A 137,399-nucleotide genomic window follows, 5' to 3' on the forward strand; every position below is an offset into this window, starting at 1 on the left:
TATATCTTATTATTTTGCTCTATATACTCTCTTGAACTTTATAATAGTTTTCCAAATATTCCTCCATATGAACTGCAACTAAAGATAAATTACCTCTCCCTCTCCATTTTTGACATAACTGATTGTCTTCTTTTGCCTAACTTTTTTCATCTATACCTCTAAGCACATGTTTAATTGTAGTAAAGATAATGGCCTTCGTGTCTTAATTTGAATTTAGTGTCAGGATTATGCTGGCCTCATAAAATGAGTTAGGGAGATTCCCTCTTTTTCTATTGATTGGAATAGTTTCAGAAGGAATGGTACCAGTTCCTGCTTGTACCTCTGATAGAATTCGGCTGTGAATCCATCTGGTCCTGGACTCTTTTTGGTTGGTAAACTATTGATTATTGCCACAATTTCAGCTCCTGTTATTGGTCTATTCAGAGATTCAACTTCTTCCTGGTTTAGTCTTGGGAGAGTGTATGTGTCAAGGAATTTATCCATTTCTTCTAGATTTTCTAGTTTATTTGCGTAGAGGTGTTTGTAGTATTCTCTGATGGTAGTTTGTATTTCTGTGGGATTGGTGGTGATATCCCCTTTATCATTTTTTATTGTGTCTATTTGATTCTTCTCTCTTTTTTTCTTTATTAGTCTTGCTAGCGGTCTATCAATTTTGTTGATCCTTTCAAAAAACCAGCTCCTGGATTCATTAATTTTTTGAAGGGTTTTTTGTGTCTCTATTTCCTTCAGTTCTGCTCTGATTTTAGTTATTTCTTGCCTTCTGCTAGCTTTTGAATGTGTTTGCTCTTGCTTTTCTAGTTCTTTTAATTGTGATGTTAGGGTGTCAATTTTGGATCTTTCCTGCTTTCTCTTGTGGGCATTTAGTGCTATAAATTTCCCTCTACACACTGCTTTGAATGCGTCCCAGGGATTCTGGTATGTTGTGTCTTCGTTCTCCAACTTGGTTCCATTCTCCCCATCACTTTCAGGTACACCAATCAGATGTAGATTTGGTCTTTTCACATAGTCCCATATTTCTTGGAGGCTTTGCTCATTTCTTTTTATTCTTTTTTCTCTAAACTTCCCTTCTCGCTTCATTTCATTCATTTCATCTTCCATTGCTGATACCCTTTCTTCCAGTTGATCGCATCGGCTCCTGAGGCTTCTGCATTCTTCACGTAGTTCTCGAGCCTTGGTTTTCAGCTCCATCAGCTCCTTTAAGCACTTCTCTGTATTGGTTATTCTAGTTATACATTCTTCTAAATTTTTTTCAAAGTTTTCAACTTCTTTACCTTTGGTTTGAATGTCCTCCCGTAGCTCAGAGTAATTTGATCATCTGAAGCCTTCTTCTCTCAGCTCGTCAAAGTCATTCTCCATCCAGCTTTGTTCCGTTGCTGGTGAGGAACTGCGTTCCTTTGGAGGAGGAGAGGCGCTCTGCGTTTTAGAGTTTCCAGTTTTTCTGTTCTGTTTTTTCCCCATCTTTGTGGTTTTATCTACTTTTGGTCTTTGATGATGATAATGTACAGATGGGTTTTTGGTGTGGATGTCCTTTCTGTTTGTTTTCCTTCTAACAGACAGGACCCTCAGCTGCAGGTCTGTTGGAATACCCTGCCGTGTGAGGTGTCAGTGTGCCCCTGCTGGGGGGTGTCTCCCAGTTAGGCTGCTCGGGGGTCAGGGGTCAGGGACCCACTTGAGGAGGCAGTCTGCACGTTCTCAGATCTCCAGCTGCGTGCTGGGAGAACCACTGCTCTCTTCAAAGCTGTCAGACAGGGACATTTAAGTCTGCAGAGGTTACTGCTGTCTTTTTGTTTGTCTGTGCCCTGCCCCCAGAGGTGGAGCCTACAGAGGCAGGCAGGCCTCCTTGAGCTGTGGTGGGCTCCACCCAGTTCGAGCTTCCAGGCTGCTTTGTTTACCTAAGCAAGCCTGGGCAATGGCGGGCGCCCCTCCCCCAGCCTCGCTGCCGCCTTGCAGTTTGATCTCAGACTGCTGTGCTAGCAATCAGCGAGACTCCGTGGGCGTAGGACCCTCCGAGCCAGGTGCAGGATATAATCTCGTGGTGCACCGTTTTTTAAGCCGGTCGGAAAAGCGCAATATTCGGGTGGGAGTGACCCGATTTTCCAGGTGCGTCCGTCACCCCTTTCTTTGACTTGGAAAGGGAACTCCCTGACCCCTTGCGCTTCCCGAGTGAGGCAATGCCTCGCCCTGCTTCAGCTCGCGCATGGTGTGCGCACCCACTGACCTGCGCCCACTGTCTGGCGCTCCCTAGTGAGATGAACCCGGTACCTCAGATGGACATGCAGAAATCACCCGTCTTCTGTGTCGCTCACACTGGGAGCTGTAGACCGGAGCTGTTCCTATTCAGCCATCTTGGCTCCTCCCCTCTCATTGATTTTTTGAAAGGGTTTTTGTGTGTCTATCTCCTTCAGTTCTGCTCTGATTTTAGTTATTTCTTGCCTTCTGCTAGCTTTTGAATGTGTTTGCTCTTGTTTTTCTAGTTCTTTTAATTGTGATGTTAGGGTGTCAATTTTAGATCTTTCCTGCTTTCTCTTGTGGGCATTTAGTGCTATAAATTTCTCTCTACACACTGCATTAAATGTGTCCCAGAGATTCTGGTATGTTGTGTCTTTGTTCTCGTTGGTTACAAAGAACATCTTTATTTCTGCTTCATTTCTTTATGTACCCAGTAGTCATTCAGGAGCAGGTTGTTCAGTTTCCATGTAGTTGTGCAGTTTTTAGTGCATTTCTTAATCCTGTGTTCTAGTTTGATTGCACTGTGGTCTGAGAGACAGTTTGTTATAATTTCTGTTCTTTTACATTTGCTGAGGAGTGCTTTACTTACAACTATGTGGTCAGTGTTGGAATAAGTGTTGTGTGGTGCTAAGAAGAATGTATATTCTGTTGATTTGGGGTGGAGAATTCTGTAGATGAGTATTAGGTCCACTTGGTGCAGAGCTGAGTTCAATTCCTGGATATCCTTGTTAACTTTCTGTCTTGTTGATCAGTCTAATGTTGACAGTGGGGTGTTAAAGTCTCCCATTATTATTGTGTGGGAGTCTAAGTCTCTTTGTAGGTCTCTAAGGACTTGCTTTATGAATCTGGGTGCTGCTGTATTGTGTGCATACATATTTAGGATAGTTAGCTCTTCTTGTTGAGTTGATCCCTTTACTATTATGTAATGGCCTTCTTTGTCTCTTTTGATCTTTGTTGGTTTAAAGTCTGTTTTATCAGAGACTAGGATTGCAACCCCTGCCTTTTTTTGTTTTCCATTTGCTTGGTAGATCTTCCTTCATCCCTTTATTTTGAGCCTATACGTGTCTCTGCACGTGAGATGGGTCTACTGAATACAGCACAGTGATGGGTCTTGACTCTTTATCCAATTTACCAGTCTGTGTCTTAGCCCATTTACATTTAAGGTTAATATTATGATGTGTGAATTTGACCGTGTCATTTTGATGTTAGCTAGTTACTTTGCTCATTAGTTGATGCAGTTTCTTCCTGGCATTGATGGTCTTTACAATTTGGCATGTTTTTGCAGTGGCTGGTACCGATTGTTCCTTTCCATGTTTAGTGCTTCCTTCAGGAGCTCTTTTAGGGCAGACCTGGTGGTGACAAAGTCTCTCAGCATCTGTTTGTCTGTAAAGGATTTTATTTCTCCTTCACTTATGAAGCTTAGTTTGGCTGGATATGAAATTCTGGGTTGAAAATTCTTTTCTTTAAGAATGCTGAATATTTGCCCCCACTCTCTTCTGGCTTGTAGAGTTTCTGCTGAGAGATCCACTGTTAGTCTGATGGGCTTCCCTTTGTGGGTAACCCGACCTTTCTCTCTGGCTGCCCTTAACATTTTTTCCTTCATTCCAACTTTGGTGAACCTGAAAATTATGTGTCTTGGAGTTTCTCTTCTCGAGGAGTATCTTTGTGGCATTCTCTGTATTTCCTGAATTTGAATGTTGGCTTGCCTCGCTACGTTGGGGAAGTTCTCCTGGATAATATCCTGCAGAGTGTTTTCCAACTTGGTTCCATTTTCCCCATCACTTTCAGGTACACCAATCAGACGTAGATTTGGTCTTTTCACATAGTTCCATATTTCTTGGAGGCTTTGTTCATTTCTTTTTACTCTTTTTTCTCTAAACTTCTCTTCTCACTTCATTTCATTCATTTGATCTTCAATCACTGATACCCTTTCTTCCACTTGATCGAATCGGCTACTGAAGCTTATGCATGCATCACCTAGCTCTCATGCCATGATTTTCAGCTCCATCAGGTCATTTAAGGACTTCTCTACACTGGTTATCCTAGTTAGCCATTCGTCTAATCTTTTTTCAAGGTTTTTAGCTTCTTTGTGATGGGTTTGAACATCCTCCTTTAGCTCAGAGAATTTTGTTATTACTGATTGTCTGAAGCCTTCTTCTCTCAACTCATCAAAGTCATTCTCCAACCAGCTTTGTTCTGTTGCTGGCGAGGAACTGTGTTCCTTTGGAGGAGAAGAGGCGCTCTGATTTTTAGAATTCTCACCTTTTCTGCTCTGGTTTCTCCCTATCTTTGTGGTTTTATCTACCTTTGGTCTTTGATGATGGTGACATACAGATGGGGTTTTGGTGTGGATGTCCTTTCTGTTTGTTAATTTTTCTTCTAACAGTCAGGACCCTCGGCTCCAGTCTGCAGCTCCCAGTGTGAGCAATGCAGAAAATGGGTGATTCCTGCATTTCCAACTGAGGTACTGGGTTGATCTCACTGGTGCTTGTCAGACAGTGGGTGCAGCCCACGGAGCAGGGCAGGGCATCACCTCACCCAGAAAGTGCAAGGGGTTGGGGAATTCCCTTTGCTAACAAAGGGAAGCTGAGACAGACGGTACCTGGAAAATTGGGACACTCCCACCCTAATACTGCTCTTTTCCAACAGCCTTAGCAAATGGCACACCAGCAGATTATATCCCGCGCCTGGCTTGTAGGGTCCCCTGCCCACAGATCCTTGCTCACCGCTAGCACAGCAGTCTGACATCGAAGTGCAAGGCAGCAGTGAGGCTGGGAGAGGGGTGTCTGCCATTGCTGAGGCTTGAGTAGGTGAACAAAGCTGCCAGGAAGCTCGAGCTGGGTGGAGCCCACAGCAGCTCAAGGAGGCCTGCCTGCCTCTGTAGACTCCACCTCTGGGGGCAGGGCATAGCTGAACAAAAGACAGCAGAAACTTCTGCAGACTTAAACATCCCTGTCTGACAGCTTTGAAGAGAATAGTGGTTCTCCAAGCATGGAGTTAGAGATCTGAGAACGGACAGACTGCCTTCTCAAGTGGGTCCCTGACCCCCAAGTAGCCTAACTGGGAGACACCTCTAAGTAGGGGCCGACTGAGACAGCCAGGTACCCCTCTGAGACAAAGCTTCCAGAGGAAGGATCAGGCAGCAACATCTGCCATTCTGCAGTATTTGTTGTTCTGCAGCCTCCGCTTGTGATATCCAGGCAAACAGGATCTGGAGTGGACCTCCAGCAAACTCCAATTTCAATTTTCTTAAATGTATTGAGGCTTATTTTATGGCCTATCACATGGTTTAACTTGAAGAAAATTCCATGCACTATTGAATAAAATGTGCATTCTGCAGTTGTTGGATGAAATGTTCTATCTATCTATCTATCTATCTATCTATCTATCTATCTATCTATCTGTTAAGTCCATTTGTTCCAAGGTGTAGTTTAAATCCATTGCTTCCTTGGTGACTATCTGTCTTGATGACCTATCTAGTGCTGTCAGTGGAGTATTGAAGTCCCCCACTATGATTGTGTTGCTCTCTATCTCATTGCTTAGGTCTATTAATAATTGTTTTATAAATTTAGGAGCTCCAGTGTTAAGTGCATATATGTTTAAAATTGTGATATTTTCCTGCTGGTCAAGGCCTTTTGCCATTATATAATGATCCTCTTTGTCCCTTTTAACTTCTCCTACTTTAAAGTTTGTTTTGTCTGATATAAGAATAGCTACCCCCGCTTGCTTTTGGTGTCCATTTGCATGAAATGTCTTTTTCTACCACTTTACTTGAAGTTTATATGAGTCCTTATGTGTTAGGTGAGTCTCCTGAAGGCAGGAGATGGTTGGTGAGTTCTTATCCATTCTGAGGTTCTGTATCTTTTAATTGGAGCATTTAGGCCATGTACAGTCAATGTTAGTTTTGAAATGTGAGGTACCATTGCATTCATCATGCTCTTTGTTGCCTGTGTACTTTGGTTATTTTTGTTTTTTTGTTTTTGCTTTTAAACTTGTATTTTTGTTTTATAGGTTCTGTGTGACTTATGCTTTAAAGATGTTCTGTTTGATGTGATTCCAGGATTTGTTTCAAGATTTACAGCTCCTTTTAGCAGTTCTTATAGTGGCTTGGTAATGGCAAATTCTCAGCATTTGTTTGTCTGAAAATGGCTGAATTTTTCCTTCATATATGATGCTTAGTTTTGCTGGCTACAAAATTCTTGGCTGGTACTTGTTTTGTTTGAGGAAGCTGAAGATAGGGCCCCATCCATTCTAGCTTGTAGGGTTTCTGCTGAAAAATCTGCTGTTAACCTGATAGGTTTTACTTTATAGGTTACCTGGTTTTTCTGTCTCACAGCTCTTAAGATTCTTTCCTTCATCTTAACTTTGGATAACCTGATGACAATGTGTGTAGGTGAAAATCTTTTTGCACTGAATTTCCTGGGTGTTCTTTATGCTTCTTGTATTTGCATGTCTAGGTCTCTAGCAAGGCCAGGGAAGTCTTCTTCAATTATTCCCCCAAACATGTTTTCCAAGCTTTTAGAATTGTCTTCCTCCTCAGGAACACTGATTATTCTTAAGTTTGGTTGTTTAACATAATCCCAGACTTCTTGGAGACTTTGTTCATATTTTCTTACTCTTTTTTTCTTTGTCTTTGTTGGATTGGGTTACTTCAAATACCTTGTCTTTGAGCTCTGAATTTCTTTCTTCTACTTGTTCAGTTCTATTGCTGAGACTCTCCAGAGGATTTCACATTTCTTAAACTCTGCCAAAAGTTTCCTGAATTTTTTATTGTTTTTTCTTTCAGCTGTCTATTTCCTTGAATATTTCTCCTTCAATTCTTGTATCATATTTTTGGATTTCCTTGCATTGGGCTTCACCTTTCTCTGGTGCCTCCTTGATTAGTTTAATAATTAACCTCCTGAATTCTTTTTCAGGTAAATCAGGAATTTCTTATTGGTTTGGACCCATTGCTGGTGAGCTAGTGTGATTTTTTGGGGGTGTTGAAGAGCCTTGTTTTGTCATATTACCAGGGCTTGTTTTCTGGTTCCTTCTCATTTGTGTAGGCTATGTCAGAGGGAAGGTCTAGGGCCGAAGGTTGCTGTTCAGATTTTTTTGTCCTACAGGGTGTTCTCATGATGTAGTACTCTCCCCCTTTTCCTGTGGATGTGATTTCATGTGAGTCCAACTGCAGTGATTGTTGTCTCTCTTCTGGGTCTAGCCAGCCAGTGAGTCTACCCAGCTCCGGGCTGGTACTGGGGGTTGTCTGCAGAGTCCTGTGATGTGAACCATCTATGAGTCTCTCAGCTGTGGATACCAGTGCCCGTTCCATTGGAGGTGGCAGAAGGTGCATTGGACTCTGTGAGGGTCCTAGCTTTGGTGGTTTAATGATCATTTTTGTGCTGCTTGGCCTCTTGCCAGGAGATGGCACTTTCCAGAAAGCATCAACTGTAGTAGTGTGAAGAGATACCCATAGTGGATGGGACCCCAGAACTCCCAAGATTAAATGTCCTTTGTCTTCTGCTACCAGAGTGGATAGGGAAGGCCCATCAGGTGGGGGTAGTATAGGTGTGTGCGAGCTCAGCATCTCCTTGGGCGGGTCTTGCTGCAGCTGCTGTTGGAGATGGGAGTGAGACTCCCAGGTCACTGGAGTTGTGTACCTAGCGAGAGGTGACAACGTGCTAGCAGCCCTCACTTGCTCTCGGCACCTCCTCGGCCTTGGCGTCTGCTCTGGCCAAGCTCGAGGAGCCCTTTGGCCCACCACTGTGCTGTGGGGGCCCCCTCTCTGGGGCTGGCTGAGGCCAGAGCTGGCTCCCTCTGCTCACGCAGAGGTGTGGAGGGAGAGGAGCAGGCTGGAGCGAGGGCTGCGTGTGGTGCTTGTGGGCCGGCACAGGTTCCCAGTGGGCGTGGACTCCATGGGCACAGCTGGTCAGAGCCTGCTGGGCTTGATCAGGGAACGAGCTCCCTCTGGGCTGCCAGAGTGCCCGGGCTAGGTGCTGGAAAGTCCCACAGTGAGTGCCATTGAGAGGTGAAGCTGGCTGGGCTTCTGGGTCAGGTGGGGACCTGGAGAACTTTTCTGTCTAGCTAAAGGTTTGTAAATGCACCAATCAGCACTGTGTATCTAGCTAAAGGTTTGTAAATGCACCAATCAGCACTCTGTGTCTAGCTAAAGGTTTGTAAACGCACCAATCAGCACTCTGTGTCTAGCTAATTTGGTAGGGGACTTGGAGAACTTTTGTGTCTAGCTAAAGGATTGTAAATGCACCAATCAGCGCTCTGCATCTAGCTAAAGGTTTGTAAATGCACCAATCAGTACTCTGTCAAAATGGACCAATCAGCAGGATGTGGTGTGTGTGTGTGTGTGTGTGTGTGTGTGTGTGTGTATGAATATAAACTCTGGATGAATGTTTACTGAAATATTCAGTGATAATTTATACATGGTAGAATTAGAAATAATTTCCAAATTATTTTGCCATCTTTGTGCATTTCTTATTTTAGAATAATAAATGTGATACATAGTCAGAAAAAGAAAAAAAAAAAAAAAAGAAATAAAAGCAGGCCATCCGAGCCAGCTGGGGTCCCCTTCCACGCTGTGGAAGCTTTGTTCTTTCACTCTTCACAATAAATCTTGCTGCTGCTCAATCTTTAGGTCTGCGCCGTCTTTAAGAGCTGTAACACTCACTGCAAAGGTCTGTAGCTTCACTCCTGAAGCCAGTGAGACCATGAGCCCACCAGAAGGAACTAACAACTCCAAACGCGCTGCCTTGAACAACAGTAACACTCACTGCGAAGGTCTGCAGTTTCATTCCTGAAGTCAGTGAGACCACGAACCCACCAGAAGGAAGAAACTGCAGACACGTCCGAACATTAGAAGGAACAAACTCTGGACACACCATCTTTAAGAACTGTAACACTCACCGTGAGGGTCCGCGGCTTCATTCTTGAAGTCAGCGAGACCAAGAACCCACCAATTCCGGACACACTAGAAGTACGGCTGCCTCTGCTGAGTCATGTAGGTTGTCAGGTAAGTAGGGGAAAGCCAGCAGTCACAGGCCTCACCTAGTTCACATGCTAACTGAAGGGCCAGTCTCACTCCCACCGTGTCCCCCTCAACAACCTGGAGTCTGTTTCCAGGTGGAGGGTGAGCCCCGCTTGAAAACTTGCCTGAGGCTTTCCACCTCCCGGCTGCCAAAGAAAAGGGCTTTAGTTTTTCCCCCTGCCTGTGAGGTCTGCATGCTGGATTCACACCCTCCTTGAAGTACTGGCCAGGAGGCTTCATGCCCCATTCAAATTGTTACAAAGTTTAGCTAGAGAATTCCTTCCGCCTGTGGTATTTTACCCCCTACTTCTCTGGCCAACCTCCCAGTGGATCCCTGTGGTGCCAGGCAGGTATGGGCTGCTTGGGGGACCCAGCGAGCTCCCAGGGTCTTTCTGCTACTTCCCCTACCCCTGTATTTCGCTTGGCTCAGCTCTCTAACTTGACTCAGCTCCAGGTAAAGTCAGAAACAGCTTCTCCAGTGGGGTGTGTGTTTGGAAGAGAAGGGTCTCCCTTTCCAATTTCTGCAGTTGGGACACCCACAGTATCTGTGGTGTCTCCTTGGTCCTGCAGAAACAGTCTGCTTCCGGCAGAGGATCTGTGGGTCCTCTCAGGATTACCGGTTTGCTCTTGCAGTCGATCTGGAGCTAAAATTCAATGTGCAAGCCTCTGTCTCCTGCTCTGTCTGGAACTGCAATCTAGTCCTGCCTCCTATCTGCCATGATGCCTCAGTCATCACAAATGATATTTTAATAACATTACGACTAAGCATGCATACCCTGTAGTCAGATAGTATACATTTAAGTACTGGTTGTGACATTAAGTCTCTGAGTGTTACTGGGCAAGTTACATAAGCTTTCTATGCCTTGGCATTTTCATCTGAAAATGGGAACAAAATAGTATTACCTACCTCAAAAGGTGGTTGTAAGAATTAAATTAATCTACATAAAATACTTAGAATAGCACATGGCACATTGTAAGAGTACCATAAATGTGAAATTACAAAAAAACTGAAAATGCAATCAGATAAAAATTTATATTGAAGTAATGTGTATAAAATTAATCACAGGAAGAGAGAATCATTCACAAGAATGTAAAATTTGAGAAGCCATTTGAGAATGTATTGTATGGTAGGCTGTTTGCCATATGGCCCTCAAAATTCTCCCACTATGACCCTAGGCTTGGCCAGGTAACTTGTTTGATCTAATAGAACTCTACAGAAGTAAAATATGACTTCAAGGCATAATCCTTAAGAAACCTTGCAGGTATTATCCTCACTTTTTTGGGACAGTGACAGGGTGCAGCTAGATGGAGTTTCTTTACATGAGAGTCTAAGAACATTGTTTCAAGAGAGTGACGGCAAGAGTAGATATCCAAAACTTAAGTGAAGCCAACTTAGACAATCTGTCTGAGTGGAGTGTGTTAGGGTTCTCCAGAGAAAGAGAACCAACAGGATGTGTGTGAGAGTGTGTATATATGTATGTGTGTAGAGAGACAGATATGTACATTTATTTTAAGGAAATGCTTCATACAATCGTGGAAGCTTGGTAAGTCCAAAATATGCAAGGTAGGCCAGCAGGCTTGAGACTCAAGGAAGAGTTGCAATTTGAGTCCAAAAGCAGTCTGCTGGCAGAATTCCTTCTTACTTAGGTCTGATGTCAATTGTTGTCTATTAAGGCCTTCAACTAACTGGATGAGGCCCACCCGCATTGTGAAGAATAATCCAGTAAAATATTATCTCATTCCCAAAACACATAGACAGAAATATTTAGAATGATGTTTGACCAAATATCTGGGGACTATCATCCAGCCAAGTCGATACAAAAATTAACCATCACATAGAACCACCAGGATGACTTTTGCTGCATGAGGTATATACAGGGAAATCAGTAGAACTGTCCAACTGAGCCCAGCACAAACTTCTCACCCAAAAAATTGGTAGCAAATAAAATGATTGTTGGTTGAAGCTACTAAATTTGAAGTGACTTTTTTCACAGCAATAAACAACTGATACACATAGGAAAAATAACTCAGAAATTAAAATGAAAAGAAAACATTTGACATTAATTTTTCAAAATGCTTTTTAAACATTGATAAAAATTATCATCATACATGGTATGAAATATGGTTGTTTTACAAAGAAGTTTATTGGTTAACCTTGAAGTTGATGATACTTCATTCAGTATTTCTCATTAATTATAAGTGGTGAAAATTGTTGTCATTGAATTGGGTAAAATGAGTCATTTCCAAGAAAAGCTTCACCAATTTAAAATATTTTCTTGTTATAGAGTTAGTCCCATGAAGCCTGTTAGTCTTCATGGGAGGGTGAGTAGAATAACAGTAATCTTTTACACCTAGAAATATATTGGAATCATAGGGAGTCTTCAGGCCTACTGTGTCCAGTGTTCATTATAAATTTTTCTTATTTTGAGTCTCTCTTTTGTCAAGTTGGGAATCATGCTGTTCAATATTTTCAGTTACTGGCTTTGCTCATTCTGTCCTATATAGAAATTTAACCACCTGTAGCAAGTAAAAATCTTGGACAAGCAAAAAAACTTTTATATTACAGTTAATATATTTGATATAAATTTTACAGTACAGAGAACCAAATAGAAAAGAAGCTTTTTTTTAAAAAAAAATTAGTTATCAATTATTTGGCTTAAAAGGAATGTGTGTGTGTGTGTGTGTGTGTGTGTGTATTTGTGACTGGGATTATAAAAAGATAATAGAGTATGATCAAATAGATTTGAGTGAAAACTACGGGAATTAAAAATATTAATTAACACCCATGCTGTGTTCCAAGTGTGAAGGCAAAAGATATATTACTGCAAGTGTAAAGACTCAGAAAAGTTTCTATTTGAGGGCTCATGTTGAAATATTTGCATGAAGACTCATTTTATTTAGCTGAGAAGTTAATTATATTAGCTATTCAAAATGGAGAAATCATTGTGTGAAACACACACATTACTTCTCTTTTATCAAGATTGAACTTGCACTCCATGAATTGATGAATATTTGTAGTCAGATGTATGCAATCCAAGCTGACTTGAACTTGCTTGGGGCCTCCACTGTTCTTCTTTATTTCCTCTTCAATGTTATCATACAAAGTGTGTCTCTGCCGGACTATGCCATACTTATCAGCTGTATGAAATTTATTTCCACATTTCCATAAGTTTGCTTATCAGCAAAAACAACAAGTGGTGATGTTCTATCTCAGTACTTAGTTATTACTAAATATGACATATTTGGGACGCTATGCCAAAAAACATACTAAGTTATTTTTTGCTACTTCAAAATATTTGCACAAAGAAACAGCAGTAATTTTATTCCCCAAGGATGGTGCATAATGAAGGTGTGCAACTCTAAAAAAGTTATTTCATTATCTAAATGACTATCTTCTTTATTTATGGCAAAGATCAATCAAACCACCCACTTTCATCATCATGAATCAGGAAAATATATATATAAATAAATAAAAATAAAGACATTTTAATTTTTAAAACTTTTTTCATAATAATAAATATAATAATTGTTTCATAAGTTTGAGGGATATTAATTGCTCATACTTATTCATAACAATCTCAAGATTACTAATTATTGTCAATCTTATTTTAGATATATCCTGGCATACTTGGTTAGTTGGGGTAGGGGCAGAGACCATGATAGTAAATGCAAAATTCAGGGCAAATAGTTGCTAGGGAACCAACAGAAGGTTACACCTTTGACAAAAGGTTAATCTGCTTCACAGTGTAGTGGGTGGAAAATGTTAAGTGTAAACAACTTTACATAATCTTTTTTCCATTTAAGATCATATTACTCATTATATTATGCTTATCCACCTAGGTTTTATTTACATTCCGCTTCTTCCTAATGTCAAATGAGTGCTGTTCCTCCAGGAAACTTCAGGTAAGAAACTAGAAAACTTCATGATAATCAATATAAAATGTATATTTTAATTTATTTTCCATTCTCTTCTTAAAGAAATATCAATCTTTAAAACGCTGGTTTACCTTTTGGTTTGTTTCATTGCTTACCCATGAAAGCATTATTAGTTCTATTTTATAATTTGATGGATTTTTCTCCCAGATTTTATACTTCAAAATAATTTTACAGATATCGAGGGAACTGTGTGGACAGAGCAGTAAGTTGAGAGTTTTGTCTAAGTGTGAACTCAAAGTCCTCTTTAGGGGTTCTTCTCATGCCTTTTGTTCCTACCAGTGGAGAGTTGTTTGTTCCTTCATTAGATGACACATAAAGTGACAAATAAGAAACTTTATACTAACATATGGTGAAGACAAGAATAATGTACACAAGTGACCACTGTGGTCCTTAAGACAACACATGAATAAGAGGATGTAAGATGTCATCCTTAGTGGGTATTTTATTTTCTTAATATTGTTTAATGGATTTTTAAATATTTATTTTAAAATCTATTTACTTTAAATATAAGTCAAATGTTTTATGCTATAAATCAAATAAGTTTTATGCAAAATCAATTTTATTTATTAAAAAAAGAAAATAATGGCCAGGCGCGGTGGCTCACCCCTGTAATCCCAGCACTTTGGGAGGCCGAGGAGGGTGGATCACCTCTGGTCAGAAGTTCAAGACCAGGTGAAACCCCGTCTCTACTAAATATACAAAAATTAGCCAGGTGTGGTGGTGGTCGCCTATAATCCCAGCTACTCGGGAGGCTGAGGCAGGAGAATAGCTTGAACCCGGGAGGTGGAGGTTGCAGTGACCTGAGATTGTGCCCTTGCACTCCAGCTTGGACAACAAGAGCAAAACTTGGTCTCAAAAAAAAAAAAAAAAAAAAGGACATAAAGTTTTTCTAAAGAAAATGCTGTTGTAAAAGCAATAACCAATTGTGTTAATGTGAATGCCATGCTAACTCCTTTTGTATGCAGTTGTTAACCAGTAGAAGGCATCTGAGTTATCAGTGGCGAATCCTTACAGGTCTGCAGCAACTTCAATTCTTGCCTCCTCAGAAGAAAGAATTTGACTGAGGGGCATGAGGCAGATGAGACTGACGGGAGTTTCAGAGCAGGAGCGGAAGTTTATTTTAAAGGCTTTAGAACAGGAAAGAAAGGAAAACTTACTTGGAAGAGACTCAAGTGGGCACCTGAAGTGCCCCGTTTAACCTCGATCCTAGGACTTTATAGGATCGCCTCTTTTCCATGATTCTTCCCTTAGGGTGGGCTGCCCACATGTGCAGTGCCCTTCTTACCCTTGGGAAATGAGCATGCACAGTCTGTTTAGGAAGTTGTATATATGCTCATCTTGTCTCTTAATGCACGTGCCCAGGCAGTCGCTCCTCTCTGGCATCTGCATTCAATTAACGCTTTAATGTTAACAGCTGTGGATCATAAACGGCTTGTCTCTCCCTGGCACTACTGGCTGCAAAATTCTCGTTTTTAGAGAGGCAGTGTGATAATCATGGAACTGTCACCTGACATTCCTAATGCCTATCTAATTACCTTTAACAATTAAGCAAAGTATATATTTTATTATCATTCTCTAAGATGAAAATATTTGAGTATGCTAGCTTCTTCTGAAATACGTTAGTTTTTTTCTCTGAATTCATGAGCTTTCACAAATATAGTAATCATATTACACATAGTTTATTTTTATTTTTAATTTTATGTGTACATAGTATATATAGGTATATATTTATGACATATTTGTGATGTTTTGATACAGGCATACAATGTGTTTCTTTCAAAATTTTTCTGGCAAGGGCAGATTAGCTTTTCAGTGATTTTAAGATCAGAGTAATTACAAACACAAATTCAGACCCACATTTTAGGCAAAATCTTTTTATTTAACAACCTCTTTAAGCCTTTTGTTGTGAATATAACTTCATTTAGTTTTCTATTAAATTCGAAAATACAAATCAATCTATAATTTAACCTCACTAGTGTGAGAAATTTTTAAATACTGATCATATTTCTGAGGTATTTATGCTGTATCAGCACATGACATGTATCACATGAATTTATGCATCTATTATGTACTCCACAAAAATTAAAATAGAAAACATTTAAAAACACTAAAGTTCATTAGTGGCATAAAAGCAATTGCCTTTTTGCGCACTGCTTGTCATGCACATCCAGGTAGCCTATACTTCAACATGAATATCAAATATCATACCTTTCATGAAGACTTTCCTATCCTCCACCCTACCCTTAATCCCCCCAAAAAGCTGGAAGTAATCTTTACAGATCTCTGAAAACACTTTACCTATGTCATTTCATCTGAAGGCCCTTGTTAATTTCTCTAGGGAAGAGAAAGAGAAGGGATTACATGAAAAAGATAGTATATTTTTAAACATCACTTTTACTCCAGGTAATATACTTGTTGCTTAATAAATACAATTGTATCTATTTAAATATATAGTTTTCTTATATGTGGTATGTATTATTACATAATAATTTATGGTATTTTTTGTATATTCATTTTTAATTTAACAGATATGTTGTTTATTTTATTTTATTACTTTATATTCTCAAACTCAAGTTGTTTTTAATTTTCATTTTATATATGAGAAAATTGAGTCTAATAAACATTAAGCAGCATAATGTGAAGCTAGGATTCTTTGGCCTAATTTATTCTAAAATCTAAATTATGTTTTTAATATCTTGCTGACTATAATGTACTACACTGATTTTTGTCACAGATATGTATGTATTTTTCTTATCTTCCACTGATAGACTATAAAATTAATATGAGAAAGATCTCCTGGATTCCTCTTCTACCTAGTAGGTACTGCTGTGTGTGAATAGTAGGTACCCAATAAACACATAGTGAAGCAGCCCAGGGTCACTGGGGCAGTCTCCCTATCTGAGGTATTACTCAAGAGTTCTTTGTCTTAGGACCAAGAAAATTAATGAGCGTGGACATCAAAGGTGAGGTTGAAGTGAAAGTTTAATAAGTGAAAGGGGAAAGTTTTCCACAGCAGAGAGGGGGCCCGAGAGGATTGCCATTTCTCAGTTGAATACAAAGGCTTTTATAAACAAGCCAGTGGGGTGGGGTGTTTCATTTTCATATGGCACACAAAAAAAGATTTTTATTTGCAAAGGTGTGAATTTCTCACAACTCCACCCACTCCCTCTCATGCACATGCAGGCCCTTAACCTGAGTTACTCCTTATTACCCTGTTTCCTTACTGCGCATGTGTCAGGAGATGGACTTTTCCATTACAGACATGTCTGGTTCTGTGTAACTAATCTTATCTGTGCACCTCCAGGCATGTTGTAGGCAAGCCCCGCTGTGTAAGTTCTTTTATCTGATTATGTCCAAAAAAGGAAAGAAACACGCTCACTGAAGCCCACAGCGTGTATATGTATATGTATATGTCTTTTGCTGGTTACAAAAGACAAGGGTGTTTTAGGGTCGACCTTGCCTCTTTATCTGTGTTTGAAGGTTGTGCAGCTTCAGGCTGCCCTTTTGTTAAAAAGAATTTTACCAACGGACCTTGTTCTAACTATCTGCCTAACTGGTTTCTTGCTTTCTCCTCTCTCAATAGCACCTGAATAAAATACTATATTTTAGTTGTCTAAAACTGGACCTGATTCCCTGCTAATAAATAAAATGAAGAAAATAACATCAGTGAATTATGACATCCTAGTGAATCATTACAATTATTTTAAAGTTTCTTGCCAAGTCACTATGAACCAGACTGACACCAGAAAGGCAAAAATTTTGTGCACACCATAACATCTTCTGCAGAGAACCTTCAATGGAAATACATTCAAGGAATTTTATGATTACTCTGTTAAACTTTGAACAGTACTTTATAAAAGTAATTGTTTTAATGAAACAGTAGATGTTTCCATACAGATTATCTTTGGCGATGGGAGAGCTTAGAAGAGACATTTTTATGATATGACTAAAAATATAGAATTTATAATTTCAGAAGATTTATTAACACGAAAAGGATCACTCTGCTTATTCACAGACACATGCATACAAACATATGTTCACAGAGATCGCTTTACTTGAATTACTTGATCCGATATTATCCAATGTGTGTTACACAATTTTGTATTGTGTTAGCATGCTTTTGGCAGGCTGCTATTCATATGGATTCCTTAGTTGGTAAGGGGACGTGATACATTTTGATGTGGCAATCTATCCCAGTGGTTAATACAATAGGCTGTGGGAGTCAGAGATCCTTAAGACTACTACCAGCAGTTCCTATCTTTTATTTATTCTTATTTTTATAGATTTAGGGGTTCAAGTGCAGTTGTCCTGTTTGGGTACATTGTGTAGTGGTGAAATCTGAGGTTTTAGTATACCCATCACTCAAGTAGTGTACACTGTATTTCCATTGTACCCAATAAGTAATATTTTCTTATTTTGCTGTAGGAACGTGGCAAATTATTCAATCTCTTTGGGCAGTGGTTTCTTTTTCTTTGATGTGGGAGTAATTATAAAAGATCCATAATTGGACCTTTTTTAAAATAAGGAAGAAATGAAATTAACGTGTTAAAGAGTTTGCGTAATGTCTGACATAACAAGGACTTAATAAACGCTAGCAGTGGTTGAAGGCTGAGTCTAGATGTCAAGCAGCTGTTTTTCATGCAGGCTAGATAGCTTTTGAACAGCACTTTTGGTAGATGTATGCTTGACTTAGTAATTCTCTTAAATAGCTCCTATTCACTACTAGCATTACCTATAATCTCTTGCACATATTTTACTTTATTCATTTATTTATAATATTTTCTTGATGATTAACATAAACTATTTTTGTAAACATATTACTAAAGTAGTAATATAATACTCTATGTGTTATACGTATTATTTATAAGTATTATTTGAATTTATAAATATTTGAATTTATAAATATTTATAGTAATATATTTATACATATTATTTGACAATCTTATATATTATAACTATTATTATAATGTTTAATTGTGATAAATGGAATTATATTCATGCATTAAAAATTTAAAAACTTACAGCATTAACATCTTTAAATTTCTGAATGAGTTTTGGTCCTATCTGAGGTTTCAATACCTAGGCCTGAATGTAGAGTTGAGATATACAGAAGCTTTATCCAATTTAATAGTAAAAATGTAACAATTATGAAACACACAAAAAAGGGTTGGAGTATCAAGTTCAAAAGGAGGATTAGACAGCAGGAATCATAACTAAAACACTAAAATTAAAACAACAGATTGAGAAGTAAGACACATTACCCATAAATCTGTAAATACCCTAAAATATGGAGCTACTATGACTAGTATCACTTTCTAGGAAGAAGGCTTTTAAGGATATTAATGGTTTGCCTCAAAACTGAGAAATACTTTTGTCTTTCCTTTTTTTCTTTAAAAGCAGAGAAAAACATTTGCTTCACATCTCATCAAATCTTCTGCATCAAGCCACATCATGTTAAATAACCTTCTGCTGTTCTCCCTTCAGATAAGTCTCATAGGAACCACTCTTGGTGGGAATGTTTTGATTTGGCCAATGGAAGGTAGTCATTGGCTAAATGTTAAGATAATTATAGATGAGCTCATTAAAAAGGAGCATAATGTGACTGTCCTAGTTGCCTCTGGTGCACTTTTCATCACACCAACCTCTAACCCATCTCTGACATTTGAAATATATAAGGTGCCCTTTGGCAAAGAAAGAATAGAAGGAGTAATTAAGGACTTCGTTTTGACATGGCTGGAAAATAGACCATCTCCTTCAACCATTTGGAGATTCTATCAGGAGATGGCCAAAGTAATCAAGGACTTCCACATGGTGTCTCAGGAGATCTGTGATGGCGTTCTTAAAAACCAACAGCTGATGGAAAAGCTAAAGAAAAGCAAGTTTGAAGTCCTGGTGTCTGATCCAGTATTTCCTTGTGGCGATATAGTAGCTTTAAAACTTGGAATTCCATTTATGTACTCCTTGAGGTTTTCTCCAGCCTCAACAGTGGAAAAGCACTGTGGGAAGGTACCATACCCTCCTTCCTATGTTCCTGCTGTTTTATCAGAACTCACCGACCAAATGTCTTTCACTGACAGAATAAGAAATTTCATCTCCTACCACCTACAGGACTACATGTTTGAAACTCTTTGGAAATCATGGGATTCATACTATAGTAAAGCTTTAGGTATGTAACAAATTTTGTTTTTATTACTTGAATTTGAACAAACAGACCTTTGTAGAGCCTCTTCTTTATTTCCCTATGTCTATTCTTTTTTAATTCCAAGTATTGATGTACTTACTATATATTACTATCACTTGATAGCAGAAAAGAAGATAAAAGACATTGTACTTCAGAAGTACAGTGTGTTGTTTTCTAATTGCATGGACTTAAATATATCAATTCAGTTCTTTTATGGATAAAATATAGTGACAAATACTTCAGTTTAAAAGTTGGGCTGGATCTCATGTAGATAATTATGCTCAAAATAGAAATTGCCTAGAAACTGCAGTGATGTGTGGAGAAAGCCGGAAAATGTTAAACTTTCCACAAGCTTATTATTAATACAGACATTAATATGCATGTTTAAGAACATACATATATGTGGATAATCTCTGATCATCACTTAATAAATATTAAGGCTCATAAAGAAACAAAATACATTAAGGCTTTATCACCTTTAATTGTAAGGTGTGAACTACAACCATTGATCAGGGTGATTTATCCATGCTAAGCTTATTTAATTTGCTTAAGTGTGATATGGTGTTTACCTGATGAATACAATATAATCAATGGTACTAGAATAAAAGCCTATATTGATCATGTTGATATGTTTATACACATATTTGTCTAAAAATAAAACAGGCCTTGCCCATTTTTTATGCTTTTGAATTTTATCATTTATTCTTCATTAATTATAGATTTCTTACTCTTTACTAAGCACTCTTTTAGATAGGAAGACTAAAATAAAGTCCATGGATTCAAGGATTTCACAAACAGATAAATCAGACATTAAAAGGAATATTTATTATGTGAATTATGTAAATATGGAAATATATACAAAATACAAAATGTAGAGGAGTTAGGTATTATGCGACAGACTGAATTATTCTGAAAAACTTCAGAGTTCAGATGATGCATAAGGATATTTTAAAATACTGAATGTGAGTTTTTCTGCAAGGTAAGAATGGGGAAGGAAAAGTGTGCTCAAAGTTGAAGACAAAACAGCACAGGTGCGATGGATATTTCTGATAATTTAGTATTTCTGAAGGTTCAAGTGTAAGGTAGGGAGACATGGAGGAAGATGCTAATGACGTCGGAACTGCAAGAATGAGTGAATTAATTCAATGAATATTTCAAAGTCTCCTGTATGTCATTCTAAAAACATTTTAATCTAATAAGCAACTGAGAACCATCTAAAGGGAAATATTATGACCTGATTTTCATTTTACATAAAACACTTGGACAGATGTGGCAGTAGAGTTGAGAGGTGTGAGACTAGACTAATGTATCACTCTAGGAAAGATGTGGTAAGAGCCTGCCCTACAGAAGTAGCTGATAAATGGAGGAAAATAATGCAGTATGAGACTACCTAGCAACACAATTGGGAGAGCAGGCGCTTACAGGCAACATCCACATAGCAGTCTGTGGCTGGGAAAAGTAATTCAGTCTCCTTGCACCTGAACTTCATTTAGCTCATCTCTGACAGGGCTACTAAAAGGACTAAATTAGTTTACATCTGAAAGGATTTTAGAATAGTGTGGCCCAATCAACCCTGATAGTGAATATGGGAGAGTAAAAATTAATATTGCATTGAATTTTGGACATGCTGTGTATGTGATACTTTTGGGAATATTTGGCGAAATCCAGTAAGCAGCTGGATATACGGGATGAGATCTCAGAGGTAATCTCATGGGTTATTAACATTGACACATTAATTTATGTGCATTCGTTACTGATAACAAAGTAATAATGCACAGACTGCAGAGACTGTAATGTTTGCTAAGCAGAGCTTGTAAGGCCTAGAGATGTTTACTAGCTAATGAATGAACATCCTAAATGCTATTAAAAATAATTTAAAGATGATGAAGTGCACTGTGTAAAACAGTGGGTTGCGTGAATGTTGGCAAAAGAAAAAGTGAGATTTCTGTATAGTGATACCTACTGACACATTAGCTTCTTTTCTACAGATCTCTGTTCTAAAATAACTGTAAAGCTGATATATATCAATCAAAATAAATATGCATAGGTTAGTATGTGAATGAGGATGTGAGATACTACAGCCATGTGAATGATTATTATCAAAAGCTGGTAAACCAATTATAATTAACACTGATAGCAAAAGTCATCATCTCCTCTGGGTATGTTAGGTAATTGGCCCCAAATTCAAAAACAGATCTTTAAATCTTGGGATGTAAAAGAAGAGCTAGCTATTCTGTCATTCAGAGAATACAAGCCTTGCTACAATGATTATAGATAAACCTTCAAGTGTCCTATAAAGATAAAAGTGAATGGGAAACATCTTATGGTTGAAACTAGATCTTAAAAGAAAGCGGAGAAAAAAAATTGAAGTTTTGTGAAGCAATGAAACTGTCAAGATGGCAAAATCTCCTTCATATCCTCAGGTATATGGTAAACTAAAAGGGACTCTGAATAAGTGCAGCATCTCCGTTCATGTAAGAGCGGAATGTACATAGACCATCTCTTGGTCACGATTTGTATTTACATTTTCAATCCTACCACTTCAGTTTTGTCAACTGCTCATCATCAACCTTGGAATTCTAATTCTCATGATTACTATGCTATTTATTTGTGAAGTTATTCACTAGTTTACTTTACCTAGGCTGGCAGTCTCAGAATCACATGTTCCATTTTATTTTGCCTGTAAGTTAATGCTGGTAATAAAAGCACACTATTCTTTCAGTCTTAAGACATGAGTCTAATCTTTCTTAACAATTTGTTCAGAGGAACATAATAAAGATTTCTAAAGATGTTCTCATCCTCTGATTTTGATATATCATGTTTCTGATCAAATTACCCTCTTCTGACTTAGAATGACTACTTAAGTTGGTCTTTATTAAAACACAATATTCTTACTGATGCCAGGAACATGAACAGTCATATTTAAAAGACCAGGTAAGAAGTAAAGTATTGACATGACAGAGTGACTTATTTTTGTGCAAGTCTTTGTGGATGTAGAATGATAAAGGAGAATGATAAATGGAACTGACTTGTAAAAATAACTCCTTTTCAATTTGTAATTTGAATTGATCTTCTATATTTACTTAAAATTCTTTAATGAAATCATTGCAACAAATTTATATCCACTCAGGCCTCGAACAGCCTCACCTGAGTAAATAAATAGAACAACTCCCTAAGTTTACTTCTCTGCAGTGGAATGCAATAAGAAGGTCAGAGTGAGTCCTTAATCTCTGCTAATTGGTAGAAACTGGGTATTTATAATGTAAAATTACTCATTTTATTTCAGATCATGGGCATTTAGCTCAAACTCATGGATATCATAATAATGATAGCAGTATATATTAATATCTTCCTATGCACTAGCCACTGTGATAAGTGATTTACGTATATTTTCTCTCAATCCTTGAACTGTTGCAGTTCATTGCAAGAAAAAAGTTGTAACACAGAAAAGAATATTGAGACTTGGAAATATCAAACATGTTAAAATTATGAGAAAATAGTATTCAAATGAAAATCTTTCTCATATCAAAGCTTTGATGTCATATTTCCTTGTTCTAGGAATTGTTTTTCCTTCTTTTTAAATTTCAGGTGCAAATCTATTAACTGTTCAGAATATTTTAGGTTAAATTTTTCTTGAACACTTTTCTTCTTTTCAATGTGTTTAGCTTTTAAAATCTGCTATTCTATTTCTTGCCTATTTTTGATTTGTCAAATGAATATAATTGGGCCATTGTATCACCAGATAACTTACTATTCATTAAGGGGTAGGTCATCATGTGATTCTGTTGTCTGGGGAGGATTGTCTAGGGATATATTTTTGGCATTAGGAGAGCTTTCTAAGTCACCTCTAACTGAAAGGAAGTAAAGGGTTCCACAGTTTCGAATGTATACCTTCAAAAAATTTTTGAATTTTTATGCATTTCAAAAAATGGAACCAGGTATTTCATTTTTACTTTTATTTAAAAAAAACCACCAAAGCTGGGGCACATTTAAGGGGAGAAAAATGTAACATTTTTATCATTAAAAATACTTATAATCCATAAGCATTACATATTGTTACCAACAGCACTTTACCCTTTAACCACTGTAAAAACAAGGTTTTTTGTGAATAATCTCTATATATTAGAGGTATATAATATGTAAAAATACATAACATTATATATGAATAATTAGGTGAATAATCTCTAAGATGAATGCCATCTATAATAACAGACTTTAGCAAGTCTAGTAAATAAGAAATCTAGATTTTCAAAAAGAATGATCATAATATCTAGATCTTTGCATGAACTGTGGGCTCGCTAAGCATGAGTAATTAATGTAAAATAAAGTGCTAGAAATGAAACACATTTAAGTGTATATCCTTCCATGATTCGTGATTTTCAGTAGTAATTTTAAAGAAGAAAAAATGCACTGGAATCTTTTCCTGTAGAATAATACATTACTACTTAGGTCTTCCTTTTTTTCTTTTTCTCTTTCTTACTAATCATTCCTTTGCTTTCTTCTCTCCTTCTTTCCTTCTTCTTTTTCTGTTTTAATTTACATTGATCTTGATTGGTTAGAATCTTTGAAAAATCTTCTAGTATCATTCCCTTTTCTGCAGTGAGCCATAAGCTGAATGACAGCCACCGGCATTACATTGGAGATGTAATTGACATTGGGACATTGGAAATTCTCAGAGATAGTGATCACTCTATCTTTTTTGCTCCCACTCATGAGAGGGTATCAGAACAAAAGGAAACGGAAGTTACAATTTGTGTGAATATAATCTTGAGTTTTATATGCATATATTTCTTAAAATAAATAATTTGTAAATTTTGGTACTCTGTGCATTGTTAATAACCTATCACTTGTGGTCTGCCTAAAGACTGAGAGTGACTGCCTTATGGGGAGACTCTCGGTGTTTGAGAAATTCTGCACCAAACCCTAGATTCCCCAGTCTGTCAGTGTAGGAGGAGGGAAAGAGTAGAGAAGGGTCAAGGTAATGAGATCGGATTAATTTGATCATTTAAAAAATAAGATTCTCTCCCTAAAATATCATAGCTAGCTATTACTTATGGAGCCCAGGTGCTGTTCTGAATCATTTACCTGCATTATGTCACACCATACCCAGAACTATAGGAAATAGGTGCCATTGTTCTCATCATTTGTTAAATGAGGAGGCTAAGTAACTTGCCTAGTTACAATTCAGAAAGTGGTGTATCATTTAATATCAGACTCCACTCTGAGGTAAAAAGCAAAGTGCTAGAATATACTGTTTCTGTTTAGCAAAACAAAGAAAAACTAAAAGTACATCTAAATTTAAGCTTTTAGAGAATTAGGTAAATACAAATCAAGAAACTCAAATAAAACTGAATCACTCATCCCCAAAACAGTATGAAAGCTGGTTTCCAGGCTTTTTTTGGCCTTGGGGAGACAATGAAAAAAGAGCCAGCAGAGTTGAATCCTAGCCATCAGGTGCAATATTCAGGGAGCACTTAGGAAGAGAAGACTTTCAGGCAAGGGCATGTCTTCAGTGGAAAAGAAAATCTTTCATACCAAAATGTTGCTATGAGGATTATCAATTCAGACTAATAGCATTGTATACATTTTACTAAACAAAATGTTGTTTTAAGGATAATCAACTCAAATTAAAAGCGTTATATACATTTTATTGTTCTGCACTAAATTAGGTAAATATTTTATTGCCCTGCAGATATTACGTAAAAGTGGAAGTTGACTAATATCATCATTTTTTCCCTTACTCTGGGTAATTTAGGGATATCTATATGTATTGAGATTTTGGAGCATATTTTGATAAGCTTTTATGTGCTATTGCAGCTACATTTGTGAGTAATCCCTAATTAATTATTATATTTTTCTTACATGTAACTCAATATTTGAACAAATCTAAGTATTTTATAGATAGACTTTTGTTCATGTTTTCTATAATGTTTTGCTTTCTTTACTTTTTATTGAAAGTTTGACAGCAACAGATTTCTTTACGAAGATTTTTAAACCCCTTTTACTGGGCTTATTTTGAAGACCATTAAGATTATTTACACTCTTCTCTGGCTGCCTTGTTTCAAAAATCTAATTAATTTTTAAGGTACTGCCCCTATATTCAAATTGAGGCTTATTCTTGAGAGGACACAAATGCAAAAATTCTAAAACCATCACTTCTCTCTCTTATCTTTCCTGTTCTCTGTCCTCCCAGTTCTTTTGTTACTCAAGGGCCTGAAATTACATAATTTAAGGGAAATTGAGTATAAATTTAAAATCTGTCACTTATTTCCTAATCTTAATTTTTGATTTTTATCCTTTTAATCACTCTATTTGTTCTTATTTCTCTTTTTAATGGTAGCCTGTAATGATTTCAAAACAGCATTGTTACATAATTGCTATTGCTCAGTTTGGGATTCACTAAGAATTGCAACACTATATCCATATCTGATCTCACTATATCCAAGTCTAGCCAGTCATTCTGTAGCTGGCCTACTGATTTCCTAATCAATCTTTAGACAAATTTATTAAACCGCTAACATTACTACGCTCTTACTCTGTACCAAGAAGACTGAAAAGTAGCTTTACAGATACTATTGTTAATCCACAAAGTAATATAACAAATTAATGTCATCAGCTCTAATTTTTCTTTGAGAAAACTGAGAATGGGAGGGTCTGAATAATTACCCGGTGTCAGAAATCTTATAAAAGGACAATATTTGAATCTGGGTCTATTGAACTCCAGTGTCTACCTAACTTCTCTGAATAACAAAGTCTGTGATTCTTTGGAGTTCCAGGCCATATCTTCTTGATCTGTGTCATATGGAAGAAACTGAAAAATTCCCTGTAACAAAGGCATAGGAGACAACAATCAGTTGGCTTTATGGAGAAGAAAGCTATTCTATATCAAATGCATAGTATTTTACCCTATAATCCATAAAATCTAAAACACCTTGAAATGTTTGAGCAAACTTCCTCTGAAAGTTGTTTATTCAATTTAGTGAAAAATATATTAAAGATGTATTTTATAAATCATAGTTATTATCACAGAATATGTAGATGGTAGGTTTATAACCCCGTGCTTCCTTTTCTTTAAAAAGAACCAGATTTTATTTCTGTTACTGAAATAATGAAGTTAGTGCATATAAGAATTTGAATTATATTATTTACCTTTTAATCTAAAGATCAATTGACCTACGACTGAGTGTAACCATCACATTAAATATTACTTTATTTAAAAATTGACCTAAATATACTTTGAAGATTTTTTTTTTCATCTTGAAGGATCTACAGTAGGATGGTTTCCATAAGGGATTTTACCATGCCTAAGAAGTTTGTCCAGATGCTGGTTTTTAATTTGACTCTGACTGAAGTTGTTCTAAGTGGGAATGTGTTAATTTGGCCTACAGATGGTAGCCATTGGTTAAATATTAAGATTATTCTAGAAGAGTTGATTCAAAGAAATCACAATGTGACTGTACTGGCTTCATCAGCAACTCTATTCATCAACTCCAATCCCGATTCTCCTGTGAATTTTGAAGTGATACCTGTTTCCTACAAGAAGAGCAATATAGATTCCTTAATTGAGCATATGATAATGCTGTGGATTGACCATAGACCAACTCCTCTCACAATATGGGCTTTCTACAAAGAACTAGGAAAACTTCTAGACACTTTCTTTCAAATTAACATACAACTCTGTGATGGTGTACTAAAGAACCCAAAGTTGATGGCAAGACTTCAGAAAGGTGGTTTTGATGTGTTGGTAGCAGACCCAGTAACAATCTGTGGTGATCTTGTTGCTCTGAAATTAGGAATTCCATTTATGTACACATTGAGGTTCTCTCCAGCATCAACAGTGGAGAGACACTGTGGGAAAATCCCAGCACCAGTCTCCTATGTACCGGCAGCCTTATCAGAGCTCACTGACCAGATGACCTTTGGTGAAAGGATTAAAAATACCATATCTTATTCTCTGCAAGACTATATATTTCAGTCCTACTGGGGAGAATGGAATTCATACTATAGCAAAATTTTAGGTAAGTCTAAAATTTTCTCTTTTTAATGACTCCACATCCCTTATTTATTCTTATTGTCATATGGCAAACGATTTCCATTCCACTGCCTATGCTGAGCTGAAGATAATGGACTTCTTATATCTCTGTACAAACAATTCCCTGATTATTCTCTTTGAATAAAACCTTAACAATGAAATGGTGGTATTAATATGTATGCTATTGTCTCTTAATGCAAACAACTTTGTGTCCATTTAGGTAATAGCTTTTCAATGTATAAATCAATTTCAAAATATAAATGAAAGTGCTCATATTAGGATACATTATAACACTACTGAAAAATACCCTGGCAAATATTTTCGAGGTGATACATGATTTACCATGCCTCCTTTGTCCTTCATTATTTTCTTTGTCTGCAGAAAGCTTTGAAAAGCATAGAATCAGGCAATAGAAAACTGGAGTTTACACTCTACCCTGGTTCTCACTGTCTCTCTATCTTTACACATCTCTGGGTAGTTGGACACCATCTCTCAAATTAATTTCTCTCTATCCTGTGGCCAGCCTCATGTTTCCTTGCATGAAACATTCCTTATGAGAATCAAACACAATAATGTTAACCATCAAGGCCAGTCCTGATTGGTTGTTTATATTACTTATTTTTCCTGGCTTTTATGAGCCTCCCTTTATATTTTTATTTCCTTCTCTCTTGATGATTTTGCCTCCAGATCTCTTAGTACTCAGGACACTAATCAATAGCAGGAATTAACAGATGATGCTACCACTGGTACTTTCTCACAGAGGTAATGTGAAAGACTTTTTTACATACCTTTTGACTTTCTTTCCTTTCTCCCTCACTCCCCTTGGTCGTTCCTTTTTTCCTTCCTTCTTTCCTTCCTGCCTGCCTGCCTTCCTTCTTGCCTTCCTTTTTTCCTTCCTTTTTTTCCTTCCTTCTTTCCTTCCTTCCTTCCTTCCTGCCTGCCTGCCTTCCTTCTTGCCTTCCTTCCTTTTTTACTTTTCTTCCTTCATTCTCTCTTGTTTACTTTGTGTAAAAAAAAGTATTTGTTGAATGCCAACCTAGTTCCTACAACTTGTCTAAGTGGTAGGAATACAACAATAAGCAAAACAGATCAAATTCTCTATCTCATGGAACTTACATTCTCATGAGAGGAGACAACCAATAAATAAAATAAATATATAAATTTAGCCTGTGATATATGTTATGTAATAAAGTAAGAAGAACAGATAGTTCTTAGAGTGAGTTTGCATATTTAAATAGAGCAGGCAGAGAAAGTATCAAATGAAAGAATGACATCAGGCCAAAGACCTGAGGGAAGTGAAAGTCAGAATCCATAAGATCCCTGGAGGAAAAGCCTTTTAGGAGTAGGTAAGAACAAGTACAAAGACCTGTGGCAAGCCATACACATAAACTAACTTGAATACTCATAAACTAACTTGATCTTACTCTTACCTTTCACAAGGGGTATTTGAATATATCTTTTTTCTTCTCTTGATATTGCAAAACTCTTGCAATAATTTTTTTTATCAAAAAGTTTTCAACTTTTTCTTAGAATTTGTCTAGAGGAAAGATGTTAAATATACCACATATAAAACATATGCAAGGTAAATAAAATTTGAGTTTATTTTTGAAGATGCTATAACTAAAATTTTACAAGTATAGTTCTGTATTTTTAAAATTCCTTTAAGGCATAATTTAACCGTAGTTTCTTTTTTTCTGGCTTTCAAATTTTATATGCCTTCAAGCCACATTTTTCTTTTAATTTGGGTATAATTCACATGAGTATGTCTCAAGACATTTGAAATGTGTTCTATAATAATTGTAACTACCCAGCTATGTATTGGATAGTGATTATTGTAGCTACTGAATGAGTTAACAATCTATACACCTTAAATAAGAGACATACAAAAAGTAACAAGGTGAAGGGTCCTGAAAAATGCATGTGGCTTCAGGTTCCACTGGCTAACTGGGATCTCAGGCAAGTAACTGAAACTTTTGAGTCACAGTGCTTTCTCTTCTTTAAAATAGGATTAAAAATTTCACTATATTCGTTAGGAGGATCATATGATATCATATGTGGCTATTCCATGTCAACTATAAAGAATTATACTTATATTAAATGTTATTTACACCAAACTACTTAGGAAATCTGCAATGATAAAACCCTTGTTATATTACCATAGGGCTCTGTAAATGGAAAGTAGCCAAAAAAATCTACAAAAAATAAATGGTTTCTGGTATGTACTAAACCTTCCTTCTCAAAGGAAGCCATAACAAATTAGATAAGTGTGAAAAAGGCTTTGTAAAACAGCAAGTTCTCAACTTCTCACCTTTACAAAATAATAATCTAGGTTCAGAAATTCTATCATTTAAGAAATTAAATATCCTATTTACTTAAATCCTTTATGCTTCTCATGTTACTGAACATAATTTGAACAACAAATAACTGCCTTGAATATTTTATTTCAAATTAAGGTATACTGTGAAGAACTGGTAAAACCCCATTTTGTATTTTGTTTGCCATCACAAACAAAAGGATTAAGAACACCTGCTAACTGTAAACTGATATTGAAAGAGGGCAGATACACAATTTTACGTAATTATGTTTGACCACAGGAGAGCTAACAACATGTCAAATTTTTGTGGAGTTTCCATTACAATAGTTGTTCTTCAGTTCTGTGTAGGAAAAACAGACTTGAGAAATGATATGTTAAATTGTGACAAAGAAGAACTCCAAATATCTTGAAGGGCATCAGAATAAGTACAAGGACATATTTGATTGCACCCGTTAAAAAACTTGTTTTCTATATCAGTGAGGAACTCTTAAATCTTACAGATGAAATGAGTAAAACAATTAACATTTTAAAAATACCTTTAATAGCTAAGGGAACAGGGATATCAGGAATTATGAAAATCACTGCTACTCATATCCAGAAGTGAATCTATTAATAAATTTTGGTCAGGCCAAGTGTTCTGCATGGCACCATCAAATTTAACTGAACCTTATTTCTCTCTCTCTCTCTTTTTTTTTTTTTTTTTTTTTGAGGTGGACTCTTACTCTGTTGCCCAGGCTGGAGTGCAGTGGCGGATCTTGGCTCACTGCAACCTCTGCTTCCCAGGTTCAAGCGATTCTCCTGCCTCAGCCTCCATTGTAGTTGGGATTACAGGCTGCCAGCAGGCCAGGCTAATTTTTGTATTTTTAATAGAGACGAGGTTTCACCATGTTGGCGAGGCTGGTCTCAAGTTCCTGACCTCAAGTTATCCACCCGCCTTGGCCTCACAAATTGCTGGGATTACAGGCTTGAGCCACCTCATCCAGCCTCTGAACCTTATTTCTTCCTCAACTTCTAAGAGATCTGCTGTACAGCAAATAGATAGTTCTCACTGTAGAATTTGAGACTAGCCTTTGCTGCAGCAATAGAAAGGTTAAGCCCTTGAACACTGTAGTGAAAATGGTTAGACAGGTAAGGCCACTGGAAACTGGATGGCTCCATTTTGCATGTGTCTTTTGGGTTTCCAGTCTGTCTCTATCCATCCCAGCGCACTGTAGATCGGGAGAGCAGAAAGCCCAGTAATAAGCTATGTGACACTTGGCTGGTATAATTTAGTTTTAACTGTCAGTACCATGTTGGGCCCTCTTTCCCTGCTGATATATTTTATTTATTCATTTTTATTTTTTGACATTTAATATTTAATTTAAATCTGAACTTTAATCCTTACTCCTCTTTTTAAATTTATTTTTATTTTTATTTTTAAACTTTCTTGTGGGTACATAGTAGTATATATTTAGGGGGTAGATAGGATGTTTTGATACAGACATGCAATGTAAAATAAGCACATCCTGGAGTACGGGGTATCCATCCCCTCAAGCATTTCCTGCTGATAAATTTTAGATGGATTCTTAGAACTAATGTTACCTTATCCCAGCCCATGAAGAAAACAAATCTCTTAACAGTTAATGAGACACTCCAGCACAATATAAGATAAAAATGAGGGTAATGGGCATTTTGTCTCATTCTAGATGTCAGTGGAAAATCATTCATTGTTTACCATTAAGTGTGATGTTTGCTGTAGGCTAATTTTAGATATCTCTTATTAGATTGAGGAATCTCCCTTTTTCTTTTTAATTCAAATAAATTTTCATCATAAAAGGATGATGAATTTTATCAAATGTTTTTCTGCATCTATTCAAATTATTATATTATTCTTCTCTTTGTTCCGCCAATATGGTAAAATATATAAAGTGATTATCAGTTGTTAAATCAACTTTTTATTTTTGGAATAAACCCCAATTAACTTAAGAAAAAAATAGCCTCTTAACCTTCCCCCTCTATCCAACTTGTCTGCAACTAAACTAGATTAATCACAATAATGTATTATTTGTATTTCAACTATAGTTTCTTTTCTGGGCCCAGTGTTGTATTTATTGCTTCTCTCCGTTTCCTATCCCCACTCTAATTCTCATACCCTGCTTCCCACCCTTTCCCTGGAAAACTTGGAGTTTCTGTTAATCTTTCGTCACCTAAGCCTTCCAATTCCTTCTTATATGTAGCTTTCCTGTGATCAGTGTTGTGGGTTTTTGTTGTTGTTGTTGTTGTTGTTGTTTTGTTTTGTTTTGTTTTGTTTGATTTTTGAGATGGAGTCTCGCTCTGTCGCTCAGGCTGGAGTGCAGTGGCGCCATCTCGGCTCACTGCAAGCTCCGCCTCCCGGGTTCACGCCATTCTCCTGCCTCAGCCTCCGGAGTAGCTGGGACTACAGGCACCGGTCACCAAGCCCGGCTAATTTTTTGTATTTTTAGTAGAGACGGGGTTTCACCATGTTAGCCAGGATGGTCTCGATCTCCTGAGCTCCTGATCCGCCCGCCTCGGCCTCCCAAAGTGCTGAGATTACAGGCGTGAGCCACCGCGCACGGCCGGGTTTTTAAAATTTTGTATATTCTTTCTGCAAAACATAAATCCTAAACTTTATAGCTCATAGAAGTTTCACGAAGTAACCCCACCCTTGCAACCAGCACTCAAATTAATAAACAAAACATGAATGCAATCCATAACTCCTCCTTCATCCGCTTATCAGTCCCCACGACTCCTATTTAATGGTAAACACTTTCTTGGCTTCTGAAACCATGGATCAATTTTCCTTGACTTTAAACGTTATATAGTTGAATCACACATTATGTACTCCTTTGTATCTTGCTTATTTTGATTAATATTATGTTTTTGAAATTCGTACAAGTTGTTGCATGTAGATATGCTGTGCTCATTCTTATAGCTATATGGAGTCTATTGAATTAATGTATCACATTTTATTTATCCATTCTACTGCTGATGGAAATTTAGGCTATTTTGGTTTTGCCACCTTATGATGAACACTGCTTTGAACATTCTTGTACCTAATATTGGTGAATACATGTATGCCATACTGTTGGATATATTCGTGAGAGTGGAATTGACAGGTCATAGATATCATTAAAATTTAGTTTCCCAAAAGGTTGTGCAAACTAGTAAACCTACTAGCCATATACTAGGGTTCCAGCTCTTCTCCATTGTCACCAGCACTTGGTATTGTTCTTTTTGGTATTTATTTTCATTATAACCATTCTGTTGATCTCTATTGTTTTTATTAAGGTATAATTTTTATGTGATAAAAAGTGCATAAAGTGTACAGTATGATTTGTTTCATCAAATGTGTATGTGTGTAACTAACACATCAATCATTCTCTGGGGTTCCTTTCTAACAAGGCCACTACCTAGACCTTTTCAGATACTTAGGCTGAGTAACTCCTACCTCTTACTTCTCATTCTTCATTCTTACTCACTTTTAGTTCTCTTTGGTGGACTTTTTACTACATCCTCTTATCATTTCAACTTTAACATCATGATTAAATTGTCACCCACGTCCGGTTTGTAAGCCATCAAGAATCTAGTGCATAACGTATTCCTTGATTAAAAATAAAAGTTGTCTTAAATGTAGTTACTTTTTTTTTTTTTTTTTTTTTGACCGAGTCTTGCACTGTCGCTCAGGCTGGATTGCAATGGCGCAATCTCGGCTCACTGCAACCCCCGCCTCCTGGGTTCAAGCGATTTTCCTGCCTCTGCCTCCAGAGTAGCTGGGATTACAGGAGCCCTTCACCATGTCTGGCTAATTTTTGTATTTTTAATAGAGACAGGGTTTCATTCTGTTGGCCAGGCAGGTCTCAAACTCTTGACTTCGTGATCTGCCCGCCTCTGCCTCCCAAAGTGCTGGGATTACAGGCCTGAGTCATTGTGCCTGGCCAGTTACTTCTTTATAAAAATATATTCACTAAGGATGATTTCCATATTTACTATTGTCGTGCATAAGAAGTTTGCCACCTGCCTGTTTTTAGTTGGTCATAAATAGAAATTATCCTCCGTGAGATTATGCTCTTTTGGCCTAAATGATGAAGCCATTGGATGTTTCAAAGAAATCATAACGTGGGTGTACTGGCATCATCAGCAACTCAACTTCAATTCTGAAAGGTGCTGTATGTAAACTAAAAAAGAATTTCCCTACTTGTGGAAAAAAAATTTACCTCATCTTTAATGCAGACCCCTTATTAACCCCAAAACCTAGTCCTTTTGAGCTTTGTAACATTACATGTTATGCCTTCCCTCTTCCTTCATGGTAGCAAATCAAATTATTTTGTAATTTCTTTTATATTTATATCAAAACACCTTGAACCTTTTAAAAATTGCTGTGAATGTAATTATCTTTGAATTCATAGACAATTTTGTTATTGAAAATAAACACATAGGAATAGATCTTTCATTTTCGTGAATCTCTTTCAAAAATAAAGTTAATATACATCACATAAGTGAACAATTTTAGGAATAAAGAAAAACTAATAACTATAATGTGGTATTTATTGGATTTATACAAATTGTGGTGCTTATATTGTCATTTTAATGATATTATTTTGGAATCCATGTTTCTAGATATTTTCTGTCTTTTCTTGACAAAAGTGCCAACTAAAAGTAGTGTGAAGTGGTAGCCTTGTGTTAGAATAGAAATTGAATTCAACCAATCTTTGTTTTTAGCTCAATTGTGATTTCATTAAAGTTGGTATCCCAGCATCAGTGGAGCCTAGTAATATGTCCGTAGTCTTCAAATTCCCAAAATACCCTGATGTAGTGGCTACAGTTGTTCTCTTTTTCAGGTTGTCAGCTGGGATAATTAGTGGACACACCCAGAAATGCCCATGTACACACTCCTCTCCTTGCTTGGCAGGTTTAGATACACAAATATCTGACTATATTGAAGTTATGGCTTCTCATCTCAAATAGTATTCTTTATTCTGTTATATTTTTGTATATTCTGTTATATACCTTGGAAAGATAACTAAACTATTTCTCATTATTGGTGGTTAGGCAGTAAATCTGTTGACAGCCTACTTTCTTGTGCTATAATCTTCAGTTTAGTTTTAAAATTTATGAGGATGTAACTCTCCACTGAAGCATTTTTCTAAACATTTGGATTATTATTACTAATTTTCACAATATATTTACAAAATATTATCATTTTAATTTTATGATAAAATAAAAACAGATAAAAATTAAGTAACTCTCTCTTTGACAAACATCATTTTGAAAAAAATATGGGAAGATAGATCTATTTACCTCCAAAGCCCACTTAACTAATTTCACTAAAATAGTATAGGTATCTTTGTGATTCTAGGATTCACTCAAGCCCTAGCTCTCTGCTTTTCCAAAGAAAAGACGTTAATAGGAAGTCAAAAATAAAGCATTTGATATTGAGATAGCTATCACTGATTCTCTTTTTCAAATGAGAAAGTAGTGTTATAGTTTAAGAAAGAGAACAATAGAAAGCTTATGTCGATGATTTCATATCTAGAGAGCTGGGACATCCTATCACAGAGATCACATTCCAGTTATTAATAACATTTAAGTAGTATTGTTAACTCTGCCACTTAGTCGTGTATTCTTTAGCCCACACCACAGTGTAATTCTTACATGTATGTATATATATAATATATGTATAATTGGTATATAGTATATTTGTGTGTTGTGTGTATGTGGGTGTGCTGGAGACTTGGTAAATCAGGAATTCCTCCAGCGGTAGAATTGCATTCACGGTTTCATCTTTAGGGTCTGTATACCAGTTCGCTAACATAATAAAACATATATAATTTTTATACATCCTTGGCATGTTGGCTATAATAAATGGTTTTTATTTTGTGACCAGTTTGTTGAAAATATATGTCTCATTTTAACTTGCATTCCTCTGGGGTTTTCTTAGAGGCCTATTTTATAATTCCCTGTTTATGACCCTTTTCTACTTGGAGGAGTATTGATATTCACAGTGATTTGTAGTAGCTTAGAGTACAATGTGTAAATATCATTGAATCTGCAAAATTCAAATGAAGGTGGTTAAAAGGAGAGGGAATAGTGATGGTTGATAAAAACTATGGCTTGTGGTGCTGGGGAAATGACAAAGGTAGCTTTAACATAGTCAGGATAAGAGTGTAACCGGGAAGAGGTGGGAATGGGGAGTTACAAAGAGTAAAGACACTGCATGGCACATCTGGGAAGAAGGAAATGGCTTAAAGACCCTGTTGCATATGGCCTCACTCCAACTACGTCAAAAATTGCAGGAGAAAAAAATAAATCGTAGCCAACTGCAGATGGAGCTATTACTATTGGTATATCCTCATTAAATCAAAGAGAAAGACAAATGTCTACAAGAAAAGAAACTTAGAGCCCTGATCCATATGGCTGTATTTTAGTTATATATTTTAATGTAATCTTTTAATATAATCTTAATTACACTATAATAGTGTAATTTAAAGTCACGTTTAAATATGAGAAATAAATTCCAGTAAATTATTTTTCATGTGGTATTTTGGAATTTTAAGTATACTTGTACATTCAAGATTAAGGAAAAAATATTTTACAAAGAAATTTCTATTGCAATGATAATATACATTTTGTTTTACCAAAATATTCATAACGTCTTACTGATTATTCTTATGGATCTACTCTGAGACTCGATGATTCACTAGAAAGACTCACAGGACTCAGAAGCTGCTAGGCTCATGGTTATGGTTGATTATAACAAAATAATACAGATTACAGATTAAAATAAGGAGAGAGAAAAGACCTATGAAGGGTAGCCCAGAAAAGATCAGTTGCAAGCTTGCAGGGGTCCTCTTCCAGTAGAGTTGTACAGGATTTATTTAATATTCCTAGAAATGATATGTGGTGACCGGATGCAGTTTTATCAACTAACTCACCTGAACCTTGATGTCTTGGGTTATTGCTAAGGCTCAATCACATAGATGTCTAGAGCCTGTTTGACTAACCTCAGCTACCCAGACTCCAGACCCTCAGAGCAAAAACTGGTGATCATGGTAAATCACATTGATAACATAAACTATCTAGTCAAACTAATGTGGACCAAGACCTCAGATATACAAAAACACTCTTATTAGGCACTGTATTCCAAAAGATTGGAACTCAGTTCTTAGGAGCCAGGTATGAGCCCCTCTTGAATATAAGAACATGAACCTTTTTTGGGAATGTACAAGTTGAGAAATCCAGACCTGCAAAGTAAACACTTTGCAGTACACCTCCTGAATGAACGCTATTCATAGTCCTAGGAAGCTACTTTTATTGACTGTATTTCCTGGCTCCCTTCCTACCTGGAGGAGTATTAATATTCCCATCATTTGTAGTAGCTCAGAGTAGCATGTGTGAATATCACTGAATCTGCAAAATTCAAGTGAAGGTGGTTAAAAGGAGAGGGAATAGCAATGTTTGAAAAAAGCTATGGCTTGTGGTACTGGGGAAATGACAAAGGTAGCTTCAACATAGTTCAGGAGAAGAGTGTAACCTTGTATCACCTGGTATCACCTGGCTCCCTTTCTCTTTGGTATCAGTTTGGGTTCAACAATGAATCCCCTTTGAGACTAATAGCTGAGGGAAATTGAAAGATTATCTCTCTCAGTGTAGACTATAACTTAATAGTGGCTGTAGGTTCCTTTGAATTTCAATATAGACCATAATAGTATGTAAAAGTTGTGGCGGTCTTTTTTCTTTTATTCAGTTTTTAGGCATTTCACATGTATTTTATTTTGTAAGCTGAAACTTTACATTTAGTATTAAGTAGAAGTAGGCATTCTAGATCATTCATATATTTGCTTTTAAAGAAAATGCTTTTATTTTTTTCTCCCATTTAAGCTTATGTTAAATATATAACCATTGTATTAATTCAAAAAAGTTCTGTTTTCTAAGTTTTAAGAATTTTTTTCATCAAATTTGAAGAGTGATGGCTTCAGATAAGGCTCCAATTTCCTTCTTTTGCTTGTGGATATTTAGTGTTTCTGGCATCATTTATTGAAGAGACTACTCTTTGTTCATCATATATTCTTGATATCTTGTTGAAAGACCAGCTGACCATATATGGGTGGGTTTCTTTCTAGACTCTCCATTTTGTTCCCTTGGTCTATACGTGTGCTTTAATGCTGTTTGGATTCTTGTCACTTTGTAGTGTATTTTGAAACTAGGGAGTGTGATGTCTCCAGCTTTTCTCTTCTTGCACAAAGTTGCTTTGAATATTTGTTTTTTTTGTGGCTCCATATAAATTTTGGTTTTGTTTTTTCTATTTCTTTAAAAAAATGCCAGTGGGATTTTAATATGGATTCATTGAATCTGGATTGTTTTGGGTAACATGGACATTTTGATGCCCTGAGACAAATTAAATATTCAACCTAAGACCTAAAACCACAAAAACCCTGGAAGAAAACATAGGGAAATGCTTCTTGACATTGACCTTGGCAATAATTTCTTGGATATAACACCAAAAGCAAAAACAGACAAGTGAGATTATATCAACCTAAAATAGCTTCTGGCCAGCAAAAGAGACAATCAACAAACTTAAAAGGCAATCTGTGGAATGGAAGTAAATATTCGTAAGACATATATATGATAAAGGGTCAGTATGCAAAAATTAATAATATTTTAGTATTTTTTATCTCCATTCTCTTTTAACCTGTAATATTGTCTATGACATTTATAAATTTTCTATTTATCCCTCCTTCCATCTTGAGTTAATTTCAATGTGATATTAATATTTTATATTTTCTTGTTCATCATTAATTCCAGTTTGCTCATAATTTGATACAGGGACACTTGCCTTTGTATTCATGAGTGTTTATGAACCTTAAATATATTTGTTCTTCAGTCCTTTTCTGAACAGTTTGAATTGGCCTTAGGAGATTTTCTTTTTTCTTTCTTCTCTTTCTTTCTTTCTTTTCTGTCTTCTTTTTTTCTTTCTCTCTTTCTTTTTCTTTCTCTCTTTCTTTTTCTTTCTCTCTCTCTCTCTCTCTTTCTCTCTCTCTCTCTTTCTTTCTTTTTTCTTTCTTTCTTTTCCTTCCTTCCTTCCTGCATGCCTGCCTGCCTGCCTGCCTGCCTGCCTGTCTGCCTATGGAAGAAAAAATATTTCCTATTTGGAACTTTGTTATAATCTATGCATAAAATCATATGAATCTATTATGTAGTAATGTAGTATGTGGTATGAGTCTAGTAGTACTGTTTTAATGCTGTTAAGAGACTCATTTATAAGACAAATATTTTTCCATAAGCAGTAGATTTGATTTTTTTTATAAATCTCTGAGTAATTCCAAAACAAATTTCACATATTTATTAAGACTTATCAAATAGGTAAACATTGTGTTATTGTGGCAAAGGATTTTTACTGTTAAAAATTATTTAGAAATAGATAATAGAAAATGTTTATGTGTGTGTCAGTATGTGCAAATATATTTTCTCTCTTTGTCCATTGAAAACACATGAAACTCCAGTAACAATGAATATACCTATAATATACATCTTGAGTTTTATATGCCATTATCTAATAAAATAAAATACCATTCACTGGAGAAGTGTTTAATTTTAAGTTTGAGGCAGCGAAAACAGAAGTCGAGTCTAAACCATCTAGTAATACCAAAAAGTGAAAAGTGCTCAGAAATAATGGAGCCATTTCAAAAGAATACAGAACTACTGTGAAGAAGTTTCCAAAATCTGGGACAATTTGAGAAGCAAAATAAATAATTAGTATGAATGAATAGAACACATAAAATAAAATTCATTAATATTTTAGTTTATACTGTATAAACAGTTCAATGAACAAGCAATCTCTTAATTCCAATTAATGAATATAAAATGAATAATGAAAATTTTTTAAATGACCAGCTTTCTTTAGTAGTAACATTGTATTTTATTTTTTATCTTCTGCTTTCATTTTAGTTTCCAAGGGTATATGTGCAAATTTGTTATCTGAGTATATTGCGTGTCACTAAGCCTTGATGTATGAATAATCCCATCACCCAGTAGTGAGCATAGTACCCAATAAATATCCTCAAGTCTGTTTTGTTTTTTGGAATACTGATCTGCACACGAATTTAAGGAAAATACTGAAACAGGGCATAAAACAACTAGAAATAGTAGGTGGTCCAATAATAGTTACTTCATGTATACATACGTATATAAAAATCATACATATGTATATAGTTTTTTTTTTGCCGTGGTTAAAGGTCTCCAAACATCAAAATAGAGTCTTTAGATGTGTATGGCCTCTTTGGTGGAATAAAATTTACTCCGAAATAAAATGTTAGAATATGATCTAATAAACTTAAACGCAAGCTTCTAATGGATGAAATTACAAATATCTCTCTACCAGATCAAAGCGTCCAAATATTTAACAGAACTAAAAAAAAAATAGCCCAGTATCCAACAAGGTAAAATCAGAAAAAAAAGTTATGAAGTAGTTAACAAAGCATAAATATATGACTGACAGCAACAAATAGCATATTATTAAACAGACAAGTTCACAGTCATGACATACATGATAGAATTAGTAGACAAATACTCTAAAACAGCTATTATAAATAGCTTGTGGTTATTGAGTATCTTTAAGATAACTCTTCGATGATAGTTTGTGTTGCAATTCTAAACATCTTATTTTGTTACATTTTGTACTTGTATCTGGGTTAAAGAATGCTATTGAATTTTGTAATTTGATATTATGTTGGACAACTTGCAAGACTAATTAATTTTAATATTGGTTTATTGATTTTTTAAGTCTTCCTGCCTGGGGCTTTTGAAAAGATACATCTTTAGACTTTTTAGCAGTTGCTCTGTATTTCTGTATGTAAATTTTAAATTTACATAAGTGATATAGTGTAGACCTAAAAACAAAAATAGGGTATGGCCAAAAGAACATAAAAGTAAGCATGTAAAGAGAAAAATAAAATTTCTATAAACAAGCCCACATTAAACTACCAGAGATGAAACACACAATATCTAAAATTAAAAATACATTGGATAGTATTAATAGATTGGACACAGCATAGAAAAAAAGAATTTAAAGATATAGTAATAGAAACTATACAAAATGAAAAATAAAGAGAAATAATCACTTCTCCCTTCCCCACAAAATAAACAAAACATCCTAACATATACTATTTCAATATCCTAAAGGAAGGAGCATCAGCAGAAAAAAAGTATTAAAATAAATAATGGCCCCAAATTTTTCAAATTTGGTGAATTCCATATACAAATAGATCCAAGAAGTTCAATTAACCAAGTAAAAAGAAAAATAAAATGCCTCTATCACATCATAATCAATATATTGAACAGTAATAAAAAGAAAATCTGAAAAATGGAAGGAAAATTAAAAAATACTTCATCTAGCAAAGAAAAAAAGAATGAAAACAGACTTCTCATTGAAAGCAATGCAAGCTACAAAACAGCAGTTACACCTAAAAAGTACTAAAATAAATTAAAATTATCATAATTAATACATATATTCCCAGCAAATTTAATACCCAGCCAATTTAATTTTAAAAATAAAGGCTGATTTTTTTTTGTTGCTACAAGAACCAAGAAAATTAATCTTCTATAGACCACCACTTCTTGAAGAAATGTTGAAGGCAGAAGAAAAATGATCTCTAGTAAAAATTTCGATCTAGACGAATGGAGAGACAAAAATTGTAAATAAGTCAATGAATAAAAAAGACATAAAAAATGTTATTTAATATTACTAAAGGTTAAATGACTGCTTAAAACCAAAATGATAACTACAGATATTTATTGTATTGTGAAGTTGTAATACATAGAAGTAAACTGTATGGCAACAATAACACAAAATCTGGGAAGAGATACAGGAAGTATACTGTCGTAAAGTTGTTATGCTAAAAATGATACTAATTGCAAATTTTACACACAACCACAACAAAGGTAGAGCAAAAAAAAGAATATTTAATAAGCTAATAAAAATATCAACTAGGATCATAAAATGTGTTCAACTAATAAACATGAAGATAGGAAAGAAAAAAAGAACAAAAAAGAGATGAGGTAAATTTAAAAAAGTAGCAAAATGATAAATCCCAACTCAAACATGTAGATAATCACAGTAAATGTAAAGTTCTCACAACCCTCACCAATAGTTAGACATTGTCAAATTGGATTTTTTTTAAAAAAGCAAGACTAAACTCTGTGCTATCTTAAGGAACTCATAAAGAAAAAGGTGAAAAATAAAATGAGAATATACCTATGATACTAACAGTAAAGTAAAGGTGGAGTGGCTGCATTAATATTAGATAAATTAGATCTTCAGAGAAATGATTATTATGAGAATAAAGGTCATTTTATAAGTAAAGGTGTTAAATTCATCAAGAAGACATAATAATCACAAATATGTGTGTACCTAAGAGGATCAACGTAAAGAAAGTAAATTGATGAAAATTAAAGGAGAAATAGACAGATTCCCATTTATACTTGGAGATTATGATGGTCCTCTCTCAGTAATTGATAATACAAGCACACAGAAAATAAATGAGGAAATAACAGAGTTCATATTGTTCATGGAAAAATAATTTGTGAAAATTACATGTTTTTGTTACATTTCACAATCTATAAGATGCTTTTTTAAGGTGCTTGTCCTGGGCATTCTGGCCAGCATTAATTTTGTAAAATCTTTATCTTTCTTGTTTGTATTTTCTGAAATGCTTTTGCTCAAGTCTTTATTTTTATTTAATTTACTTTCAAATGAATCTGTTTTAAAAAGCATTAAGCTCAATTTTCTACCTTTATCTCAAAGGTTTTATTTAAATTATTTTTATAATGTATTACATATAATTTTACACTAACTTGAGATGAATCCTAATATATTTGATAGCCATCTGAAGAAATTAAATATTACTATACAATTTTTTATACCTTGGATGCTCATTTGCTCTTTAAAACTGTGACTTCAATTCTTTGCATCTGTTGTATGTCTTTGTACATTTTGTATCTATCATTAAATAACAAAATATTTTATATTTTAAAAAATATTTATATAAACTATTCTGTTAAATATTATGCTATTTTTTTACATGTATGCACAGTTTCCTGCAGTGGCAAGTGACTTGGTAATGCATTCATATTGGCTTTTGTCTTTTCCCTACCCCATTTTATCCACTGCCTTTGTGGTGTTACTTCGAGATGATTCTCACAAAAATTACTTGTATTCAAATTCTTTTCTCAGCGTCTGTTTCTTGGGGAACTCAAAACACAGTGTTACATTGTAGTAATCCTAGGCTAGATAGCTGTAGACACATTACTGGTAGAAATGGGGTAGTGGTATCACTTGACATGCAGTACAATCACAATTACTACGATTTTCATTTTTGATGAATTGTCATGAGGAACAGATGGAAGAGGATGGACTAGCTTGTGCCAAATCAACAATTGAGAAGTGTGGAAGCAATAATAATTGTAAGAATTATGTAGCTGTTAGCTGTGTTTATTGCCTTCAGTAACAGAAGGTAGAAAATTTCAATTAATTCAGACACGTATAACTCAGGACACAATATAAAGTAGAACACACCCATGACAATTTTTAAAGAGACCTTTATGACCCATAGCAAGTGGGTGGACTGTGTTGAAAATTACAGCCAAGACCTAATTGTTGGCTTAGCAGAATTATAAATGAGGCTGAATTTTTAGCAATTTTTGTCAGGAAATGTCCTACACCGAAGCCAAGACATAGGATGTGGACCGTTGGATTAATGTGTTTGAGGACCTTCAACGTCTATATTCCTGTTGACCCTATGGGTCATGTGAAGATTTCCTTCTCTTTGCTAGACAATAGCAGCATCACATTGCCTAGACATCAAGTATAGAATTGAAGTTCATAACACATGAAATCCTCAATGCATGCCCCCCTCACCTTTGAGCCTCTAGACCAAGAATTGACAGTACAATATCCAATGCATATATAATATTAAGATATAATATATTATTCATTCAGTATATTGTATCCATTATATAGATTCCCTGAGTCTATTATATAGATAACACATAAAAACAATTGTTTTCAAATCTATTTATTTAGTGAGTTTGTAATTGGTTTTCTTACACATAAAAATACAGTTCTTTTTTACTTTCTATGTAGTTAAGAATTGTTTCAGATAATTAATTAAATAATTCGTATTTTTTCCCATTTCTCAGTTGTATGAAATACACTGGCATATTAGCTATAAATATGTTTTGATCTCTAACTTTTTGTATGCCAATTTCCCATCTTTGTGGTGTTATACATTATATTATTACTTTGTTATGTATTTTGACATATGTTTAGGTAAGTATTCATAACTTTTTTCTTTCAATTTCTCTTGGCTATTTTAAGCTCATATGTTAAATTTTTTATTTAAAAAAATAAAAACCTTTTGGTTCAGGAGTACATGTGCAGGTTTGTTACACAGGTAATGTGGTACACAGGGGTTGGTTGTACTGACTATTCCATGACCCAAGTATTTAGCCTAGTATTCAATAGTTACATTTTCTCTTCCTCTTCCTCCTCCCACCATCCACCCTCAAGTAGGCCTTACTGTCTCTTGTTCCCCTGTTTGTGTCCATGAGTTCTCTTCATTTAGCTCTAACTTGTAAGTGAGAGAATGTGGTATTTGGTGTTCTGTGTCTGCATTAGTTTGCTAAGAATAATGACCCTCCCCCCAGCTCCATCTATGTTCCTGCAAAAAACATGTTCTCTTTCCTTTTTATGGCTGTGTAGTTTTCTATGATGCATATATACCACACATTCTTTATCCAATCTGTCGTTGATAGGCATTTAGGTTGACTTCATGTTTTTGCTATTGTGAATCATGCTGAAATGAACATTCACATGCATGTGTCTTTATGATAGAATGATTTATATTCCTTTCGGTATATACCCAGTAATGGTATTGCTGGGTTTAATGGTAGTTCTGTTTTTAAGGCTTTGAGGAATCACCACACTGCTTTCCACAATGGGTGAACTAATTTACCCTTCTACCAACCATATATAGCTGTTTCCTTTTCTCTGCAACCTCGCCAGCATCTGTTTTTTTTTTTACTTTTTAATAAAAGCTAATCTGACTGACATAAAATGGTATCTCACTGTGGTTTTGATTTTCATTTCTCCAATAATCAGTGGTATTTAGCTTTTAGCTTTTTAATATACTTGATGGTTGCATGTATGTCTTCTTTTGCAAACTGTCTGTTAATGTCCTTTGCCCACTTTTTAATGAGGTTGTTTCTTTCTTGTAAGTTTGTTTAAATTCCCTGTAAATACTGGATATTAGACCTTTGTCAGATGCATACTTTGCAAATATTTTCTCTCATTCTGTAGATTGTCTGTTTACTGTTGATAGTTTATTTTGCTGTGCAGAAGCTCTTAAGTTTAATTAGATACGATTTGTCAAATTTTGCTTTTGTTGTGATTGCTTTTGGCATCTTTGTCATAAAATATTTCCTTTTTCTATGTCCAGGATAGTGTTGACTAAGTTGTCTTCTAGGTTTCTATAGTTTTGGGTTTTACATTTATGTTTTTAATCCATCTTGAGTTGATATTTGTATATGGTGTAAGAAATGAGTTGATATTTGTATATGGTGTAAGAAAGGGGTCCAGTTTTGATATTCTGTATATGGCTAGCCATTTATCCCAGCACCATTTATTGAATAGGGAATCCTTTTCTTATTGCTTGGTTTTGTCGGTTTTGTCAGTTTTGTAGAAGATCTGATGGTTGTTAGGTGTGTAGCCTTATTTATGAGATCTCTATTCTGTTTCCTTTGTCTATGTTTCTGTTTTTGTACCAGTGCCATACTGTTTTGGTTACTGTAGCCCTGTAGTATAGTTTAAAGTTGGATTGTGTGATGACTCCATCTTCGTTCTTTTTGTTTAGCATTGCCTTGGATTTTGAGGCTCTTTTTTTTGGTTCCATATATATATTTTAAAATAGTTTTTTATTTCTAATTCTGTGAAGAATGGTATTAATAGTTTAATATGAATAGCCTTGAATCTCTAAATTGCTTTGAACTGTATGGCCATTTTAATGATATTGATTCTTCCTATCTATGAGCATGAAATGTTTTTTCATTTGTTTGTGTCATCTCTGATTTCTTTGAGCAGTGTTTTGTAATTTTCATTGTAGAGATCTTTCACCTCCCTGTTTAGCTGTATTCCTAGGCATTTTATTCTTTTTTAGCAATTGTGAATGGGATTGCCTTCCTGGTTTGGTTCTCTGCTTCGCTGTTGGTGTATAGGAATGGCAGTGATTTTTGTAGATAGATTTTTTTTTCCTGAAACTTTGCTGTAGTTTTTTATTAGCTCAGGCAGCTTTGGGGCTGAGACTATGGGGTTTTCTACATATAGAATCATGTTGTGTGTGAACCAGGAAAGTCTGACTTTCTCTCTTCCTATTTGGATGCCTTTTATTTCTTTCTCTTGCCTGATTGCCCTGGAAGGACTTCCAGTACTATGTTGAATAGGAGTGGTGAGAGAGGGCATACTTGTCTTTGCCAGTTTATAAGGAAAATGCTTACAGCTTTTCTCCATTCAGTATGGTGTTGGCTGGGGGTTTGTCATATATGTCTCTTATTATTTTGAGGTATGTTTCTTCAATGCTTAGTTTATTGAGTTTTTGCATAAAGGTATCAAAAGACTTTTGTGTGCCTATTGAGATAATCTTGTGGTTTTTGTGTTTCTGTTTACATGATGAACCACACGTATTGATTTGTGTATGTTGAACCAATCTTGCCTTCTGCAGATAAAGCCTATTTGATTGTCATGGATTAGCTTTTAGATATGCTGCTGCATTTGGTTTGAAAGTATTTTGTTGAGGATTTTTTGCATCAATATTCATCAAGGTTGTTGGCCTGAATTTTATTTTATTTTTTGTTGTGTTTCTGCCAGATTTTGGTAACAGGATGATTCTGAGTTCATTATTTTTTATCACGGATTTTAGAATGTGTTTAAGTTTCACGCAAATGGAATAATTCACCTGAAAAAGATTATATTTCTTTTATGTTAGGTTTATTTCTGGGTATATCATTATTTTTAGAGTCTTCTTTAACGTTATTTTAAAATTTCACTTTTGTTTGTATGGGGTATATAAGACTGCGATTTACTTTTCTATATTGGCTTTATTTATTTTATTTTATTTTATTTTATTTCATGTATTTATGTATGTATGCATTAAGACAAGATTTTGCTCTGTCACCCAGGCTGAAGTACAGTGCCACTGATGGTGGCTCACTGTAGTCTCAACCTCCCAGGCTCAAGCAATTCTCCCACCTCAGTTCCAAAGTAGCTGGACTACACGCATGCACCACCACACTTGGCTAATTTTTTATTTTTATTTTTATAGAGACATGTCTCCCTGTGTTGCTCAGGCTGATCTCAAACTCCTGGGCTCAAGCAATCCTCCTGTATTGGCTTCCCAAAGTACTGGGATTGTAGGCATGAAGCACAGCAGGTGGCCTGTATATTAAAATTGTATCTATCAATATTGATAAACTTTTTTCTGATATAAATAAATTCCTACATTAACAAATGTATATACATATATTGTATAATATATAACTTTTTTCCATATATTATTGCATAATTAAATTATAAAATTCAACATTAATTTAAAGTATGTTAAACAACATCTTTGTCTTGATCCTGAGTTTTTAAAAAGTTTCTTCTAACCTTTCAATGTTGAGTAGAAAATTTTCTGAAGTTTGGTTTCTTGCTGGTCTTATTTTGTTTGTTTTTTTGTCATTTAATAGTTGTTTCATAATTTTCATCTGTCTAAGAAAGTTCACTTCTATTTTTTAACCAATAAAGGTATTGGAGTATACTTAAGGCTTTTCTACATTTATTGATATAATCATAGAATTGATTGAACTTAGAATTACACTTTTAAAGAAATTTTAACCAAAGTTGAATCTGAAAAGCATAAAGATTTTACTGTATCGAGGGTTTCAGGAATTAATGGTCAATATACAATCTTTGTGTACTTACACATGAAAACTTATTTCAAAATATTATTAATATGGTCTATTTAAATTCTCATTCAACGGCCACATGGTTAAAATAAATTTATTTTTGGCAGCAGAAATAGACAAAGACCCTTTCAATCAACAAAGTTAGAAATGTGTTAGAATTCACCAAGACATTTTTGTGCTTTTTAAATCTCTTCTCTTGTGACAAAGCCTTTTGCCAACCTGTAGTGGAATCTCCCAATTAGATTGATTAGTATGAGTTCCTGGGGTTACTGGTTGTACTTAATTTAATGCCCCAAAAACATTTTTAAGAGAACTGTAACCAGACTTACCAAATGTAATACATTCTTCCCCCTTCAACACACACACACACACACACACACACACACACACACACACACACAAACATACACACACACACACATGCTTACTGGTCTATTTATCTGTGAAATAATATTTTCTCATAGAATTATGATGATTACGTACACGGATACTAAATATCTATATAAAAACATGTAATCTAATTTTTCTTTAATTTGAATCTATTTAGACTCCTAATTAAATGATGTCAAACAAATAAATTCTTAAGGCCTGGAAAATTTTCTCTCATTAAATCCCAAATGTGAATGATTTCCAAAAGACATATTTGAACACAATAATGTTAGGATTGTAAAGTCTTGTTTTTCATTTCTGTTGTTACTGTTACTGTGTTGGTTTTGTTTCTTCCTCAGGAAACTAAGTATTGAAGATTTTTAGATAAGAAAATTATTGCCCTGTTTTATTTTGAAACCTAGTTATATTTTATTTCAATTATCTTGAAAATTACATCAGAAAATCCTAGATAGTAAGTGTATTATAATGGAAATATTTTTAGAAATGTTAATTCCCAATAATAAATAATAATTTATATTATTTTAGTATTTTAAAGAACGTCTTAATGGACCCTGTATGTTGCTAATGAAATCTACTTAAACTTTTAATGTATTTATATCATTATTTTAACTTATAGATAGCACTAGCCCTAATTTGAAACAGTCTTTCTTCCTGAATATGAAGGAAACTAGTGCTTAGAGAATGGCTACAATATTTCCTATTAAATATGTTGTGTGTGTTCATCTTGGTTTTGTACGTCTACATATATACGTACACATAATTTGTTTTATAATATACATTTCTTACATGTTATAAACATATATATTATATCTTTGTATAAACATAAGTAGATCTAAATGAACTTTATTTTTACGCCGTCAACAAAATTATTAAACTCCTAATAATTTGGACTCATCATACTTATTCAGCACTATCAACCATCATCCATAGGAGGGCAGCAGATCCTAAAGCTTGATAAACTGCTTGAAGAAAAAGAAAGCCTCAAGTGAGATTTAACTTTAACCTAAGGCCTACATTTAGCAACTGCCAAAGGATGCACATTTTTGTTTTATAGTTTTGAAAGTGCTTTTACACATAGTTTATTGTTGAATACTAACAATAGTTCTGTGATTCTAACTTTATTTTACAGACGAAGAAATCAAGATCAGAGTAGTTGAGAATTTCCTGGCAATTGGAAACTGAAATTATATCCTATTTCCACCAGCTACATATTTCTTATTCACCTACATTTTAACTACAAAACAGTAGTGGAAAAAGCATGGGCAGAAACTTATGCAGATATTTCTTTACTCCATTGTCATTGATTATAGATGCCACATACACAGAGGCAATTTCAAGTGGGAAAATGAAACTTAGAAACCACTATTCCAAAAAAAAAAAAAAAAGAAAATGGTAGAGAAATTTAGAAAGTGTCATTAGCTTTTGATTTTTATTATAATGAGAAGCTACAGTTCCAACTAAATGGAGGATTTATAGCTTATACTTTTCCATTTCTTATCTCCCTAAATGAACTATTGCAAATCCTAGTTAGAAGATAAAATTATCAATTTTTTCTGGCTTCATTTCTCTCAAATTAATGGAATGGGTAAGCCAGTGGCTTTACAGGAAATGGTAAACTGGAAGTTGCAAACACTTCAGTTCCTTTTTGTTGGTGGGGTACATGTTATAATTGTTTAAGTTTTCATTTTTAATTATTATGTATACATAATAGTTGTATCGATTTACAGGAAATGTGACATTTTGATGCAAGCTTAAAATGTGTAATGATCAAATCAGGATAATTGGGATATCCATAACCTCAAACATTTATCTTTTCTATGTTAGGAAAATTCCAATTCCACTCTTAGTCATTTTAAAACACACAAATTATTATTAACTATAGTCATCCTATTGTGCTATCAAACACTAGATTTTTTTCATTCTAACTATATTTTTGTAGCTATTAATCATGCCCTCTTTATACCCTCCCCACCCCCCAAGACCTTTCCCAGCCTCTGGTAACCATCTCTCTACTCTATATCTTCTCTATATCTTCATTCGTTAATTATTATTTTTAGCTTCCACATGTGAGTGAAAACACGGCATATTTGTCTTTCCGCGCCTGGCTTATTTCATTTAACTTAACTGGAGGAAACTCTAGATTCATCCAAGTTATTGCAAATGACAGGATTTTCACTTGTCCGTTGATTCACCCATTGATGCACATATAGGTTGATTCCATATCTTGGCTATTGGGAACAGTACTGCAATAAACATGGGTGTACAGATATTTCTTTGATATACTGATTCCTTTATTTGGATATATACCCAGCAGTGTGATTGTCGGATCATATGGTAGTTTTATTTTTAGTTTTTTGAGAAATATCCACACTCTTCTCCATAGTGGCTGCACCAATTTTATATTCCCACCAACAGTGCACAAGGGTTCCCTTTTTCCATATCCTCACCAGCATTTGTTATTGCCTGTTTTTTTGTTTGTTTGTTTGTTTGTTTTTGCGGCGGGGTCAGGGTGGTAAAAGCCATTTGAACTGGGCTCAGATGATATCTCATTATAGTTTTTACTTGCATTTCTTTGATGAATAGTGATGTTGACCATTTCTTCACTTGCCTGTTGGTTGTTCTTTTGAGAAACGTCTATTCAGATCTTTTATCCATTTTTTTTGATTACTCATTCTTTTCTTTTTGAATTGTTTGAGCTGCTGATATATTCTACTTATCAATCCCTTGTCAGATGGGTACATGGAAAATATTTTCTCCCATTTTGTAGACTGTTTCTTCAGTTTGTTGATTGTTTTCTTTAATGTGCAGAAGCTTTTTCGGTTGAGGTTGATGTGATCCCATCTGTCCATTTTTGCTTTGGATGGCTGTGCTTCTGAGGTCTTATTAATCAAATCTGCCCAGAACATTGTCTTAGTGTTTCCTCAAAGTTTCGGGTTTTAAATCAGTGAGATTTAACTTAAAGATTAGAAAGATTAGATTTAAATTAGAGTGATTTAATTTTTCAGGGTGATTTGATTTTTGTGTATGGTGAGAGATAGAGATTGATATGGTTTGTCTCCTGTGTCCTCATCCAAATCTCATGTTGAATTGTAATTCAAAATGTTGGGGGAGGGATCTGTTGAAAGGTGATTGGATCATGAGGTCTGGTTTTCCACTTGCTCTTCTTGTGATAGTGAGTTCTCATGAGATATAGCTGTTTAAAAGTGTGTAGCAATTTCCCCTTATCTCTTTCTCTCTCCTGCCACCATGTGAAGATGTGCTTGCTTCCCCATTGCCCTTCCACCACAATTGTAAGTTGTCTGAGGCCTCCCAACCATGCCTCCTGTACAGCCTGTGGAACTGTGGGTCAATTAAACCTCTTTTCTTTATAAACTACAGTGTCAGATAGTTCTTTATAGTAATGTGAGAACAGACTACTCAGAGGTCCACTTTCATTGTTCTACATATAGATACCTAGCTTCCCAGCACCATTAAGAGTCCATTCCTTTCCCAATGTATGTATTTGGCAGCTTTGTTGAAAGGTAGTTTACTGTAGATGTACAGATTTATTTCTGTGTCCATTATTCTATTCCATTGGTCTATATGTCTGTTTTTATGATAGTGCCATGCTGTTATGGCTACTAGCTTTGAAGCATAATTTGAAGTCAAGTAATGTAGTTCCTCCAACTCTGTTCTTTTTGCTCAGAATAGCTTTGGCTATTCTGGTCTTTTGTGGTTCCATACAAAGTTTAGATATATATATATTTTTTAATTTGTGAAGAATTTTATTGGTCTTTTGATAGGGATTGCATTGAATCTGTAACTTGTTTTGGGTGCTATAGATGTTTTAATGCTTTCGATTCCTCTATTCTATGAACAGAAAACATATTTTCATTTTTTTCTGTCCTGATCAATCTTTTTCATCCATATTTTGTAGTTTTCATTGTAGATATATTTCTTGTATTTGATTCAGTTTATTCTTAGGTATTTTATTTTATTTGTAGCTGTTGCAAATGGGATTACTTCCTTTTTTAACATATGGTTCACTGTTGGCATATAGAAATGCCACTGATATTTGTATGTTGATTTTGTGTCCTGGAACTACTGAATGGGTTTATCAGCTTAAAACAGTTTTTGGTGAGGTTGTTAGGTTTTTCTAGATATAAGATCATATTTTTTGTAAATAAGAATAATTGACTTTATTTTCTTTAAAATTTGAATGCCCTTTACTTCTTTCACTCGTCTAATTGCTCTGGCTAGGACTACTACTATGATGTTAAGTAAAAGTTGTGAAAGCACATATCCTACTCTTCTTCCAGATCTTAGAAGAAAGGCTTTCAATTTGTACTCATTCAATATGATGCTACCTGTAGGTTTGCGGTTTATGGCTTTTATAATGTTGAGCTATGTTCCTTCTATACTCAGTTGTTTTGAGAGTTTTTAATCATGAAGGGATGTTAATGTTCTCAAATATTTTTCTCATCATCAAATAAAATAATCATATGGATTTTGTCCTGGTACTGTTGATAAGATGTATCACATTTATTGATTTGCATATGTTGAAACATTTTTGCATCCATGAGATGAATCACATGTAATAATGATGAATGATATTTTTAATATGTTGTTAAATTCAGATTGCTAAATTTTTGTTAAGATGTTTGTGTCTATGTTCATCACAGATATTGGCCTGTAGTTGTTGTTGTGTCTTTGGTTTTGGTATTCCAAACATAGTTGGAATACTATGTTTTGGAACATATTTCAACCATGTTTTGAATAGTTTAAGTAGAATTGACATTAGTTATTCAAATGTTTGGTAGAATTCGACAGTGAAAGTCTTCAGGTCCTGGGCTTTACTTGGATAGGAGAATTTTTATCACTGCTTTACCTCATTATTTGATAATGCCTCGTTCAGGTTTTGGATTTCTTCACACTTCAATCTTATGGGTTGTATATTTCTAGGTATCTGTTTACTTCTAGGTTTTCCAATTTATTTACATATAGTTGCTCCTAGTGGCCTGTATTTGAATTTCTGTGGCACCAGTCATAATGTCTACTTTTTTGCCTCTGATTTTATTCATTTGGACCTTTCCTTCTTTTTGTTAGTCTGGCTAAAGTTTTGTTGATTTTGTTTATCTTCAAATAAACAACTTTTTGTTTGTCTCTTGTATTCTTTTATTAGACACAATTTTATTTATTATGTTCTAATTTTATTATTTTTTCTTCCACTAACTTTTGATTTGGTTTTCTCTTGCTTTTCTAGTTTGCATTTCCTATTTTGTTTTGTTTTAAATTTCAACTTTTATTTTAGATATAGGGGTACGTGTTTAGGTTTGTTACAATGCTAATGTTTGTGGTATGCATTTTGTCACCCTGGTAGTAAACACAGTACCCGAAAGATAGTATTTTAGCCCACACCTCCCTTCTTCTCTCTCCACTCTAGAAGTCCACAGTGTCTATTGTTCCCATGTTTAAGTTTATGTGTGCTCAGTGTTTAGCTCCCATTGATAAGTGAGAACTTGGGGTATTTTATTTTTTGTTCCTGCCTTAATTTACTCAGGATAATGGATTCCAGCTGCATCCATGTTGCTGTAAAATACACGATTTTGTTCTCTTTATGGCTGCATAGTATTCCATGGTGTATATGTACCATATTTTATTTACCCAATCCACCATTCTTGGTAGATGATTTCTTGTCTTTGCTATTGTGAAAAGCACAACGATGAATGTATTAGCACATGTATCATTTTATGGAATGATTTATTTTCCTTTGGGTATATACCCAGTAATGGGATGGCTGGGTGAAATGGTAGATCTGTTTTAAGTTTTCTGAGAAACTTTCAAACTGTTACACATGTTGGCTTAACTAATTTACATTCCAACCAAAAGTTTCTAAGCTTCCCTTTTCTTCAGAACCTAGTCAGCTTCTGTTGTTTTTTAACTTTTTAATAATAGTCATTGTGACTGGTGTGAGATATCATTGTGATTTTGATTCACATTTCTCTGATGATTAGTGATAATGCACATTTTTTCGTATGCAGGTTGATTGTATGTCTTCTTTTGTGAAGTGTCTATTCATGTCTTTTGCCTGTTTTTTTAGTGGGGTTATTTGTTTTTTGCTTGTTGACCTGTTTAAATTTTTCATATAATGTGGATATTAGACCTTTATCAAATGAATAGTTTGTAAATATTTTCTCCCATTCTGTAGGTTGTCTTTGTACTCTCTGGATAGTTTTTTTTTTTTTTTTTTCTGCAGAGGTTCTCTATTTAATTATGCCGCATATGTCAATTTTTGTTTTAGTTGCAATTGCTTTTGAGGACTTAGCCAAAAGTTCTTTGCCATGGCTGATGTCAATACATAATATCCCAGGTTTTCTTCAAAGATTTTTATACTTTGAGGTCTTCCATTTAAATCTTTGATCCACATTCCATTAATGTTTTTATAGGGTAAATTGTGACAATCCGGTTTCTTTCTTCTGCATATGGCTAGCCAGTTATCCCAGCACCATTTATTGAATAGGGAGTGGTTTCCCTATTTCTTGTTTTTGTCCATATTGTGAAAAATCAAATGGTTGTGTGTGGCTTTATTAATGAGTTTTGTTTTCTGCTCCATTCGTCTATCTGTATCTTTTGAAACTGGTACCATGCTTTTTAAATTACTGTAGTCTGATAGTTTGAAGTTGGGTAGTATGGTGCTTTCGGCTTAGCTCTTTACTTTGGCTATTCTCACTTTATTTTGGTTCCATATGAATTTTAGAATAGTGTTTATCTAATTATATGATGATTTTGGTAGTTTGACATGAATGTCATTGAATGTGTAAATTACTTTGGGCAATTTGGCCATTTTAACGATACTGATTTTTCCAACTCATGAGCTATCTTCCAACTCACGATAGTATATGGAATAATTTTATATTCTATTTCAAATAATTCTAATATTTGAAATAATTATATTAATATTTCTAGTCTCTGTTACTTTTGCTGATTTTCATACATGAAGTCTTGTTTCTTGGTAAACAGGAGCTGCCTATTAACCTTGGAATTTGATCTGTGGGAAGGCTTTGAGGCTAGTGTCAGTTTCTTCCAAGATGCTTTTCTAGCTTGAATTTTAACTGGAACTTCACATGAGTGCTGACTATGTTAATTCTCAGAGAAGATATTTTTCTTCCACACAGGGACAAGTCAACAGAGGAAATTTTTCTTGCTGTACATTTCCATGTAATGGAATTTATTTGTAAGAGTGAGGGTAGATTTGGGGAGTTGAACTTATGTGAATGCGTATGTGTAATGAGGGACACTAGGGCAACCCATTAGGCTTTCCTACTTTCCCACCCTAAAACATACTGTGTATCTTCAGAATGAACCATTCAAGTTTTACTAAATTGTGTATTTCAGAATTCCTGTTTTTACTTTGTTTCGGCAGTGTGCTGATTTTTATTTTCTTGCTTACTCAAAAGTGACTTGTAAAGGGAACAATTTTATATTTCACCCAGCCTAATGAAAAATAATCCCATACTTTTAAATTTATGCAATCCCTGTTAGACCTTAGTTTTCTCAAATAAAATAATTTAGAAGTATTTCTATGCTAACACACAGATTTGGAGAAAAAAACTCTGAGCTATATCATGTAGCATTACTCTTCATGTAAAGTATTTCATAATATATTATGAACTTTGTCATAGTGTGTGCATACATTTATTAGTTTTTTTTTCTTATCATTTCTGGGTTATCTTGTAGAAAAGGACTTCCATTCTCTGAGACTATAATGTTACCTCTATTTTCTTAGAGTACTTTTATGACCCTGCTGTATTTCGTTGTTTCTGACTTTTTAAAAATTTGGCAGAAATTAATAGCATTAAGAATAGCTGGACTTGGAGGTGACCTACTGGGAGATTGAGGTAGGAGGATTGCTTGAAGCCAGGAGGTCGAGACTGCAGTGAGCTGTGTTGGTGCCACTGCACTCCAGCTTGAGTGACAGAGCAAGATTCTGTCTCAAAAAATAAAACAAAAACAAAAACCCAAAAAACAGTAGATTTCATTTTTTACTTCACTGATAACATTTATTCTACCTGTTTTAAAATTATTTGCCTATTCTGCTAAATAATGGTTTTGCTTTCTAATTTTTATATACACAGCTTTCATCTAAATCCATCAACTGAGGTAGACTTCCACTCCAACTATTATCTTTGAGAATCATAAGGAAATGTGAACTAACAAACCAAAGATTACACTGGGTATGAAAAAGATTAGCTAATTTAACTTCCTAACCAGTGGTGTGTAGCTGTAGCAGTGCTAGCAAACTAATACAAGAACTAATAATAACAAAGGTTTATTTTCTTACAGTTCTGATGGCTAGACGTCCAAAATCAGGGTTTGCCAGGTCTGTTTTTTCTTGAAGTTTTTACGGCCACCATCTTATATTCTCATATAGCTTTTTCTCTGCATATGGACATTCCTGGTGTCACTTCCTCTTCTTGGAAGGACACTAGTCATAATGGATTAGAGACCCACCCTTGAACTACTTTAAGCTTAATTATCTCTAAAGGCCTTATCTTCAAATACAGTCAGGCTTCATATACAAATTTTAGGGGAGCACAATTCAATTCATAACACTGATTTTTGAAACAGATTATTTAAAGTTTGTGTTTAAAGTTTTAAAGGGTGCATAATGTTAATCGGTTCATAAATCAACTGAAAAAAATATTTGTAATACATAACACAGGAAAAAGGCTTAAATTACCTAAAATGCCCTAACAGTTACAAGTCAAGAAGATAAATGGCCAGATAGAAAATGAAATGTTTTGTACCCTGCCCCAGAAAATGTCTGAGGGTAAATGCTAAATGATTAAGCAATTTTAGGGTGCTTCATACTAGAGACATAAGGACAATGAATTCAATGCAACTTTTTTTTTGTAATGGCAGAATTAGAACAATGCAAGATTGACTCATGAACTTTAATTTTTGCACATTTAAAAATTTTATATATCTTTTAAAATATGCATGTATTTTCCACTTTTAGAAACTATATCAACTTTGATAATACATGAGTGTAAAGTTTTGCTGCCAGTATTAGAAACATGATTCTTCCAATGGAAACCAGAAGCCTGACTGGTTTTAACATTCCCTTTAAAAACTTTATAGGTCTGCTAGTTATGTTATTTCCTCAACATTCTATTATTTAGTTTTTTGAAATGTATACAAACACATATGTAGAATTTCTACTTATGCTCAACATTAGTGTAGAGATACAATCATGTATTTCCTTTTTATTTTTCCCCAAGTTCTATGACAGTTTTCCATCAGGTGACTATAGCATGATATTCTGTCAATTGACAATTGACTGTAATTTTTTTGTGGAATGCAGTGAACATTTGCTATGTGTCTCCTGTTCCAGAAGAACAATTGTATTTACAGGATATAAACCATTTATTTTCACCCAATAAGTATAGGTATAGGTATAGGTGTGGGTATAGGTATAGAAATATGTATAGGTATAAATAATCTCATCTCAGAGACATTATACTAGTTTATACTTTCACGAGTAGGGTGTTATATTTCCCATTGTTCTGCAAACTATTCAATTCGTTTACTGACTTTTATTAACAGTTGTATTGAGATATAATTTACATGCTTTAAAATTTACAGTTTCAGTCTACAACTTAATGATTGCTACACCTGTAATCCCAGCTCTTTAGGAGGCCAAGGTATATCACTTGAGCCCAGGAGTTTGAGGCCAGCCAGGGAAACAGAGAGAGACATCATCTCTACAAAACAAACAAACAAAAAATTAAAACTGTAAAATAAAAAATAATAGAAAAGAAAAGAAAAAAGATAGCTAGGTTTGGTGTTGTGCACCTCTGGTCCCAGCTACTGAGAGGCTGAGGTAGGAGGATTTCTTGGGCTCATAAGGTCAAGGCTGCAGTGAGCTGTGTTGGCACCACTGCATTCCAGCCTGGAAGACAGAGAAAAACCCTGTGTCAAAAAAAAAAAAAAAAATCTTATATATTCTAGATGAGCCTGAGCCAGTTTTATATATTGCAGATATCCTCCTACAGTTTATGATGGTTTTCTCATTATCTTTTAATATCAGATAATGAATCGTAGATTTTAAATTTAATGGAAGTGAATATATTAATCATACTCTTTATAATTTTTCTTTATGTTCCTGAGGAAATCCTTTTCTACTATGAAATTTAAAAAAGGATTTTTATGCTGTCTTCATAGAAGCTATGGTTTTGCTTTTACTTTAAACATCTAAATTTGTTTAAAATTATTTATTTTTTACAAAAATTACTGGACATGGTGGCATGTGCCTGTGGTCCCAGCTACTCAGGAGGCTGAGGTGGGAGAATGGCTTGAACCCAGGAGGCAGAGGTTGCAGTGAGCTGAGATGGCGCCACTGCACTCCAGCCTGGGCAACAAGAGTGAAACTCTGTCTCTAAAAATAATGATAATAAAATGAATTATTTTTTGTGTGTATTTTGCAGAGTTGAGTCCATTTCTTTGCATTTTTTTCATTTTTTCCCTCCCTTCTTCCCTGACTCCCTCTCAGCCTATTTTCTTTTTTTCTTTTTCTTTTTATTATACTTTAAGTTTTAGGGTACATGTACACAACGTGCAGGTTAGTTACATACATATGCCATGTTGGTGTGCTGCATCCATTAACTCATCATTTAACATTAGGTATATTTCCTAACGCTATCCTTCCCCCCTCCCGCCACCCCACAACAGGCCCGGTGTGTGATGTTCCCCTTCCTGTGTCCATATGTTCTCATTGTTCAATTCCCTCCTATGAGTGAGAACATGCAGTGTTTGTTTTTTTGTCCTTGCGATAGTTTGCTGAGAATGATGGTTTCCAGCTTCATCCATGTCCCTACAAAGGACATGAACTCATCATTTTTTATGGCTGCATAGTATTCCATGTTGTATATGTGCCACATTTTCTTAATCCAGTCTATCATTTTTGGACATTTGGGTTGGTTCCAAGTCTTTGCTATTGTGAATAGTGCCACAATAAACATACGTGTGCATGGGTCTTTATAGCAGAATGATTTATGATCCTTTGGGTATATACCCAGTAATGGGATGGCTGGATCAAATGGTATTTCTAATTCTAGATCCCTGAGAAATTGCCACACTGACTTCCACAATGATTGAACTAGTTTACAGTCCCACCAACAGTGTAAAAGTGTTTCTATTTCTCCACATCCTCTCCAGCACCTGTTGTTTCCTGACTTTTTAATGATCGCCATTCTAACTGGTGTGAGATGGTATCTCATTGTGGTTTTGTTTTGCATTTCTCTGATGGCCAGTGATGATAAGCATTTTTCATGTGTCTTTTGGCTGCATAAATGTCTTCTTTTGAGAAGTGTCTGTTCATATCCTTCACCCACTTGTTGATGGGTTTGTTTATTTTTTTCTTGTAAATTTGTTTGAGTTCATTGTAGATTCTGGATATTAGCCCTTTGTCAGATGAGTAGATTGCAAAAACTTTCTCCCATTCTGTAGGTTGCCTGTTCACTCTGATGGTAATTTCTTTTCCTGTGTGGAAGCTCTTTAGTTTAATTAGATCCCATTTGTCAATTTTGGCTTTTATTGCCATTGCTTTTGGTGTTTTAGACCTGAAGTCCTTGCCCGTGTCTATGTCCTGAATGGTATTGCCTAGGTTTTCTTCTAGGGTTTTTATGGTTTTAGGTCTAACATGTAAGTCTTGAATTCATCTTGAATTAATTTTTGTATAAGGTATAAGGAAGGGATCCAGTTTCAGCTTTCTACATATGGCTAGCCAGTTTTCCCAGCACCATTTATTAAATAGGGAATCATTTTCCCATTTCTTGTTTTTGTCAGGTTTGTCAAGGATCAGATGGTTGTAGATATGCAGCATTATTTCTGAGGGCTCTGTTCTGTTCCATTGGTCTTTATCTCTGTTTTGGTACCAGTACCATGCTGTTTTGGTTACTGTAGCCTTGCAGTATAGTTTGAAGTCAGGTAGCGTGATGCCTCCAGCTTTGTCCTTTTGGCTTAGGATTGACTTGGTAATGCGGGCTCTTTTTTGGTTCCATATGAACTTTAAAGTAGTTTTTTCCAATTCTGTGAAGAAAGTCATTGGTAGTTTGATGGGGATGACATTGAATCTATAAATTACCTTGGGCAGTATGGCCATTTTCATAATATTGATTCTTCCTACCCATGAGCATGGAATGTTCTTCCATTTGTTTGTATCCTCTTTTATTTCATTTAGCAGTGGTTTGTAGTTCTTGAAGAGGTCCTTCACGTCCCTTGTAAGTTGGATTCCTAGGTATTTTATTCTCTTTGAAGCAATTGTGAATGGGAGCTCACTCGTGATTTGGCTCTCTGTCTGTTATTGGTGTATAAGAATGCTTGTGATTTTTGCACATTGATTTTGTATCCTGAGACTTTGCTGAAGTTGCTTATCAGCTTAAGGAGATTTTGGGCTGAGACGATGGTGTTTTCTAGATATACAATCATGTCATCTGCAAACAGGGACAATTTGACTTCCTCTTTCCTAGTTGAATACACTTTATTTCCTTCTCCTGCGTGATTGCCCTGGCCAGAACTTCCAACACTATGTTGAATAGGAGTGGTGAGAGAGGGCATCCCTGTCTTGTGCCAGTTTTCAAAGGGAATACTTCCAGTTTTTGTCCATTCAGTATGATATTGGCTGTGGGTCTGACATAGATAGCTCTTATTATTTTGAGATACGTCCCATCATACCTAATTTATTGAGAGTTTTTAGCATGAAGGGTTGTTGAATTTTTTCAAAGGCCTTTTATTCATCTATTGAGGTAATCATGTGGTTTTTGTCTTTGGTTCTGTTTATATGCTGGATTACGTTTGTTGATTTGCGTATGTTGACCCAGCCTTGCGTCCCAGGGATGAAGCCCACTTGATCATGGTGGATAAGCTTTTTGATGTGCTGCTGGATTCAGTTTGCCAGTATTTCATTGAGGATTTTTGCCTCGATGTTCATCAGGGATATTGGTCTAAAATTCTCTTTTTTTGTTGTGTCTCTGCCAGGCTTTGGTATCAGGATGATGCTGGCCTCATGAAATGATTTAAGGAGGATTCCCTCTTTTTCTATTGATTGGAATAGTTTCAGAAGGAATGGTACCAGCTCCTCCTTGTACTTCTGGTAGAATTCAGCTGTGAATCCATCTGGTCCTGGACTTTTTTTGGTTGCTAAGCTATTAATTATTGCCTCAATTTCAGAGCCTGTTATTGGTCTATTCAGAGATTCAGTGTCTTCCTGGTTTAGTCTTGGGAGGGTATACGTGTCAAGGAATTTATTCATTTCTTCTAGATTTTCTAGTTTATTTGCATAGAGGTGTTTATAGTATTCTCTGATGGTAGTTTGTATTTCTGTGGGATCGGTGGTGTATCCCCTTTATCATTTTTTATTGCATCTATTTGATTCTTCTCTCTTTTCTTCTTTATTAGTCTTGCTAGTGGTCTATCAGTTTTGTTGATCTTTTCAAAAAACCGGCTCCTGAATTCACTGATTTTTTGAAGGGTTTTTTGTGTCTCTATTTCCTTCAGTTCTGCTCTGATCTTAGTTTTTTCTTGCCTTCTGCTAGGTCTTGAATGTGTTATGCTCTTGCTTCTCTAGTTCTTTCAATTGTGATGTTAGGGTGTCAATTTTAGATCTTTTCTGCTCTGTCTTGTGGGCATTTAGTGCTATAAATTTCTCTCTACACACTGCTTTGAATGTGTCCCAGAGATTCTGGTATGTTGTGTCTTTGTTCTCGTTGGTTTCAAAGAACATCTTTATTCCTGCCTTCATTTCATTATGTACCCAGTAGTCATTCAGGAGCAGGTTGTTCAGTTTCCATGTAGTTGAGCGGTTTTGAGTGAATTTCTTAATCCTGAATTCTAATTTGATTGCTCTATGGTCTGAGAGACAGTTTGTTATAATTTCTGTTCTTTTACATTTGATGAGTAGTGCTTTACTTCCAACTATGTGGTCAATTTTGGAATAAGTGTGGTGTGGTGCTGAGAAGAATGTATATTCTGTTGATTTGGGGTGGAGAATTCTGTAGATGTGTATTAGGTCTACTTGGTGCAGAGCTGAGTTCAATTCCTGGATATCCTTGTTAACTTTCTGTCTCGTTCATCTGTCTAATGTTGACAGTGGGGTGTTAAAGTCTCTCATTATTATTGTGTGGGAGTCTAAGTCTCTTTCTAGGTCTCTAAGGACTTGCTTTATGAATCTGGGTGCTCCTGTATTGGGTGCATATATATTTAGGATAGTTAGCTCTTCTTGTTGAATTGATCCCTTTACCATTATGTAATGGCCTTCTTTGTCTCTTTTGATCTTTGTTGCTTTAAGGTCTGTTTTATCAGAGACTAGGATTGCAACCCCTGCCTTTTTTTGTTTTCCATTTGCTTGGTAGATCTTCCTCCATCCCTTTATTTTGAGCCTATGTGTGTCTCTTCATGTGAGATGGGTTTCCTGAATACAGCACACTGATGGGTCTTGGCTCTTTATTCAATTTGCCAGTCTGTGTCTTTTAATTGGAGCATTTAGCCCATTTATGTTTAAGGTTAACATTCTTATGTGTGAATTTGATCCTGTCATTATGATGTTAGCTGGTTATTTTGCTCATTAGTTGATGCAGTTTCTTCCTAGCCTCGATGGTCTTTACAATGTGGCATGTTTTTGCAGTGGCTGGTACTGGTTGTTCCTTTCCATGTTTAGTGCTTCCTTCAGGAGCTCTTTTAGGGCAGGCCTGGTGGTGACAAAATCTCTCAGCATTTGCTTGTCTCTAAAGTATTTTATTTCGCCTTCTCTTATGAAGCTTAGTTTGGCTAGATATGAAATTTTGGGTTGAAAATTCTTTAAGAATGATGAATATTGGTCCCCACTCTCTTCTGGCTTGTAGAGTTTCTGCCCAGAGATCAGCTGTTAGTCTGATGGGCTTCCCTTTGTGGGTAACCCGACCTTTCTCTCTGGCTCCCCTTAACATTTTTTCCTTCATTTCAACTTTGGTGAATCTGACAATTATGTGTCTTGGAGTTGCTCTTCTCGAGGAGTATCTTTGTGGTGTTCTCTGTATTTCCTGAGTTTGAACGTTGGCCTTCCTTGCTAGACTGGGGAGGTTCTACTGGATAATATCCTGCAGAGTGTTTTCCAACTTGGTTCCATTCTCCCCATCACTTTCAGGTACACCAATCAGACGTAGATTTGCTCTTTTCACATAGTCCCATATTTCTTGGAGTCTTTGTTTATTTCTTTTTATTCTTTTTTCTCTAAACTTCTCTTCTCGCTTCATTTCATTCATGTGATCTTCCATCACTGATACCCTTTCTTCCAGTTGATCGAATCAGCTACTGAGGCTTGTGTATTTGTCATGTAGTTCTTGCGCCTTGGTTTTCAGCTCCATCAGGTCCTTTAAGGACTTTTCTGCATTGGTTATTCTAGTTAGCCATTCGTCTAATTTTTTTTCAAGGTTTTTAACTTCTTTGCCATGGGTTCGAACTTCCTCCTGTAACTCGGAGTAGTTTGATCGTTTGAAGCCTTCTTCTCTCAGCTCGTCAAAGTCATTCTCCGTCCAGTTTTGTTCTGTTGCGGGTGAGGAGCTGCTTTCCTTTGGAGGAGGAGAGGCACTCTGATTTTTAGCGTTTCCAGTTTTTCTGCTCTGTTTTTTCCCTATCTTTGTGGTTTTATCTACCTTTGGTCTTTGATGATGGTGATGTACAGATGGGGTTTTGGGTAAGGAGTTGTCCCATCACTATTTATTGAAAACATTTTTTCCTGCATGCCTGCATCTTTGTCATTCATGAATTTCATTACATAAGTGGTTTTGTTTTTTTTCACTATCTTAACTGCTTTCCTTTATATTAGTTCTTGATATCTGATAAAATAATATTCCTTCCTCTTGTATCTCTTCATCTGGAGTTCCTTGATTATTTTTGGCTTTTTGCTTTTCCGTATGGATTTTAGAATCAAATATAAACTTCTACAACAATTGTAAAGGTTTATGAAACTTGTGATTTTGAAATTTTAATAAGATTTATTTATTTATTCATTTATTTTTATTGTTTTTAGATGGAGTATCTCTCTGTCACCCAGGCTGGATTGCAGTGGCGTGATCTCGGCTCACTGCAACCTCCTCCTCCCGGGTTCAAGCAATTCTCTGCCTCAGCCTCTAGAGTAGCTGGGATTACAGGCAGCTGCCACCACGCCCGGCTAATTTTTTTGTATTTTTAGTAGAGACGGGGTTTCACCATCTTGCCACACTGGTCTTGAACTCCTGACCCTTAATAAGATTCATAATTAATCTATAAATTGATTTTAGAGAATGGACATCTTTATGAATTTTGATCTTCTTATCTGTGAACAAGTTAGCTCTATTTACTTTTCTATTGTGGGTTTTAATACAATTTTGCAATTATAAACGTGAATAGATTATGTAACTTTTGTAAAAATTATTCCAAGTTTTTCAGTGGAAATTTAGTTTTTAAGTTAAATCTTTGTCTACTTGTGCGCAGAAATTTCAGTTGCTATGTTATAGTTTTGCATTCAGCAAAATTAAAACTTCTCTTGCTCATTCTGAAGATTTATCTGTATATTATTTTGGATTTGTTACATAACATGATATCAGATAGATAGATAGATAGATAGATAGATAGATAGATAGATAGATAGATCTTCTAAATCTTTTTTATTCTAAAAATTGTTTTTCTTGTTTAACTGCAGTATTGTTGAATTAAAGTTGTCATTAGTACATACCACTGACTTTTTCTCGTCTTGATAAGAATGCTCTTACTATTTTAACATAAAGATTACATTTGATGAAACTTTTTTGTTTGGAGTGCCTTTGTTGGTGCAAAGAAATTCTTTTCTATTTGTAGTTTACTAATATAATTTCAAGATTATGAACAACTGTTGAGTTTTTATTGCTTGAGATGATAGGATTTTCCTCTTTTTACCTTCTAATAAGATGAACTTATCTACTTTTCAGTTTTTAGCTATCATTTCATTACTATAATGAGTCCAACTTTTTCATATCTTTTGTTAAAATATTACTAGATTTAGTCAGATAATCATTTTAACTGTAACAGCATCTATTTTGAGTATGATTGACTTTTAATTTGATTTCTATTTCAGTAATATACTTTTTCTTGACTATATTAATTATTCAAGTTGCCTTAGTTTTACTCTACCCTTTAACTTCTCAAGTTGCATGGGTGTGGTACAGCCCTCCTTTGCATAAGAGTAAGAGTCTCTGAGGGCCAGACTACTATGAATGCTGCTGCTCCTCTAGACCTGGCCACCCAGCAGGGCTGTCACACCCCAGACTGGTGCTAGGGAATGTCTGCAAGGGATCCAGTGATATGACCTGTCCTCTAGTCTCCCATCAGCGGATACCAGCCCCAGCTCTGACAGGGGTGGCAGGGAAGTTACGTAGACTTTGTGAGATTCCTTGGTTATTGGCCTTAGCAATGTTGACTTTCTCAAATGCCAGCTGTGGTAGTAACGTACTGGCATGTGGACAAACTCAGGACCTCCTGGTTACCCAAAGTGATGCAGGCAATAGTGATAGCTGAGGTCATGCAGAAGTTTTTTCCTTCCTGGGGTTGTGTTATTCTGCCTGCAGATGCTGTAATGGACTGTCAGTTGGCCTCTAGCCAAGAGGTGGCACTTGCAAAAGAGCTCCAATTGTAGTGGTAGAAGTGAGTTTTGTGCTTGCCTTATGTTACCCAGGAGAAGTACTCCAGGGGGCGGGGAAGGGCATGGAGCTCCCCAAATTCTCTGTCCTTTCTGTTAAGCCACCAGGGCAGGTGCAGGAGCAAGGACACGAGGCTGGGTCAGTCAAGTCTGTGCTCTGGCTCCCCCTGTGTAGCCATGAGCAGTGGTCACAGTGAGGATCAGAGGGAAGCTCTCTGGCTGTTGGAGTAATGTTCCAGGGAGAAGTGCAGCTGCCTCTGCTGCACAGAAGAATCCACGTGGGGAGTATGTGTAGCAGCAGGAAGTAAACCTCACCTGGCTTCTACATGCTTGGCAAGGCAGTTCTCACATTTGCAGTGTTCCACTAGCATCAGGTAACTGGATTCCAGGCACACTCCTCTCAAAACTCAAAAATGCCCCAGGTCATAAGCCTTCCCCACTGATATGGTTTAGATCTGTGTCTCTGCCCAAGTCTTATGTCAAATTGTGATCCCCAATGTTGGAAGTGGGGCCTGGTTGGAGAGGATTGGATCATGGGGGTAGAGTATTCATGAAAGGTTTAGCACCATCCTCCCTTGGTACTGTTTTTGTGATAGTGAGTGAGTTATCACGAGATCTGGTTTTTTTTTGTTGTTTTTTTTTTAAGTGTATAGCACCTTTGCCCTCACTCTCTCTCTTGCTCCTGCTCCCATCATGCAAAACAACCTGCTGCTCTGTTGCCTTCTGCCATGATTAGATGCTTCCTGAGGCCTCCCCAGAAGCAGAAACCACTATACTTCCTGTACAGCCTATGGGACCATAAGCCAATTAAACCTCTTTTTAAAAAAATAAATTACTCAGTTTCAAGTATTTCTTTATGGGAATAAGAGAAAGGCCTAACACACTCACTGGGATGGAAACTGTGGCTTTCAGGCCATGCTCCTCTAAAGCAGGGGTGTCCATCTCCTGTGCCTGTGGCCATAGCACACTTCCTACTCATTCCTCAATTCTGGCCAAAGGGAGTTTGTTGCCACTCAAGATTTTACTGTGATTCTCAGTTGGGAGCTTCTCTCAACCTGTGACCACAACCTGAGTTAGTTGACAGACTTCTGCAAAGTCCCTTGTGATATAGGATTAGGAGTGACTTTTCTCTGTTCCTGCTGGAGTCTGGGAGTGCACACAAACCATGTCCAGATGCTGCTCTTTCTCATGTATTTCCCACTGCTCACTAAAGCAGCTCCAGTGCTGCATAGGGTTAAGGCATTTCCCCGTGGTCTGGATTGCCAGGTTTCCCAATGGGTGTATATATCCCAGAGGCGGTTTCTCCCCACTTACACTCTGGGGACTCATGGTTTTTCACCTGGCTCACAGGATAGGCTGCTGCCCACCAGTTTTTTCAAAGGGTTTATGGCTACTTTTGCTTTTTTACTATTAAGTTCCTGTGTTGCTTCTTGTAAAAAAATTCACAGTGTGTCTCTCTACTCACTATATTGTCTTTTCAAGTGGGAGAGGCATGCTAACAATGCCTCTGATTTGCTGTCCTGGGGAAAAAAGTTATCTGGCATTTAATTGAAGAGAGAAAATGAATGTTTAATTTGTCAGTAGTTGTAGTTATAGTTTAATTTTGGTTGATTTATTATTGTGAAATTACACTTACACATTACTTCTTTTTCACTAACAAAAAATCCTCCCTCCTTCCTTCCTTTCCCAGGCCCCACTCTACTCCCTCTCTTCTTCCCTTTCTCCTTTTCTCCGTCTCTCTTTCTCTTTCTTTATTTCTACCTCTTTCTTCCCTTTTTCTCACTTTTCCTTGCTTTCCTCTCTCTCCCTCCCTGCTTGCCTGCCTTCCTCCCTTCCTCCCTTCCTTCCTTCTTTTCTTCCTTCCTCCTTCCTTTCTTCCATCCTCTTTAATTTCTCCTTCTTCTTAATATATAAACATGATAAGTATTCTAGAAGACCCAATTGAATTTTTTCTTAACAGCTTATCAGGAAATGACTGGTAGCTTTTTTTTCTCCTCAGCAAACATACAAGCTAATTTCCTCCATCCAACTTGTTACATTTTCTCCAGGAAGACCCACTACGTTATGTGAGACTATGGGGAAAGCTGAAATTTGGTTAATCCGAACATATTGGGATTTTGAATTTCCTCGTCCATACTTACCTAATTTTGAGTTTGTTGGAGGATTGCACTGCAAACCTGCCAAACCTTTACCTAAGGTAGGTCTACAACAGTGGAGGATTTTATGCTCTTCATAATAAAATACTTAATTTTCTTTTAAAGTTTATAGCCTCAATAACAAATAAATGCTGCTGGACATTTCAGTTTGCTACTCCACATCTATTTTCCTTGTGATAGAGGTCTCCTACAAGTGATATTAGGTGTTTTGGACTTTACATTGACAATTTAAACTGAAGAATAAAATGATTAAAGCTGTGTGTTACAAATATCAGTGTGTCTACACCTTGATACTGGACTTGGCGGGACAGAAAACCAGATCATAGAAATTACGAAGGATACTGCCCTAGTCTTACCAAGCCACATAGCATTATGAACAGTAATATTTACCAAATTTCTTGAGAGATAAAGATGTCTTCATGAAAACTGTTGGGTGAATTCCATTTAACTTGGTGAGTAAGAAGTCATTATTGAAGAAAGACAATGAAATAAGGCAGGGCTCTTAGGTTTTAATCTTGAGAATTTATTAGACAGTTGTGCCATCTACTGTTAGGAAACAATCGGTTAAAAAAAAAAACTCTTTTGAGTTGACAATGGTGAGTTTAGTTTCTGACCTATTTACTGTAAGGAACAAAAAGGAGTTTCGGTAATTTCTAGAAATCATTTAGGTAGTACAAAGTGTAAATTCAAGCAGGAAGCATTAGAAATAGATTCAGATTCATCAGCATAAAGTAGCTATTATAAAACTGAGAGATACAAATGTTGTATTGGTTCTTTATAAATATAGTGTCAGGTTTTATGGCATGAGAAGGAAATTGTATGCTACAATATGAAGTCTTCAGAAAAGAAATGTGGAATATAAGAAATGTTATACAGAAAAAGTGTTGAGAAGCAAAATAGAGTACAGGTACACATGGTAGGAACAATGTATTTAACTATCAATAAGGAGTGAAGAAACAGGCTATTATTTACTTGGTTTATACACAAGCAAATGTAATCTTTTTAGAAAGTTGCAGGTTCCTATAAGAGTACTAAATTTCTGTTTATAGTAACAGACATATTTAAGTTTAAAATTTTATTTCAGGATTCTAAAAATTTTATTTCAGGATTTTCTGGCCAGTCAAGTTATGGCTGTAGGCAAGCTCTAGTGAATGTTTATTATAGGAAATAATGTACCAATATCTAAATAAAGACACAGAAATATTCATGACGTATCCATAGGTCACTGGATAATGACCCATGACACCCTATTATGTTTTTCCTCCCAAACCCACTTTTTACACAAACACACACATATACACATATTCTCACAATTTCACAAAGACAAATCAGCCATGTTTTACAGTAGCAGACATTATGCCATTATGTATTCAATCAATATAAATATCGATATAGGCTTTGGGAAATATGAATACCAATCATGGATTATATTGCTGATGAAATAATTACGCCAATCACTGGGTACACAGAATACAAAAACAACAAGAGACTGTCAAATGAAAAATCCATATCAGTATGGTAGGTGTGTATGTTTGTGTGTGTATGTGTATGTTTGTGTGTGTGTGTGTGTGTGTGTTATTTTAATGAATTAATATCTGTTTGGAAAATAAATCAAAATGGCAAAGCACCAATTCCTGGGACTTCAGAAATATTCTCCTGACATTAACTAAGCCAAAAATATCAATCTATTTTCACTTAAGATATCACCCTCCCCTAATTATTTGGCTAGTCATAAAGTGATACATCAGTGATTCCAGTGTGATCCCAACAAATATTTGCACAGGGAATGCAGGATACATCTGTAGAAAGTAGCATTCATATAGATTATGATGTGAAAGGCCTTAATCTCAGATTTTGCAGTGTCAAGTTTGCAAAACTATAAGTAATTACCTAAGGAATTTTATTGGCAGACAAATTTATATTTTAATTTTGCTTTAAGACTCAAATTAAGGGCACATGGCTAACATCACACTCATGGCAGCTTATACATCAAGAAGAAAGAGATGCACTGTCTCATACGCATCATTGTGATTATAGTTGGAGATGCACTTTGTTATCCTGTTCTGAAATATGTTACAATTAGACGTCATTTTAAACAAATTTTTTCTTAGACCTATTAATCAAAGAAGGCATACACTTGAGAAAATGATCTTGAATGCTTAACAGGAACCGGCAAATTTATTAATAATTTTATTAGATATAACTGGCATGCTAACAATTTTAAAAGCCTAGCTCAGTATCCTTTGTTGGGCTTCCCTCCAAAAACTGTTTTTATGAGTTTGCAAACAACCCTGTTGATTGGTTAAATTAAGCCTTGGGGGTAACAATTTCAGTTACCATGAGAAGAGTTGTCCCTTATTTAGTGTTCATTTCTGTAATGGTTTTGCTTCCATGCTTGGACTTGTAATCACTGATTATATATTTAAGTTATACATTTCAGAGACATGTTTCCTCTTAAGGAGACTATTTCTGACTGGGCACAGTGGCTCATGCCTGTAATTCCAGCACTTTGGGAGACCAAGGCAGGTGGATCACTGGAGGCCAGGAGCTGGAGACCAGCCTGGCCAACATGGTGAAACACCATCTCTACTAAAAATACAAAACTCAGCCAGACACGATGGCATGAGACTATAATCCCAGTTACTCAGGAGGCTGAGGTGTGAGAATCACTTGAACCGGGGAGGTGAGGTTGCAGTGAGCAGAGATCATGCCACTGCGCTCCAGCCTGGGCGACAGAGCGAGACTCTGCCAAAAAAAAATATAGAAACTAGATCTTTCTACATGTCAGAAGACAGACAGTTCAACAGTTTCTCTGACATATATCTTAATTTTACCTACTTAAATGTGTAAGTAAACTTATTTTTTCTTATGATGCTACACCTTTGTAATAGAAAATATATTATGTATGCAGGAAATGGAAGAATTTATCCAGAGCTCAGGTAAAGATGGTGTTGTGGTGTTTTCTCTGGGATCAATGGTCAAAAACCTTACAGAAGAAAAGGCCAATCTTATTGCCTCAGCCCTTGCCCAGATTCCACAGAAGGTCAGTACAGCCTGGAACCCTGGTACACAGCTTTTTACTAATGGGAGAGACAATGCAGCTAGTAATGTTCTTTCCATATGAAAATCAAAACTCATTATACACTGAGTATCACTAGTAACAGTTGTAAGTAACGTTGTGTAATATATTAAAATTGTGTACATTAGCACATTGAATCATTTGCCTACTGAGCCTTGGCATTATTTTAGAAACACATACTTTTTTGAAGTCATTTATTTTTAATGGAATAGAAATGAAAACTTTAAGCCCCCACTGACCTTTTACTATTTGAAATTTTTTGTTCTCCACTGACTACTTTCAAAAGTTTTGAAGTTTGTTAGCTCCATGGTCCAGGAAAAGAGAGTGTAAACACAAAGCAGGGAGAAATTATGCTAAAAATATAATTCAAATGTCTAGGTTTTATTACAACTCTATCAAAGTGTAGTTGGTTTAGAAGTAGAAGCCTCGATTCACTTAGCCTTTCTAAGTTGAATATTCTCTAGCTAAAAACAACTAAAATTCAAATATTATAGTCCAACAACATGCAATTTCTGACTTATGTTATTCAATTAACCTTAATTTTTATCTCTACAATTTTGCATTTCTATTCTTTTTATACTTCTATTCATGACACATCCCAGGACTCTTTATATTTATGTATTGTTTAAAGCACGTAACACTCTTCATGATTTTTCTCCTCCATGTTGTGATTGATTAAACTGGTACTGTTTACGTTCTATTTCTTCACTTAAAATCTAACTTCCAAAAGCTTTTAAGTGATAAATATCAAAACAATAATACTATACTTGATAGACTATTAGTACAAGACTTTACAAAAAGGTACATATAAACAGTCCTACTACGTATCTCAACGTTTGTAAACTACTGCTTATGTAATTCCTGTCTTCCAAGTAGCTGGCTAAATGATTTCTAAATAATTCTCCCAACTTAAAATGTCCTCATTGTGTTTTTCCTTGCAAAATTAAAGCACCATTTTCCACAGGTTTTATGGAGATACAAAGGAAAGAAACCAGCCACATTAGGAAACAATACTCAGCTCTTTGATTGGATACCCCAGAATGATCTTCTTGGTAAGACTGTGGGGAAAGAAAAGCTGTACAGTGGGACAATAGACAAGTTAAGTAACTGTTTAATAGCAAATAAACTCAATACATTTTTAATAATTTAAAATGTTATTTGACACTCAATTTTAAAGCAGATATAATTACATAATTGGCCATTAATTTTATAGACTCATGCTTCCTCTGGTTCACAAAAGAGCATTTTCAGTTAACATTAATCACACTTCAAGTTTCATTTTCAGTTCAGATATCATCTCCTCAGTAATATATTCCCAGAAAATGCAAATGCTGTTAATTACTGCTTTTCCTGGGATCACAGTTTTCTGACATTCCAATGCCCTATGTGATCTGCTTTTGTAGAAAACGTATCCTTCTTTAGAGAGTTATATTACAGCTTTTTGACCCCTTCTGTCTCTCAAATTCTGCTAATGTGTTATTATTACACACTCACTTCTCACTCCATCCTCAAATTAGGACATCCCAAAACCAAAGCTTTTATCACTCATGGTGGAACTAATGGGATCTACGAAGCTATTTACCACGGAGTCCCTATGGTGGGAGTTCCCATGTTTGCTGATCAGCCTGATAACATTGCTCACATGAAGGCCAAAGGAGCAGCTGTGGAAGTGAACCTAAACACAATGACAAGTGTGGATTTGCTTAGCGCTTTGAGAACAGTCATTAATGAACCTTCGTAAGTACTAAGGCTCCTAAAGACTTGCCTAACTTTAATTACGTTATTCATAATACCAGAAAATGTACATTATTTTATACTTCTGTAATTATTTTCCAATAACAACCATAACCTGACCAATATAAAAACTATTTTATTTGCCAAACTGCTAAAGTGATTTGCTGAAATCAGAAAAATAAGAAAATCCTAAGACTTCAAATATTGGCCGGGCGCAGTGGCTCAAGCTTGTAATCCTAGCACTTTGGGAGGCTGAGGCTGGCGGATCACAAGGTCCGGAGATCGAGACCATCCTGGCTAACACGGTGAAACCCTGTCTCTACTAAAAATACAAAAATTTAGCCGGGTATGATAGTGGGCGCCTGTAGTCCCAGCTACTCAGGAGGCTGAGGCAGGAGAATGGCGTGAACCCGGGAGGTGGAGGTTGCAGTGAGCCAAGATTGTGCCACTGCACTCCAGCCTGGGCAACAGAGCAAGACTCAGTCTCAAAAAAAAAAAAAAAAAAAAAAAAAGACTTCAAATATTATTTCAATATTTTTCAAAATGAAGAATGTTATGATTATATAAATTCTCATTTTTTCTGGATAATCTGCTTAATATTATAAACTAATTAGTAAGTATGTACATATTATAAACTAATCAGTAAATACAAAATTGAAATGATAATACGCTCAGTAATAATCATTCAGAAATAACTATTAACACTGAGTATATACCATTCGATACCTTTAATTAGTATATGTATACACACAGAGAGAAAAGATATAGGGTAGTGAATCATTTTTTAAATATTGATTTGTACTATGTGATATTTTAAATAAAATTTAAGTATAATTTTATCTGATTCAGCTTTTAGATTGAAATGAATCTATCAAATATATTGAGTTATGTATACATAGCTTAGTATATTATATATATAAGTCTATATATATAGCTTAGTAGATAGTGTGTGTGTATATATATTGTTTCTTATTTTTTTCTCTGAAAGATCTCACCAAAGTAATATGATATATGTATATGTAATTTTGAGTCTTTATTTTTGATGATGTGTTTTAATTTTAGCTACTTATAGTTGAACTCCTGCTTTGAAATGTATCTCTATTTCATTCCAAATTTATATTACTTATGTTGTAATTTTACTTTACCAATATTTATGTCATTTTTTTCTCACATTTACTCTGTTTCCTGTATTTTAAGGGACTCAGTGTTCACCGTTGAATTAGAGATTATTTATTCCAAAATATTTAGGATTTATTTCTTGACTGATTATCTCACATGGAATTTTCTTCCAACAAAGACTTGGATATTGAATTCTCTGAGATAATGTTTAGCAATATTCACTCACTGCTTTGTTATGAGAATGACTTTTATCTGAATACAATATATTTAGCTCTTGCTTTCTTTCCTTCAGACCTGTGGAAATATTACTTATGGCCTTCCAGTTTAAATTGTGCTATATGATTTCTGAGTCCTGCCTGACTATTTTATCTTTTTGCTTTCTTTTCAACTTGGAAAAAGAAATAGTTACTTTTTAAAATTCAGAAACTCAATTATGGTGTATTCTTACAAATTATTTTATATATTTTTCTTCAATTATACTGTGTCTTTACAACACTGTTAATCTAGGATAAAAAATTATCCAGTTTTTCTTTTCAGAAATTAATTTTTTTTGTATTATTTCTTTGAATGCCATTTATTTCCATTTTTTATCTTTACTTCTGGAGCACCAGTTTAGTCTTCCCTATGATAAAGTATTTTGGTATGTTTTCCTCTCTTATTTCCTGTCTAATTGTTCTAATCAATTTTTACTATTATTAATTCATTGAGATTGCCTCCAATAGTTCACGAATTAGTAAATTTATTATTTTTACCATGAGCATTGCTTGCTGTTTCTAATTTCTTTATTAATTCTTTCAACTGTCATTTTTAACAACTTGTATCATCAGCTCACCTATCTCCTTATCACTTCCTCTTGCTTTGTAAGTCAATTTTGATATCATATTCATTACCTTCCCGCTATTATTGTATTTTGAATCTCCTCTTCTTTGGATTATATGCAATACCTAAATGCATTTTTAGTTTCTCATTTATTTTTCAATATGTGTAAGTGGTTATCAGGCTGTTATTTTTCCTCGGTCTTGGTGTTTGCTCTGAATTTGTGTGGGTGCTTTAAACTTGCTTTATGTTGTATTGGACTTAATTGTTTTCATGTAGAGTCCAAGCTTGAAGAATAGCTTTAATATTTCATTCACTTTTCCTGAAGGCTGAGATTCAGGAGAGGAGAAGGTAAACTCGGATGGAATTTAGTGCTTTTTCTTAATGGAAGTAACCTGCTTAAAAACATCTATTCAGTGCCCTTTGCCAGGCATTTTAGACACGAGGGCCAATGTATTCATTTCAAAAAAGAAAGACACTCAACAGTTGGTTTAGATTCATACCAAGACTCAGCCCTGGTTGTCCACTTTTGCTCCCCATCCACATTCCAATTAATTGACTTTTATTAATACGTACATGTTGTATAAGTCATAATTTTAGAAATCATAATTCATGAGCTAAGTGGTGGGTTAGGAGCTTCAGCAAGGCTCAGTATGATCTTTTTTTGACTTTAATGACTAGTCAATTAGACTATTACAAAGTTGTTAGTTGCTGACAATTTTGTTCATTTTATTAATTATCAGTGTAGGTACAGTCTGTGATTCTCTTTAACTCTAATGCTTAAAATGATGGTTAAATTTTATTATTGACTTGAAAACTGTAAACCAAAAATAAAAATTCTAAGCCTCTCACCCAACTATCCAAATGGACTTCCTCCTCAGCCAGAGGAAGTTAAAATTTAACCTGAGAGTCTGTTTCAGGCCATGATGGGAAATGAGGGTCAAATATGCCTCAGAATACCTCTCTGGCATTAGCATCAACACAGACTTTAAGTCTGATAAGAAACATTTCACAACCTATTCTCTCTGAAGCCTACTACCTGAAGGCTTCCTCTGCAAATAAGGACTTGGATCTCCACAATCCTTTATCTTAACCCAGGCATTCCTTCCCTTTGATCCCAGGTCTTTAGAGAAACTCAACCAATTGTCAACCAGAATATGTTTAAATTTACCTATAGCCTGGATGCACCCCCACTTCAAGTTGTCCCACCTTTCTAAACCAAACCAATGTATTTCTTAAATGTATTTGATTAATGTCTTATGCCTTCCTAAAATGTAAAAACCAAGCTGCACCCCAGCCACCTTGGGCACATATACTCAGGACTTCCTGAGGGCTTTATCATGGGCCATGGTCACTCATATTTTGCTACAAATAAATATCTTTAAATATTTTAGATTTTGATTCATTTCCTTGACAAAACTATTGATGCAAAAAAATGAGAACTATAAATACTGTTAGAAATTTCTAAATAAATGCCTAAAAATTATTTAATTTAAAGTAACTTCACTTTAACCCTAAACCAAATACCACCTCTGGGAACACAAGGTATAGTGTAGAGTATATATATGGATGTGTTTGTACTCCATTCTGTTATTCATTAAAGCAATTAATAAACATTAACAATTACATTTGAGTAGACCATTGTAATTTAATTATTCAGAATATTTTAACATATCAGTCATAAAACATTAGTGTATAATAAAACATGAAATAATAAATTGATGAGCATGGTCTTTGTCCCACATCATTTATAGGAAAACATGCTTTCTTCTTCTTATTTTTTGATTCACATGTACAAATTTATTTATTGCCTAAAGTATATTAGGATGATCCATGTGAAATTACTTACTTATATTCTTTTTCACTAGACAGACAGACACACAAACACACACACACACACACACTCAACACATGTAAACTACTCCTGCTGCTGAATCTAGTTGTACCATGTTCTCTTGTAAATGATGACCATGTTCCCCATTCCCCAGTCCTAACAATGTCCTGCCAACACTGGGACATCTCTACACAAACCATTTACCTTCGCTCATCTTCATGAATCCAGGCTGGAACTTTTATTCCAGACACAAACCAAAATGAAACCTAGTAATTTTGGTTTAACAACTAGGGAAACTGCAAGTGAAGACACAGTTTGCCTTTTAAATATGTAGATATCCACCCAATATTGTTTGAGAAGCCATTAGAACTGTTATCTCTGTTACTATCTCTATTGTGATGGCAAGTTGATTTAGAGCTCTAATTCTAGGGAGATGTTTCAATTGAAACATCAAAGTTCATGTACTTGGATATGCCACTTCTTAAATCACCAGAGTATTTTTGTTCAGTCTTCACGTTACAGATACAGACACTGTCCTTTTCGTCACAAACATACAGATGTGTGCCACAAAGTAATTATCACAATGCCTACATCTTAGAACTGTAAAATTACTCACTAATGCTGACTGCCAATTTCCTTTGTCTGTCATATGAACTAGCCACACACTAGAGGATATGTTTATGTATGTCTTAAATGATTTTTATCCCACAGTATTAGGTTATGTACCATCTTGGTATTGGAACCATCCTACAGTATAGCTCACACAGTATCAAAATTATTTTTGGAAAAATTATGCTAAACATCTATATTTACAACTGGCTTACTCTACTTTTTTATGTCTACATTTGATCATACTGTGTTAAGCATATATTTCATCCATATCTTCCTTTTTGTAACTCTTAAAATCCTATACAACTAGCAAAGTTCATGCAAGAATATTTTCTCAACCTAACTATGGCCTTAAACTTGTAGAGCAAAAGTGTATCACATATTTATCTTCAATGAAAATAAAAACAAAAATTATCTAATTTCTGCCTATTTATTTGTCTTCTAGTTATAAAGAGAATGCTATGAGGTTATCAAGAATTCACCATGATCAACCTGTAAAGCCCCTGGATCGAGCAGTCTTCTGGATCGAGTTTGTCATGCGCCACAAAGGAGCCAAGCACCTTCGGGTTGCAGCCCACAACCTCACCTGGTTCCAGTACCACTCTTTGGATGTAATTGGGTTCTTGCTGGTCTGTGTGACAACGGCTATATTTTTGGTCATACAATGTTGTTTGTTTTCCTGTCAAAAATTTGGTAAGATAGGAAAGAAGAAAAAAAGAGAATAGGTCAAGAAAAAGAGGAAATATATATATTTTTAAGTTTGGCAAAATCCTGAGTAGTGTAGTCCTATTAATTCCAGACAAAAGGAGTTTAACAAAAACGCATCTCCCATCCTGTTTCCAAATTTTCTATTTCTCTACCTGCGATAAGCCTACTGATAAAGCCTTGATTTTGGCATGATTATTATTAACTTGTGAGTTATAGTCTTCTATTTTTCCTTTGTCTCTCCCTGCTGACTATACCCTCTTCCTTTCACTTTTCTGACACAAGGATACTACCTAATTTTAAATATGTTCTATTCATAGTATCAAATTATTTTATAGTTAACCTTAATTAATGATTAACAATATGCGGAATCCTGGTAATGCATACAGTGTAGATGGAATTTGATAGGTGTAAGGAAGAGTCAAATTCACAAATTTCCATATACCAAACAAATCAGGGAGCCACCATAGGAGAGTAGTGTGTTATGAGAAAGGTAATGATTTCCTTTTTTAATAAAAACAAACTCTTCTGCTTGCTCAATGTTTCAGGAGTTAGAGAATGAATTTTAAGTGTGACATGCGTCCCTATTAAATGTCTACAAAATTTTCATTAAGCATATCTAGAAAATCAAGGCATAACTTGCCTGCCTTTCTTCAACATATATTCTTATATAACCTGTAGTGGAAGATTTGGGTACTATCTTTAATAAATCAATCAATCGACTCTTTTATTTCAAGGAGAAAGTTCTATGTTATATGTGGAAGGTGAACAGATCATATTTAGAGGACATAACACTTAGAAATCTAGAAAATAATGATCACTTTTATAAAATTTTTAGTTAACTGTACAAATAATTACATGAAACATCAATTATGCTTAAAAATCACTAATGTTCATAATATATAATCACTATTTGTAATCAAAAGTTTAATTTTATGCCAAAAAATAAAAAATGCTTACTTGGAATTTGATAGCATTGCATTATTTTTGTCTTTATCTTCCACAAATTTAAATTTATCAATTAATTGTTATGCTATGTATATAAAAGACTAAGAGCTTCACCAAGGATATGGCATAATAAATGTTTATCAACGGAAAGCACTAGTTGAAGGCAAATACTTTTACTTGATTCAACCTTGCATTAATTTAATAAATATATTAAAGATTTTGCTTTCTTTACCCTTTATAAATTTAATGATATTTCTAGCTGAAGTGTTAATTTCAATATTTGAAATTGAGAAGATAAATTACATTCCTTGCCTTAGTAACATTTTTGAAATTCTTCTTTCTTTCACTGTTTCTTTTTTCAATTTTATGTTAAGTTCCAGGATACATGTGCAAGTTTGTTACATAGTAAACGTGTGCCATGGTGGTTTGCTGCACCTATCTGCCCGTCACCTAGGTATTAACCTTAGCATACATTAGCTACAGGCATATAGCTAGGCATATACTCAATTTTAATAGTTTGTAAAATCTAGAAATATAGCCAAACATAGAGTCAACTGATATTTGACAAGAATGCAAAACTATACAATGGAGAAAAAACAATATGTTTAACAAATACCAATGGGCAAACTGATTATCAATATTCAAAAGAATAAAATTGAACCCCTTACCTCATGCCATATATAAAAATGGACTCAAAATAGATTAAAAAAAAACCTAAATGTAAGATCAAGAACTATAAAACTCTCAGCAGGAAGAATATGGGTATAGCTTTCTTTCTAACCCTGAATTTTGCAAGGTTTTTAGATATGACACCAAAAGCAGAAGCAATCAAATTAAAATTGATAAATTGGACTTCACTGAAATCAAAATTTTTGTACATCCAAACACCAGCACTAAAGTCTGAAGAGAAACCAGACTTTGGAGGATATAGTTGCAAATTACATATATGGTAAATGACTTGTGTAAGACATTTGTAAAGAAAGCTTACAGCTCAATGATGAAAAAAATGACCCAATCCAAAAATGTGCATAAGATCTGAACAGGCATTTCTCTAAGGAATATGTAAATGTCCAATGAGGACAAATGAGCAAATGTAATGTCCAATAAGAACAAATGAAAAAATGCTCGGCATCATTAAGTTCAACATTATTGCAGGAAAATGTAAGTAAAAACCACAATGAGATACCACTTCACCCTCGCTAACATGGCTATTATCAAAAAGATAAGTAATTAAAAGTGTTGGCAAGGATGTGGAGAATTTGGAATCTTCATACTTTGCTTGTGTGTATCAAAAATTATTCAGGCACTTTGAAACAATCTGCCAGTTTATTAAAAGTTTAAACACAGAGTTACAATATGACCCAGCAATTCTACCTCTAGTAATATACCAGAGACAAATGGCAATAGGTGTATACAAAATTAATACTTGCATGTTGATAAACAACGTCTTAACCAAAACTGGAAGGAAAACTACAGTTCATCACTGATAAATGAATAAACAATATGTTGTAGAATATTATTTGGCAATAAAAATAATAAAGTCTTGATGCATGCTATACCATTAATTAAACTTTTTAAAACATTATACTAAGTATAGATGCCAAACAACAAAGATCCTTCATATAACAATATGTCCCTTCATATGAAATGCTCTTAATAGGAAAATTGATAGAGATAAAAAATAAGTTAGTGTTTGCCTAAAATGCAGGATAAGGAATAGCTAAGGGTGCAGTGTTTCTTTTGGTGGGTGATAAAATACTCTAAATCTTGTTGTTCCCGTTGTTGAAACATTCTATGAATATATGAGGAACCACTGAATTGTATATTAAAAACTTTTTTTTGGAAGACAGTATTGCAATTTCCACTCTTTGCAGCCTCAACCTCCTGGACTCATGTCATCCTCCCTCCTCAGCTTCCCAAGTAGCTGGGACTGCATGTGCACACCACCACAGCCAGCTAATTGTTCGTTTTGTTTTTTTGTTTGTTTGTTTTTTTTTTGTAGAGACGAGGATTCACTGTGTTGCCCATGTTGATATCAAACCTCTGGGTTTAAGCGACCCACCTTCCTGGGTTTCACAAAGTACTGGGATTACAGACATGAGCCATTGCACCCAGCCATTGAATTGTACACTTTAAATTGATAAATGTGTGATTTGTATGTGTACAAATTTTTTACACACAAAAGTATCTTGAACCGTGACATCTAAGAAATGGTAATTCAGCTGTATAATTACTTTATCTCCAGTTCTGTGTCAAGGGGACTGCAGACCAAGAAGTCTCCATTTCTCACTGTACTTGACACGTCACAAACCTCTTACATGACTTAGGTGTCTAGAACACACAAGTTCAACTCTTACTGGGGAGTAAAACACTTGTAATTTTAAAAGACACAGTAACACACACTTGTAAGCATGAGGCCATCTACCTTTTCTTGATCCATTTGCCATCCAGAAACTGTGATTGTTCATATAATGTATTTACTTTGACATTGCTATGGTTGGAATGTGTCCTTTCCAAAATTCAGGTGTTGCCAATGTGACAGATTATGAGGAGGGGCCTCTAAGAGGTGATATTGCCTTCTTCGTGAATGGGATGAAGGTCTTTATAAAAGAGGCTTCAAGCAGCATTCAGCAGGCTTGCTTTTCTGCTACTTGAAGATACAGAAGTGGTCACTTTTGCCATTCCACTTCCACCGTGTGAGGATGCAGCAAGAAGGCTTTCCCTAGATACCAGCATCTTGATCTTTAACTTGCCAGCCTCCAGAACTGTGGGAAAACAATTTCTGTTCTTGGTAAATTATCCAGTCTCAGGTATCTTGTTATAACAGCAAGGCTGGGTAAGCCAGATGTGTTGGAGTTTTATTTTAAATTCTTGATGATTTCTCCTTAGTTAGAAGCAACAGATGCATAGAGAAATAAGCATTGCATTTAACTAGAATGTCTATGAAATGAACTTCAGTTTTGCTTCCCCTACAGTTGAGTTGTTACTTTACGTAGAGGAGTTGTGGAAAGGTGCTGGTAAAATGTAGACATTGGATCAATATGAAGTGAATTGAGAACTGGATGAACTCACTTCATATGAAGTGGGTATTGAATAAACTTGTCTAGAGAGATCATGAGATGACTGTTCTAGACCTTTGTCTTCCATTTTCCTTGATCTCAGTAGACTATCTAGTATTAAATTTGAACTTTTTTATGCATATTGCACTAAAGATGGATTGTAGAATTTTTTGACAGGATAGATCAATGCATAAAAGATGTACCCAAAGATACATTTTGGACAGATATTGCACCACTGCAAAACAGTTACAGGGATATTGTGATTGTTATGAAAATCTTTCTAAAAATTTGGTTTTGAACAATAAACTTAAAAAGAAAACCTACAAAAGTTGAGGTTTGATGTCATTCTTTCACATGCCAGTGGTCTCAGTGGTGAGCTGCTGACTGAGCTACTAAAGCATCCTTTTTTTTCACAGTTTCTGCTTCTTTCCTGACTACATACTGGAGAAGTATAGTGGAGGACTTCAATTACCTCCTTCCTACATGCATGTTGTTCTGTCATAATTTTTATAATCAAATAACATAAATGGAGAACTGTGTGCATGTGTGTGTGTGTGTGTGTGTGTGTGTGTGTGTGTGTGTGTGTTTTGACTTTTGGTTTCAAACAATCAATAAGAAATGAGATCAGTTTTAAAATGTGCCATCAGAACCTGATGTGGTGGCCCACGCCTGTGGTCTCAGCACTTTAGGAGGCTGAGGTGGGTGGATCTTTTCAGGTCAAGAGTTTGAGACCAGCCTGGCCAGCAACCATGTCTCAACTAAAAATGCAAAATTGGCTGGGCGTGGTGGCACATGCCTGTAGTTCCAGCTACTCGGGAGGGCTGCCTCCTCTTGAACCTGGGGGGCAGAGGTTGCAGTGGGCCAGGATCGCGCCACTACACTCCAGCCTGGGCAACAGAGAAAGACTCCATCTCGGAAAAAAAAAAAAGTAAAAATGTGCCATCAAGTTAGAAGTTTTAAATTCATGGTACAAGCATTGCCATAGATGTCCCTGAAAGAAACACACAGATGACTTCTTTTTTGAGACAAGATCTGTGTTGCACAGGCTGGAGTGTGGTGGCGTGAGCATAGCTCACTGCAACCTCGACCTCCCAGCCAGTCTCAAGAGATCCACCTGCTTCAGAATTTCATGTGGTTGGGACCACAGGCATGTGCCACCATGACCAGCTTTTTTTTTTTTTTTTTTTTTACTTTTGTAGAGAGTAGGGGGAATCTAACTTTGTTGCCAGGTTGGTCTCGAACTCCTGGGCTCAACCGATTTGCCCACCTTGGTGCCCAAAGTGCTCGGGTTACAGGTGTGAGCTTTTTTTTTTTTTTTTTTTTTTAAGAGACAGTCTTACTTCATTCTGTCACACAGGCTGGAATGACTTTCTAAAACTGCAGAAAGCAGAACATATTCCTTGCTGTTTATAATACTGTGGTCATACCAAAGGGAAAGAGTATTCCTCCTTAAATAAAATTACAAATAAAAAATTTATGTTTTACTCTTACTCGTAAAAGGTATTGTAGAATACAAAACGTTTTTCACACTGGTTTTGTCTTTGGCTTTTATAATCCACACTTCACAAGAAAAAAATGCATTTAACTTTTAAGAGTAACTTAGTCAAAAAGTATAACCTTGCTTTGCCTTGCATAACCTCTAACTATTGCACATGATGTTTTGTTCTTCCCCTTTGTCCAGTATTTTCTACATGGTCAACAGTTTAAATATTTAAGCTTGCACTGAGAAACCTTGCCACATTTCAGAAGTTTTGTTTTGCTTTTGGTGGAGAGCACCTGATCTCGACTTTATAGCCAATGTATTTACTCTAAATTACACTTTTATAGATACAAGGTAAAGTGTAGCTGGGTGAAGGCACTCAGGAGCCATAAAATGTGGTCAACTACAATAAATGAAAATATAAGCCAAACAAAGTATTCACACTTTCATTTTTCTAATAAGGAATTTAAGATACATAGTAAAAGTTTAATGCTTGGAAGAGACACAAATTCACGGTGATAAAAATATTAATTAGAAGACACATAACATGCCTCAAGTATATCGACACTTGACTCCACAAACAAGGCATAACCATGAAAACAACACTCCCTTTATTTTGGGCTCCCAAAATCAAAAGTAAGATTAGAACTAACATATTTAATCTATCACAGATATTTAGTATACTCCATGAGCTAACATTTTCTTTAAAAAAAAACACTAATATTGTACAATGTTTCTATAGCTGTTGAAAATTTTAGCCTCAATTTAAAACATGACCTGCATGACAGGCTATAAATTGTCAATAGTTCTGTTTCTTTGGAAAAGTACAGTTGTGACATTTAATCATTTTAGCAGATAGCTAAAAGGGAAAAATAAGGAAAAATATACACTGGACCTGCAGTTAAGTTTTTGACAATGCCAAGGATCAAAGACAGACAAAACAACAGTTGTTGAAGATGAAAAGGTATTGCATTGGTCTTAATAGAGATGTTGCCATCTCTGGGTAAGGATGCTGACTGAGTCTGTTCTGTTTCTTCACCTCTATGTGTCTTCTCTTCTGTGACAGACCTCCAAGAAACAAGATTCATGTAGTCAGCCACACAAGGTCCATTTGACCTTTCTCATTCTTCTCTAGTCTCTTGCCTGTGACTTTTGTTAAAAATGCTCAGTTCACAATATTAGCTGCCTGCTTCTGATGGGTAGGAGGTATATAATCAAAATACTCCCACCAAAGCACTCTATGGTCTAGACATGATACTTAAAATTTAATTTTCAGCATTCCTCAACAAGGATAGCTTGAGGTAATAGGAGATATTTTGGTAAGTGAAAATGATTCCTGCTTGGAGCACAGCTTACTGAACTCAAGATTTCATTTCTTTGAGTATTAGACAGTTCTCAATAAATTGATGTATACTGAGAAATGATTCTAAAGAAGTTAGTGATATCCTGTTTAGGAATAGATTTAGAAAACTGAAGTTACTTTCCAGCTCTACAATTCTGTATTAGGAAAAATAGGGAAATGATAAAGTGCCTCTATATTGCAATCTAGTGAGTCTCTGGGGGATGACTGTCTACCTGCATAGTAGTTGAGGAGCAAGACAAGCTTCCAAACACACGAAAATCAACTTGAAATAACATCAAATTCAGCCTGGGCAATATATTGAGACCCCATATCTACAAAAAATTAGCCAGGACTGTGGCACACGCCAGTAGTCCCAACTACTTGGGAGGTTGAGGCAGGAGGATAGCTTGAGCCTGAGAGGCCAAGGCTGCAGCAAGGTGCAGCCACTGCACTCCAATCTGGGCAACAGAGAGAGACCCTGTCTCAACAAAATCAAACAAAAACTTCGAATGCATTCCATATTCAGGTTCTGTAACAGTGACATGTCTACTGAATTACTTTTATTTCTTTTAGGAATGTCTATATCTATGGATTGTCACTATTAAAAAAAGAACTGTGAGCTTGACAAAGGGAGTAAAATCATACTTTGTTTAAAAAAAAGGAAATGGGATTCGTTTTACAGTGAAGAACTATGTAAGTTTTTAATTGGTATTATGAAGTCCTACCTTTCCTTATGCCTTTTAAGGTAAGTTTATATAAATATAAAATCAAAAAACTGTGTGTTTTATAGGTGAAACGATAAAATTCAAAGATAAAATGATCAATAATCTTACGAATATGGTGGAAAAGCTGCACCAAAAGTTATAGGATCAGCTAGAAACCTGTGGCCATCACTTATACAGGACACTGTAGGAAGTCATACAACTATGAATTAATGAATTGCAAATGTATTCAGGCAATTAGATATACATTTTACCATACATTCATTTTTATCTTATAAAAACCCAGCAGACATCTTCCTAATATCTTGATAAACAAATACATAGATTGATGAGGCACACATATATTTCTAGCACAGTTGTGTAGCATTGAGGAAATTGCCTTTTCTTGTATAGATCAGTTTCCTTATTTAAAATGAAAATATTTATTTCATATTACTTAAAGGATGCTTCACAGGTGAGAAATACATTATCTTTTTCTCCAGATGCAAAAAAATCCTATACTTTGAGGTTTTTAATATTTATACATTTCTTTATTAAGTCCTCACAAGTCTGTTTTAAAGACATAAAATCCTGTTAAAGTTTGGACATACATGTAATTAGTCTTTACTTTTTAAAATCTATTTTTCTCCATTTAAAAACTCAGCCAAAACTAAGGGTGAGCACAAATCTTTATTTCCATAATTTCTGAAAAAATTCCAACTGATATTTGCAAATATTTCTATAAACAATATTCTTCAGTTATTAACATAACTAAAAGCAGTACATTCACTTGAGACACTTGAGCAGACATTCTCTCAAAAACATCACATTCACTTGAAAAGTCAATGTTCAGGAACCAGTTTGCTAAATAGTAGAAACTAAATAGTAGAAAATAAAATCCTGGGAAACCTGTTTCCATGGATATGTTAAGATTACTTGATTCTGGAGCTAAAATAGTTGTTTACATTTATATCTTTAGATAGAAAACAAATACATATTCAATTTTATAGTGGGTTATTTTAATGACTAGGTGATGTTAGAGACATAGTCTCCTGTCACTTTGCCTTTCATATATATGTGTGTGTATTTGTGTGTATACATATACTATATAACACAAATTATTCACACAAATTATATTATGTCCAAATTAGTATAACTGTTTCATTAATGCACAGACACTGTGTAAAGCATTGCCTGTATTATTCCAACTTATTTTGGAAAATTACACAGTCTATTCACATGATAATTATCTCATTATCCTGTCTTTTACTCAATCAGGGAGACCCACTACATTGTCTAAGACAATGGGGAAACAGAAATATGGCTAATTAGAACCTCATAGTATTTAGTATTTTCTCTCCCAAACTCATCAAGCTTTGATTTTGTTAAAGGACCCTACTGAAAATCTGCTAACCCCCTGTCTAAAATAACTATCATTATCATTATAGAATAAAGTGAGATGCCTGTGAAACATTAAGAATAGGGTCACTGAAACTAAGGAATTCATTACTCAACACAGAAGACAGTATAAATCATTTCCTCAAAAACTCTTTATAAAGTGACTAAAATGCACCAGAGGTAAGTGCTGGATTTGCAGAGAAAGAAATTTAGGGACATTTTCTAGTCTCATAGACTTTAAAATCTATTTGGAATTGTAGAATAAAAAGCATGTCATAAAATGTGTATAAAATGTTTTAAAAAGAAAGGACCACAGGGCTTGGAGAACATTCAGTAGGGATAATAGTAGGTATACCAGCAACACTGATAATAAAAGTGAGACCTGAATGATTTGCAGAAATAGGTCAAGTGAGAGGAAGATACAAAATGAAAGCAGGTAGAAGAGTAATGATAGTTCAGTTCCGAAACTCAAGTTTAGTTTAGCAGGAAGAGGTTGAATAAAGAGGCAGATTTCCTTAGAGAGATAATTTGGAATCAGATAACAGGAATAAATTTGAAATATCTAACAAAGGCATTGGGGACTCAGAGGAAAAAAAATTGAGCTGGGGAAAGATATGATCAGACTTCATTACAAAAAAAAAAAAAAAGCCTTAAGATACAGTGCCTGGTTTTAATTGCAGAGGGCCAAGACTATGCACAGAAGCATTTAGGAGATTGGTGTAAGAGTTCAGGCAACAGTTGATAAAATTATCAGAGAATATTCTCATCCGAGATGACTATGACTACTCTAATAATAGTACAAATCTTACATTGCATTGTGTGGGAAAAGCAGTTAATAGAGACAAAACTCTTAAAATATACTTGTTACCTAGTTAGTGATTTGAATTAATGTTGACTATTAACGTTATTGCTATTTCTTGTTGTTGTTACTAACACTATTAATTTCCTAATATGTGTCAGACACTTCAGATACCATTTCATTCAAAAAGAACTGTTATTCCAATAGATTAAGATTATATTCTCAGGTAAATCCGAGAGAAAAGAAATCCTATGTACTTGTTTAAAAGTAAATGTACACATTTTGGCAACACGATGAACAGAATGAAATGCTAAAATTTTAATACAAGAGTTGAGGCACTTTAGCATTATTCTAGCTTAAAATGTACACCATTTTTCAACAGTATAAATGTGTGGCCCCAGCAATATTTGCATCCAAATCCAATGTTTATTGGCTTTCACCCCATGACTAAATCATTCTTTATTTGAGATCACAGAGTTGTATAACTAAAAGTAAAAAAGAATGATGTTTTATCTTATCAGAGCTGGTGTTTTCTGCCTTATGCCATGCCTATAAAACAGCTCAGTAAAGCATCATTGTAAAATTTGCGTCTCAACATCATAGCTGCCTGACAGAAAAAGACAGAGAAAATGTACACTGAGTATATTATAAACATCAAGTAATTTAACCACTTGTATCTGAAAACCATCCTGAAAACTGACTATAAGGAAGAATCAAGAACAGGTGCAGTGGCTTATGCTTAATTCCAGCACTTTGGGCAACCAAGGTGGGAGGATCCGTTGAGCCCAGGAGTTCCAGACCAAACTGGGCTACATAGCAATATCTCATCTCTAAAAACAAGCAAAAAGAAAATTAGCAGGACATACAGGTACATATCTGTGGTCTTAGCTACTCAGAAGGCTGATTTAGGAGGACTGATTGAGCCCAGGAGTTTGAGGTTTCAGTGAACTATGATTGCACTCCAGCCTGAGTGATAATGTGAGACCCTATCTCAGATAGTAGAGGAGGAGGAGGAGGAGGAAGAAGATGAAGAAGCAGAAGAAGAAGGAGGAGGAGGAGAAGGAGAGGAGGAGGAGAAGGAGGAGGAGGAGAAGGAGGAGGAGGAGAAGGAGGAGGAGGAGAAGGAGGAGGAGGAGGAGAAGGAGAGGAGGAGGAGAAGGAGGAGGAGGAGAAGGAGGAGGAGAAGGAGGAGGAGAAGGAGGAGGAGGAGGAGGAGGAGGAGAAGGAGAAGGAGGAGAAGGAGAAGGAGAAGGAGAACAGAACAGAACAGAAGAAAAGAAGAGGGAGAGAAAGAAGAGAAGGAGAAGGAGAAGAAGAAAGAAGGAGGAGGAGGAGGAGGAGGAGGAGGAGTCAAGTAGAAGGAAGCCAGGTAGGGAGAGAGGTTCAGATACCCCATAAATTATAGTAATAACTAACTTTCTAATATGTACAATACAGCTTTGATCTAAATGTTGTTTTGAATATTTATGAGGTATTCTTTAGTTTTATATCCTATATAGCCTTCCTGTAATCACCTTTACTAATTTTTTTGCTGCAAACCTGAAGTTACATTTAATGCTTATATAGCAAATATATGTTAAAATGTGTTCATTATATTCTATGAAGGTTGTTTGGTAACTCCAAAATCAGTACTTCATTTTGGTATTAGGCATATACCAAATGGCTTAGCTATAGATGACCATAATGATCACTGCTGTCAACGTTTTGTAGTTTGTCACCGAAAAGTTAACAGTAAGTTGAACAAACTTTAGCATCATCACAATGTTGGAAAATTTTCAACAGCCCTATCATTTATGAACTGTCAATCAGTCTTTCCTATATTTAAAGAATTTACAATGCTAGCAAATATGATAATATTCTGAATATATGTGAAAATGTCACTTGATTTTTTTATGGAAGAAATGCCTAGTAATTTGTAATTAGAAACAAGTTATATGTAATTTCTAAGCAGAATTCATTTAGTTCTCATACATAAATGATTGCATAGATTTGATTTTTTGTAAATCATCAGCTTTCAGACTCTAACTTATGGAACACGTGAATATAAGTAAATTTTCTCCAATTTAATTGATTTTAAAATAAAAAGCTTAATATTAAATTTGGCAGATGAAAGTGAATATGGTAAATACATTAATTAAAAAGGTGTAGACCATTAGTAATTACTCTGCTTTACATTAGAATTATGATCGCTTAACAATTACTTAAATGCTTGAATTTATCACTTATTATCTTACTTGTCTAAGTCACTATGTGTGAAACATCACAATTGCGTTTAACCTAATTTAATGTAAAAATAAATAAAAAATAGGTTGGTGCAAAAGTAATTGAGGTTTTTGACATTACTTTTTAAAAAACTGCAATTACTTTTACACCAACCAAATATTTTATTTATCTATCTATTTATTTATTTATTTATATTTACTTCAGTCTTCTGTAGCTCTGTTACTTAACCTATCCTGTCCTCATATCCTTACCAGCTTTATGGAAGGCATTTATCTCTTTATCATTTTAGAAATCTTACAAATATGCTGTAATTTGAATTTGACTCATATGACAAGGTATATTTTTTTTTTAACTTTCACTTTAAGCTCAGGGGTACAAGTGATGGTTTGTTCCACAGGTAAACTTTTGTCATGGGGGTTTGTTGTACAGATTATTTCATCACCCAGGTATTAAGCCTAGTACCCACTAGTTATTTTTCCTGATCCTCTCCCTCCTCACAACTTCCACCCTCTGAAAAGCCCCAGTGTGTGTTGTGGCCTTCTATGTGTCCCTGTGCTATCATCGTTAGAGTCCCTTATCTGCATGGTTCTACGGAAATTTGGCGACAGGAAATCAGATACATTAGTACCAATACTCAGCTGTATAAGTGGGTATCAGCCAAACAGGATGAAAATGGTTCAACAGAAAACTGTTTTACCATTTATTACTTAAAAACTCAAAATCTAACTTCGTTACATTAATATTCCAGTCCTGGGGAAAAATACGAAAAACTACAACAGTTAGTATTTTATCATACACAGTCTGGCCAAGCTTGAGGAGCCCTTCAGCCCACCGCTACACAGTGGGAGCACCTCTCTGGGCTGGCGGAGGCCAGAACTGGCTCCCTCTGCTTGCCCGGAGGTGTGGAGGGAGAAGTGCGGATGGGAACCTGGGCTGGGCAGGGCGCTTGTGGGTCAGCGCGAGTTCTTGGTGGGTGCCGGCTCGGCGGGCCCCGCACTCGGAGCTGCTGGTGCCGCCGGCCCTGGGCAGTGAGGGGCTTAGCACCGGGGCCAGCAGCTGTGGAGGGTGCACCAGCTGCCCCAGCACTGCTGGCCCACGCACGCCGCGCTCCAATTGTCACCCTTCAGCTGCCTTCCCACAGGGTAGGGCTCAGGACCTGCAGCCTGCCATGCCCGAGCCCCTCCCCAGGGAGCACCACCCCCTACTTCATGGCACCTGGTCCCATCCATGGCCCAAGGGCTGAGGAGTGTGGGTGCACCGCAGGTACTGGCAGGCAGCTCTGCCCCGCAACCTTCTGGCGGGATCCACTAGGCGAAGTCAGCTGGGCTCCTGAGTGGGGTGGGAACTTGGAGAACTTTTATGTCTAGCCAGAGGATTGTAAATACACCAATCAGCCCTCTTTGTCTAGCTCAGGGTTCGTGGATGCACCAATCAGCACTCTGTATCTAGCTAATCTGGTGGGAACTGTTGGAATTTTTATGTCTAGCTGGAGGATTGTAAATGCACCAATCAGCACTTTGTGTTTAGCTCAAGGTTTGTAAATGCACCAATCAGTGCTCTGTGTCTAGCTCAAGGTTTATAAATGCACCAATCAGTGCTCTGTGTCTAGCTAATCTAGTGGGGACTTGGAGAACTTTTGTGTCTGGCTGAAGGATTGTAAATGCATCAATCAGCACTCTGTGTCTAGCTCAAGGTTTGTAAATGCACCAATCAGTCCTCTGTGTCTAGCTAATCTAGTGGGGACTAGGAGAATTTTTGTGTTTAGCTAAAGGATTGTAAATGCAACAATCAGCCCTCTTTGTCTAGCTCAGTGTTTGTAAACACAACAATCAGCACTCTGTCAAAATGGACCAATCAGCTCTGTGTAAAATGGACCAATCAGCTCTCTGTAAAATGGACCAGTCAGTGCTCTGTAAAATGGACCAATCAGCAGGATGTGGGTGGGGTCGGATAAGGGAATAAAAGCAGCCTAGGGAGCCAGCATTGGCAATCGGCTCAGGTCCGCCTTCCACGCTGCGGAAGCTATTTCTTTCACTGTTTGAAATAAATCTTGCTGCTGCTCAGTGTTTGGGTCTGCACTGCCTTTATGAGCTCTAACACTCACTGCGAAGGTCTGCACCTTCACTCCTGAGGCCAGCGAGACCACTAACCCACCCGGAGGGATGAACAACTCCGGACAGGAGGAACCAACAACTCCAGACGCGCCGCCTGAAAAGCTGTAACACTCACGGTGAAGTTCTGCAGTTTCACTCCTGAAGCCAGCGAAACCATAAACTCTGGACACACCATGTTTAAGAACTGGTAACACTCACCGTGAGGGTCCGCAGCTTCATTCTTGAAGTAAGTGAGATCAAGAACCCACAAATTCTGGACACAATATTATTTACAGCCAGAAACAAACTACCTTTATTTCTAGTGTTGTTACATTGCACAGATAATTTTTCAATAATATTCTGGTTTGTCTGTCTCCTACTTTGAATGTTACGCCTACCCTTTCTCCTAATATATAAATATTTCAAATACAACTAAAAAATAGCAGCCCTTTTATTATCAGTGACTGTATTTTCTATGGGAATAAATTCCCAGTCTTTATCATGAGGTGTTAACGCATTTTGTGATGAAGTATGGCCTGTCCTTCCTCTATTCAAGCACCACCACCCCCCACTCCCTGCTGCCTTGGACAACATCCCCTATCACACTCAGTGACTTTACTATTTCTCTAAGAGAACATGTTCCAGCATGCATCCTGCTTTTGGGGGGCTGGAGTGGGGGATATGCAGTTTTGTTTATCCACAGTGTGCTCTATTTGTTCACTTGACAATCTTCTACTCATTTCTCAAGCCTCAAGTCACATACCACTTGTGGAGCCTTCACTTAAAGCCCCAGAGGTGCTTCTTCCTCTGAGATCTAAAGCAATTTTAATGCAGTTTTACTGTAATAGTAATTTGTTATCTAGAGAACACTGCCCGTTTCATTGCCTCATATTGTGCATTGCTCATTTTATTTCTAAGACTTATAATGAATAATTATTCAAATATTCATCAAATCATTGGTCATCCAAAAACCAAAGCTTTCATAACTCATGGTGGAGCCAATGGCACCTATGAGAGGATCTACCATGGGATCCCTATGTGGAGGGGGCTTCCTTTGTTTGCAGATCAACCTGATAATAATGTTCACATGAAGGCTAGGGGAGAAGCTATTAGACTGGACACAAAAACAATGTCAACTACAGGTTTGCTGAGTGCATTAAAAGCAGTCATTAATGATCCTTCATGAATGTACAGGGTTTTTTAAAACTACATAGCATGGATTGATGAGTTCTTACATGAAGACCAAGGGAGCAACAGTGACTCTGAACATGAACACAATGCTTGAGTACATGTATGTATTTTCTAATGCTTGAAGACAATAGTCAATAAACCATTGTGAGTATCACAATCTGTTTTGTGTGTGTGTATGTGTGGTTTTAGTGGAAACATTTGTCAGAGGTTTTAGGATAGTGCATCAGTTTTGAAATAGCTAAAAAGAGAAATAAGAGAAATTGCTGATGATGGTAACAGAAGGATTATGAGGAAAATTGAGAACAAACCTGAAGCTGGGAACCATGAATGTCATGACAGTACTGACTAATTTATGCAGGTCTTTCAGCATTAGAGCTCATCAAATGTTCATTTTAAATAAATTTTATTTTGTATGTTGAAGATATACAAAGTGATGTTATGGGATACAAATACATAGTAAAAATTTTACCATAGTGAAGCAAATAAACATACAGCATCTCAAATTAGTTACACATTTTCCCTTATTTTTAAAACTCTTTAATTCATTTTCATTAAATCAGCATGACATAATCAAACTCTGATTCCCATTATATTTAATGCCTTCCAAAGTTTTTGTGCTAAGATTTTGTTCCTATCACTGATAAATTGTAAACTACCAGAGCTTTCAAATTTGACTTTTTAAAATTATTATAAAAAGAAGATACTAGTATAAATGTAGCTATATTCTTTGTTTTTATAGCTGTGGTTGCTTTTTTTGAAAAAAAATAAAAAAATAATTGACTTGAAAGAAATAAGTTGCTAAAATGTCTCAAAACAGAAATATGAGGCTTCTTCTATATAGCACTTTTTGGTTTCGACGTGGTAAGCCAAATACTTACACGTATTCTTATTCTTTGTCTATTAGTCAATAATTATTTCAACAGCAGAAACAAATGGAAGTACAATGCCTGAAAATATTGAGCACCACTTAGATTCTACAAACCACAATACAAGAAAAAGAGTAATGATAGCAAGTATTTACTGAGAACCCCTTTATAGTGAGAATAATTCTACCAAGTATTCTAAGATTCAAACTAAATCCAACCAGTTTTATGCTTTTAAACGTTAATCCACGGACATAATGTCAATACTAATTCATGGTCAATACTGACTTCTTCTTAGCTTTGCCTGGCAGTGTACCTGAACCTTGTCATAGATTTGTCTCCTACCTCTAGGCTTTGATACTGTTTTGAACCATGTATACAACATCCGTTAATAATTTTTAAAGCAGATAATTAAACTTCTGTACTCTCAAATGATATATATATACACATCTCTATATATATATACATGTATATATATATACATGTATATATATATATGTACATATATATATATAAATTTCCTTTTGCCTTTAACTTCTTCCACTCTCTAGGCTGGAAATACTTGTTGTCTCTTAAGTTCTCTCTTCACATCTTGAAATCGTATGCATCCAACAAATTCTAGTCCATAAATCAAAATCTCTATAACCACCTTGAAATAAAATATTTTAGTTTTCATCCATGTTTATGTGGCACTCATTTTAAACTTCTGCAAAAAAATTTTCACATATTTATCTTTTCTAGTTGATTCTATAAGTTGGCGTCTGTTTGATTTTCCTTTAGCTGTAAAGAGAATGTTACATGGCTGTTGATGATTCATTACGTTCAGCCTATGAAGCCCTACGAAGTCTTCTGGATTGAGTTTGTCACACACCAAAAAGCAACCAAGTACCTGTGCCAACTGCCCACAACTTCACCTGGTTCCAGTACTACTCTCTGCATGTGCTGGCCTTCCTTGGCAATTGTTATTCTATTTGTCATAAAATGTTGCTTTTTTGGTTATCAAAAGTTTGTTAAGTTCATAAAGAAGGAAAAGAGACTGTAGCACTCTTTGAGATCTAAGGCTGGTAGGCATAACACCGGAGATCATTCAGTTTAATTCCACATTGATGCATTAAGTTGTGGCAAGATTCTCCTCTACATTTCATAAGACCTGTAATTCCTGATTTATCTAAAAATTTTAATATTGATTAAACATTAAGTAGTGTGTAATTATGATTTTAGAAAACCTCAAATAATTCAATTTTTATGCTTACAAGTGTATATTTTTAAAGTAAAAAAAAGATTCACTGGAATTTCAATCTGTTGATTTGAAATCAGAAAGACTAAGCATTTTACTGTGCATTTTAACAACATCTTCTGTATAAACAAAATACAATCAAATAGAATATATGTGTTTCTGCTAAGAAAATCAAAGCAAGGTCCTTGTTAAAGATTGCAAGACAGATGTTATTCTGACTACTGAAGTAGAGGATAGAGACTACGGTATAAACTGAGCTCAACGCCAACTGAAACAAAGGTACCGAGGTTTCTAAAGAGAAAACTGATATGAATAAAAAGGAAATATGAGGAAATGAAAGTAAGGAAAACAAGGGGATAGTAGGACTATATAAAAATGGAATATTACATAAAAAGGAAATGGAAATAATTGATAATTGTTCAGGTACATCAGCTAGACAGCAGTTCGGCAGGTTCATGCTATTTTGAGAAAGTCTCAGCAGGGAGGCTGGGGTCACTTTTCAGTACAAATCCATCACCTAGTGCACATATAAGCTCAGATAAACTTGGCCAAGGCTCTTAGCATGGTGTTTAGGCAAGTCTTTTGTGTTACATCGAAGTTTAAATTCACATTCTTTATGAAATACACAATATTTCCTCATGAGAATTTTCTTTGTTTCAAAAATGCTACATGGTCATAATTGGCTTCCTATGTAAAACTATGCAACCTGGTAAACTTTTTTTTTAGACGGTCTAAAGATGTTTTGCTCGTACGGGCTTAAATGTGCTTGATTTGCTATTTTTGCTTTAGTAGTGACCCTTTGTAATTGGATAGAAATACACAAAACAAAAGGAGAGGCTGGTTCCTTTTAGTTAGGAATGACAGATGGAGCCCAGCAAGTTTAGTCCAGTCCCTCTAGATTATAATGTTACAAGATTTCTCTCCTTCACTAAGATCTCACACTTCTTGGCCTTACCTTGTCAAGTCAGATACTTCCAATTACTTTAATACCTGGCATACTGAGGATATACAAACCAGAAATGTATATAATCATTTTACTTACTATCCTCTCACAACACACAAAAAATAAATTGTAGATTGAATAAAGAACCAAATATTCTGTACAACAATTTTTAAGGTCTAAGCTGGAGAAAGCATAATAAATGGCAAAAGCTCTCTAAATCTTGCCTTTAAATTTTGGTGATTATAGCCTTTAGATTCAGAACAAGAATTGCAAAGCAAATCACAGAGAAGAAACAAACCAATTTACGAGCAGTTCTTCTGTCTGACGAGATCTATCTGAACAGTTGAATGAAAAAAAGCATAATAATAATTTATGACACATGGGAAATAATTTTACAGCGCTCCTCTATAAATAATATTTTTAACAATAATTGGTGATGAAACTATGATAATGTCTAGAAAAGAAATATACACTGAATATTTTATTAAACTGAACATATATGTATTCCATTAAAAAGAAAAAATAGTAAAATACAAGGAAAGAAAAAAGTAATGCATGAATGCTCTTTAATTATTTTAATGTGTTTTTTTAAAGGGGTAAACCTTACATATAAATATTAGCCTAAGTCAATAATGAAGCTCAACATGTACTATGGAAACCAAATACTAGTTTATTTATATTTTCTTAACAAAATATTATCTGGAAATGTATTAATGGCTTGTCAAAATAGATCTTCTTTGCAATTCTTAGACCACATAGCCAGATACATAAGTCTATATCTATCCACAGGAGATCAAAGAATATTTTTGCTTTGATTGGTTTAATTTTGAAAAGTCTTTTTACGTAAAGTGATATATACATATACAGTTAGGAAAATATGTAAACATAAAGGTATACTTGATAGAGAGTCATAAAAATCCCAAAGTATATTAAATTCAAAAAATTGTAATATTGTGCATCTGTTTCTTTGATATTGATTCAATAAACTTTTAAATGTCTCAGCCATTAAAAATATGTAAACGCATAAATTTTAAGTAATCACATAGAACGACTGAGTTTATGTAACATTCTTCATCTCTGTGATAATCTTTTTTATTTTTATTTTGAATATGATACTTAAAGACAGGAACATGCAAGCAACACAGGGATTGAAGACAAAAATCAAATAATTGTGAACTTAGTCTTGAAAATAACATACAAAGCAGGGTCTATCTATGTCAAGGACAAACTGTATATGTAGGAGTTTTCTATATTGATTCCTGAGCAGAATGCTATGTTTCTTAAAAGATAAAACAAATATGCTAATTGAAAATGTCCTCTTATATTCTTTAAGTATATTTTTAACTATATTCTTTAAAATACATATTGTTAAAATCCAATAATCACCATAAAAATTACTAAATAACAGTAAAGAGTAGGGCCTTGAGAGGGATGTATCTTCCTGCCTCCACCACCTCACAGTCATTCCAGTGTCCTCTATTGATGAAGCTTACCATTCAGACAGCTGGCAAATGAGGAATGTTTACAGGGTCCTGATTCAACATCACAAACCTTTATTTGCACCTGAGGAACAATCAATTGAAAACTGGTAAACAAATTTCAAATTTCTCATTTGTTAGCATCCCCAAAGTTATTGTACCCTTGGCTATTGAATCTTAGATTCAGATGAGTAAGAGTCATGGCTTTCTTTTGAAAATAATGTTTTTGTAAGTTGGGGCATATAGAAGTTCCAACAAAGGTGAGCTTAGAATTGGCCCACAGAATTTTCAGTCCCACTGGTGGTCAGTTTCCTAATGTGCAAATGTGTAATAAGATTTGAGATACTAGTAGGTTGCAATCTGCTCCTCTGGGCTCCTGTGTACTCCTCACTTATCACCAGTCATATGCCCAACAAACTAGCCCTGGAGTCGCCAGTTATTTGGTGCTTTGCCTGTAAATAAGTATTAATTTTATCAATGCAAATATATTAAAATGTATCAGTGATTTTACTGTAAATTTCTAGTTATTAATCTGATTAATCACTTTCTTGGTTTATAATCCAGTCAGAATTTTGTCCATATACTGCCCTTAATTTTTCTTTTTGTGTTTTTTCTATAGATTCTTCTCTAATATAGAGACTTTACAAAAGATAAATTTGTTATTTGAAAGAGATCTACAATCCTGAGTCATCATGACTGTGGTTCAGAGTGACCGGCAAAGATATAAAATTAGCCAAGATCAGATAAACTAGTAAAAATTAATGAATAATCCTTGGTCAGATAAGGTGATCTTTGCAGTTGAATCGATCAATCATAATGAGGACATGCAAGTTGCAAGAGTTGGGATAGCATGAAATAAAAATGGAAACAAACACATTGAATCAGATCACAAATATTTCAACAAAGCATGGGATGGGTGGTTAAGACCAAGAAGACAACTAGAAATGAGAGCTTCAGAAGAAAAACAGGTAATGAGGACAGCTTTAATGTAAGCTGTTAACAACAACAACAACAACAATAAAACTTATGTTTTCATCAGTTTACTGGCAATTTCTAGAGCATTAGGTGATTCCTCTTGGGGGCAATATTTCATATACTTAGGGAGCCCATTTCTAATTTCAAAAATAAAAATATCTAGTTTTTTTATTTTTTCATTTATTTTTCCATAGGTTATTGGGGTACAGGTGGTGTTTGGTTACATGAGTAAGTTCTTTAGTAGTGATTTGTGGTATTTTGTTGCACCTATCACCTAAGCAGTATACACTGCACCCTATTTGTAGTCTTTTATTCCTCACCCCTCCCCCCTCCCACACTTAACCACAAGTCCCCAAAGTCCATTGCATCATTGTTATGCCTTCGCATCCTCATAGCTTAATTCCCACATATCAGTGAGAATATATGATGTGTGATTTTCCATTCCTGAATTACTTCACTTAGAATAATAGTTTCCAATCTCATCCATGTTGCTGTGAATGCTGTTAATTCATTCCTTTTTATGGCTGAGTAGTATTCCATCATATATATTTGCATTGGTTCCACGATTTTGCAATTGTGAATTATGCTGCTATAAACAGCATATGCAAGCATCTTTTTTACATAATGACTTCTTTTCCTCTGGATAGATACCCAGTAGTGGGATTGCTGGATCAAATAGTAGTCCTACTTTTAGTTCTTTAGGGAATCTCCACACTGTTTTCCATAGTGTTTGTACTAGTTTACATCCCTACTAGCATTGTAGAAGTTTTCCCGGATCACCACATCCATGCCAATATATTGTGTTTTGTTTTTTTGATTATGGCCATTCTTGCAGGAGTAAGGTGGTATCGCATTATGTTTGCTTGGTTTTTGGAATTCATCCTTCTTATCCCATCCCATCTTTGTCTTATGTTAGTGACACTTTTTCCTCTGAATATTTGAATCATGCTTATTTACAATTTTTATTCTGTCCAGGTTCAGTGCTACATACCTATAATTCCAAAACTTTGAGAGGCCAAGGTGGAAGGATTGCTTGAGTCCAGGAGCAACATAGCAAGAGCTCATCTCTACAAAAATTTGAAAACATTAGCTGGGTGTAGTGGCATGAATCTGTGGCCCCAGCTGCTCAGGGGGCTGAGGTAAGACAACTGCTTGAGCTGGGAAGGTTGAGGCTGCAATGAGCCATGATCAAACCGCTGAAAACATACCACTCTGGGCAATAGAGCAACATCCTATCTCAAAAAAGAATAAATAAATAAAACAAACATCTCATTCTGACATTTTTCTCTATCTACAAATCTTGGATGCAAATCTTTCTATTGTGTATGGTTATTTTTTTATATGGCTTTCTTTAGGAAATTTTCAACAGGTATTATTTTATGAACACTCTTCATGTAAGAACATGTCTTCACAATTTGTTTTAATTGACTCTGCTTTAGTCTAGGAAGATCTCTAGTTCCATTACGTTTGTTTTATTTTATTTTATTTTTAAGCAGGAAGTCACTGCACTCTAAATTTTGTTCTGTACTTCCAGGGACTATGTCTCATTTGGTTTCCTCCCAAAAGTCACTTTTTCATAGCATTTATAAGGATATAATCATAGAATTCCCTCTAATGTTAACAGTTTGTGGACATAATGTCTTCATTTTCTGCTAGGCTGTGTATGTTTTTCAATGTCATTTTTTCTTCTGGAAGTGTATATTTCTGGAGCAGAGGAAGTGGGAAAAAATTGAGTCACTTATAATCATTTCAGTATATTACACTGTATGAAACACTGAAATGCATGTATTTGAATAGTGGTGCATTCCTTTTTAATAAATTATTTTTTTAAAAAAATTGTATTGCACTGTAGTCAGATATGTCTAAAATAAATACTTCAGAATTTGTTGAAATCTCATCTGTGACCTTGCCTGCAGCCAAGGTCAAAGAAATTTATAAAATTTTGTTAGTCAGTTCTCACATTGCTGATGAAAACATACCCCAGACTGGGTAATTTATAAAGAAAAAGAGGTTTAATGGACACACAGTTCCACATGGCTGGGGAGGCCTCACAATCACGGCGGAAAGCAAAAGGCATGTGGTACATGACATCCTACATGGTGACAGGCAAGAGAGAAATGAATTCCAGCAGGGGAAATGCTACACGCTTATGAAATCATCAGATCTCATGGAACTCACTCACTATCACAAGAACAGAATGGGGAAAACCGGCCCCATGATTCAATTATCCCCCACCAGGTCCCTCCCATAACACTTGGGGATTATTACAATTCAATGAGATTTGCATGGGGACAAAGAGCCAAACCATATTAATACTCTCATATACTCCTTCAGGGTTTGGGAGACAAATAGTGCTACTTAACTTTAATGTACATCCAGAGTCAGGATAACTTTTTCTCCCCTAAAACATAGATTAAAGCATTTCCCAGTAGAATTTATGTGGAATGAGAAAAAATAGCAACACCAATCTGCTTGCTACAAAATTGAGCCATTTAGAGAAGATTTTGCTTTCAGTAACTACTTTTTAGATATGTTGTGACATTCAACATATGTTTGTAAAAGATAGTTTTTTACACTAATAATTATTATTTTTATGTAGCCATAATTTAGATGAGCATGTCTTATTCCTTCTCTCTTTCCTCAGAAGACTGTTGCTACACTCTTCTCATAACTATAATATGAAAACACTAAATAATTTGGCATGATTAAAAATAGGATAATAATTATTTTTTAAAAAATCTATTCATGCTGTGGTTAACCATAATCAGTAATAATGCAAAAAATACAAAAATTACAACAATCTTATGGGATAGTCACGGGGATATTCCAGGCCCTTCTGAAAGTTATGAATCAGCAAAGCACTTTATGATCAAAATTTTTGAGTTAACGACAACAACAGTTGCCTTTATTAGTAAGAAGACCGTCATTCAAATTGCACAAGAAACATTCTCCAGGCTGAGGTATAAACTTAACTTAAATTATATTAAAACTATGACACTAAAAGAATTATAGAAAGAGTTTACAATAGAATTTTTAACTCATGTAGATAATTGATATATTTTTAAAGAAAAATAGAACTAATATACTACCATGGTAGATACTTTAAAATTTTTCAGATAAGCCAGAATTATTTTTTTCCAAATCTATCCTACAAAACATGTAACAAAAGTTTGGTCCATTGTACAGTGAAACTAGTAAAAGTTATCAACCAAAATAACAAACAGACCAATATGAATATAGGTGATATATGAACAGGGAGTTCACAGAAGTAAAAAAGACAAACAACATATAAGACAGCAAAAGTCACTGCTAACTTAGAGAAACAAAGTTTAAGTCAATGAGTTCTTTTTCCAGAGAAGATTTACAACTTACACAAATATAAGAAAATTTTTTTGATGAAGTGTAACTTGGAATAACCTTTTAACATTAAATGTGAATATACTGTTTAGCTCCATAATTCTACTTTTGACACCATTTTTCTATTTTTGCTTTGGTTGCCTCTACTTCTGGGGTATTTCTCAAGAAATTTTGCCCAGACCAATGTCCTGGGGAGTTTCCCCAATGTGTCCCTCTATTAGTTTTATAGATTCAAGTCTTATATTTAAGTCTTTAATCCGTTTTGATTTGATTTTTATGTAAGTAAGAAGTAGGGATTATATCATTATTCTGTAGATAAATATCTGGTTTTCCCAGAACCATTTTTTGAAGAGACTGTCTTTTTTGTAATGTATGTTCTTGGCAACTTTCTCAAAAATGAGTTTACTCTACGTGTGTGAATTTTTTTCTGGGTTCTCAATTATGTTCCATTGACTTATGTTTGTCTTTTGATGTCATTACCGTGCTGTATAATATAATAATGCTGTAGTATAATTTGAAGTCAGATAATGTGATTCTTCCCATTTTGTTCTTTTTGCTCAAAATATCTTTGATTATTCCGGGTCTTCTGTGACTTCACGTACATTTTAGAGTTTTTTTCTATATCTGTGAAGAATGTAATTGGTATTCTGATAGGCATTGCATCAAATCTGTAGATTGATTCAGGAAATATGAACATTTTAATAAAATTGCTTCTTCTAATCCAAGAAAATTACATATCTTTTTATATTTTGTGTCCTCTTCAATTTTTTTCCACCAGTGTTTTGTAGTTTTTATTGTATATATCTTTCAGTTTATTGGTTAAGGTAAATTTTAGGTATTTAATTTTATTTGTTGCTCTTGTAAATGGAATTATATTTTTATTGCTTTTCTAGATTGTTTACTGTTAGCACATAGAAATGCTACTCATTTACATGTGTCCATTTTGTATCTGCAACTTCATGAAATTTATTTATCAGTTTTAATTTTTTTTTTGGTGAAGCCTTCAGGTTTTTTGAATTATAAGACATATCATCTGCAAACAAGGATAATTTGACTTCTTCCTCTCAAATTTCAATGTCCTTTATTTCTTTAACTTGTCTTGTTGCTCTACCTAAGACTTCCAGGACTATGCTGAATGACAATGGTGACAGTGGGAATCCTTGGTGTGTTCCAGATTTCAGAAGAAATACTTAGCTTTTTCCTGTTCAGTATGATACTAATTGTGGGTCTGTCATAGATGGATTCTATTAAGTTGAGGTATGTTTCTTGTACTCTCATTTTGTTGAAGCTTTTATCAGGAAGATATTTTAAGCATTATCAAGTGTGTTTTCAGCATAAATTGAAATGTTCATATGGATTTTTTCCTTCATTCAGTTGATTAGATGTATTGCATTGATTGATTTCCATATACTTAATTTTCCTAACATCACTGAGATAAATCCCAACTGGTCATAATGATTGATTTTTATTTAATGTGCTGTTGAATTGGATTTCTTAGTATTTTGTTCAGGATTTTTACACCAATATTTATCAGTGATATTAGTCTGTAGTTCTCTTTTTAAAAAAAAATGTGTATTTTTCTGGTTTTCTATTTGCCCCATAGAATGAGTTTGGAAGTGTTCCTCTTATTCTATTTTTGCAGAGTTTGAAAGGTATTGATATTAGTTTTGTTTTGTTTTTAACTTTTTAATGTTTGGAAGTATTCAACAGTGAAGTGATTGGGTCCTGGGATTTTCTTTCCTAGGGTATGGCTTTGATTTTGTTACTCGTTATTTTTCCAGCCAGGGCAATCAAGCAAGAGAAAGAAATAAAGGGTATTTAAGTAGGAAAAGAGGAAGTCAAATTATCTCTGTTTTCAGAAGACATGATTGTGTATTTAGAAAACCCCATCATCTCATCCCAAAATCTCCTTAAGCTGATAAGCAATTTCAGCAATGTCTCAGCATACAAAACAAATGTGCAAAAATTACAAGTATTCCTATACACCAATAACAGACAAATGGAGAGCCAAATCATTAGTGAACTCCCATTCACAATTGCTACAAAGAGAATAAAATACCTGGAAATACAACTTAAAGGGATGTGAAGGACCTCTTCAAGGAGAACTACAAACCACTGTTCAAGGAAATGAGAGAGGACACAAACAAATGGAAAAACATTCCATGCTCATGGGTAGGAAGAATCAATATCATGAAAATGGCCACACTGCCCAAGGTAATTTATAGATTCAATGCTATCCCCATCAAGCTACCATTGACTTTCTTCACATGATTAGAGAAAACAACTTCAAACTTCATATGGAACCAAAAAAGAGCCCACATAGCAAAGACAATCCTAAGAAAAAAAGAACAAAGCTGGAGGCATCATGCTACCTGACTTCAGACTATACTGCAAGGTTACAGTAACCAAAACAGCATGGTATTGGTACCAAAACAGGTATATAGTTCAATGGAACAGAACAGAGGCCTCAGAAATAACACCACACATCTACAACCAACTGATCTTTGACAAACCTGACACAAACAAGCAATGGGGAAGGGATTCCCTGTTTAATAAATGGTGTTCAGAAAACTGGCTCGTCATATGCAGAAAACTGAAACTGGACCCCTTCCTTACACTTTATACAAAAATTAACTCAAGATGGATTAAGGACTTAAATGTAAGAACTAAATCCATAAAAGTCCTAATTCAGGACACAAGCATGGACAGATTTTGGATATTTTTATGGTTCAATCTTGGTAATTGTTTGTGTCTAGGAATTTGTTCATTTCTCCTAGATTTTTGTAAATTTTCAGCATACAGTGGTTCATAGTAGCCACCGATGATCCTTTGCATTTCTGCAGTATCAATTATAATGTCTCCTTTTACATATCTGATTCTATTTATCTATGTCTTCTCTCTTCTTTTTAGTATAGCTAAAGGTTTATCAGTTTTGTTTATCTTCTCAAAAAAACCCAACTTTTTGTTTCATGGATATTTTGCACTTTTATTTTATTTCAAATTCTTTTATTTCTGCTCTAATTCTTATCTTTTCTTTCCTTTCACTAATTTTCTGTTCATTTTGCTTTTGCTTTTCTTATTTTTAAAGATGCATTGTTAGGTTACTTATTTGAAGTTTTTCTTTTTCGTTGTCATCACTTACAGGTATCTTTTTAGTGCTGCTTTCACTGAATCACTTAGGTTTTGGTATCTTATGATTTTATTATATTTTTTGCAAGAAATTTTTTAAATTTTAAAAATTTCTTCATTGATCCAATAGTTGTTAAAAAATCTATTGTTTAATTTCTACGTTTTTATATGGTTTCCAAAATTTCTCTTGTTATTGATTTATAGTTTTATTCCAGAGTAGTTAGATAAGATGCTTAATATTATTTCACTTTTTTCTAAATTTTTAAAAATTTGCTTTGTAACCTAATATATGGTATCTCCTCAAGAATGATCCTTTCTTCAGCCACTGGATGAAATGTTCTGTAAATATTTGTTAGGTTCATTTGGTCTATTGTGCAGATTTAGTCCCATGTTTCTTTGTTAAATTTTTTTCTGAGAGATCTCTCCAGTGCTGAAAGTGGGGTATCAAAGTCTTCCATTCTTATCTCATTGGGGTCTATATCTTTCTTTATCTCTAATAATATTTACTTTATACATCTGGGTGACCCAGTGTTGGGTGCATATATATTTAAAATTGTTATATTGTCTTGCTGAATTGACTACTTTATCACTATTATATAGTGTACTTCATTGTCTTTCCTATTTTGTCTGATATAAGTGTAGTAACTCTTGCTCTTTTTTTGGTTTCCATTGACATGAAATATCTTTTTTCATCTCTTTATTTTCAGTCTATGAGTGTCTTCATAGCTGAAGTGTTTTTCTTGCAGGCAACAGAGAAATGGGTATTGTTTTTTTCATTCATCCATTCACTCTATGTCTTGTAATTGGAGAGTTTAATCATTTACATTCAATGTTATTATTGATAAGTAGAGACTTACTCCTTCCAATTTTTTATATATTTTATAATTTTTCTGTGGTCTTAGCTTTTTCTTTCTTTCCTCTCTAACTTCCTTTTAGTGAAAGCGATTTTCTCTGGTATATGCTTTAATTTCTTGCTTTTTAATTTATTTTGGTTTCAGTTGTATGTTTTTCTATTTGAGGTTAGCATGAGGTTTACACGTACTATCTTATCCATTATTTTAAACTGATGACAACTTAACACTGATTGCATAAACAAACATGCAAAAAGGAACTAATAAAAACTCTACACATTAACTTTATATCTCTGATTTTTAACTTTTTATTGTTTCTCTTTATCATTTATTGTACTGTCTTGAAAAGTTGTTGTTATCTTTTTTGATTGGTTTATCATTTACATTTCTACTTACATCAAAAGTTTACACACCACAATTTCAGTGTTACACTATCCTGTGTTTTCTGTGTGCTTACTATTACCAATGAGTTTTGTAACTTCAGATGATTTCTTCTTGCTTATTAACACCCTTTTCTTTCAGCTAGAACTCTCTTTAGCATTTCTTATGCTACATATCTGCTGCTGATGAACTCTATAAGCTTTTGTTTGTTTGAGAAGATCTTTATTTCTCTTTCTTGATTAAAGGGTGTTTTTACTAGACATATCATTCTAAAGTAGAAGTTTTATTCTTCAGCTCTTTAAAAATATCGTGCCACTTTCTCCTGGCTTGTAAGGCTTCTACTGAGAAGTGTGCCAGTAGACTCATTGTAGTTCTATTATATGTTATATTTTCTTTCCTTTTGCTGCCTTTAGGATTCTTTTTTTACTCCTGACCTTTGGGAATTTGATAATATTAAATGCCTTAAAATAGTTTTTTTTGGGGGGGAGGTTGTTAAATCTGTTTGGTGTTCTATAAGCTTCTTGAACTTGAATGTTGATACCTTTCTCTAGGTTTGGGAGATTTTCTGATATCACTTTGAATAAAACTTCTACCTCTGTTTCTTTCCCTACCTCCTCTTTAAGGCAAATAACTTTTTGATTTGCCCTTTTGAGGCTATTCTCTAAATCTTGTAGATCTGCTTTACTGCTTTATTGATCTTTACTCCTTGTTTCTTTTGTCTCCTCTGACTGCGTATTTTCAATTAGCCTATCTTCAAGCTCACCAAAGTTATTATTATTATTATTATTATTATTATTATTATTATTATCTTGGAGACTGGGTCTCGCTTTGTCTCTCAGGCTGCTGTTCAGTGGTTTGATCATAATTCAGCACAACCTTGACCTCCTGGGCTCAAGTAGTGCTCCCACCTCAGCTTCCTGAGTAGTTCAAACTATAGATTCAAACCACCCTGCTTGACTAATTATTTTATCTTTTTGTAGAGATGTGCTCTCCCTGTATTGCCTAGGCTTGTTTAAAACTCCTGGACTCAAATGATCCTCCTCCATTGGCTTCCCAAAGGGCTGGGGTTACAGACATGAGCCACAATGCTCATCTGTAATTCTTGCATTTCCTGTATCATTTCTGCTATTCGGAGACTCTGATGCATTCTTCAGCATGTCAGTTGCATTTTTTCACTCTAGAATATCTGCTGGATTCTTTTTTATAATTTCAATCTCTTCTTTAAATTTAATAGAATTATGAATTCATTCTCTGTGTTATCTTGAATTTCTTTGAGTTTCCTTAAAACAGTTGATTTGATTTTTTTTTTTTTGAAAGACTATATATCTCTGTTTCTCAAGGATTGGTCCCTGGTGACTAATTTAATGAGGTTGGTGTTGATGCTTGTAAATGTCCATTGGTGTCTGCAAATTGAAGAGTTAGGTATTTATTGTAGTCTTCACAGTCTGAGTTTGTTTCTGCCTGTCCTTCTTGGAATGGCTTTCCATATATTCCGAGACTTTGGCCCCAAATGCAATAATGCTGTGGTTTTTGCAGACTCATGGAAGTATTGCCTTAGTGATTTTGGGTAAGATCTGAAAAAATTCTCTGGATTACCAGGCAGAGACTCTTGCTCTTTTTCACTACTTTCTTCCAAATAAATGGAATTTCTCCCTCTGTGCTGAGCCACCTGTAACTGTGAATGTAGAGATGCCAGCAACCCTGTGGCCATCACCACTGAAAATTTGCTGGATTAGATCTGAAGTCAGTACAGGACTGGGCCTTGCCAAAGCCCATTCCTTTAGGGTTGTCTGTTCACCCAGGCCCCAGGCATGTTCAGAGATGCTGTCTGGGAGCCAGAGATTGGAGTCAAGAACGTTAGAAATTGACTTGATGTTTTATTCTGCTCTAGCTAAGCAGGCACTCAAAGCACAATACAAAGCCTTTTCTGTCTTTCCTCTCCTTTCCACAGGCAAAGGATCCTCTGATGATGGCCACCACCACCACCAGTTTACAGTGGGGTCTGACAGATCACCACTGATGTTCACTACTGTGCTAAACTTCAAACTAATAGTGTACAGCTAGTGTCACAATCGCATAGTAATTTGCACATCAGTAAGGCAGAGGAGCTCTTTTGCATTAATGTAAAAACAAGTATCACAGGAGTTTACTTGTGTTATCTTCTATTAAAATATATTACTATGTATTTTTGGCTCATGTCTGTAATCTCAGCACTTTGGGAGTCTAACACAGGGAAATCACCTGAGGTCAGGAGTTCAAGACCAGCCTGGCCAACATGATGAAACCCATCTCTACTAAAAATACAAATATTAGCTGGGTGTAGTGGCACGTCCCTGTAATACCAGCTACTTGGAAGGCTGGGGCAGGAGAGTCACTTAAACCTGGGAAGCAGAGGTTGCAGTGACCTGAGATACTGCCATTGCACTTCAGCCTGGGCAACAAGAGTGAAATTCCACCTAAAGAAAACCAAACAAAAACATAAAACAAATATATTACTGTGTATTTTCCTTCTAATAAGTTTCTCCTTAGCACTATTAACAATGGAAGGTATCAACAGGAAGAAAATAATACTCAATGCTTGCCTAAGAGAAATGAAGATCATTTTATTAATAATTTTTGATTGTAAATTGGCGTACTGTTTATTTAAAAAGCAAAGACCTCAGGACTCTCTTGGGCTTCCTTCCAAAGGTATTTTATTATCTTTGCAAACAGCTTTCTTGGTTGGTTAAATTATGCTGTTCAAGTAACAGTTCCATGCACCATGAGAAGAACTACTCTTTATCATTTACTCATTTTCTAATCCAATTTTGTTTCATGGTTTTACTTGTGATTACTGATAATGCATTTAAGCTGTAAGTATTAGAATCATAATGATTCTTCAGGAAACTAGGCAGCTCTACTTGTCAGAAGAAAGAATCAGCCTAATTATGTCTCTGACACTCCTTTACTGTTTCTAGTTAGAAGTATATGTGAAAAATTTCTTTTCCTCTATGATGCTGCACCTTGGTAATAGAGTTTTACCTTCACAAGAAAGATAAGATTTTGCACAAAGTTAGGTGAGGATGGACTTGTTTATTTTCTCCAAGATCAACAGTCAAAAATCTCACAGAAGAAACATCAATTTTATTGCCTGATATGGTTTGGCTGTGTCACCACCCCATCTTAAATTTTAGCTCCCATAATTCCCACGTGTCTTGGAAGAAACCTGCTGGGAGGTTATTGGATCATGGGAGTGGATCTTCCCCTGCTGTTCTCGTGATAGTGAATTAGTCTCATGAGATCTGATGGTTTTATAAAGAGGAGTTCCCTTGCACACCTTATATTGCCTGCCACCATGTAAGACATGCATTTGCTCCTCCTTTGCCTTCAGCCATGACTGTGAGGCCTCCCAAGCCATGTGAAACGGTGAGTCAATCAAATCTCTTTCCTTTATAAATTATCCAGTCTTAGGTATGTCTTTATTAGTAGCATGAAAACAGACTAATACATTTTCTAAGCCCTTGCTCAAATTCACAGAAGATCAGTACTGCAATCCTCGTGGCCACTCTACTAATTGGAAAGGTAGATTGACTAACAGTGCCCTTCCAGATGAAAGTTAAAACATTGTATAGACTGATGGTAGTTTCTTTCGATGTGCAGAAGCTCCTCAGTTTAATTAGATCCCATTTGTCAATTTTGGCTTTTGTTGCCATTGCTTTTGGTGTTTTAGACATGAATTCCTTGCCCATGCCTATGTCCTGAATGGTATTGCCTAGGTTTTCTTCTAGGGTTTTTATGGTTTTAGATCTAACATTTAAGTCTTTTATCCATCTTGAATTATTTTTTGTATAAGGTGTAAGGAAGGGATCCAGTTTCAGCTTTCTACATATGACTAGCCAGTTTTCCCAGCACCATTTATTAAATAGGGAATCGTTTCCCCATTTCTTGTTTTTGTCAGGTTTGTCAAAGATCAGATGGTCTACCATCAGAGTGAATAGGCAACCTACAGAATGGGAGAAAATTTTTGCAATCTACCCATCTGACAAAGGGCTAATATCCAGAATCTACAAAGAACTTAAACAAATTTAGAAGAAAAAAAATAAAACAACCCCATCAAAAAGTGGGTGAAGGATATGAACAAACACTTCTCAAAAGAAGACATTTATGCAGCCAACAGACACATGAAAAAATGCTCATCATCACTGGCCATCAGAGAAATGCAAATCAAAACCACAATGGGATACTATCTCACACCGGTTAGAATGGTAGTCATTAAAAAGTCAGGAAACAACAGGTGCTGGAGAGGATGTGGAGAAATTGGAACACTTTTACACTGTTGGTGGGACTGGAAACTAGTTCCACCATTTTGGAAGACAGTGTGGTGATTCCTCAAGGATCTAGAACTAGAAATCACATTTGACCCAGCCATCCCATTACTGGGTATATACCCAAAGGATTATAAATCATGCTGCTAGAAAGACACATGCACACGTATGTTTATTGTGGCAATATTCACAATAGCAAAGACTTGGAACCAAACCAAATGCCCATCAATGATAGATTGGATTAAGAAAATGTGGCACATCTACACCATGGAATACTATTCAGCCATAAAAAAGAATAAGTTCATGTCCTTTGTAGGGACATGGATGAAGCTGGAAACCATCATTCTCAGCAAACTATCACAAGGACAAAAAACCAAACACCACATGTTCTCACTCATAGGTGGGAATTGAACAATGAGAACACTTGGCCACAGGAAGGGGAACATCACACACCGGGGCCTGTCTTGGGGTCGGGGGAGGGCATAGGGATAGCATTAGGAGATATACCTAATGTAAATGATGAGTTAATGGGTACAGCACACCAACATGGCACATGTATACATATGTAACAAACCTGCACATTGTGCACATGTACCCTAGAACTTAAAGTATAATAACAAAAAAACAAAATAAAATACATTAAAACATACCTATTTTATGTACTATATTACTGTAAATCTTATAATACAATATATTAATAAATATTGTACTTTATGTTAATAAAAACTTGCATAACATAAATGCTCAACAAATGGTCATTGAATTTTACTCAATGGATTCTTATAACACTCTACATTCCCTGTTCACTGTATAAAATTTCAGCTATAGCTGCGATGACCTTTGGCTACAAACGCTGCCTTGGTGAAAAGTGGCCTCATAAGGAATTCAAACAATGGGCACAATTCAGCATTGGGCACTAAGGTTCAGAGGAACGCAACCTCAGAAATGCATACCACTCTCAGATCATATAGGGCTTCCTAACTACTTCATTAATGTAGACGCTAAGCATTGCGGAGCAGAAATAAAACCATGGGAGATATATTTTCAAGCAGAAATGAAAAAGAAGATTTTTAAATAGCTGGGTACTAACCTATTGTCTGTTTATTCCCAAAACATACCACTAATCACAGATTTTATTTACACATATAATATCAAAAATTAATTTCCATTAAGATTATCATATGTTAGCAGTTGAAACTCTGTTCTAGAGGAGGCATTTAAATTTGCATGCATTTCAGATATTTTCTCATTCTTATAATGAACTTACAATTATATTTTCTGGACAATAATGAGAAGACATACATGATAATGAGACTTAATGCCAAAAACTCTACCTGCATATATTAAGTAAAATTTATCAGAGGCAAGATTTAAAAACAAAGCAACCTATTTTTATATTTCAGTATAAAGGGATTGTAATATAAATACCTGTATGCTTAACTTGAATCTTGAAAAAACAATTACAAAAACAATATGCAGCCACCAAAAAAGAAATGAGTTTTTTTTAAAAGAAATATAATGTAATCCAAAAACAAAAACAAAAACAAAAACAAAAACAAAAAAACGTCGTACACAGAACATAGCTGGGACCAGCTTAAAGTGAAAATTTAAGCTGGACCTGTGCCATAAAATCTTGGCCAATTCCTATGTCCAGAATGGTATTTCCTAGGTTATCTTCCCGCCTATTTATAGTTTTTGGTTTTACATTTGTCTTTCTTCCATCTTGAGTTGATGCTTGTATATGGTGAAAGCAAGTTTCCCCGTTTCATTCTGCATATAGCTAACCAGCTATCCCAACATCAATTATTTAATAGATAGTGTTTTCCTAATTGCTTGCTTTTGTCAGTTTTGTTAAAGATCAGATGGTTGTAGGTGTGCAACATTACTTCTGGGCTGTCTATGCTGATCCATTGGTTTATGTGCCTGCTTTAATACTGGTAGCATGCTGTTTTGGTTACTATAGTCCAGTAGTATAGTCTGAATTAAGGTAATGTGATGCCTCCAGCTTTTTTCTTTTTATTTGGAATTGCCTTGGCTATTTGGGCTCTTTTTGGTTCCATATGAATTTGAAAATAGTTTTTCTTTTTCTAATTCTGGGAAGAATGCCATTGGTAGTTTGATAGAAATAATGTTGAATCTGGTAAACTGCTGTGGAGAGTATGGCCATTTTAACAACGCTGATTCTTATCCATAAGCATGAGATGTTTTTCCACTTGTTTGTGTCTTCTCTGATTTCTTTGAGGAGTGTTTTGTGGTTCTCACTGTAAAGATCTTCCACCTACCTGGTTAGCTGTATTCCTAAGTATTTTATTCTTTTTGTGTCAATTTTGAATGGGATTATGTACCTGATTTGGCTCTCAACATGAAGGATGTTGGTGTGTAGAAATTATACTGGTTTTTGAACTTTGGTTTTGTGTCCTGAGACTTTGCTGAAGTTGTTTCTCAGAACAAGAAGCTTTTGGGCAGACTTTGTGGTTTTCTAGACATAGAATCTTGCCATCTGCAGACATGGAGAGTTTGACTTTCCTCTTTCTATTTGGATGGCCTATATTTATTTCCTTTGCCTGATATCTCTAGCCAGGACTTCCAGTACCATGTTAAATAAGAGGAGTGAGAGAGGGCATCCTTGTCTTGTGCCAGTTTTCAAGGGGAATGCTTCCAACTTTTGCCCACTACATATTATGTTGGCAGTCGTTTTGTCATAGATGGCGTTTATTATTTTGAGGTATGTTCCTCCAATGCTTATTTTTACTGAGGGCTTTTAACTTGAAGAGTGTTGAATTTTATTGAAAGTCTTTTCTGCATCTGTTGAAATAATCATTTTTTGTGTTTAGTTCTGTTTATGAGATGAACCATATTTATTGATTTCCATATGTTGAGTCAACCTTGCACCCCATGAATAAAGCTTACTTGATTATGGTGGATTAGCTTTTTGATGTGCTTCTGGATTTAGTTTGCTGGTATTTTTTAAAGGATTTTTGCATCTATGTTCATCAAGGATACTGGGGTGAGGTTTTCATGTTTTGTTGTATCTTTGCTGGTTTTGGTATCAGGATGATGCTGTCTTCATACAATGAGTTGGGAAGCAGTACCTCTTTCTCAATAAATTGTGGTATCATCGTTTCTGGATACATCTGGTAGAATTTGGCTGTGACTCCACCTGGTCCTGGGCTATTTTTGATGGGCAGACTTTTTATTACTTATTCAATTTCAGAACTTGCTGTTAGTCTGTTTAGGGATTTAATTTCTTCTGCGTTCAGACTTGGTAGGCTGAATGTGTCTATAAATTTATCTATTTACTCTGGATTTTGTAATTTGTGTGCCTGGAATATTGTTTTCATTTTAGGCTCTGATTTTTGTTTTGTTTTGTTTTTCTGTGTAGTTGGTGGAAAAATCCCCTTTGTCGTTTGTAATTGTGATTATTTGGATATTCTCTCTTTTCATTTCTTTTTACTCTAGCTAGAAGTGTATTTTTCTTTTTAATTCTTACAAAGAACTAACTTCTGGATTCATTGATTTTTTGTTGTTCATTTGTTTGTTTTTTGTATCTCAATTTTATTCAGTTCAGCTGTGACTGATGATTTTTTCTTCTGATATCTCTGGGATTAGTTTGCTCTTGCTTCCCTAGTTCTTCTAGTTGTGATGGTAGTTTCCTAATTTGAAATATTTTAAAATGTTTCGTGTAGGCATTCAATGATATCAACTTCCCTCTAAAACTGTTTAACTGTGTTCTGGAGAATCTGGTATTTTGTATCTTTGTTCTCATAGTTTCAAAGAATTTCTTTATTTCTGCAAAAGTCATTCAGTAGTAGGTTTTTTTATAATTTTACATGTAATTGTATGGTTTTGAGTGATTTTCTTACTATTAATTTCTATTACTATTGTGCTTGGTCTGTGAGAATGGTCGATATGATTTTGGTTTTTGTTTGAATTTGCTGATTATTGTATTTTGTCTGATTATGTGGTTAATTTTGAAGTATGAGCCACATGGCTATGAGAAGAATGTATATTCTGTTGTTTTGGGTGAAGACTTCTGTAGATGTCTATTAGGTCCATTTGGTCAAGTTTTGAGTTCAGGTCATGAATATCTTTGTCAATTTTATGCCTTGATGATCTGTCTAACATTGTCAGTACAGTGTTGAGATCTCCCGCTATTATTGTATAGGAATCTCAGTCTCTTCATAGGTTTAAAATAACTTGCTTTATAAATCTGGGTGCTCTATTGTTGGGTGCATACATAATTAAGATAGGTCTTCTTGTTGAATTGAAACTTTTACCATTATATAATAATCTTCTTTATCTTTGTTAAACTCCTTCTGATCTATAATTAGAGTTACAGGCCCTCCTTTTTTTTTTGTTTTCCATTTGTTTGGTAGTTTTTTCTCCATCCCTTTATTTTGAGCCTATGGATGTCATAGCATGAGAGATGGATCTCTTGAAGATAGCATGACATTGGGTCTTGCTTCTTTATCCAGCTTGTCATTCTGTGCCATTTGAGGGCCCCTTAGCCTATTTATATTGAAGGTTAATATTGCTATGTGTAGATTTGATCTTGTTGTTGTATCATTAGCTCATTATAATGCAGGCTAGTTTGTGTGGTTACTTTATAGTGTCAGTAATCTCAGTACTTAAATGTGTTTTTGTAGTGGTTGGTAACCATCTTCTCTTTCCATATTCATCACTTCTTTCTGGACCTTTTAAAATGAGGTTTGGTGGTAAATTTGCTCAAAATTTACTTATCTGAAAAGAATCTTATTTCTCCTTCATTATGCATCAATTTGTCTGGAAATCTTGCTTGGAAATTTCCTTCTTGAAGAATTCTGAGTATATGCCCCTAAACTTTTCTGGCTTGTAGATTTTCTGTTTAAAAGTCTGCTGTCAGCCTGAAGAGGTTCCCTTTGTAGGTGAACAGTCTCTTCTCTCTAGCCACCTTTCACATTTTTTTAATTTCATTTAAACCTTGAAGAATCTGATGATTATGTGTTTTGGGGATAGGTGTTTTTTTATGCATAATTGCAGGTATTCTCTGCATTTGTTGAATTTGAATGTTGGCCTCTCTAGTTAGTTTGGGAAAGTTTTATGGATGATATCCTGCAATATAGTTTCCAAGTTGCTTACTTTCTCCCTATCTCTATCAGTGATGCCAATGAGTCATATATTTTGTCTCTTTACATAATTCCAGATTTCTCAGAGATTATTTATTTTTATTCATTTTTGCCTGACTGAGTTATTTCAAAAGCCTATCATTAAGCTCCAAGATTCTTTCCTCAGCTTAGCGTATTCTGCCCTCAGAATTTGTGATTGCATTATGCAATTTTTGTAGTATGTTTTTCAGCTCTAACAGATCAGTTTGGTTCTTTTATATAATGGCTATTTCATCTTACAACTCCTGCATTGTTTTATTGTGATTCTTAGCTTTGTTGAATTGGGTTTTGACATTTTCCTGAATCTCAATGATCTTTATGTCTATCCATATCTTAAATTCTATTTCTGTCATTTTAGCCATTTCAGCCTGGTTAATAAACTTTGCTGGAGTACTAGTGCAGTCATTTGGAAAGAAGAAGGCACTCTCACTTTTGAGTTCCCAGACTTGTAGCACTCATTCTTTCTCATTTGTGTGGACTGATATTCCTTTATTATTTGAAGTTGCTGTCCTTTGGATGGAATTGTTTGCTTTTTTCTCCTGTGAGTGAGTATGATATTACGTGGCTTTGGTTGACTGGCTTCAATTCTAGTCCACTCCTGGGTTTGGAATAGTGGATGGTTTGTGTTTTGTCTCCAATTACTATCTCCATATCCTTGTTTCTATTGTTGATTGTTCTGGTCCATGGGGCTTTCTCAGGCAGGGGCCACTGTTGGCAAAAAAACAATATCCTTGACAGGCCAGCCCTAATGTGTTGTCTATATACTTTCTGGAGCAGCCCAGGGTTACATCTGTCAGCAGAATTCAGATGGAAGGGGGGATACTGATTGGAAGCTCTAAACAGGTATGGCCCATCTGACTATTGGAGGTACGGGTGACTGGAGTTGTCTGCCCTGTAGTCTGGGTGTTTCCAAGGCAATAGCAGGATATGCTGCCCAGCAAATTCAGCCAGCAGTAGAACTACTGGGCAGAAAGTTCTAGCAGGTTTGGCTTGCCCGGCTATCAGCAGCAGTAATTGTGGGGGACACCTGCCCTCTTGTATGGGTGTTTCCTGGGACAACAAGAGGCTGTACCTACTACCTGAATTCCCACAGAAGCAGGACCGCTGGGTCAGAAGCTCTAACAGGTATTGCCCACCTGACTACTAGTGATGGAGGTGAGCAACCTCATGGACTCTTTCACCTAGGTGTTTCCCAGACCAATGGAATTCTGCATGCTCTAGCTGAGTACACACAGATGCAGAGCTACTGGGCCAGAAGTTCTAGAGGCATTGCTTACCTGGCTATAATTGGTGTGGTTGAGTGAGGTCTCATGCCCTGCCATCTGGGTGTTTCCTGGGACATGAGGAGACTATGCACTCCAGCTGAGTTTACACTAAAATGTGACTAGTGGGCTGGAATCTCGAGTAAGTGTTTCCCACTTGGCTACAAGTAGCTGGGTTGGTAGAGTAGCCAGCCAAGTTTGGGCCAAAGCAGGACAGCTGGGCTGGAAAATGGTGCTAAGCCCCTTCCAGCAAAGGGAGCAATCTTACTGCTCCCAGGCACCACAACTGTGTTTTCTACTTTACCTGTGGCATCTTTTCTGGTCTTCTCTTGGGCCTAAAGCTTATAAGATGTCCTTGTAAGTTCACCTGGCAAAATGTTTGAGTGGCTCTCTGCCTCAATCAAGAAGCATACTACAGGGGTGCTGGGGAGAGGAGAAGGGAGATTTTCACATTCCTATTCTTGCACAGGTCCCTATGGAGAGCATTAATCCCTCTTGGAGCTGTCACTCACTCTTCCTTTCTCGTGTTGGAGAGGTTCTCCTTGCTCCGTTCTAAGCCTAGACAGGTCAGTGCCCAGGTTTGCTCCTCTGCTCTCTGTGTTCCTCTGCTGTGTTGATGGATCCCAACATGGTTTCTCAAATAATTGACTTGCAGGGTCAGGGTCCACTAACCCTTTTGTTTCCTATTTCTGAGAGCAGCACACATGAGCTGCTTGTAGTTCATCATCTTGGCCCTGCCCTTGAATGAAATCCTTATCTCATTCTCATCCATTCCACAAAGTAGGTCATCTCAAAAAGAAAGCATTTATCATTTGTGGTGTAAGTAATGGGATCTATAAAGCTATTTATCATAGGTCTGTATGGTGTGAGTTCCCATATTTGCTCATCAGCCTAATGACATCATTCACATAAAAGTCAAAGGGGCAGCTGTGGAGATGAATGTAAACATAATGACAAGAGTGAATTTTTAAAATCTCTTAAGAGCAGTCATTAATAAACCTCCAGATAAGTACCATTTTGTATAAAGACTAACCTATTGATGCAGGATATTTTCTTGACCCCTTTGTGGGACTCACGACAGGGGTGTCTCATTTACTCAGCCTGTCCTTGTATCCCTTGCAGGAGGGAACATGCAAGCAAACAAGGGTAGGAACCGGGAGTGAGCAAGTGCAGGAACTGGACAACCACTTTTGGACACTGGCTGGAACAAACTCCATTTACTCACCTTGCCTGGCTCAACTCATTGTAGGAAGGAGCACCTAGGCAAGTGAGTATGGGGTCTGGCCAGGTGCTTTTGGGCACTAGCATGAGCAAACTGTGTGCGGGCCCCACGGCAGCATCTAGGTAGAGATGCCTGTGACCCCCTGAAGCTCCAGAGGGTGTGTTACAGTGCCCTTTCAGCTCAGCCATCTGTGGATGGCTTAGGTGTTAACAGCTAAGTGGGCCCTTTGCCTCGTCATGTGGGTCAGCTGCCCTCCACCAGGAAGAGCAAAGGGCCAGTGTGATAGCCATTTTTTGGGGATTATCCACACTCGTGGATTAGTACTATTTGTAGATTTTTAAATAAAATTTTAAATATAATTTTATTTGATTTAGCTGAAAGATATTGAAATGGAACTCTAATCTCTACTGAATTTTAGATATATATCTTTATATAGTTTTTTCTCTGATAGATGTCTCTAACATTAAGAAATAGTATGATATATGTATGCATAGTTTTAGTCATTATTTTTAACCATGCATTTTAATTTTAGCCATTAGCTAAACTTCTGCTATGGAAGTAATTTCATCTCCAATTTATATCATTTATGTCATAATTATAACTTGTCAATAGTTCTGACACTTATTTGCTTCACATTTCTTTGGTCTTTTTGCTATATTTGAAGGAATTCAATGTTCACCATTGAATCAGAGATTATTCCAGAATATTTTGAATTTTTTCTGGTTTGAACATGTCATACAGAATTTGCTTTCAATAAAGACTCATGGATATTAATTCTCATCAAGTTTGACAATATTTACTCATTGCATTTATGTGAGAATGACCATAATCTAAATCTTAATATCATATACTTAGCTCTCACTTTCTTCCCTTCAGAACTGTGTAAATAATATTCAGTCTTCCAGCTTTAAATGCTACTAAAGAGCTTTTAAGATCTGTCAAATTATTTTCTTTTTTTAAAAGTTTCCATTTTGACTAGAAAAAAATCATTACATTTTAAACTCAGAAGCTTAATTTTAATATATTTTTATATATTTTATACATTTTCCAGGCTAATAGTGTGTCTTTATAACACAGCTAATCCAAGATTTAATATATTCATTTTTTATGTTAGAAATTAATTTTTGTTTGATTATTAGGATAATTTTCTGTTCCATTTTTTCTCTGCTTTTGGGACATCAGATTTCAGTTGTCCCTATGTTAAAATATTTTGACTATCCTCATTCTGTATTATTTTTTGTCTAATTGTTTTAATTAATTTTTACTATTCTTAGCTCATTGAGATTGCCTGAAATAATTTCAATTAGTAAATTCACTTTAATGCCATAAGCCTTGATTTCTGTTTCTAATTTATTTATCAATTCTTTCAAGTGTTATTTCAAATTAATTTAACATCTCACCTATATCTTTTATCATTTTGTTTCCTAATCAGATTTTGGATCTAGTATCTATTACCCTCACATTCTTATTTTATTTCAAATATTCTCTTTTGGAGATTCACATATTGTCTCAACCTACTTCTGCTGTTACAAAAAAACAACAGAGATTCATCAATCTATTGAGAAGAGAAATTTATTTTCACACAATTCTGGAAGCTAAAAAGTCCTAGATCAAGATACTAGCAGTTTTGGCATCTGCTGAAGGCCATAAAAGGTGCCTTCTTGGTGTTCTTACAGGGCAGAAAAGATGGAAGATAAATAGTGGGCCAATGCTGTGTTCTTACATGGCAAAGAGTGGAAGAGAAGAAGCCCATTCTTCCAAACCCTTTTATAAGGCCCCTAATTTCATTCATGAAGGTTCTGCCCTCATGACCTTATCACCTCTTAAAGGCCCACCTCTTAGTACTAACACATTGGCAATTAAGTTTCAATATATGAATTTTGGAGGGCACATTCAGACCATAGCATATGTTATGCTTGATTGCCTTCTTAGTCTGTCATTTAGAAAAAAAATTAATATTAGGTAAATGGTTATCAACTCCTGTTTTTTTTTTTTTTTTTTAACGTGCTTTCTCAGCATTTGCTCCGAATTTGTATAGGTGCCTTAAACTTTTTCTAGGCTATCTGAGACAATTATTTTATTTAGTGTCCAAACTTGAAGGATAGGTATAGTACTCCATTTATTTTTGAAGTCTGTCATTTGAGAAGTAGGGAAGAAGGCAAACTCAAATGGAATTCTGCGCAGTGAGTTTTTTAGTGGAAATAGTCTACATAAAACTACCTTTTCAAAGCCCTTGTGCCATGATTTCTGGACAAAGGGAACAGTGTGTTCATTTTGAATAGGAATACTCTCAACACTTAGCTTAAATTCAATCCTAAAGAGTCAGACTCGGTTGTCTCTTTTCCCCTCTCAATTATTCCAGTCAACTGACTTTTTAAAATATATGCATGGATAATAATAATTTACTGGATTATATTGAAATTGTCAGTTTAGGAACTAGGTAGGTGCTTAGGAGCTTCAGGAAAGTGGGTTAATGAAACACCGTGAGATATGTGGAAGAAGAAAAAAAGAGAGATTTATTTGTTACAAAGAGTTATAATCTGCAGGCTAGGAAACAGAGTCTCCAGCTGATACCAAAAGCATATGATTCAGAGACAAAAAAAAGAGGCTGGGCTTTATGCCTAACAGGATATGCATACATATTCAGTAGGATATATAATAATCCTAGGAATATTTATGAAGAAGGCCAAACACATGCATGGTGAACAAACCTGTATGTTCATCCCATGTTCACTTTGGCATGGAGACTTAACATTAAAATGAACTGAAACTTGTCTCTTTACATCAAAAAGTCAATCAGAGGGCATAAAGGCGCCTTGTGCACAGTCATCGTGGGCTGGTCCAAACCAGTCTGTGGTCAGTCATTATTGCTTAGGAAAGAATGCTTTGTAAGTCCAGTCAGCTGTCCTAGAGAAACCACAGTAAGGGAGGGCAGTCTAGTCATGATGTTAGACAGTCTGTCAACGTAGGTGGAAAAAATCTTTCAGTCATTTTTTTTCAGAAACTGGTGTCTGTTCAATTACTAGAAAATAAAGTCCTGTGGCAGTTATAGGGAAGGGGAGTAATGAGGTGCGACTAACCTCCAGCGTTGCCAAAGCCACTGAATCTGTCTGGGGTCTCCTTGCTGCTAAGTTTGTTTTGTTTTGCCTGAAAGCTGAGGGGCTTTATTTTATTTACAGGTGTATCCCCAGGATAATTCAGCTTTAGGATGTTACTATTCCTAGTAATGTTGACAGAGCTAAGAAAATAAGTTAGGAACTATGACTTACCAAGAGAAGAAACTCTCCATCAACCCTAGGTTGGAAAGGAAAAGTAAAAGAAGTGACATTTTAGAGTTCCTTAAGAAGTGGAACTGTGGAAACAAGATAACATGGTAAGAGATGGGGTTGCAGAGACACACAGCCACCGAAAGCGAGGCGAGGCCAAGGTAGAAAAAGAGCAGGTAAGATAGGAGCTGCTTTCTCTCCTCCTTCTCTTTGATATTCTGCAGTTATCATCTCTCTTTGTCTGAATATTATTAGAAGACCAGCTGGCAAAAATTCCTGAGTAATGCAAACTGGATTAGTCAGTGTAACTGCAGGATATACATGGATACACACACATAGACACACATGCACAAACACACACACATACAGAGACAGAGGCAGAGAGAGAGAGAGAGAGACTGAGGATCAACTTTCCCTAACAGCTGTTAGAAAAACTATTCAGATGAGTCAAATGTGGAAAGTCTCATCCCTCACACAGCAGACACCAGGTCACATCAGCGGGAGTGCTTTTGCACAGCTCTTGTAAGATCATCTTTTAGAGTTAATCAGGAGGCTGAAGTTGGTTGTTTAACTTATTTTGTTCGTAAACATTGCATGTGTCCCTTATTCTCTGGCAGCACTTCCTCTGGTCAAAGTTCTTTAGCTGGTGGAATTATCCAAAATTTCATCAATTTCAAATCAATGTAATAATATGTTTTGTCTTAATGATTTGCCATTACTTTTCACTGAATTTTATTATTGAATACCAAAGTATTAAGATATGTTATTGTAATATGCAGATATTAGCTATAATTTAGACTATACTCAACATATTTTAGCATCCTAGTTTATCTTTGGTATTTTGGATCAATAACCACAGCCAGGAGAGTAATGCTTTCTCTGGCCAAAGTCTAAAACACAGTAGCTCAGAATAATCAAGAGGCACACTCAGTTTCCAATCTAAGTTAATTGTGGCCAAATCCATGGTAATATGAATCCCATATTCCCATATTTGGATCCCATATTCCTCTCTTATGATTGACAATCTTCAAATTGCCTCAAGGTTGCAATAATAAAAAAATAGTTTAGGAAAAATAATGGAGCATATTTTTGAGAGAATTCATCCCCTTTTTAAATTCCTTAATTCTAGACCCATGTACTTAAACTAAAATATGGAAGATATTTGCTATCAGATTCTAATTTAAAGCACATACTGCATTCTTTAAGACTATAAAATCAGTTTTGTCTCTCAGGTAAAACTTTCAGGATCTTCATTAGATAATGGGGAATTTTATAAAATCAGCACATTTCATAGACATTAGAACTTGTTGCATTTCCTTGGCTGTGAATATATTTCCTGTTCATACTCAATATTGAGATTAATATCATGATTTGACTATGGGTCCTTCATGTTCACAGATTTTGATGTCACCAGAAATAATAAAGAGAAGACGTGGAAAATTCTGGGTTTTTTTAAATCATATGTACTATGAAAAAAAGAATGCATGCTGTATGATGAAAGGTGATGTATGTAATGTACCTGTGGCTGGCTAGAACCTTAGGGAATGATGCCATGCTGAGGAGGGGTCAGGTTGATATCTGCTGTTAACATATTGACCATGTAGCAGCTGTAACAGCCAGATCAGCCTTGATGGGGTAAAGTCCATGTCATAAACTTATATATAGTCTCTGTCCTAGACACCATTGCTCCTTTTTAAAAATAAACTTTACAGTCCCCAGAGTGTGATGTTCCCCTTCCTGTGTCCATGTGTTCTCATTGTTCAATTCCCATCTATGAGTGAGAACATGCGGTGTTTGGTTTTTTGTCCTTGCGATAGTTTACTGAGAATGATGATTTCCAATTTCATCCATGTCCCTACAAAGGACATGAACTCATCATTTTTTATGGCTGCAGAGTATTCCATGGTGTATATGTGCCACATTTTCTTAATCCAGTCTATCATTGTTGGACATTTGGGTTGGTTCCAAGTCTTTGCTATTGTGAATAGTGCCGCAATAAACATACGTGTGCATGTGTCTTTATAGCAGCATGATTTATAGTCCTTTGGGTATATACCCAGTAATGGGATGGCTGGGTCAAATGGTATTTCTAGTTCTAGATCCCTGAGGAATCGTCACAATGACTTCCACAATGGTTGAACTAGTTTCCAGTCCCACCAACAGTGTAAAAGTGTTCCTATTTCTCCACATCCTCTCTAGCACCTGTGTTTCCTGACTTTTTAATGATCGCCATTCTAACTGGTGTGAGATGGTATCTCATTGTGGTTTTGATTTGCATTTCTCTGATGGCCAGTGATGATGAGCATTTTTTCATGTGTCTTTTGGCTGCATAAATGTCTTCTTTTGAGAAGCATCTATTTATATCCTTTGTCCACTTTTTGATGGGGTTGTTTTTTTCTTGTAAATTTGCTTGAGTTCATTGTAGATTCTGGATATTAGCCCTTTGTCAGATGAGTAGGTTGCGAAAATTTTCTCCCATTTTGTAGGTTGCCTGTTCACTGTGATGGTGGTTTCTTTTGCTCTGCAGAAGCTCTTTAGTTTAATTAGATCCCATTTGTCAATTTTGGCTTTTGTTGCCATTGCTTTTGGTGTTTTAGACATGAAGTCCTTGCCCATGCCTGTGTCCTGAATGGTAATGCCTAGGTTTTCTTTTAGGGTTTTTATGGTTTTAAGTCTAACGTTTAAGTCTTTAATCCATCTTGAATTAATTTTTGTATAAGGTGTAAGGAAGGGATCCAGTTTCGGCTTTCTACATATGACTAGCCAGTTTTCCCAGCACCATTTATTAAATAGGGAATCCTTTCCCCATTGCTTGTTTTTCTCAGGTTTGTCAAAGATCAGATAGTTGTAGATATGCGGCATTATTTCTGAGGGCTCTGTTCTGTTCCATTGATCTATATCTCTGTTTTGGTACCAGTACCATGCTGTTTTGGTTACTGTAGCCTTGTAGTATAGTTTGAAGTCAGGTAGTGTGATGCCTCCAGCTTTGTTCTTTTGGCTTAGGATTGACTTGGCAATGTGGGCTCTTTTTTGGTTCCATATGAACTTTAAAGTAGTTTTTTCAATTCTGTGAAGAAAGTCATTGGTAGCTTGATGGGGATGGCATTGAATCTATAAATTACCTTGGGCAGTATGGCCATTTTCACGATATTGATTCTTCCTACCCATGAGCATGGAATGTTCTTCCATTTGTTTGTATCATCTTTTATTTCGTTGAGCAGTGGTTTGTAGTTCTCCTTGAAGAGGTCCTTCACCTCCCTTGTAAGCTGGATTCCTAAGTATTTCATTCTCTTTGAAGCAATTGTGAATGGGAGTTCACTCATGATTTGGCTCTCTGTTTGTCTGTTATTGGTGTATAAGAATGCTTGTGATTTTTGCACATTGATTTTGTATCCTGAGACCTTGCTGAAGTTGCTTATCAGCTTAAGGAGATTTCGGGCTGAGACAATGGGGTTTTCTAGATACACAATCATGTCATCTGCAAACAGGGACAATTTGACTTCCTCTTTTCCTAATTGAATACCCTTTATTTCCTTCTCCTGCCTAATTGCCGTGGTCAGAACTTCCAACACTATGTTGAATAGCAGTGGTGAGAGAGGGCATCCCTGTCTTGTGCCAGTTTTCAAAGGGAATGCTTCTAGTTTTTGCCCATTCAGTATGATATTGGCTGTGGGTTTGTGGGGTGGGAGGAGGGGGGAGGGATAGCATTAGGAGATATACCTAATGCTAAATGACGAGTTAATGGGTGCAGCACACCAGCATGGCACATGTATAGATATGTAACTAACCTGCACATTGTGCACATGTACCCTAAAACTTAAAAGTATAATAATAAAAAAAAATTAAAAAAAAGAATGAGAAAAAAAACCACACACAAAAAAATTTAAAAAAAAATAAAGAGACACAAACTTACTAACTATCCACCTAAGAGTGTACACGGATTTGCATCCAACCACAAACTCTTGCTACAGGATATTATTAAGGTTTTTTTAAAAATGTAAAGCAATAACACAAATTTTCCTCACTGCTAAAGAAAATAAAATTCATTTGAAATGAAAAATAAATAAATAAACTTTACGATCAAATTCTGGATGTCTGGAGGAAAAGACTGATTTCCATAGGACTGCTTATTCAATCCACCTTATTGCTGAGGCAATTCCTAGAGTGCATGCCTTCTAAGTAATTTCTGCCAATTACAAGAGGTAAACCCACATAAGTCTACCTCTAATATTCTTTCCATTAATTTTTCACTAAGATTATTTCCATATCCTTAACAAACTAGTCAATTCATTAGGTACTACCTATGATTCTGTAGATCTGTAACACAGGCCATTCTCTGCTCCTCCCCCTCCCCAAAAAAAGACAGTTATTTACATGTCCTGTTTGATATTCTGCCCATTAGAAGGATTTTGTTTAATTTTTTCTTTTCTGTTTTTTTTTTCTTTTTTCTTTTTTTCTTTTTTTTTTTTTTGAGATGAAGTCTCCCTCTGTCGCCCAGGCTGGAGTGCAGTGGCGCAATCTTGGTTCACTGCAAGCTCCGCCTCCTGGGTTCACGTCATTCTCCTGCCTCAGCCTTCCCAGTAGCTGGGACTACAGGCGCCTGCCACCACACCCAGCTAATTTTTGTATTTTTAGCAGAGATGGGGTTTCACCATGTTAGCTAGGATGGTCTAGATCTCCTGAGCTCGTGATCCACCCGCCTCGGCCTCCCAAAGTGCCGGGATTACCGGCGTGAGCCACCGCGCCTGGCCTGTTTAAATATTTTTTTAAGAGACACTCCTGAGTGGGACTGTAACCCTGTGTTTTGTTTTTTAAATTAGAAATTACCCTATGAATCTCTAGGCAGGTTTAGTGAGATTGGTTTAAAAACATTGTTCAGTTCCATGAGAGCCTTATCCATTTGCTAAAGTGATTTACTTGTTTTTCTGAAATTTCTCAGTCCTTTTCTTATATTTGTATGTTCATTAACAGTAGAATATTGCTGTTAATGTTCAGTTACATTTTTGTTGTTGTCACAACAGAATGACCATGTCAGGTAGCACAGGTTCTTGGTGCCCATGGACAAATTAATAGTAAGTATCCACCAGAACTTGATAGTAAATCAGGGACTGTTTTTCTAATGGAGAAGACATTTCAGGAAAATAGGTGATAGTTTAGCTCCAAAATCCTGAGATTCTCTTACTAGATTTTGTTAAAGGTTTATTTAACTTTGGTATCTACTACAGACATAGGAAGTGAACTTGGAATTTCTGAGTTATAAGATGAATGTCACAAGGTGTCTATAGGCAACCTAATCATCTATCTATGTATCTATGTATCTATCTATGTATCTGTGTATGTATGTATGTATGTATGTATCTAATCTGTCTCTCTATTTATCTATCCATCTATCGTCTATCTATCTATCTAATCACACACACACACACATTCAATACCAGTATAAGATATGTAAGATATGTGTGTGTCTACACATAGGATATCTACTTCATATACTCATAAAAGATGAAGCAATATCATCGTAGGCTGTTCATACATTTTATTCCAAAAAATAATGTGAGCAATTAGGCAATGCCCCAGTTACCTGTAAATTGAAACACTCTACAATTTCCGTCCTGTGGCTGGATTTGGTACTTTTCCAAATCAAGTATTTTGTAGTTAATATAACCTAACCAGCCTCTACAATTATGGATGTCTATTATTTCCATTGAAATTGTGGATCCCAATTTTGTTGCAGCATCTTTCACTTTCATCTTTACCCTACAGAATAAAAACACAACAGAGATTTTCAAGGATATTGATATGCTTAGCACGAATGCATTTTTTAAATGTCACTGAGATGGTGAAATAGATTCTGAGCATATTGCACATAATACATCTCCTCTAACATTCCCATTTCCCTCAGCCTATAGGTTATTTTCATGTAGAATATCAAAATGTTATCAAATTTCAACTTTATTTACTATAAGCCATGTTACATCCAGGCTTTAATTATCCAACCAAATGCCTGATAATGACATAATTAAGTATTTGGACCAATACATTAACTTCAAAGTTGTGGACAAATGCATCTTTATAAGCAGTTGGCCTGATAAAATGTTATTTTTAATAGTTTTTGCTTAACATGAAAAATGAGCCACTAGTTCAGTCCATCAAAGTGATAAAACTGTGCCTCATGTTGCTGTATATGTGAGTGGACTTTGCAATTCTCTTCTTGAAGTGAAGCATTGAGAAGTGGTACAGTTGGATCTTCTGGGAACCGTAGTTTCCCTTGCTAGAACACTATTCCATGCTAAGTTATTACAAAGTCTTACACAACACAAAATTAGTGTTTTCAGATAGAGAAGGAGGGTATCATTTAGCCCATAAAATAATAACTTCAAGGAGCTTTAGAAGTACAAGTTTCTAAGTTGTCTGTGTCTGCTGAAATATCCCTCTCTAAATCTGAGTCCCCCTCATTTCTATTCAGTTTCCTGATGTAACATTAGGCAAATTAGAGACATATATGAGCTTGCACATTGAACAGTCATTGCAATTCACCACTACAGTTAGATAATTAGATTTGGGGCCTGATAGTCATGATTTCAATTTGGCTGCATGATATTAGGCATTACTTACAACTTCCTTCCATAGAGGTTTTCTTTCTTCTTTCATGAGTTAAAAATTCAAAGCCCTAAACTAATCTTTTCTTTTTTATCTATGTATTTTCCAACTTAGAAACACTCATTCTTTGTGCCTCTTTGATCAACATTATAACAAGCAAGTTTCAAATTTGAGCTCACAAAACTTGCCCACAATAAACATGTTAAAACATATTGCAAACAGTGATAATTTGAAGAGTCATGAATACTGCTGCATAAAGCATGTAACCAGTGTTCTTATTTTTCATAAAAAGCATCCGTGTATCAATTAAGGATGAGAACAACCTCAGAGTCAGACAAGATTTGAGCCATTTGAAACCTTGTGAGCTTTCCCAGTCTCTGATAACCAGCCTATAATTAAATATTGACCTTTAAGTCTTCTAGAGTCCAGGTAGCCTAAATAAAATCAGTCTTAAACATGAGAAGTCCCAGTATTTATATGATAAAAAATGTTTTCTATCAATCTCTATATGTCATTTTGCAATGTGTTCATAATATACTCTATTAGATGACACATCTGGGCAAATAATCTATACTCACCAAATTTATAGACTTTTTGAATTCATTAATGTGATCCCGAGCATGAAAAGAATCAAGAACAAAAATTTCCATACACTGGTTATACCTGAGAAGCATCTGAGCTGAACTTTAAATTATAGGCTACAACTTGAAAATACTGAAATAAAATAATTTTTGCAATAACTTCCTCTAAAGCCATTGAAACATAGACATTCAAAATATGTTTATATAATTCCCATAATTTTCTTCCCAAATTTAAGTACTCTGTTCATCTTGTCACTTTTTTATTTAGATATGCATCAATCAATAAAATAAAGATAGCAGAAGGTAGGGACTGATCTCATTTGTCTCCACATTCTTCGTACTTGGTGATGATCTGGGCACAAAGAACAAATTTGATACATATTGACTGAACTAATGAATAAATAAAAGCACTCACATTTACTAGATAGAAATAGACTGTCATATCTGATAAAGAAGAGAGAAGAAGTAAAAAATATGAGAAAACTGTGAGGCTATGGTGAGTCATAAATCAAAATAAGAATTTTAGTAGATAGAGTAAAATAATATTGAATTCTAGATTATGTCAATAAAATGACTGAAAATTTTTTTGAAATTTGACTTGAAGACTTTTTTTTACTGATTCTGGCATGTTTGGAATTTCAATGAAATGGTAGCAACAGAAAATGAATTACAAAATAGAAAGTAAGGAAAGAAGATGAAATGCATAGACACCTCCCATAAAAGTAAGTTGTGAATGGAAAATAAAAGGAATAACATGAAACTTGAATGGCTCTAAGATCCATGAAACTTAAAGATAAGCCATCAAAAGCAATAGCAGCCTGAAGACATAGCATCAAGATGTGGCATCAAGATCAAGATCCAGTATGTTGTAGTATTGTTTTATGTAAAATGCTTGACGTTATTCTAAGTGCAATGTATTAACTCAATAAATTCTTAAACATTATAAAAAATCATATTAGCTTTAGACAAATTTTACCAATAAGAGAACAGTGACAAGTAGATCATACAATTTTACAATGCTATGTTCATCGGTAGTTATTGGGGAACAATTTACCATAAACTGATGGAGCCCAGAGTCAATACTATTTGAAAATAAATTATCTGTCTCTGATTTCAAATGGGAAAGAGTTATGATGGAAGGGAAGTTATGGATACAGAAAAAAGGAAGGAGAGGTACTAGATAAGGTGAGGATCTCCAGAAGACTGGCCTTAATAGAAGTGAAACTCAGCATAGAAATTCATTTAATGGAAGAGGAAGAGTAGAAAAGGATGATTATACTTGTAGGTAAGATTGCAGCATTTAGGTTAGAAGTAAGCAGTTTGATTCCATCTAAAGATAAGGAAGATTCTTATGTGTTTCATGTTTTCTTCAAGTTCTATGCAGGTGCTAGTGTTTTAAATTCAAGCTAGGTACTACCTATGCTCTTACTTATATTAAGAAATGTATTATTCATCTTATCTGTCATTACATTCCACCTGAAAGCACTACTAAAAAATTCACAACTTTCTTGTGTACTCTGCTTCTCTTCTTTACTCTGCAGTCACCTCCTGTCTTGTTTTACTATGAGTGTGTCAAAGTTTTGTGAATCATTCCAAATTTCACTTTCTCCAAAAAGGACTGTAGTCCTCTTTTTCCATATACAGCTATTCTCACTTGGTGGTGGAAAATAGTAAATGTGTAGGAGCCCTACAAAACAGTAACATTATTTTAGATTTCCTCCTCCAGATATAAGAACCAAATATTCATGAAAGAAAAAAGAAATACTTTTCACATAATCTTTTCTCTCATCTTATCCTCAAAATATGAATACAATATCATACCCCCTTCAGTGAAAATCTTGAGGTTCCTTGTTAAAACTTAACCCTAAGTTTTAAAAGCTCTAGCACCTTAACTTTTTATCTTTCTAACTACATTCTATTCTATGTGTTTTTCTGGTTGTAACTGTTGTTCCTACCAGTTAGTGGTTGGAAAAGTAAATGAAATATTTACACAGACTGTGGAATGATAAGTGCCAATACAAAGAAACTAGAAAGTGGAAGTCTTTATATCTTGCTTTGGAGGTAAGCATGTGTCTGATAAATGTCTACATGTTACTTAAATGACAGAGATGTGACTCCTGATTCTTTCTCCCATCTCTGGCTAATGATTGAAATCTGTATGTCTTTGCATCTGTGTAAATAAGGCAATAAAGTAATTTAAAAATGTCCTAGGTCTAACTTCTTCAATGATGTCTAATTTATCTACATTTTTACATATCACTGTAGTTTCTTCATTTTTGTACTATAATATCCTACTACATAAATATACAATTAAACCAAATTTATTCATATACTACATAGAAAAAATTCAAAAAAGATTCCAATATCACAGTTTCTTTACCATAACCAAGTAGAGATAATAAAAAGACCCACCTAATTTTTTACTTCATACTATATATGGACTTCTCTCTTATATGAGTGTAAGGAAAACTCCCTCATTATTACTGAATCAATGAGAAGGCTTTACCATACAAATGTACCAGGGACAACTTATAGACATATGAGTTATTTTGGTACTATCCATGATGATGTTCGTATTAGGTTTCTCCAGAGGGACAGAACTAATAGGATATATATCTGGGAACCTGCCCCAATAGTCATGTAGGTTCTTTTCTATTTTTCCTAAGCATTGGCCAGTTTGAGAAATAAAGGGACAGAGTACGAAAGAGAGAAATTTTAAAGCTGGGCATCCGGGGGAGACATCACATGTCAGTAGGTTCCGTGATGCCCCACAAGCTGCAAAACCAGCAAGTTTTTATTAGGGACTTTTAAAAGGGGAGGGAGTGTACGAATAGGGTGTGGGTCACAAAGATCACGTACTTCACAAGGTAATAGAATATCACAAAGCAAATGGAGGCAGGGCAAGATCACAGGACCACAGGACTGGGGCTAAATTAAAATTGCTACTGAAGTTTCGGGCACCATTGTCATTGATAACATCTTATCAGGAGACAGGGTTTTGAGAGCAACCGGTCTGACCAAAATTTATTAGGTGGGAATTTCCTCTTCCTAATAATCCTGGGAGTGCTATGGGAGACTGGGGTTTATTTCATCCCTACAGTTTCCACCAAAGAAGATGGCCACACCGAAGGGGGTTATTTATAGACCCACCCTTAGGGGTGCATTCTCTTTCTCAGGGATGTTCCTTGCTAAGAAAAAGAATTCAGCGATATTTCTCCCATTTGCTTTTGAAAGAAGAGAAATATGGCTCTGTTCCACCCAGCTCACCGGCGGTCAGAGTTTAACGTTATCTCTCTTGTTCCCTAAACATTGCTGTTATCCTGTTCTTTTTTCAAGGTGCCCAGATTTCATATTGTTCAAACACACATGCTCTACAATTTGTGCAGTTAATGCAATTATCACAGGGTCCTGAGGCAACATACATCCTCCTCAGCTGACAAGATTAAGAGATTAAAGTAAAGACAGGCCTAGGAAATCACAAGGGTATTGATTGGGGAAGTGATGTGTCCATGAAATCTTCACAATTTATGTTTAGAGATTGCAGTAAAGACAGGCATAAGAAATTATAAAAGTATTAATTTTGGGAACTAATAAATGTCCATGAAATCTTCACAATCCACGTTCATCTGCCATGGCTTCAGCCAGTCCCTCTGTTTGGGGTCCCTGACTTCCCACAACAGATATATGTATATATAACAGTGTTTATTAAAAATAATTGGTTCACACAATTACAAGGTGAAGTCCCATGATAGGGCATCTGCAAGCTGGGTAAGAAAGAAGCTAGTAGTAGCTCAGTCTGAGACCAAAAGCCTTAAACACAGGGAAGTCTGAGAGTGCAGCTTTCAAACCACTAGAGTTAAGAGTCCAAAGGCCAAAAAACCTGAAGTCTCATGTCCAAAGGCAAGAGGAATAGGTGGAAGCATCTAGCATGAGAGAAAGGTAACAGCCAGAAGACACAGCAAGCCAGCTTATTCCACTTTCTTCCTTCTGCTATGGTCTAGCCATGCTGGGAGCTAATTTGATGGTGCTCGCCCACATTGTGGGTGAGTCTTCCTCTCCTAGTCTACTGACTCAAATTTCAATCTCCTCTGGCAATACCCTCACAGACAAACCCAGAAACACTTCTTTGCCAGCTATCTATGCATGCTTCGATCTAATCAAGTTGGCACCTATATTTACTATCACAAGTCCATCCCTTGTCAACATGGCACTAATACACATCTCCTGAAATAATTAATCACCAAATACAGAAAATAATAAGATTATATTTACATCTAACATAATATAGCTATTCTTTCTACAACTGGAAGTACATTAATCCTTAACCAAAATGCTATTATGTTGTTAAAAACACTTAAATGTTAATATAAAGTAAATAAATCTTATGTTACATGATAAAGAAAAAAGAAAGGAAATAAAATGAAGATATTTTCTTAGTACAAGTGTATACATGCACAAAAGTATTCTTAATAAAATAAGGAGAAAATACTTATGTCAATTACAGTTGTTGTTTCTGCTACTGTTTATGCGGTTGTAGCTGGTGTTAGTAACTACCTTCTACTACCCATTCTGTATTCCCTTTGACTTCAGCAAGCAAATCAGCTGGTGGTCATTTTTTAGTTGGTGGGCTAACCCAAAACTTTATTTTTGAAGGGTCTGAACCATTTGTAGTCCTGCCTGAATTTAGTTGTTGTGGTTTCCCACTGATCTTAATCAAAGGGCATGGTAATAGTAAGAGATGCCCTAAGGAATCTCCTGTATTCCAGAAATACTGTTCCTTACATCCATTATGGAGTTGTAGTCTAACTTCATTTTAATAATCCAGGTCAATCCCTCCAGCCAACATGATAACTTCCTTCTTAGTCTGCTGACTTAAAGAAAGGAGGAACCCAAAGTGGCCAGGTCGCAATCTTAACTTCCAGTTTAATAAAATAATTGTTGTGTCTACTTGTGGCAGCATTCCTCCCTCCCTGACAGGAGTGACAGAACTGGATGGAGAAGGTAGCTGAGTGGTGTCCAAGGAATGGGTCATCCTAACCACTTGATTATTAAAGGCCTCTAGACCAGTAGAACAAAATGTTTTGAGAACAGGAAGCAAAATTTATTTTTGAGGTAATAGTGAGTGGTGCTACTTCCACTTCCACTGCTTGATTCCTGGACCCATGAACCTTGGCTATGGGAGAAACAGCAGAATATATTGGACAGTGATTCAGAGTACACAGAGGCTTCTGGAAAATTTTGTCCCAGCCCTGCAAAGTATTGTCACCTTGTTGGTGATGTAATTGTGACTTCAAAAGGTCTTTCCACCATTCAACAAGCCAGCTGCCTCAGGATGATGCCATGCCTCAGAGAACATTGCAAGACCAGTGAATTCCATGAATATGAGTCCACTGCTGCACTTCTTTATCTGTGAAGTGAGTGCCTTGGTCAGAAGCAATGCTGTGTGGAATACGATGACAGTGGACAAGGTATGCTGCCAGTCCACAAATGATAGTCTTGGCAAAAGCATTGAGTGCAGGATTGGCGAATTCAATATCTGCAGAAAGTGTCTATTTTAGTGAGGACAAACAACTGCCCTTTCCATGAGAAAAAAAGAAAAAGTCCAGTGTAGTCAACCTATCAGCAAGTAGCTAGCTGATTACCCTGAGTAATGGTGCCATATCAAGGGCTCGGTGTTTTTCTCTGTTGCTGGCAGATGGGACATTCAGTCGTAGCTGTAGTAAAGTCAGCCTTGGTAAGTCGAAGTCCCTGTCGTTGAATGCATAACCTCCATTCCTGCCACAATGGCTACTGTGTTCATGAGCTCACTGGGCAATGACAGGAGTGGACAGAGAAGGAGGCTGAGTGGTGTCCACAGAATAGGTCATCCTAACCACTTGATTATTAAAACTCTATGGAGGTCACATTTTCATGAGTATTCACATGAAACAGAAATACAGTCACAGTGTTTGACCACTCAGAGAGGTCAATCTACATAGTTCTTTTCCAGATTTATTTGTCAAAAAGGTTTCAATCATGCTTCTTCTAAGTCCCTGACCATCCAGACAAATCATTGGCTATATAGCCCATGAATCAGTATATAATCACGAATTTGGCCATTTCTCCTTCCAAGCACAGTGCACAACCAGGTGCATTGCTCAGTGTTATTTATGGGTGTGCTAGAAAGGGGCTGTAGTGGTGCAGCTGTCCACTTTTGGGTGGTGTCTGTTGGATTAATCAGGATTCCCTAGAGGTACAGGACTAATAGGATATATGCACATATGAAAAAGAGTTTATTAGGGAGTATTGACTCACATAATCGCAAGGTGAAGTCCCACAACAGGCTGTCTGCGAGGTGAGGAGCAAGGAAGCCAGTCTGCATAACCAAACCTCAAAAGTGGGGAAGCGGACAGTGCAGCTTTCAGTCTGTGGCCAAAGGCCCGAGAGCACCTGGCAAACCACTAGTGTAGGTTCAAGAGTCCAAAAGCTGAACAACTTGGAGTCTGATGTTTATGGGCAGGAAGCACCCAGCATGGGAGAAAGATGGAGGCCAGAAGACTCAGGCCAGTCTAGTCTTTCCACGTTCCTCTGCCTGCTTTTTTCCTAGCTGTGCTAGCTAAGATGGTACCCACCCAGACTGAGGGTGAATCTGCCTCTCCCAATCCAATCACTCAAATGTTAATCTCCTTTGACAACACCCTCACAGACACACCCAGGAACAATAGTTTGCCCCCTTCAATCCAATCAAGTTGACACTCAGTATTAATCATCACACCTCCATACCATGCAGAACCACCTGTAAACCAGGTCTCTTCCTCTGTCAACTGCTCATAGGGAACTCCCCACGAGGCCATGGGTGTGGGCTGGGAGAAAGAAAGCAGAGTGACAGGGGTGGGGCTTATGGGAACTTGAGCTACTTTCTTATGTAACTTACTTGTGCCGTCAGAAGCAGCTCGAGCCCAGTCAAATATATACCACTTCCATTTGATGATAGAGCACTGCTGTGCATGTCCAACTTTATGGCTAGATAGGTGAGAAAGCACTCAGGTCATAATAGGTAGTTCAGATGGCATGGTAACTTGGTGACTCATATTCAAACATTCAGTTTCTAACAAGACCCAGTAACAGGCCATGAGCTGTCTCTCAAAAGGAGAGTAGAGTAGTTATCTGCAGAAGATGGCAGGACCTTACTCCAAAATCCTAGAAGCTTCCATGTGATTCCCCTATGGGGGCCTGCCAGAGGCTCCAAACAACATCACCATCTGCCACTGACACATCAATCATGATTGGATCTGCTGGGTCATATGGCCTAAGTGGCATATCAACTTGGACAGCAGCCTGGACATGTTACAGAGCCCTTGCCTGTTCTTGACACCATTCAAAACTGGCAGCCTTTCAGGTCGCACAATAAATAGGCTGGAGTAACACACCCAAATGAGGAATGTGTTTCTTCAAAAATCCAAATAGTCCCACTAGGTGTTGTGCCTCTATCTTGCTTGAAGGAGGGGCCAAATGTAACAACTTATTCTAACCTTAGAAAAAATATCTTGACAGGCCTCATGTAACTAGACCCTAAGAAATTTCACTGACGTAGAAGCTCCCTGAGATTTAGTCAGCTTCATTTCCTATAATCTGACATGCAAATGTCTCACCAATAAATCCAGTGTGGCTGCCACTTCTCACACACTGGGTCAGTCTAATCAGTATAATGTCGTCAATGTAATGGACTAGTGTGATACCTTGTGAAAGAGAAAAGCAATCAAGATCTCTGGGAACAAGATTATGACAAAAAGCCAGAGTTGATATACCCCTGAGGCAGGACAGTGAAGGTATATTGCTGGCCTTGCCAGCTGAAGGCAAATTGCTTCTGGTGCACCATATGCACAGGAATGAAGAAAAAGGCATTTGCCAAATCAATGGATGAATACCAGGTACCAGGAGATGTGTTAATTTGCTCAAGCAACGAAACCACATTTGTTACAGCAGCTGCAATTGGAGCCACCACTTGGTGAAATTCACAATCATTTACTGTAATTCTTCAAAATCCGTCTGTTTTCTGCATAGGCCAAGTAAGAGAGTTGAAGGGGGCTGTGGCAGGAATCACCACCCTTGCATCTTGCAAATCCTTGACAGTGGCACTAATCTTTGCAATCCCTCCAGGGATGCAGTATTGTTTTTGATTTACTATTTTTCTAGGTAGAGGCAGTTCTGACAGCTTCCATTTGGTCTTTCCCACCATAAGAGCCCTCACCTTACTGATCAAGGAGCCAATGTGGGGATTCTACCAGCTGCTAAGTATGTCCATTCCAATTATGCATTCTGACACTAGGGGAATGACCACTGGATGAGTCCAGGGACATGTTAGAGCCCCTGTAATTTGGACCTGAGCTAAAACTCCATTAATTACCTGACCTCCATAAGCCCCTACTCTAACTGGAGGGCTGCTGTGACATTTTGTGTTCCCTGGAACCAATGTCAGCTCAGAGCCATTGTCCAGTAGGCCCTGAAAGTTCTGATCATTCTCCGTTCCCCAATGCACAGTTACCCTGATGAAAGACTGGAGGTCTCCTTAAAGACGGATGGGAGAAAAATTAACAGTATAAGTTTTTGGTCATATAGTGGGGTCCTTCCTCAAGGAAACCTGGCCCTCACATTATTCAAGGAGTTCTGGGTCTATAAACTGCCTCAAGTCTGGAAATTGATTGAAGAGCCATGACTCTCTATTTTTGTAATTCAAATTAGTATTAGTATTAGTATTATCTGGAAATTTGCTGCATTT

The 137,399-nt window shown here is 35.7% G+C and overlaps 1 protein-coding gene across 2 annotated transcripts; it reads left to right on the plus strand.

The window, feature by feature from the left end:
- The first annotated feature begins 18,634 nt into the window (after window positions 1-18,634).
- LOC100973813 (UDP-glucuronosyltransferase 2A1) lies at window positions 18,635-78,785 on the plus strand. 2 transcript variants are annotated; one of them, XM_008961161.4, is made up of 7 exons: window positions 18,635-19,349; window positions 26,753-27,382; window positions 67,811-67,959; window positions 70,830-70,961; window positions 71,962-72,049; window positions 72,515-72,734; window positions 77,555-78,785. In XM_008961161.4, the coding sequence occupies exons 1-7, from the start codon at window positions 18,635-18,637 to the stop codon at window positions 77,832-77,834; spliced, it is 2,214 nt and encodes a 737-aa protein (XP_008959409.3). In that variant the 3' UTR covers window positions 77,835-78,785. The 2 variants fall into 2 exon arrangements, with proteins under 2 accessions (XP_008959409.3, XP_054967434.1); XM_055111459.2 differs by lacking the exons at window positions 26,753-27,382; window positions 70,830-70,961 and adding an exon at window positions 30,421-30,552.
- The last annotated feature ends 58,614 nt before the right edge of the window (window positions 78,786-137,399 follow it).

The sequence above is a fragment of the Pan paniscus genome, chromosome 3 (assembly GCF_029289425.2).
Source record: "Pan paniscus chromosome 3, NHGRI_mPanPan1-v2.0_pri, whole genome shotgun sequence".
Taxonomy (NCBI): Eukaryota; Metazoa; Chordata; class Mammalia; order Primates; family Hominidae; genus Pan; species Pan paniscus.

Excerpts from the sequence above, each read along its gene's own strand:
- LOC100973813 (XM_008961161.4), top strand. The coding sequence starts at position 18,635 with ATGTTAAATAACCTTCTGCTGTTCTCCCTTCAGATAAGTCTCATAGGA. Across the intron at positions 19,350-26,752 it reads ATACTATAGTAAAGCTTTAG|ATGGTAGCCATTGGTTAAAT; the intron begins GTATGTAACAAA and ends TTTGGCCTACAG. Across the intron at positions 72,050-72,514 it reads ACCCCAGAATGATCTTCTTG|GACATCCCAAAACCAAAGCT; the intron begins GTAAGACTGTGG and ends TCCTCAAATTAG.